Source organism: Myxocyprinus asiaticus, chromosome 37, assembly GCF_019703515.2.
Source record: "Myxocyprinus asiaticus isolate MX2 ecotype Aquarium Trade chromosome 37, UBuf_Myxa_2, whole genome shotgun sequence".
Classification (NCBI taxonomy): Eukaryota; Metazoa; Chordata; class Actinopteri; order Cypriniformes; family Catostomidae; genus Myxocyprinus; species Myxocyprinus asiaticus.
The window spans coordinates 30661414-30789778 of NC_059380.1; the positions used below are offsets into that span (position 1 = coordinate 30661414).

The window sequence follows — 128365 nt, forward strand, 5'->3', positions numbered from 1 at the left end:
TAAGATGCGTCTGGGGTGATCTGATCACATGTGGTCAGGTAAGACACATCACGGTTTACACCTGGTCGCTTAAATGCATCTTCTGTGACCACCTGTGATCGGATTTGGGGGGGGAGGGACATGACGGCATACATTAATCACAATGTCAGTGTGTTCCTGCATGATAATAATAACAATAATAACAAAGTCAGAAAAGACAGTGTGCAAAAAACAAACAAACAAACAACCGGCCCACTGTTTCTCCCTGATGCAGCTGAAATGTAATCTAAGCACAAAATCAACATTGAGCAGAACTGTCCATTATTTTAGTGGATTACCTGTATTAATCTGAGCTACAGATGTTTGTGCTTCTCATAAGTGTTGCTGTATGTTGATATCAAATACAATGAAGATCCGCAAAGTTCTCATGCTTGTGTAATTATTTTTTTTTTCTCCCTTTTAAAGCCACACATAACCAGCAAAGTTTAAACTCTTGTTTTAGCGCAGCGGTTGATTGACAGGTGAGGGGTGGTGCTTCGTTGCTGCTGTGTTTTTGACCACATACACATGTGATGAGGTCCGATTACAAATATTTTTAGACCCTGTTTAGACCTGTATTTAGCGCTGACCACATGTGATTCATCCGATAACCAAAAATGTATCTTAATACCAGGTGGAAATGGGGCTGAACTGTTGGCTCCAGACCAACACAAACTAAAGGTGATAGAGCATTTGTAGAAGGCCCCACGATGATGAAACAGCCTGCCGTGGGTTTAAATCTGCTGAATCGCTGACTGTTTTTAAGTCTCGTTTAAAAACTCATTTGTATAGACTTGCTTTTTTTATTACAATTGCTGGGTTTCCATCCAAAATGTTTAGCATTTTTTAAGCACATTTCTGAACAGGGAAAACGAGAGGCAGTGGAACATGCTTTTACGTCAATGAAAGTTGGTGTACAGATGTAACAACGTTAAAGAAGATGTGCTGTCCTAATTTGGAAGAGCTCTTTATTAACTGTAAGCCTTTCTACTCGCCGCGGGAGTTTTCCTCGTTTATTCTGGTGAGTGTTTACATCGTGCCAAACGAGTGTTTGAATGCTGCGCTGCAACAGCTGGCTGATCAGATCACAGACACGGAGCAACAATACCCAGACTCAGTTATTGTTATTCTTGGGGATTTTAAAAAAGCAAACCTCACACGTGAACTGCCCAAATACAGACAGCACATTACAAGCCCAACAAGAGACAAATATATTGGATCACTGCTACACAACAATAAAGGATGCATATCGCTCTGTCCCTAGAGCCGTTTTGGGACTCCGATCACTGTCTGGTTCATTTTCTTCCAACCTACAGACAGAAACTAAATCTGCTTAGCCTGTAGTAAGGTCTGTAAAGAGATGGACCAATGAAGCAGAGCTGGAACTATAAGCCTGCTTTGACTGCACTGATTGGAGTGTTTTTGAGGCTGCAGACACCAGTCTGGATGAGCTCACAGATACGGTTACATCATATATCAGTTTCTGTGAGGATATGTGCATCCCTACTAGGACTTATTTAACATTTAACAACGACAAACCATGGTTTATAGCAGAACTCCGGCAGCTTCGTCAGGCCAAATAGGATGCTTACAGAGTTGGGGATAAAGTCTTGTACAGTCAGGCCAGGAACACACTGAATAAGGGAATCAGAGTGGTTAAAAGAAGATACTCTGAGAAGCTGAAAAACAAGTTTTCAGCTAACAACCCTGCATCAGTGTGGAGTGGCATGAAACAACTTACGAATTACAGGACTCTTTACCCCCAACCTTGTGGTGGACCAACAACTGGCTGATGACCTGAATGTGTTCTACTGTAGATTTGAAAGGCCCAATTTTACACCCCACACCCGCTCTGACCTTCACTTCACACAAACATCAACACCTCCTGCAGCCCCCCTCCTGCTACTCAACCTGCACTTAAGATCTGTGAAGATGATGTGTGCCGTGTCTTTGAAAACAAAAGATAAGGAAAGCACAAGGCCCAGACAGCGTCTCACCTGCATGTCTTAAATCCTCTGCTAACCAGCTGGCCCCCATCTTCACACAGATCTTCAATAGATCACTGGAGCAGTGTGAAGTTCCCTGCTGCTTCAAATGCTCAATCATCATTCCTGTCCCAAAGAAACCAAAAATCACAGGACTTAATGACTAAAGACCTGTCGCCATGACATCTGTGGTCATGAAGTCATTTGAAAGACTGGTGTTGGCCCACCTGAAGGATATTCACTGGACCCTTTCTAGATCCCCTTTAATTTGCTTATCGAGCAAACAGGTCTGTGGATGATACAGTCAACATGGGATTGTATCATATCCTGCAACATCTGGACAGACCAGGGACATATTCAAGGATCCTTTTTGTGGGCTTCAGTTTGGCTTTCAACACCACCATCCCTGCTATTCTCCGGACTAAATTACACCAACTCTGTTCCCACGTCTATCTGTCAGTGGATTACCAGCTTTCTGACGGACAGGCAGCAGCTTGTGAGACAGGGGGAACTCACTTCTAGCACCTGTACAATCAGCACTGCTGCCACCCAGGGATGTGTGCTCTCCCCACTACTCTTCTCCCTCTACACCAATGACTGCATCGCCAAGGACCCCTCTGTCAAGCTCCTGAAGTTTGCAGACGACACCACTGTCATCGGCCTCATCCGAGATGACGATGAATCTGCATACAAAGGGAGGTTAAACAGCTGGCTGTCTGGTGCAGTCAAAACAACCTTGAACTAAACATGCTCAAAACAGTGGAGTTGATTGTGGACTTTAGGAGGAACACCCCAACACTGAACCCCCTCACCATTCTAAACAGCACTGTGGCAGCAGTGGAGTCATTCAGGTTCCTGGGCACTACCATCTCACAGGACCTGAAGTGGGAGACCTACATTGACTCCATTTTGAAAAAGGCCCAGCAGAGGTTGTACTTCCTTTGCCAGTTGAGGAAGTTCAACCTGCCACAGGCGCTGCTGAAACAGTTTTACTCAGCAGTCATTGAGTGTCCTCTGCACTTCAATATCTGTCTGGTTTGGTTCAGCTACGAAATCGGATATCAGAAGACTACAAAGGACAGTTCGGACTGCTGAGAGGATTATTGGTTGCCCCCTGCCCTCCCTTCAAGAACTATACACTTCCAGAGTGAGGAAAAAGGCTGGAAAAATCACTCTGGACCCCACTCACCCTGCAAAGAACTACATTTTGCCCACTACTACTTGTTGACCCCTCTCCAAAAATGGCGCTTATGGTTGTGACCATAAAGTTCTATTTTTGTCTCATCACTCCAAATTACAATGTGCCAGAAGCTGTGAGGCATGTCAAGGTGTTGTCGGGCATATTGTAACCAGGCTTTTTTGTGGCATGTATGTATATGTACAGTTGCGCTTAAAAGTTTGCAAACCCTTGGAGAATTGGTAATATATGTACTATTTTTAAATAAAACATGAGTGAGCAGGCAAAACACATTTATTTTATTTCTTATGGGATTCGTATTCAACTGTAGGTTATAACAGATTGGCACAATCATAAAACGAAACATGGCAACAATGAAAAAAAATTAAATGACCCCTGTTCAAAAGTCTGCATACCCTTAGTTCTTAATACTGTGTATTGCCCCCTATAGCATCAACGACAGCGTGCAGTCTTTTGTAATAGTTGTCTATGAGGCTCCAAATTCTTGCATGTGGCATAGCTGCCCATTTGTCTTGGCAAAATGCTTCCAGGTAATGCAAAGTCTTTGGTCGTCTTGCATAAACCGCATGTTTGAGATCTCCCCAGAGTGGCTTGATGATATTAAGGTCAGGAGACTGTGATGTCCACTCCAGAACCTTCACCTTTTTCTGCTGTAACCACTGGAGGGTCAACTTGGCCTTGTGCTTAGGGTCATTATCATGCTGGAAAGTCCAAGAGCGTCCCATGCACAGCTTCCGTGCAGGAGAATGCAAATTGTCTGCCAGTATTTTCTGATAACATGCTGCATTCATCTTGTCATCAATTTTCACAAGACTCCCTGTGCCTTTAGAGCTCACACACCCCCAAAACATCAGTGAGCCACCACCATGCTTCACAGTGGGGATGGTATTCTTTTCACTATAGGCCTTGTTGACCCCTCTCCAAACATAGCACTTATGGTTGTGACCATAAAGCTCTATTTTGGTCTCGTCACTACAAATTACAGTGTGCCAGAAGCTGAGGCGTGTCAAGGTGTTGTCAGGCATTTTGTAACCGGGCTTTTTTGTGGCGCAGTAAAGGTTTCTTTCTGGAAACTCGACCATGCAGCTCATTTTTGTTCAAGTATCATCATATTGTGCTCCTTGAAACATCCACACCATCTTTTTCCAGAGCAGCCTGTATTTCTCCTGAGGTTACCTGTCGGTTTTTCTTTGTATCCTAAACAATTCTTCTGGCAGTTGTGGCTGAAATCTTTCTTGGTCTACCTGACCTTGGCATCAAGAGATCCCGAAATTTTCCATTTCTTAAGTGATTGAACAGAACTTACTGGCATTTTCAAGGCTTTGGATATCTTTTTATATCCTTTTCCATCTTTATAAAGTTCCATTACCTTGTTACACAGGTCCTTTGACAGTTCTTTTCTGCTCCCCATGGCTCAGTATCTAGCCTGCTCAGTGCATCCACGTGAGAGCTAACAAACTCATTGACTATTTATACACAGACACTAATTGCAATTTAAAAAGCCACAGGTGTGGGAAATTAACCTTTAATTGCCATTTAAACCTGTGTGTGTGTCACCTTGTGTGTCTGTAACAAGGCCAAACATTCAAGGATATGTAAACTTTTGATCAGGGCCATTTGGGTGATTTCTGTTATCATTATGATTTAAAAAGGAGCCAAACAACTATGTGATAATAAATGGCTTCATATGATCACTATCCTTAAATAAAAGACCAGTGATCTACAGGCTTAGCATGATCAGTCATATTTTCAAAATCAATGCCAAAATTTCACAATTTCTGCCAGGGTATGCAAACATTTGAGCACAGCTATATATATTATTTTTATATATATATATTATATATATATATATATATATATATAGTCTATTGTGTATTCTTCATATACTTTATTTTCTTTTCAATATTTATTTTTTTTATTCAATTTTTAAATATTTTTGTTGCTGTTTTGTATTGTTTTGTACTGGAAGCTCCAACTAATATCTTACAGCAATATAATATTCTGAATTTATTGCTTTTTTCAAACTTTCAGAAAAGGAAAAAATAATTAACATTTGTTCCCACACCACATGGGGTTAATTGCATGTCATGTAGGCGAGATCTTCATCTGTATCATAGGAGACACAAAATTTGTGGTTATTTTGATTTAAATACAGAAATGTTACAGTTTACGGAAGAAAGTCAGTGGGAACCAGAATTGGGACATGCTCCTTCGGAGATTCGAGAATTGATTCAGGGAGATACATTTTTTAGGAAATATAAAGTAAATCAAAGAGTCAGATCAAATTTAACCAAAGAACAGTATAAAGCATTACATGATTTAAGAGTAAATAGAGAAATAATTGTAAAACAGTGGATAAACGATCAAAAATAGTAATATTATAATAGTAAAAAATAAAAAGGCACAATATTTACAGGAGGCCAACAGGCAATTAAATAACACCAAGCATTACTTACCACTTACAAATTCTATACAATTAGAAACTGCTAGAATGATTTATGAAATAATGTTTGATTTACATAAACAAAAATATATTACATATAAACAATTTCTGTACCTCTCTGGCGCTGAACAGCCAAGGTCATGTAAATTTTATCTTCTTCCCAAAATACATAAGCCACCGGAGTCGTGGACGGTTCCTTATTTGATTCCATGTGCATGACCGATTATAAGTGGTTGTGGTTCAGAATCGTATAGAGTAGCGGAACTTATAGATACGTTTATTAACCCTTTGTCTCAAACACTTTGTAGCTACATCAAAGATACTTAAGAGTTTGTAAACAAGTTAAAAACCATCAAAGTACCTAAGAACTCTCTCCTTTTCTCTACTGATATACACTGATCAGCCACAACATTAAAACCACTGACAGGTGAAGTGAATAGCATTTATCTCGTAACAATGGCACCTGTCAAGGGGTGGGACATATTAGGCAGCAAGTGAACAGTCAGTTCTTGAATTTCATGTGTTGGAAGCAGGAAAAATGGGCAAACACAAGGATCTCAGTGACTCTGACAAGGGCCAAATTGTAATGGCTAGACGACTGGGTCAGAGCATCTCCAAAAGGGCAGGTCTTGTGGGGTGTTCCCGGTATGCAGTGGTTAGTACCTACCAAATGTGGCCCAAGGAAGGTCAACCGGTGAACCGGCACCAGGGTCATGGGCGCCCATGGCTCATTGATGCGTGTGGGGAGTGAAAGCTAGCGTGTCTGAACAACCTATCAACCACCTAACAACGCTCTAATGACCACTCAGAACACCCTAGCATCCGCCTAGCAACGCCAGAGTGACCACACAGAATACCCTAGCAACCACCTCGCAACGCCATAGTGACCACAAGGAACACCCTAGCAACACCTTAGCGACCACCCAGAACACCTTAGCAACCGCCTAGCAATGCCCTAGCGACCACCCAGAAAACCTTAGCAACCGCCTATATTTTCCGCAATTTTGAATTATCCGAAAAACCTATGACCACACCATTCATGAATAATACTTCAACAAATTCGACCACAAACACGCAAAAATGGACATGACACTATAACATCGCAACACTTTGGTGTATTGACCTGAGGCTACCTGCAGCATTTCCCCACTGTACCACCTAGTGGTCAGGAGATATAAATACATTGCTATTTTTGCCTATAACTTATGAATAGTATGCCCTAAAATTATGGCACTGTCTCTTTAGGTTCCTTGGGTCATGCAGAGTACGGTGATATCAAATATTCCATGGTCGTGCATACTTCCTGTTCGCCATTTTGAATTTAATTGAAACACAAAATTTGTCGTGTAACATCTAGGGACACTCCCGTCAAAAAATTATCAAAAGCTTTTTGATGTACAAAACGGTTCTCGAATAGCACACCAACGAAATTGATGGCAAGTCACCAAAAAAGCATCTGAGGCTGTATCTCTGCAACATTTTGCCGTATTTTAATGAAAATTTGTGGGTCATAATGACCACACCCTGAACTCACCATATACATTTGGTGACAGCACCACCTACTGGTCAAAGTTATAATTAATTGTATTTAAGATTTAGCATTTCTACCTGTTTTTATGCTGCTTTTCATAAAGTCATAATCACTGGGCATGCTGAGTGACTCCAGCCAGGTCTCCTAAAGCAACCAAATTGGCCCGGTTGCTAGGGAGGGTAGATTCACATGGGGTAACCTCCTCGTGGTCATGATTTGTGGTGCTCGCTCTCAATGGGGCATGTGGTAAGTTGTGCGTTGATCGTGGAGAGTAGCATGAGCCTCCACATGCGGAGCCTCCGCGGTGTCATGTACGACGAGCCACATAATAAGATGCGTGGATTGACTGTATCAGAAGCGAAGGCAACTGAGTCTTGTCCTCCACCACCAGAATTGAGGTGAGTATCCGCGCCACCACGAGGACCTACTAAGTAGTGGGAATTGGGCATTCCAAATTGGGAGAAAACAGGATAATTTTTATTTTTATTTTTTAATTAAAAATAAAAAAAAGTCATAATCACTGATGTCCAGTTGGTGTGTTTGGCCCGTTATTACTGCTTGTAGCTATATTTCTTATTATTAGGACTGTCACGTTTTTTAAAATTTGGATGACAATTAATTGTCTAACAAATAATTGTGAATTGTCTGTTATGAGGCTACCTGGATGTCTCTGGACATGTTTTTTTGTGCATTTATGTGTGTGGTTTTTTTTTAAATAAGTTAATAGAACATTATAATTTTATATGAATTCATTATGAATGCATATAGCCTGAAGTATGTAGCCTTTATTGTGACCCTTCTCTTTAGTCACTTGCTTTCCAGCAAGACGTGACACAATAGACCAATGCTTTGGCAACGTCACCTCTCATGTCAAACACGGAAGTGGTGGCAAAAACCATAAGCAAAAAGTAAACTTTTATTGGATTGTTGAAATATTATTCAGAGGGCTCTCGTTGACTGTTGTGGCTTCAAACCATCAAGAGCTGACTGGACAGAAGATCATTTCAACTCACAACTTTGCAGCAAAAATGTATAGCGAACATGATTACATGTTTATTAACTTATTTCATTAATAGTAATTGTATCGCTAAGAATGTTTGTATTTATGATGGTTTTGTGTCATACTTTTTTTTAATCATCTAATCTGTCAAATCTAACACAACAGTCAGCAGGCTTTCTGCCAGCACTTACTGCGCATGTGCTGACAATTTTGTAAACAAGAGGATTGGTCTATGATTAGACCTTATTCACAGTAGCACTTTCACATGTTTAATTTTAAATGGGATGGGAAATAAGGCTGTGAGGGATAGACTTACCATCTCTTCAATGGCATGCACAGTATAAAGCTGTAAAAAGCTCCTAGATCTCATCTGATTTTCCACAACTCATGTTGTCTGGAGTTTGTCTACTGAGTGTCCTTGAAAATATATTTTTTCAATGTTTTGCACACGGAACGATACAAAAACACTTTAAACTGCAGTACATTCCATTGAAGAGACTGTACATCTATCCCTCACATTTTCATTGTCATTCCCATTAAAAATCAAAGATGGCGTTGCTTTCCATCATTGAGTTTTTTTTGAAAAACCTACTTTTTCGAACTCCTCCTAGGCCATTTGTCCAATTTGCAAAAAATTTGAATACGTAGTTTCTCCAAATCCTTCTGTGCCCCCAAATCATCTGGTCACATGGATTTCCATTTCCATAAGAACACTTTTCTACCACTTCGATTTTTTTGAAAAAATGCCGTTTCCCCAATTCACACAAAATTTGTTATACAGCATCTGCAGACCCTCCAGACAAAAAGTTATAAATATAATTTTTATTTGTTAAGTCATTCAGAAGAATAAGCCAATATGTTTTGGGTGTGGCCTATAATGACTAATTGGCCTGTATCGTGCAAGCGCAATATTCAAACGTAAAACACATGGACAAGAGACCGTTCTGTGATGCTAAAGGTCTCTATAACTTCCCATTTGTGCTACTGTGATTAAGGCAGTTAGGGTAAAGGTTAGGGTTGGAGTTAGCATTAGGGTTCCACAGGATCTTTTAGATCTGATAATTTGTGATTTTTCCATATGTTCTTGGCCCCCGATAACTGCCACAAGCAGCTATATTTGTATTTTATGATGGATGTGTTAAAAGAATCCATGGAATATCACAAAAAAGTTTTATACTTTTTTTAAAGTATGCTACAGCAACGATGTGTGTTGTGTGTCAATATAGGTGTTACTATGGCAGACAGATTTGGATTAGTCAATAGGCAGAATATAGACAAAAGAATAATAATTAGAGGCACATCAATATGTTCAACACATGAACAAAGTAAATTTGATTCCTTTTGTAAAAAAAGAAAAAAAAAAAAAATGTTTTAAAGTTATCAGACTTGTGGCTTTAGCTCCATTGTGTCTCTAAGCCCTTTTAAGGCCAGTGTCATATATAATGTCATAAAATATATTATGAAAATAATTTGCATATCACTTTCCTATAAATTTGAGCTTTTATAACAATTATTCTTTATGATTTTAATAAATTCTGACATCTGGTTAACAAACAAGTGGATTCGGTCAAAACAGACTACAATTATGACTGCAATACAAAGAAGTGATTAACTACAGCCATTAATATTATGTCCAATTCAGGCCTGAGCTCAAAAATGGGGGGTAGGTTGAACAGTATAAAGGGAAGGCCAGTGCGTGTTGTGAATATTTGGGTGCAGATTTGTAGGGCACTTTAAATTTTTATTTGATATATGTCTAGACTGTGTATATATAGTGTGTGGGGAAATGATACACTGCTCTTGGAGTGTGAGGGGCTCTGTGTGAAAGCTGAACAGGCAGCTTCAACTTGCTTTCAACTGATTGAAACTCAACTGGTCTTCATTGTTCATACTGGTCTCTCAAATGTGTATAGCTGTTTTCCCTAGAAGTTGGTTCAAAGAACAGAATGAGGAAGCAATAGTTCCCAAACATGATACACGACTTGAATTCAACTGAAGTTGTAGAAAGAATTATTTTATGAAAAAAAAAAAAAAAAAAGTAGTTCACAGTAAGGATCTTCGAATTTGTAAAAACTGTCAAAACACCTTAGGTTTAAAAACATTCATTAGTACTTGGCAAAGGAAAGAGATTGGCAGTCAAAAATAATGTTACATACATAAGGCTGGTAAACAGAGAATTCCATATTTTATGAATCATGGGATTTGACCAAGACAATTTAAACAAATTTAACTCAGTCTAACCAAGGGATGTGTTCTCCAAACAAGAATGACTTGAGAAATGCAATCTTCTATATGCACATCTACATCCCTCCAGATAATTCTGGGAAAACAATGTCAAGGTTAATTAAATGCTTACTAACTACTAGCACTACAGTATTACAATAACATGGCAATTTTACAGTGGATAGATTAAAAACAAACCAGACTGACTTGAGGAAAGGTACAACAGCTCATCGATTATAAAACTGAAGAACAACTTCTGAGCAACTGAATAATTCTCAGAAAAAGGTGGACCCAACACTCAGTCCTGAGGTGTGGAAACACTCACGGATGGTACCTCACAGGCGTAAATGGGGCACTGGCATGGTGACGTCACGGAAAAAGCGATGAAGAAGTGCATTCTTGGCTGAGATTCTCTTGTTGGGATCATAGTTCAGCATTTGCTGTGGAAAAAAAAGACAAGTTAGACATTTGAAAATCGAAAACTTCTAATGAAATTTGATATCGTTTTCAGGTAAGAATTTAGAAAATGGATAGAGACATCCCCATTTGCTCATGAATCCTTCAGTAAATGATAGATATAAGCGTAAGGACAGAATGAAGACAGTAAAAATGAAAGAAATGCAGTTTATAGCATGTGACCTCAACATCTGGGGCCTGATTATCAACGCTGCATAACACTGAAACAGTCATTGAAAGATGAATAGGCATCTTCCAAAACATACATCAGGATTTATAAAAAAAAAAATAAACTTGGCGTAAATGTCCACACACTCTTGACCGTCAATGCATACTGGTGTGTATGATTGGCGATTGGAAACGAAGAATAAGAAATGGACTGAACAGACCAATTCCCAACTCTGTTTTTCATTTAATACACTACATATAGAATAAAAACGTATGGAGTTAAGCACTTGAATCTGATGTAATCGTTATCCAGGTGACATTATATGAATATTAACTAATTGAAAAGGCATTAATATGTCAGCTGTAAAAAGGAAATATTGATAATAGATCTGCTACTTTTGTCGTTTTTTTCCCGTGGAATTATACAGAGGGAGCATGCATTTAATAGCAAGGATTTCTTGGCTCATCCTTCAAATAATGATGATCCGTGATGCACACTTGACTTTGAGTGAAGTGGAATGGCTTAGTAAAATAGACTGTATAATGACAGACACCGTCGGACACATTCAGTAGTCGAACGGACAACAACGCCGGTTTTTATCCTTCGTGAGCGGGGCATATGCTTTGCAGTAGGGTTGGGATTTCACATTGGCTGCATCTCTTCTCTGATCACAGCTGTGGCTCTGTGCAGAGAATAGTTATTTCTGGGTTCTGATTTTCTACATCCAGAGCCGCTGAGTCCAGTGTGAACCATGCAGCAAAAATAGGCTCAAAGCAAAACTATCCACTCGCTGCCGTGTCCGCTTGCAATGTGAAGGGTGTAATGTTAATATGGATGCCAAAATGAAAACACGCTGCTCACATATCGCTCACGTCCCGCTAATGGAGGATATGTGAAACCAGTGTAACATTGGACAAACTGGTGGTCTTTTCTGCAGACAGGTTTTGTGCTGCTCTGTATTGGAGCTTTTCACATTAATTTTTCTTTTTCTCCCCAATTTGGAATGCCCAATTCCCAATGCGCTCTAAGTCCTCATGGTGGCGTAGTGATTCGCCTCAATTCGGGTGGTGGAGGATGAATCTCAGTTGCCTCCGCATCCGAGACTGTCAATAGCACGCATGGAGGCTTCACGCTATTCTCCATGGCATCCACGCACAACTCACCATGCAACCCACCAAGAGCGAACCACATTATAGGGACCACAAGGAGGTTACCCCATGTGACTCTACATTCCCTTGCAACCGTGCCAATTTGGTTGCTTAGGAGACCTGACTGGAGTCACTCGGCACGCCCTGTCTTCGAACTCGCGACTCCAGGGGTGGTAGTCAGCATCAATACTCGCTGAGCTAACCAGGCCCCCCATTTCTTACTTTTCTTTAGTAGTTCTGTGGGATATGAGGTTATAGTTATTTAGCCTATTTAATTGTTGAATATCTGTTAGTTGTTCTGTTAAATGGCTGTGCTTAACATCCAAGTGTCCTTATGAAAGACACCAGATTGTGTAACATTGGGTAAAAATTTGCCGGGTCAAATGTTTACCTTATGTAAATAAGAGGCTATGTTAATTTAAATTTATTCAGCTAATTTCCACATTTTGAAAATGATGTCCATTTTGAGAGAGAGGCTTTGTCCCAATACCCACACTTGCGGTCTTGGCCACTTCAATGCGCGTGCATATGACAGGAAATAAATGTTCAAGTCTGTCCCATGTCTAAAACATGCCAAAACTCAGTGCACATAATCCACACTAGTGAGAATACTGCTTCAGAGCGGTCTTTCAGGCTAAGTGTATCCTAGAGTTCATCATGTTCAGGAGCCCACACCCTGCCTTCCTGTGCGATTGGCATATTTTTGACAAGATTATGTCAAGTAAAGTGCTTAAGTTATTTATCATCACATAGTAAAATGTAAGTGAAGCATATATTTGTCTATATGAATATATTCAACAAAATGCAATATAACGTTTACAACTGGTTGGGATGACTTCATAGCAACATCATAATTACTAATATATATATATATATATATATGTATAGAGCATATTTATATACCTCTTGATTTTCCTTCTTGCCCAATAATCACCTTATTTTATTTGTTCTTTCCTATTACTGCTGGTGATTTTGGTAATTTATCAGCCAGTGTGTCATTGCCTACAATATATGTAGTAAATATTGTTTAAAAAAAAAAAAACATTTAACTACTACCACAGTTTCTTTCTCATATTTATGTATTTAAAATACAGTGGTGTGAAAAAGTGTTTGCCCCCTTCCTGATTTCTTATTTTTTTGCATGTTTGTCACACTTAAATGTTTCAGATCATCAAACAAGTTTAAATATTAGTCAAAGATAACACAAGTAAACACAAAATGCAGTTTTTAAATGAAGGTTGTTATTATTAAGGGAAAACAAAATCCAAACCTACGTGGCCCTGTGTGAAAAAGTGTGCCCCACCTGTTAAAACATAACTTAACTGTGGTTTATCACACTTGAGTTCAATTTCTCTAGCCACACCCAGGCCTGATTACTGCCACACCTGTTCTCAATCAAGAAATCACTTAAATAGGACCTGCCTGACAAAGTGAAGTAGACCAAAAGATCTTCAAAAGCTAGACATCATGCCGAGATCCAAAGAAATTCAGGAACAAATGAGAAAGAAAGTAATTGATCTATCAGTCTGGAAAAGGTTATAAAGCCATTTCTAAAGCTTTGGGACTCCAGAGAACCACAGTAAGAGCCATTATCCACAAATGACGAAAACATGGAACAGTGGTGAACCTTCCCAGGAGTGGCCGGCCGACCAAAATTACCCCAAGAGCGCAGCGACGACTCATCCAAGAAGTCACAAAAGACCCCACAACAACATCCAAAGAACTGCAGGCCTCACTTGCCTCAGTTAAGGTCAGTGTTCATGACTCAACCATAAGAAAGAGACTGGGCAAAAATGGCCTGCATGGCAGAGTTCCAAGACGAAAACCATTGCTGAGCAAAAAGAACATTAAGGCTCGTCTCATTTTTGCCAGAAAACATCTTGATGATCCCCAAGACTTTTGGAAAAATACTCTGTGGACTGACGAGACAAAAGTTGAACTTTTTGGAAGGTGTGTGTCCCATTACATCTGGCGTAAAAGTAACACCGCATTTCAGAAAAAGAACATCATACCAACAGTAAAATATGGTGGTGGTAGTGTGATGGTCTGGGGCTGTTTTGCTGCTTCAGGACCTGGAAGACTTGCTGTGATAAATGAAACCATGAATTCTGCTGTCTACCAAAAAATCCTGAAGGAGAATGTCTGGCCATCTGTTCATGACCTCAAGCTGAAGCAAACTTGGGTTCTGCAGCAGGACAATGATCCAAAACACACCAGCAAGTCCACCTCTGAATGGCTGAAGAAAAACAAAATGAAGACTTTGGAGTGGCCTAGTCAAAGTCCTGACCTGAATCCTATTGAGATGCTGTGGCATGACCTTAAAAAGGCAGTTCATGCTCGAAAACCCTCCAATGTGGCTGAATTACAACAATTCTGCAAAGATGAGTGGGCCAAAATTCCTCCACAGCGCTGTAAAAGACTCATTGCAAGTTATCGCAAACGCTTGATTGCAGTTGTTGCTGCTAAGAGTGGCCCAACCAGTTATTAGGTTTAGGGGGCAATCACTTTTTCACACAGGGCCACGTAGGTTTGGATTTTGTTTTCCCTTAATAATAACAACCTTCATTTAAAAACTGCATTTTGTGTTTACTTGTGTTATCTTTGACTAATATTTAAACTTGTTTGATGATCTGAAACATTTAAGTGTGACAAACCTGCAAAAAAATAAGAAATCAGGAAGGGGGCAAACACTTTTTCACACCACTGTATATGTTTTAATGCTTTTTATTTGTTAAACATAACCACATATTTAAGTTGTGTAAAGTAGTCTTTGTCTTATATAAATGAAAAGCCAAAGCATTTAACTTAAATGGTTCGTAGTAGTAGCTATTAATGGACCACACAGTTAATATATTATAAAGTTTTTTTCATTAAGTTTTATGCAGTGTATTGAGAAACGAAGTAGAAAGAAATTAGTTATTTAATATTTTACAGCAATTATGGATGAAAATGTCCATCATTTTGAGAGATAGGCCCTGTCCCAATACCCACAATTTACAGTAAACATGTACAAAGTATTGAAAATCAAAATGAGTAAAAATATTTACAACTTTTACAATTCATTTCACACAAAACATTATACAAATGTAATTACATACTTTCTAAAACACAATAGACTTTTAACAACCAGTAGTGTACAGGCATGTGACGGTATTCGGTTATACGGTATATCACGGTAAATAATATGTGCAATATTGTTATTATGGGCACTTCAAAATACTGTAAATAATTCTAGATATGCTTTTGGCCAATTTTATTTTTACATTTTTCTGATCGCACAGTAGTTTTTTTCCCCCATCAATGAATCAAGATTTACAACACTGTAAGTGGCACAAATGACACATGCACACTCTGATGTAAACAAGCTAGCGTGGAAGAGAAACGTGGCTAAAGGAGGAATGCTGCCGACCCTTTATCCGCATTATAATAGGGTTAATTCAGTAATAGGAGTGGAAGTTTTTTGGGTTCCATAAAAATGCAGAGGGATTGTTGGTTGGAGATGGTTTCCATTTGTGTAGCCTAAAACATGTGGGAGAAAAGTGGCAGCGAAACTGCCTTGGAAAACAGGTCCGCTCATTTGTGAGACAATCATTGCATTCAATTCAGCAAGATAAAGTTGTGACAGTTCTGCTCGTATTTCCAAACTATTTTTGAAAACTGTGAGACAACACTAAGAGACAACTAGATAAGAGATAACTAAGATCACAAAGTAAACTCCTGTTGCCATTTGCAGATAATGTGTAGCTTGCTTTCTAGTGGCCAGAGAGTAGTTCGTTAAAACTCCACTAGCTACACAGTAAGGTTGCTCCGATACCAAAATTTTGGCCTCGGTACGATACCAGCCCTGGTACCTCGGTACCGATAGTAACTCGATATTTAGGCAATATAGAAAATAAACCCTCAGATTTTTTATGAAATTACACAGAAAATTATTGACAAAAAGAAAGGTATAAAAGTCTTACAGATAAAAATTATGCCTTTTCTGTTTGAATTTTTCTGGATTCCACGTTAAATTTTTTAATTAAAGGTTATGATCAAAATGTGTTCAAATCAAATATATACTGTAAAGCTTTGATCAAATGAAAATAATTTATAAATAATTATTTTTGGTAAAAAAAATATAAATAAATAAATAAAATGCACAACAGCTTTACGGTATTAATGAAAACAATCTGATTATCTGAGGCTGCCATAGCTGAATCACAACATGCTGATATTCAGTACTGGTATTCAGCTTTTGTGATGTTGCTTACAGATAATAATACTAATAATATAACCATTTAATATTATGAGTATTGCGACTACTTTGAACATTACACTTTTATAGAGTAGTATTTTTCCTGTTGTAATGTCTTCAATTTCACACATCCAGTTAAATAAAGCTTTCATTTCAAAGGGACTTTTATTTTGAAAGACCTCTGAAGTTCTTCCTGTTTTTGAAGGGTTCGTTATATCAAACTTCCTACGACTCGCGAGCTGAAATCTCCAGTGAAAAAGGTAATTTGAGTTCACAGCCATTTGTACACTACACACTGCTCTGCATACTCCTAGGTGATTCATGAGACTGTCACCACATTTAGACAACATTATGCCAAGACATTGAAGGTGCTAAATTGTGAAAAGATTTTTGATATATCGAATAGTATTGCCATGGCGAGGCATTAATGCCGAAAAATGGGAAACAGGAAGTGTCTCGTATCTTGTGTGTGCAGCATGTGATTTAGATAAAAAGTGAGATGCATGTTAAGTCTTGGGGGCTAATCACATGGATTTGATTATTTTGGGTCACGGTCATAGCGCCACCACCTGGCAGCAGGAAGTGTGTGTCTTACAACAGACTTTAAAATAGTCCTCTTATATTTACCCAAATTGCTTCAAAATGGTTTAGAATGATGTCTTCACCTTGCATTGTTTTCTGAAAGCCACCGGGTGGAAATGGACTCATGGTGCTTGGTGCAACTTATTGTGAGAAGCTACCCAAAACGTTTTACCCAAGTTAAACAATTTAAAGGCAACCCTACCAAATACTAACAAACTGTATGTAAACTCCATGTGATTAGCCCCCAATAATGGGTCCATTTCCACCCGGTGGCTTTCAGAAAACAATGCAAGGTGAAGACATCATTCATTTAACAGTTCAGAGACTCCAATATTCAAAAAATCCAAAATGGCCAACTTCCTGTTGGGAAGAGCTAATAACTATAATCATGAAAGTTGTCCTACTTGATGAGAACTATATACAGTATACCCGCACTCACATATATAGTATATACAGTTGAAGTCAGAAGTTTACATACACCTCAGCCAAATACATTTAAACAGTTTGTCACAATTCCTGAGATTTAATAATAGAAAACATTCCCTGTCTTAGATCAGTTAGGATCACTATTTTTATTTTAAGAAAGTGAAATGTCAGAATAAAAGTAATAATATAATTATTTATTTCAGCTTTTATTTCTTTCATCACATTCCCAGTGGGTCAGAAGTTTACATACAATTTGTTAGTATTTGGTAGCACTGCCTTTAAATTGTTTAACTTGGGCAAAATGTTTTGGGTAACTTCTCACAATAAGTTGCTGGAATTTTGGCCCATTCCTCCAGACAGAACTGGTGTAACCGAGTCAGGTTTGTAGGCTTCCTTGCTCGCACATGCTTTTTCAGTTCTGCCCACAAATTTTCCACCGGATTGAGGTCAGGGCTTTGTGATGGCCACTCCAATAACTTGACTTTGTTGTCCTTAAACCATTTTGCCACAACTTGAGGTATGCTTGGGGTCATTGTCCATTTGGAAGATCCATTTGTGACCGAGCTTTAACTTCGTGGATGATGTCTTGAGATATGTTGCTTCAATGTATCCACATAATTTTCCTTCCTCATGATGCCATCTATTTTGTGAAGTGCGCCAGTCCCTCCTGTAGCAAAGCATCCCCAAAAAATGATGCTGCCACCACCATGCTTCACGATTGGGATGGTGTTCTTCAGCTTGCAAGCCTGGCCAAACAGTTCAACTTTTGTTTCATCAGACCAGAGGACATTTTTCTAAAAGTAAGATCTTTGTCCCCATGTGCACTTGCAAACTGAAGTCTGGCTTTTTTATGGCAGTTTTGGAGCAGTGGCTTCTTCCTTGCTGAACAGCCTTTCAGGTTATGTCGATATAGGACTCGTTTTACTGTGGATATAGATACATGTCTACCCGTTTCCTCCAGCATCTTCACAAGGTCATTTTGCTGTTGCTCTGGGATTTATTTGAACTTTTCGCACCCAACTACATTTATCTCTAGGACTACTGTTTGGACAGATGAACGTGGTACCTTCTAAACGGCTTGCCAAAACTACAGTTTGCTAATATTATATCTTTGGAGTGGTTAAAAAATAGTTTAAAAATTTATCAACATAAGTGTATGTAAACTTCAGATTTCAACTGTGTGTGTGTGTATATATATATATATATATATATATACACACACACACACACACACACACACACACACACACTACATTGCCAAAAGTATTCGCTCACCCACCCAAATAATTGAATTCAGGTGTTCCAATCACTTCCATGGCCACAGGTGTATAAAATGAAGCACCTAGGCATGCAGACTGCTTCTACAAACATTTGTGAAAGAATGGGCCGCTCTCAGGAGCTCAATGAATTCCAGCGTGGTACTGTGATAGGATGCCACCTGTGCAACAAGTCCAGTCGTGAAATTTCCTCGCTACTAAATATTCCACAGTCAACTGTCAGTGGTATTATAACAAAGTGGAAGCGATTGGGAATGACAGCAACTCAGCCACGAAGTGGTAGGCCACGTAAAATGACAGAGCGGGGTCAGCGGATGCTGAGTCGCCAACTTTCTGCAGAGTCAATCGCTACAGACCTCCAAAGTTCATGTGGCCTTCAGATTAGCTCAAGAACAGTGCGTAGAGAGCTTCATGGAATGGGTTCCCACGGCCAAGCAGCTGCATCCAAGCCATATATCACCAAGTGCAATGCAAAGCGTCGGATGCAGTGGTGTAAAGCATGCCGCTACTGGACTCTAGAGCAGTGGAGACGCGTTCTCTGGAGTGACGAATCACGCTTCTCCATCTGGCAATCTGATGGACGAGTCTGGGTTTGGCGGTTGCCAGGAGAACGGTACTTGTCTGACTGCATTGTGCCAACTGTGAAGTTTGGTGGAGGGGGGATTATGGTGTGGGGTTGTTTTTCAGGAGCTGGGCTTGGCCCCTTAGTTCCAGTGAAAGGAACTCTGAATGCTTCAGCATACCAAGAGATTTTGGACAATTCCATGCTCCCAACTTTGTGGGAACAGTTTGGGGATGGCCCCTTCCTGTTCCAACATGACTGTGCTCCAGTGCACAAAGCAAGGTCCATAAAGACATGGATGAGCGAGTTTGGTGTGGAAGAACTTGACTGGCCTGTACAGAGTCCTGACCTCAACCCGATAGAGCACCTTTGGGATGAATTAGAGCGAAGACTGCGAGCCAAGCCTTCTCGTCCAACATCAGTGTCTGACCTCACAAATGCGCTTCTGAAAGAATGGTCAAAAATTCCCATAAACACACTCCTAAACCTTGTGGAAAGCCTTCCCAGAAGAGTTGAAGCTGTTATAGCTGCAAAGGGTGGGCCGACATCATATTAAACCCTATGGATTAAGAATGGGATGTCACTTAAGTTCATATGCGTCTAACGGCAGATGAGCGAATACTTTTGGCAATATAGTGTGTGTGTGTATATATATATATATTCATACACACACACACACACACACACACACACACACACACACACACACACACACACAGTTGTGCTCAGAAGTTTGCATAACCTGGCAGAAACTGTGACATTTTGGCACTGATTTTGAAAATAGGACTAATCATGCAAAAAAACTCTTATTTAAGGATAGTGATCATATGAAGCCATTTATTATCACAGTTTTTTTGGCTCCTTTTTAAATCATATTAACGGAAATCACCCAAATGGCCCTTGTTGGGCCTCATGTATTCAGATAGAAGACAAAGGCAGGCCTAACAGTCATAAAAAACATTCCTCAAGCCCCCTCCTTTTAAGTCAGATGTTGTACTGATAAAAATCGCACCAAAATCAAACAAAGGGAGTCCAAAACAGACTACAGATCCATGAAGCCTTGCCCTCTAAAGGATCGAGCTCTCAACTCCTATTGGATGAGGCACACAACAGAACGTCCCTCAAACATGACATCATCAGGACTTCAAATAATTCTGAAATGCTTCCAAAGTGGCTTCCAGCGACTTAGTTCACCGAATACGGACGTAGCTTTTTGCTGCTCTCCGGTGCAGCCTCGTGGCATAAGGAAGTAATGTCCGACTTGAAACTGTAGCCATACAATCTCCATCTCGCTGGACGAGCTGAGATTACTCTGTGTTCAACCGAACACTCTAACTGATCCGAAGGAGACCGCTGAGCAATTTGCATCTTCATCCGTTGGCCTACAGAAGTGAAGAGATTAAAGATTTCTCTTCCATCTTCAATCAAGTCGACATTTCTGAGTTCTCCGCCAGCCCGTCGAGAATCAACAGCCGTACCGCCCTCTGAGAATCAACAGCCGTACCGCCTGCCGACAGCGCGTGGAAATGGCCTCTCGTCATCACACGAGCCTCAAGAAACCGGGTCAAAGTTAAAGGACAGAGGAAAACACATTCTACCTGTGTCCTCATGCGATTCAAGTAAGAGGTTTACGTCTGGGCAGAGATAGAATATTATAGTGTGCTATTCTTGTGTTTCAAGGTTTTTGCTTGTACAGTTTACGGACCGCCATGTCCGCTCATTATTAATACTCAGGGTATTATCACGAATTTGTTTTGCTGTATTGTGGTCCAACCAAATTGGACTGTTGTGCATTTTCGCCATCGCGGGTGAGACAGCAACTGAGTTCATCCATTAAAGAGTCAAATAACAAGGGACTTTTACGAGCCCCGCTCGTAAAACCGCGTCTCTGAGTGATGAACACGGCTGCTTTCTCTCCCGCTATCGCGAAATCAGCTTTCGGGCTGTCACTTAATCTCTCTCTCTCTCTCTCTCACCACACTGACACACACACACCTTATGTGTTATAGGATTATTTTATTTCCATATCTAATCATATCACTGTTTAGTTTGTAGTTTTAAGTCGGAAGTTTATTTACTGCATTGTATTAATTATTAATTGATATTACTGCATAAATAAACTTTGTTTATATTACAAAGAGAAGTGTTTTGGTTTGTTTTGCATACGCCTGTGTCATGCTGACGGGATGTCAGTGCTCGGATTCAAACCTTCATTCATTGTTTTTTTTTTTCCGAAAATCGATATTCTTCGGATGTCGATTTTCCTAAGAAAACAATCTAATATTGAGACTGTTTTAATATTCGGTTATTAGTCCCGGATTTCAGGGTGGTGCCCCGTCAATGTTAATCCTTATTAATATTCTATTGATTTTTGATAACTGATAATTATCTTTGATTGAATCTGAATGATCAATAAGCTAGTGTTAATTTTAATGTTTCATCGACGTTAACAATTAACGATTATCTTTGATAACTGTTGATTTAAAGGATTAAAAAAACCTAACATTGATTCTCATCAATGTTCTATTGATTTTAATAATTAATAACTATCTTTGATAATTATTAATTATTGCTAATAACCAAACTTGCTCCTAAACGTAGCACACTACATTTACTGGAGTCCCATATGAGGTTTTAATGAGTTAGATCCAATTACTTAATTTAAATATTGATTAATAACTACATAAATAATTAATTATTTCTGATAGTAACCCTGATCTAAACAACCAGTAAAGCCCTACACCCTGATCAAAAGTTTACATACCCTTGAATATTTGGCCTTGTTACAGACACACACAGGTTTAATTGGCAATTAAAGGTTAATTTCCCACACCTGTGGCTTTTTAAATTGCAATTAGTGCCTGTGTATAAACAGTCAATGAGTTTGTTAGCTCTCACATGGATGCACTGAGCAGGCTAGATATTGAGCCATGGGGAGCAGAAAAGAACTGTCAAAAGACCTGCATAACAAGGTAATGGAACTTTATAAAGATGGAAAAGGATATAAAAAGATATCCAAAGCCTTGAAAATGCCAGTCAGTACTGTTCAATCACTTATTAAGAAGTGGAAAATTCAGGGATCTCTTGATACCAAGCCAATGTCAGGTAGACTAAGAACGATTTCAGCCACAACTGCCAGAAGAATTGTTTAGGATACAAAGAAAAACCTACAGGTAACCTCAGGAGAAATACAGGCTGCTCTGGAAAAAGATGGTGTGGTTTCAAGGAGCACAATACGATGATATGAACAAAAATGAGCTGCATGGTTGAATTGCCAGAAAGAAGCCTTTACTGCACCAATGCCACAAAAAAGCCCGGTTACAATATGCCCGACAACACCTGGACACGCCTCATAGCTTCTGGCACACTGTAATTTGGAGTGATGAGACCAAAATAGAGCTTTATGGTCACAACCATAAGCACTATGTTTGGAGAGGAGTCAACAAGGCCTACAGTGAAAAGAATACCATCTCTGCACTGTGATGCATGGTGGTGGCTGTAGGTACTACTGGTTGTTTAAATCAGTTTTACTATCAGAAATAATCAATAATTAACTGTTATTTTGGAATAATTAAATAATTAAATCATTATTAAATAGAATTTAACTCATTAAATTCTATTCTCGAGGCACCACTTTTCTCTTTGAAAAGAGAAAAATGATAGCAAGTTACTGATTGAGTTTCACAAAACAAAATCTACCCTGTATCTTAATTGTTAATCAAAATAATCAAAAAGGGGAAAAACTAGTTAAATTATTGTTATACAAATCTAATAGTAATCTAGTTACAGTTAGTTTCTAACACCAATAACATAATAGTACTCTGAGGTAACTTGGGAGTTCTTCACGTGGCAGAGGTTGGCTTCAACACAATATTCAAACAAAAACAAACAGGAGTACTTATAACAAGATTTATTATAATCAAACAGTAATGAACACAGCCAATACTATCCAAATATAATCCAAAAATAAATCAAGGAAATCCTAAACTAACAGTGGAGCTATATGCTAGTGTGTGTGTGTCCAGATGTGGTAACAAAGGAATCAAAATGGAGGATCAGGTTCAAAATGGAGGGTTAGATCCAAAATGGAGCTGATACCACGTGAGGGTGGAAATGAGCGGACACACAAAGGAACTGACGAAACAGGCGGGAGAATCTGGTTCACCAACCTGAGTCGAACACAAACTGCAGCGCCGCTCACTCAATGAATATCAGTGAGAGAGAGAGAGAGAGAGAATGAGTGTGAGAGAGAGGAAAAGTGCATGCAATTTAATTAAGGGTAACCGCTCGTAACAGCAGGACTGAATTACTAGTTCAGATCACTCAACAAAACAAACGTAACCCCAAAAGAAAACTAAATACAAATCTCCCAACTCGAAACAGCGAGCAGAGTTTAACATACAAATATACTCAAAACATCAGCATTTAGAATCAAAAATACGATTTAGTTTCATAAGAAAAAAAATCACAGTTTTAAACTAAAGCTACCCAAATATCAAGCCTTACATGGGAAATCCTGTGTGATTTCAGTAGGGTTGTCTGTTGGAATTCCTGTTGCATTGAGCGGTCAGGAGAAAAGGTCTGGATGGTCCCTTGTCTTACGCTCGTCAGCGAAAAGACGAGTCTCTGCTTTATTCTTCGGATCCAGCGATGGAGAAGAATGCAGAAAGTAGTCAACGTTGAATGAAAAAGAGGGAGAAGGGAAACTGGTCGCCTTTCCGTTTTTAAAAATAAATTCACTGTTGCTCTACAGTGAAACTGAACCGGTTGATATAAGTATACTATAAGACTTGAACAAAGCCAAGTTAATCTTACTCTACCATGGCCGAATGGTGAGGTTGGAAAAACGTGGTCTCTTTGTTCTCAGTCCAAAACGGAGGGAAAACTCCTTCAGTACGTGCACAGTACAGATGTCCCTTAACAGCCAGGCAGAGCTTAGCACAGAGAGGCCAAACTTCATCTGTCCGCTGGTTTTATTGACAAGATGATGTCATCGGTCGTAGGCCGCTTTCGACCAATGGCGTTTGAGACTGGGTCCATGGGCGGGACTTCACATCCAGTTGTGAATTTGTGAAGGATCCTGGGAAACTGAATTCATATGTCTCTCCTTTGATTATAGAACAAAGGGCCATGCGGTCTCTGCTGCCATTTTGAGTGGGCCAAGGCCCTACATCTCCCCCCTTTGGTCTTAAAGTTGGGGTTCCTGCCACAGTCCTTGAGTGCAACCCGAAAGTTGTACAGTCCATGTGTCCTGGGTTTGCATGAGCTTAGTTCCTGGAAACATTAACAGTTCATAAAGGCTTTTGATACCTAGGCAGTCATAGTAGGTAACATCTGGGCAGCTGAATTCTAACTAGGCTAGCTAACATAATTTCTATCAAAACAGCACTTCACATTGGCAAAACACATCAAACATTGCAACGACCCTTTGTTATCCCTGAGTTTTCAATGATTATGAAAAGGAAAATGGGAAAGATTGTTACAGTTAGTATAACTGTTCCTGGGCAGAGTTAGGAGCAGTTAGTGGTAGAGGGGTAGACAGGAGCTTGAAACGCTGTGGAATGGGTGTCATTGCATCCAGTCTAGTGTGTAGTGTTTGGATGTGTATGTGCATAGCGTATGCGATACCTGCCGTGATGACCCAACCACTAAGGAGGAACCCAAGGGCAGTCAAACTGATGGGGTGTTCTTGATAAGCCGATAATTTTCCTATACGATTGAAAAATGTAGTCGTGAGCTAAGTCGATTTGAGACTGAACTTTACTAATTTGGTCCCTTTAGCTAGAAGCTGTTGTTGAAGGGTGTCATCAATAGTGAGGTTGTGGCCTCTGAATGCGTCCATCATCTCAATCTCTGAATCGTTTCTCTCTGGACCGAGATGGAGGACAATGTTGGCTATATGTACCGTGGCCCCTTGTGGGACCTTCAAGAACATTGTTTGGTTTGGGATTGTTAATTTAGTGTTTGTGTCATGATGGTCGTATGACATTAGGATCTCGGTGGCAGGGGCACTGACAAGCCATCGACTACCAGCTCTTTCTACCCTAGATTCTGTCCCTTTGCCTTTAACAGACATACTAGCCTGGCATTTTTGCTCTGGGGTGTCAGCCCTCAGACCGCACAGGTGGTCGGTTACATCTCTGATAAAGGGGTTGCTGGGGCAAACCCAATGTATGTCCTTGGTGTTCGTACACATGTTCAGATTGGGAATAAGGTAGAGAGAGGGGTCATCATAGTGGTAGGCAAGCACCGGTGGTGTTCTGATATGTACATGTACATTATTCTCCCAAAACCCAACGTTCAATATGGATTTCAGTTGGTAAATGTTCTGTTTCTCTATAATGGGTAAGTTAAGGATAAATCCTATCTCTAGGTTCTGAGGATTTACATGGATGGGTATTGCACTGCCAAGGCTGTATGCCAGATGTATCTGAGAAGTCTGCACAATGGTGGTAGTGGCCGATCTAAGGATTTTTTCAACCATGTTTAGGGGAACTAGGTAGGATGGGATCTTTCCCCCACTCAGGCTGTTAACTGACGTGCTAATTTCCCTTACAAGGTCATGCATTAGATCTCTAACCATTCACACGTTATGTCTGATCTCACAACTTCTGACAAGGCATCCAGAGCATGCAAAGTGTTATTTAATATTTCTGAGTGCATGTTTACTGTGAGTACAGTACCCTGTAGGGTTTTACCCAGATCCTGTAACTGTTCTTGTCGTAACAGGAGTTTGTCTTGGATTTCTGGCATTTCCTCATTAAGTTCACCCATTTGTCTTTGGAGTGTACCGAGACTGACAGAGTTGGCAGCCGAAAGGCCGATAGAGAACAGGGAACCAATGGCCGATGCTGCTAATAGCAGATCACCGAGGAACCACTTTGGTCGTTTATGCCCACTGAGTTCTTCCTCTGTGACTAGGAATTTCTGCAGTTGTTCTAGGATGTGGACAGTTGTCAACTTGGCATGTTCAACTGTGTCCTGGGTTTGGGTTCCACTTACCCTGCCCTCCATCATCTGTGGAGGTAGCTGGATGTGTTTGCGATACACATCCCAAGGGTCTAAACGAACATATATTCTTTGGGTGTAGAGGTGGCAATGGGTGATTAAGAGCCCAGGGGTCTCCTGTAGGACAATACCGGTTGGCGGGCCGGTTTCTACCACCTCATTGGCTTGTGTGAGATGTAGGTTGAGGAAGATGCCAAGGATCCAAAGGAATTTCATCCTGAAACATACAAGAGTCTCATTATCTAGTGTTTGCAGGAGTAGTCTTAAGGGTTAGTGCATGCTAATGTATGAGTAAAGCATGCTACACCCAACTACAAGAGACACTATTGTTGTGGGTCTGCTCCCCTTTGGAGTGGAGACTGTTCAAAGGGTTTGATCTGATTTGAATGGACCCATTTGTACGTTGGTGTTTGGTTTGGCTTCGAGATACGGATTCGGTAAGCTACCGAAGAGAGCTTCCCAATAATCTCAAAGGGGCCTGACCAGCTTGGCAGGAACTTTTTGGCGATTCCCACCGGTTTAGTGAACTTGAAGTAGAAGACTTTATCACCTACATTATATTCGCGGTCAGACGTTTTCCTATCGTAATAGGCCTTTTGTCCTTTGACACTGGTTTCCAGGTTTGTTTGGAGGTGTTTGCATAACTCGGTCACGTACTGATGTGCAGTATATGCGGTTGCAACACTGACGTTTTCTGGACGGTACAGCAGATGCAGTGGGAGAGTCATTTCCCTCCCAGTCATCATTTCAAAGGGTGTGACCCCAGTGGTGCGGTGTGGAGTAGACCTGATGGCCATCAGTACCAAAGGGAGTTTCACGTCCCAATCTTTGCCATTGCTGTTGCCATACTTCTTGAGCATGCTGACAATGGTACGGTTGGTTCGCTCAACCTGACCTGATGACTGGGGGTGGTATGCAATGTGGAATTTGGCTTCCACACCCAACATTTCCCACATTGTTTTCATCACAGCTGCCGTGAAATGAGTGCCTCTGTCTGAGTCGATTGAGAGAGGTAGCCCCCAACGGCTGAACACATGGTTCATCAGCATGATTGCTGTGGTTTCAGCCATGTCATTGGGTGCTGGCAATCACTCCACCCATTTTGTAAAAGCACAGGTGACAGTGAGAAGGTATGTGTTTCCTCGCGCCAACTTGGGTACTGGTCCAATCCAATCCATCTGCAGATTGGACCAAGGAAACGTGATTCCCTTGACCTGCAGTGGAGCTCGATTCAGTGGCCGGGAAGGATGGAACTGACAACAGATCAAACATCCCTTTACGTAGGCATTAGTGTCTTTGAGCATAAATGGCCAGTATGCAACCTGTTGGAGGGTGTAGTAGGTAGCTTTGTAGCTCCTGTGACCTCCAATGGGAGCATCGTGGGCATGTATTAGCATCACCCCCCTATGGTCTGTCGGAACGACCCACCGGGGTGGACCTGGACCATCGGGAACATAGACCAACAGGCCTTTCTCAAGTTTCAGGTGTTGTTGTACCTGACAAAGAGCTTTTAGTTCTTTTGAGTCCTGTAAAGAGGATGGTAAGACCTGTTGTGTTTGAGGTTCCATCAACTGCTGCTGGATTGCCTGGATCACCGGGTCCCGTTCCTGCATGGCACTCAAGTCTGTGTCGCCCGGTTGTCGACCCAGGTTCACAGTCTGCAAGCAGTTTTGGGGATTTTTCCGGTTCTCTCTTACCTGTCTACGGGTGAGAGCGTTCACAGAGCAAGATAGTGGCTTAGGGAGCCACTCCTCCTTGAATTCCCATAGTGGTCCCTCTACTGCACCTCGCTTAGCTAAACGATCAGCTTCATCGTTGCTCTCTTTGTCGGGGCCAAGAGTTTGTGAATGACCTTTGAACTTCTTCCAATACATAGTCATCCCTCGGTCAGTCACGAGTTGGTCACAAGCCAAGAAGAGTTCAGAGTGTTTGATCTCTTTACCTCTGGCATTCTTCATGCCATTTTCTTTCCATGTGTGGAAGTGTGAGATGAAACTGTGGCGGGCATAGTTAGAGTCGGAGCAGACTACCAACTGCACAATAGCCGAGCTAGCGGCTTGTTGCAACACAATGAGTGCTGCGGAAATTTCCGCGTACTGGCTAGTCTTTGCACCAAGTTGGTAACTGTCTGGCGCATGAACATCGTAATTGACCCAGACTATGCCCACTCCAGCTCGGGTCTGGCTCTCATGGTGAAAAGAGCAGCCATCCACGTAAACCTTCGGGAGGTCTTGACAGACAGTTTCATCATAGTAATGATGATTTGCGGGAAGAGAAGGAGTGGTAACAAGGAAGGGCGGGGAACCTGTCTGTCCTTCGAAGTCACAATGATGGCACTCGGCCAGGCCCCGACCCAAAGCCATCTTGTGGTTCTGAGCGTACCTGACTTCGATGTCGTAGCCTTGTAGTGCCATCATTCATGACGCGATGCGACTGTTGGACACTCGTCCTTCTCTTAGCCGCTGGCTATTGAGGAAGGAGACAGACTGGTGGCAAGTTTTAATGATTACCTTCTGACCCCTTATGTAGCTGCTAAAGTGTTCCACAGCCCAGACTGTGGCTAGGAGGGCTCTCTCACAGTCAGAGAACTTCAGCTCTACACTGCTCAGAGGTCGGCTTGCGTAGGCAACGACGGCGGCGCTGAGGCAGTGGGAGGAGAAGCTCGCCTCTAAATGAAACTCCTTATCTTTGTCTGGGTAGGCAAGACAAGGGGCTGAACAGAGATTTGCTTTCAGTTCTCTGAAAGCCTGCTCGAGGGTCTCCCCATTCAAAGACCTTGTCTTTCCGGAGGAGCTCAGTAAGGGGCCTGGCTGTCTCCGCATAGTCCTCAAACTGCCTGGAGTAGTTGCAGATGCCCAAGAAGCTCCTGAGTCCCGACACGTCGGTTGGGGCTTTGATGTTTTGGATGGCTTGAACTCTCCCTGCTTGGGGTTCAATGCCATTGGCACCCACCAATAAGCCCACATACTCAACCTTGGTGCGGCACCACTGACCCTTGGAGAGGGCCAGCTTGGCTCCTGTGCTGGAAAGCTGGCTGAGCACGTATCGTATTTCGGTCAGATGTTCTTCAAATGTCTGACTTCGCATGAGGATGTCATCCACATAGATCAGGTTGCCGCGGGCAGCAGCATCACTCATGGCTTTGTGCAAGAAGATATTAAACTCAGTTGGAGAGTTTGAATATCCGAATGGGCATCGGTTCCAAGTGAACTGTCGATTGCCAAAAGAGAAAGCCAGCTTGTACTGATCTACTGGGTCGACTGTCATTGTCCAAAACCCATTGGACACATCGACGGTCGAAAAGAAACAGGCTCTTTTCACTTTCGCAAGCTCCTGATCCAGGTGGATCATGGGCCATCGTGAAAGAGCGACCTGTTTGTTCAGTTGTCGATAGTCAATTGTCAAGCGCCACTTTCCATTTGGCTTCAACACCGGCCACAATGGTGAGTTGTATGTGGAGTTAACTCCCGAATAATGTGTTTCTTCAGCAACGTGTCAAGTATCTCTTTGACTCGTAGGCAGCTAAAGGATTTCTGTACTGGAGTACGAATGTTGGTGGTGCATTTGGGTCAGTTGCGATACGAACTGTATGGAGTTTGGTGATTCCACAGTCGTTGGAATCCCTTGAAAAGATCTGTTGAAAGTCGTGAAACAACTTCCGCAGTTCTTGTCTTTGACCCTCTGTCATTAAGGCATCTGCCTTATTGAGTTGTTGTGCTATTTCATCCTCGAATCCCAGATAAGGTTCCTCTGGTGGGGAACCGGCTTCGTCACCAGTTGAAATCATGTCACCCGTGTGAGCAGTGAGGGCATACGCAAACATGTCCGTTTCCGTGCCCAAGGCAGTACTGCAGACTTCTTTGTGTAGCCCCTCATGACAAGCAACTGTGATCATTATGTTCGGGAAGGTGAGGTTCTCCCCCTCATCAAGGATAGAGGCAGCTCTCCAATCACGGGCACTGTCAGCTCGAAGTCATGAAACGAGCTGTCGATCAGCAACCCTAATGGTCTACGTGCCGTCACAACAATTGGTATGTTTGTTAGGTTCTGGACAAGCAAGTAAGCTGAGCGGTTGTTGAGCTCAAGCAGAGGTGTACCACAGACGGTCAGGCTGAGTTCCCAGAAGTATGGCAAGGGTTGGAAGAATGCCTGTGAACCAGGTATCATCTGTCCCTTGAGGATCATGAGGCGGACAGGGGCACCTGCAGTTCTAGCTGGGATAGTCAGGTCAAACTCGCTCACTGCCTGACATGCCTGAGGGATGGTCTGATCAGACAACATGTGTTCTGGATCAACCGCTGCCGGATGGTTTTCAATGCTTGCCTGAGACCATAGGACCTGGTTGACAGTGTCCAGTAGAGCACCTAACCTAACAAGGATATCGGCCCCCAAGAGGAGTGAGGGGTCAAGTTGGGGAATCACACTCATGAAGTGTGTAAACCTCTTCTTTCCAATTTGAATGGAAAGAGCACATATCCCAATAGCCTTGATGGGCCTCTGCGGTGACTCTGCAGAAAGAAGGCGGTGACTTTTGCGCACAAAAGACAGAGAGGAGCTGTTCTGACACAGCTTGTCGTACAAAGCTTGACTAACAGCAGACTTTTCAGACCAGAGTGCGACAAGCACATCAGGTACCAAGATACCGTTAGCATGTACGCCTCCAGCTATGCAGGGGCTGTACAAAGCTGGGTTTGAGTTTTCTAGTGAGCAAAGGAATGATTCGTGGGTGCTCACGGGTCCGCCAAGCTGCGGTGTCAGTGGAGTCACAGTCAAGAGGCTCAGAGCCAAGATGAGTCTGGATGTCTGGGTAATGACAAAGCGCTGACTCAAGAACAGTGTCACAAGTGGTCTCTCCTGACTCTTGGATATAAGTGACCCGGTCGTCTGAAGCGTGACGCTGTGGGCAAGACAGACCGGATTCGGGGTTGCGACCTGGGCCCACATGTGCCAGCGAAGGCAGTCGATCAGCGGGGCCAGTCGGTCCAGCAGGTCATGGCCGATAAGAAGTTTTTCTGTGTCGAAAGCACAGATGTAAATGGGATGATTGAGTGTCGTCTCCTGGAAGGTGATTACAAGCCAAGCGCGTTTTATGATGGGGCTCTGTTTTGTGTGTAGCTGACAAGGCTCACATCACAGGACTCTGTCTGCAGTGGTTTACCAAGAGAGAGCATTGCCCTGGCGACTTCTGCGAAAGTCTCCTCGCACATTAGGCTGATTTCAGACCCAGTGTCCAGTAACGCATGGATGTCTATACACCTTCCTACCGACACTGAGGTGTATATGCATCTGGCATTACCCTTGTGGACAAGGTCTCCCAAAAATTTAAAAAGCGGAGCATGGGTATTGGGCATGACTGCCACTGGGTGCGTCTGGGTCTTCCCTGTGTTCTTCTCCCAGCCTACAAAGTAGACTTTGGGGGAAGAGCAGGCAAGTGCATGGGCTAGTCACGCTGACGGACTGTCACCATCGGGTTTTTTGTGGCATCGTCTGACCCTTTGAGTCCGCTAGGCTTTTCTGGATGAGGCTGAGCTGTCGCTTCAGATCACTCTTTCCAGGAGGCTCTGAATGATTCCCTTTGTTTCCATTCCACTGTCTGGGGCTTTTCACAAACACGACATTCCTTTTCTTTGGAGAGGGATTCTGTTTTTTCTGACCCTGGGAGGGACCCTTGTGGTCATTCCCTTGGTTTCTCCAACCTCCCTGTGGGTGGTTGGGCAAACGTTTTGCCGCTTCGCAGCTTACTCTAGGCAGAGGTATTTCATAGCCCTCATGCCCTAAGTCTGCCCTCTCTGAAGACTGGATGTCTAGGACTCTGACATTGACTTCTGGTTTATCAGTCGGACGCACGACCATTTCCCAAGTCATTTGGGCCATCTTCCTAATTCCCTGCATGGTCGGTCTACCCTGTTTACACATCAGTGTTACGTGGGTTCGCACGCAGGGGTGGAGGTTATGGAGGAAGAGACCTGAACCCTCGCTCTTCTTCCAGACCTGGCTCATTACTTCCTTGGAAGTACGCATTTCTTAAACGCCTACAGTACTCTCTAGGAGGCTCCAACCGCTTCTGTTGGATGCGGATGGCACTGAGGGTGGCTGATGTTTCATCAGTATATGGCGAGTACTCCTCGCACAGAACCCTGCAAAGCCTCGGATAGCTGTCACGAATGTGTGGCGGTTGAGTCTCGATGGAAGCGTGGACGCTTCTGGAAGTTGTTTTCCAGTTGAGTTTCAACTTCTCACGTGCAGAGGCATGAGGCAAGTCGGCAAGACAATGTTCCGATTTCCCTAAGGTAATCGTTGACATTTGAATCTCGGCTTGCTGGGTCGAAACATTCTATGTCCTTCGCAAAGGAGTCAAGCTGGCGCATGCGTAGACCTGTGTCTTGGTCCCGCTTGTATCCATCTGACTCGTCAGAGGATGAGTACCAGTGCCTGCCCCCATTGCCATGGCGTTGGGTGAGACCTCTTCCTCCTTGTGGTGAGGAAGGCATCCTGCTGGGGCGGGGACCTAAAAGAAGCCTGAGGGGAAGATTGCAGAAATATGGCCTGGCCCCTGAAACGTGGTGGACTCACGTCCCGAACAGGGATGCGCTCTAACTCCGGGAGTTGGAGCAATGGTTTTGAAATACTACCTGAACGAGGGGTAGGGTATTTCGCCGTAGCGCCATCCTCTGAGTCCTCTACCCCACTCTGGTCAAAGATGAGGTAGCAGAGCGCTTCTTGAGCTTTAGCCCGTATGTCTCGACTCTCTTGCCGGACTCAGTCGTCAGCGACCTCTCTGCTTTCTTTTTCAGCCGACTGCAGTCTTTCTACACACTCCTCCAGCATAGTATTTGTAGTCTGGAGGTCTCGATGTAAAGCGCGATTGCTTGCATCAAGCCGACTACACTGGGCTGTAAGTGTCTTAACCTCGCCCTTGAGTGTTGCTATTTGCAACTGGGCCTTGTGGTGGTAAAGTAGAAACAGCCTACCAACTACCTCCTGGATAGTGGTTACCTTCCCTTGAGGATCGTGTGCATTATCTACCACGGCGGCCATTTCAGCATCACACTGAGATGGTGTGTAGCTGTTAAGCTACTCCCTTTCTTCTCTAGAGACAAGGAGGTGGTCAGCGACCCAGCTGGACAGTGAGGTTTCCTCACCTGACCTGGGAGCTTCAGCTCCGGACGCTGATGGGGACTGGCTACTCATATCTCCCTGGTTTGACAGGTGAGAGGGTGATGTCCAGTGGACCCCTATAGGAACTCTTTATGAGTTCACAATTCTGAAACCTTAGCCGAGTTTTGAGGGTGGCGACTTACAACACCTGTTGCTCTGTGGAAAACACTGACATACCAGTCGTTATCCTGAGGAAAGAATGCACAGGGGGAACCACTTACCTGTCACTCACAAGCAACTGCTTTGTATTATTAACTGTTTCTTGAGCTGCTAATTTAGGTGTTAATAATCACAGTATGACTATCAGCACGTCAGAATACTTTGTTAGTATCTAGTGACTGAATATCTCAAACACAAACAGGAGTAATGAATTAGTACCAAACTAGCAACCACTAACACAACACTTGCAATGATTCACAACCACAACCGGCCTTGTGTCTTAGCAGTTTGAACTTCCTGTAGAAAAAGGAAGCCAAGAGGGGAAACCTTTGGCTACTCTAAAATATTTAGTTATTTGCAAGAATATTGGAGGAAGCCAACAATTATCACGGTCTCACACGTGGCACCAATTATTATGTAGGTGCTACTGGTTGTTTAAATCAGTTTTACTATCAGAAATAATCAATAATTAATTGTTATTAATTATGGAATAATTAAATCATTAAATAAATAAATAGAAATTTAACTCATTAAATTCTATTCTCGGGGCACCACTCTTTGAAAAGAGAAAAATGATAGCAAGTTACTGATTGAGTCTCACAAAACAAAATCTACCCTGTAGGCTGAGTATCTTAAATGTTAATCAAAATAATCAAAAAGGGGAAAAACTAGTTAAATTATTGCTATACAAATCTAATAGTAATCTAGTTACAGTTAGTTTCTTCATCAAGTTGTGAATTTGTGAAGGATCCTGGGAAACCGAGTTCATATGTCTCTCCTTTGATTATAGAACAAAGGGCCATGCGTCTCTGCTGTCATTTTGAGTGGGCCAAGGCCCTACATGGCTCACTGATGTTTTGGGGGTGTGTGAGCTGTAAAGGCACGGGCAATCTTGTGAAAATTGATGGCAAGATGAATGCAGCATGTTATCAGAAAATACTGGCAGACAATTTGCATTCTTCTGCACGAAAGCTGCACATGAGACGCTCTTGGACTTTCCAGCACAACAATAACCCTAAGCACAAGGCCAAGTTGACCCTCCAGTGGTTACAGCATAAAAAGGTGAAGGTTCTGGAGTAGCCATCACAGTCTCCTGACCTTAATATCATCAAGCCACTCTGGGGAGATCTCAAACATGCGGTTCATGCAAGATGACCAAAGACTTTGCATGACCTGGAGGCATTTTGCCAAGACAAATGGGCAGCTATACCACTTGGGCCTCATAGACAACCATTACAAAAGACTGCACGCTGTCATTGATGCTAAAGGGGGCTAAGGGTATGCAGACTTTTGAACAGGGGTCAATTTCATTTTTTTCTTTGTTGCCATGTTTTGATTTGATTGTGCCATTCTGTTATAACCTACAGTTGAATATGAATCCCATAAGAAATAAAAGAAATGTGTTTTGCCTGCTCACTCATGTTTTCTTTAAAAATGGTACATATATTACCAATTCTCCAAGGGTATGCAAACTTTTGGGCACACTATAAATATATATATATACACACACACACACACACACACACACACACACACTTAAAACCATCTGCCTAATATTGTGTAGGTCCCCCTCGTGCCGCCAAAACAGCGCTAACCCACATCTCAGAATAGCATTCTGAGATGCTATTCTTTTCACCACAATTGTACAGAGTGGTTATCCGAGTTACCATATATTTGTCAGTTCGAACCAGTCTGGCCATTCTCTGTTGACCTCTCTCATGTTTTTGCATTGTTGTACACTGGAAGCTCCTCTCACCAAGACAAATTCCTTGTTTGTGTAAGCATACTTGGCAATAAAGCTGATTCTGATCAACAAGGCATTTCCGTCCACAGAACTGCCGCTCACTGGATGTTTTATTTTTTGGCACCATTCAGAGTAAATTCTAGAGACTGTTGTGCGTGAAAATCCCAGGACATCAGCTATTACAGAAATACTCAAACCAGCCCGTCTGGTACCAACAATCATGCTGTAGGGCTTTACTGGTTGTTTAGATCAGGGTTACTATCAGAAATAATTGGTAATTATTTCTGTAGTTATTAATCAATATTTAAATTAATTAATTGGATCTAACTCATTAAAACCTCATATGGGACTCCAGTAAATGTAGTGTGCTACGTTTAGGAGCAAGTTTGGTTATTAGCAATAATTAATAATTATCAAAGATAATTATTAATTATAAAAATCAATAGAACATTGATGAGAATCAATGTTAGCCTTTTTTAATCCTTTAAATCAATAATTATCAAAGATAATCATTAATTGTTAACATCGATGAAACATTAAATTTAACACTAGCTTATTGATCATTCAAATTCAATCAAAGATAATTATCAATTATCAAAAATCAATAGGATATTAATAAGGATTAACATTGACGGGGCACCACCCTGGAATCAGGGACTAATAACCGAATATTAAAACAGTCTCAATATTAGATTGTTTTCTTAGGAAAATCGACATCCGAAGAACATCGATTTTCGGGAAAAAAAAACAATGAATGAAGGTTTGAATCCGAGCACTGACATCCCGTCAGCATGACACAGGCGTATGCAAAACAAACCAAAACACTTCTCTTTGAAGTATAACAAAGTTTATTTATGCAGTAATATCAATTAATAATTAATGCAATGCAGTCAATAAACTTCCGACTTACAACTACAAACTAAACAGTGACATGATTAGATATGGAAATAAAAATAATCCTATAACACATAAGGTGTGTGTGTGTGTGTGTGTGTGTGTGTGTGTGTCAGTGTGGTTAGTGAGTGAGAGAGAGAGAGAGAGAGATTATTCAGTGACAGCCCGAAAGCTGAGTTCGCGATAGCTGGAGATAAAGCAGCCGTGTTCATCACTCAGAGACGCGGTTCTACGAGCGGGGCTCGTAAAAGTCCTGCGTTATTTGACTAATGGATGAACTCAGTTTCTGTCTCACCCGCGATGGCGAAAATGCACAACAATCCAATTTGGTTGGACCACAATACAGCAAACAAATCTGTGATAATTAATACCCTGAGCATTAATAATGAGCGGACATGGCGATCCGTAAACTGTACAAGCAAAAACCTTGAAACACGCTATAATATTCTATCTCTGCCCAGACGTAACCTCTTACTTGAATCGCATGAGGACACAGGTAGAATGTGTTTTCCTCCGTCCTTTAACTTTGACCCGGTTCCTTGAGGCTCGGGTGATGACGGGAGGCCGTTTCCTCGCGCTGTCGGCGGGCGGTAGGGCTGTTGATTCTCAGAGGGCGGTATGGCTGTTGATTCTCGGCGGGCTGGCGGAGAACTCAGAAATGTCGACTTGATTGAAGATGGAAGAGAAATCTTTAATCTCTTCACTTCTGTAGGCTAACGGATGAAGATGCAAATTGCTCGGCAGTCTCCTTCGGATCCGTTAGTGTGTTCGGTTGAACACAGAGTAATCTCAACTCGTCCAGCGAGATGGAGATTGTATGGCTACAGTTTCAAGTCGGACATTACTTCCTTATGCCACGAGGCTGCACCGGAGAGCAGCAAAAAGCTACGTCCGTATTCGGTGAATGAAGTCGCTGGAAGCAACTCTGGAAGCATTTCAGAATTATTTGAAGTCCTGATGATGTCATGTTTGAGGGACGTTCTGTTGTGTGCCTCATCCAATAGGAGTTGAGCGCTCAATCCTTTAGTGAGCAAGGCTTCATGGATCTGTAGTCTGGACTCCCTTTGATTTTGGCGCGATTTTTATCAGTAAAATTTACGACTTAGAAGGTGGGGGCTTGAGTTATGTTTTTATGACTGTTAGGCCTGCCTTTGTCTTCTATCTGAACACATGAGGCCCAACAATGCCAATGTCCAAATCATTGAGATCACATTTTTTCCCCATTCTGATGGTTGTTGTGAATGTTAACTGCAGCTCCTGACCCGTATCTGAATGATTTTATGCACTGCTGCCCACGATTGGCTGATTAGATAATCGCATATATGATTGTTGGTATCAGACGGGCTGGTTTGAGTATTTCTGTAACTGCTGATCTTCTGGGATTTTCACACACAACAGTCTCTAGAATTTACTCCGAATTGTGCCAAAAACAAAAAACATCCAGTGAAGGGCAGTTTTGTGGACAGAAATGCCTTATTGATGAGAGGTCAACAGAGAATGGCCAGACTGGTTCGAACTGACGAAGTCCACAGTAACTCAGATAACCGCTCTGTACAATAGTGGTGAGAAGAATATAATCTCAGAATGCTATTCTGAGATGCGGGTTGGCACTGTTTTGGTGGCACGAGGGGGACCTACACAATATTAGGCAGGTGGTTTTAATGTTGTGGCTGATCGGTGTATATACGGTTGAAGTAATTAAAACTAATTTTTTAACCACTCCACAGATTTAATATTAGCAAACTATAGTTTTGACAACTACTTTTGCATGACAAGCAATTTTTCCAACAATTGCTTACAGACAGATTGTTTCACTTTTAATTGACTATATCACAATTCCAGTAGGTCAGAAGTTTACATACACCAAGTTAACTGTCCCATTAAGCAGCTTGGAAAATTCCAAAAAATGATGTTAATCCTTTAGACAATTAGCTTCTGAAAGGAGGTGTACTGAATTGGAGGTGTACCTGTGGATGTATTTTAAGGCTTACCTTTCAAACTCAGTGCCTCTTTGCTTGACATCATGGGAAAATCAAAAGAAATCAGCCAAGACCTCTGAAATAAAATTGTGGAGCTCCACAAGTCTGGTTCATCTTTGGGAACAATTTCAAAATGCCTGAAGGTACCACATTCATCTGTACAAACAATAGTACGCAAGTATAAACACCATGGGACCACGCAGCCATCATACTGCTCAGGAAGGAGACACATTCTGTCTCCTAGAGATAAACGTAGTTTGGTGCGAAAAGTGCAAATCAATCCCAGAACAACAGCAAAGGACCTTGCGAAGATGCCGGAGGAAACAGGTAGACAAGTGTCTATGTCCACTGTTAACGAGTCCTATATCGACATAACATGAAAGGCTGCTCAGCAAGGAAGAAGCCACTGCTCCAAAACCGGCATAAAAAGCCAGACTACAGTTTGCAAGTGCACATGGGGACAAAGATCTTACTTTTTGGAAAAATGTCCTCTGGTCTACTGAAACAAAAATCTACCTGTTTGGTCATAATGACCATCGTTATGAGGAGAAAGGGTGAGGCTTGCAAGCTGAAGAACACCATCCCAACTGTGAAGCATGGGGTGGCAGCATCGTGTTGTGAGGGTGCTTTGCTGCAGGAGGGACTGGTGCACTAAATAGATGGCAGGAGATGAGGAAGGAAAATTGTGGATATATTGAAACAACATCTCTCAACACATCAGCCAGGAAGTTAAAGCTCAGTCGCAATGGGTCTTCCAAATGGACAATGACCCCAATCATACCTCCAAATTGTGGCAAAATGGCTTAAGTACAACAAAATCAAGGTATTGGAGTGGCCATCACAAAGCCCTGACCTCGGTCTGATAAAAAATTTGTGGGTAGAACTGAAAAAGCGTGTGCGAGCAAGAAGGCCTACAAATCTGATTGTGAGAAGCTTGTGGAAGGCTACCCAAAATATTAGACCCAAGTTAAATAATTTAAAAGCAATACTACCGAACACTAACAAAGTATGTAAACTTCTGACCCTCTGGGAATGTGAAAAGAAATAAAAGCTGAAATAAATCATTCTCTCTACTATTATTGTCATTTCATATTCTTAAAATAAAGTAGTTATCCTAACTGATCTAAGACAGGGAATGTTTTCTATGATTAAATATCAGGAATTGTGAGTTTAAATGTATTTGGCTAAGGTGTATGTATACGTCTGAATTCAACTGTATATATATACTGTATGTGTGAGAGTGAGGGAGAGAAAAAGAGGGGGAGAGAAAGAGCACAACTGATGATGCAACTGGAAACAAAATCATCATGTGTAGGTCCATGGGACAATATTGTTACTCGAGTTTTCTTATAAAAGATACAAAAAAAAAAAAAGTCATGTCTATATAGTTTCTTGATTTGTTTCAGAGTTTGTTTGTTTTTTGCAAGATATTTGGCTTGTAAAGTATGTGAAAAGTACAGTTCTCTCATACAAGCTTTGAAAACGCAAAGTGCTCCGTTTTCATTTTAATTTTATCGTTGTAATAATAAGGCTAGATGCAACTAGATTGCCACTATTGCATCATCGTTATATTGTATGCTTAATATACAAGTTTTATTCACACTTTGTGATAATAAAGGATATTTCTCTCACCAAGAACAGAAGTAAAAAGTGACATAACATTTTTATATGAAATATCATTGAGTGGGAGCTTCTGTCCCTTTCACAGCCCTTGGATTTTAGATTTTTTATTTTTTTATGTCCATTCAGTGTCACTGCAAAGCACATATAGAGATGCCACTGAGCAGCTGTTGGGTGTGACGCATCACAATAATCAGAACCAGATGCTGGTGAGAACCAGATGACGTGACTGAAGGAATTACTCTCTATTTTTTAGTAATTCAATCATAGTTTCTGTTCTTACAAATACAATTATCAAAATGATTGCGCTCCCTTTTATTTGATTGATGCGCATGTACAAGCTGAGCGCACGCAGTACAGGCAAAGATGCACAAGTGTATTGTAAGCACTCTCTCCTCTATCCTCACTTAAGTGGTGCTGGGAAGCCCGTGAATCTTTTTTTTTTTTCATGATTCAATCATTAAACATTATAACAAATATATAGTGCATCCGGAAAGTATTCACAGCGCTTCACTTTTTCCACATTTTGTTCAGCCTTATTCCAAAATGATTTTTTTCGTTTTTTATTTTTAATAAATGTGCAAAGATTTCAAACAAACTTCTTTCACGTTGTCATTATGGGGTATTGTTTGTAGAATTTTGAGGAAAATAATGAATTTAATCCATTTTGGAATAAGGCTGTAACATAACAAAATGTGGAAAAAGTGAAGCGCTGTGAATACTTTCCGGATGCACTGTATTCAGTATAATTAATTAAACTTCCCAGAGCTACAGGGGACATTCTAGAAGAGGTTGATTGGCTTGCACATCTCTGTGCACACTGAAGAAAAACTCGGTTCAGCCACTCACACAACGACAGTTCTACTCGACATACGATGCGTGTTATCAGGACATTTTAACAAGAACAAGTACATGTGCAAAGTATCTAACCTGATAGCGGTCCAATAAAAAATGCATCATTCTTTTTGCATGGCACTTCATCCATGAGAATCTGGAGCTTTACAAACTCCTGTTAAATTCTGCCAGTAGATGAAGCTGGTGGTGACTGCAAAGAGAACGCAAAAATGGAAACAATGCACTGTAAAATGTGGCTGTACATGATAGTGTTATATTTCATATAATTTCTCAATAGCAGGCCAAATTTAAGTCTATTTTGAAGACATAGGAAGGGCCATGGTTTGGCCACCCCTGATTTATATTTTACTTCTAGGATTATTATCATTCTGTTATTTAGTAATTACTGTAGCTGATGCCCTCGTTTAAATAGCTTAAAAGAAAAACTGTAGGTTACTGTACCTAAAATAAATGTACCAGCCATCATACAATAAATAATTTTCAATGGCCAAGCAATAAGACACTGGGTTTACAGCTGACATTCTTGTACCCTTGAGGCACCACTGATGAGGACCAGCATTTTCTTGAAGACGCTGGGTGTGCTGGAACACGTCACAGTTTATAATAGTATGTGGTAGCAAAACTTCAGAATACCACGAGACATTTGTTTTTTCTCAATTAAATTTTATTGATTCATATATTACACAACAAAGAAAAACCCAACACATATACAACGAATCAACATTTCACGTTCAACCCCCACTAATATCCCTCCCGATTCACCAACCCCACCCTGACCGCCAATGAACACCCGTGTAAACAAACACACAAAAATAAATACACAAATAAACATACATAAACTAAACTACACTCTCCACATCCCTTATTTGGGAGTCCCAAAAAACGCTACATTTTTACAGATTTTGTTTTACATAAATTTGTCTGCCAAACATGAGACTGGTCAGAACCCAATTTATGTGATTATCCCCCAAATTTATGACTGCCCCATCACCACCCAAAATACAGAGTCTGGGACAAAATTTGAGTGCCCAAAACGTCACACATACAACTCTGAACCCCAAAATTCTTGGATCTTAACACACCAACAAAAAACATAGATTGTGTCTCCATCTTCTGATTGGCATCGCCAGCAGGTGGGTGTGTCTTTAAGACCAAGCCTATACAATCTAGAGGGGGTCCAACAGAATCTATGTAATATCTTGAATTGCATAAGGCGCACCCTTGCATCTCTAGATGCAGACTTGACATTTTATAGAATCCTAGCCTACACTTCCTCCTCCAATACAAAGTTTAAATCTTTCTCCCATAATCTCTTGAGAGAAGTTAAAGCTCTGTTCCTGAGACACCGAATTAACAGGGAGTAATACACTGATGCCTCATGACCTTTTCCAAAAGCAGTAATCACCTCTCCCAGAGTATCTGCCACTTTAGGGGGGTGTGAGCTACTCCCAAAAATAGTACAGAGCAGGTGGCACAGCTGTAAATACCTACAGAACTGAGATCTGGGAATCTCAAAGTGTTGAACCAAATTTTCAAAAGATCTCAACACTCATACAGGTCACCGAGTGTAGTAACCCCCTCACAATCCACTCTGACCAGCAGAAAGGGGACCTTTCAATGCATAATTTAGGGTTCAGCCATCTGCTCGAGGCAACATTTAAATAAATGTCTTAAACACTCGACACTTTTGTCCATACCGCGTGCAAATGCGAGATAAAGGGGTGTGACTTAACTTCTCCAGTTAATTTAATAGAAGGCTTTGTAATGGCAAAATAGGGGCAAAAACTTCCTGTTCAATACCAAAAAAGGGAGGGGCTCTCTCAGGTGGAAGCGACCACTGAGCAAAATGTCTGAGACTGAATGCTTAATAAAACAAAATCTTGGGTAGGCCTACCCCAGCTTTATCAATTGGCCTATGCAACTTATTAAAATGTAATCTGGGACGTTTACCATTCCAAATGAAGGACTTCGCTATGCTATCAAATTGCTGGAAATAAGAGAGGGGGACATCTATAGGGAGAGACTGTAGCAGGTAGTTGAATTTTGGAATAGAATTCATTTTAATAACATTAACCTTCCCAATCATAGATATAAACAAATCAGCAAAAAAAGAAATGTCCTCTCACTTTCAACGGCTTTTATTTTCAGCAAACTTAACATGTGTAAATATTTGTATGAACATAAAAAGATTTAACAACTATGACATAAACTGAACAAGTTTCACAGACATGTGACTAACAGAAACACAATGTGTCCCTGAACAGGGGGGGGGGTCAAAATCAAAAGTAACAGTATCTGGTGTGGCCACCAGATTTACCAGTTCATGCTGTGAGATGTTACCCCACTCTTCCACCAAGGCACTTGCAAGTTCCTGGACATTTCTGGGAGGAATGGCCCTAGCCCTCACCCTCTGATACAACAGGTCCCAGACGTGCTCAATGGGATTGAGATCCGGGCTCTTCGCTGGCCATGGCAGAACACTGACATTCCTGTCTTGCAGGAAATCACGCACAGAACGAGCAGTATGGCTGGTGGCATTGTCATGGAGGGTCATGTCAGGATGAGCCTGCAGGAAGGGTACCACATGAGGGAGAAGGATGTCTTCCCTGTAACGTACAGCGTTGTGATCGCCTGCAATGACAACAAGCTCAGTCTGATGATGCTGTGACACACCGTCCCAGACCATGACTGACCCTCCACCTCCAAATCGATCCCGTTCCAAAGTACAGGGCTCGGTGAAATGTTTGATATGTTCGAAAATATAGATTGTGTCAAAAATAAAATTATAAAAAACACATTCCAACATTAGTGCTGTCAAACCACAAACTTCCCCCCGAACCAAACAAACAGAAAAAATAAAAACGTGCGCATTAACCCCGCGCACAACAGCGCCAACCGCTGTCTATCCCTCTAACCCCAAACAGCCCACGTACGCCTACAAGAGTCCCCACGACAACTTTGCCGTCAGATTGCTCAAGTCTCTGTACAAATTTTGAGAGACAGAATTACATAACAGAAGAAAATCTGTAATACCAGCCAAAAGGCAGAATAAAAACAAAGAACATGTAGATTCTTTCGCATAACTGTCCCGAAGGTGCGATCCTTCACAAAAACTCTGTAGCCTGTAGCACAACCAGAAAAAAAAAGGCTGTTCAGTTTCCTCGGACAGTCAAACGAATGTTCAGTGAACCGGCTGTTCATGAGTGCAGTAGATGACCTAATCCTTCCAATGTCCTGCAAATAATCCTCAACAAAACAAACTCCAGCCAATAGGAGGCATAAACACACAGAACGTGCAGATTCACCTGCACACTGTCCCGAAGAAATGCCACCCCACAAGCTCCAGCCGCCAGGAGGAACCAGCACAAAAAGAAACAATACAGGCGCCCAATTTCCTCGGGTGGTCAAGTAAATGTTCAGTGAGTCAGGTCCACTAGACTGCAAACCGAGCGCCACACAATTACTTACTCATTCCATAGGCTTTATGAAGGACATTGCTTGTTGAGGACAAGTAAATACTTTGCAGCCAACCTTAGCATCAATTCTCAACCTGGCCGGGAACTTCAGTGCAAAGCAACTCACCATCGACGCAAAAGTTTCTTGAAGGAGTGTTATTCCACAAAACAAACTAAAGCCGCTAGGTGGAACCAACACAAAAAGAAACAAAAAAGGCACCCAGCATCCTCAGACAGTCAAATGAATGTTCAGAGAGTCAGGCCCACTAGGCAGCAACATGAAAAATCACCAAATAGCTTACTCACCCCATTGGTCTCTATGAAGGACAACGCTTGGTGTGGGCATGTAAATACTTTGCAGCCATCCTTAGTATCTATTCTCAATTTGGCAAGTGCATCAGTGCAAAAGCAACCTTCCGTTGAAGGATTAAAAACTTGCAAAGTGCACAGAACTCGCCATTCACACGTCCGACCTCAGCATGGCGCCACGCGACTCCCTCCGCGAGAGATATTTGTGAATTTCTGTGGCTTGCTCAGTCCCTATATCCAAAACCAAAAGTACAGTTATGAAATCTACAGTGCCTCTACAAAAGAGACCCTCTACAGACTCACCAGCAGTGTTTGAATATTTTATGAATTTCACCTTTATGAATTGGAGTATGAATTATATTAATTTACTCTAGAGGGGGTGGGTGTATGATGCTAAAATAATGAATGTCAAAATTACTTTGTCTTAGCTAAGAGAATACTGCTGTTACATCTGTATTCGTTCCTGGTGCATTAAAATCCAATTGTGTGGTTCAAAATGTGCTATAGACCATTTCAAGACGTGACCTCTTTTTTTCTTGAACATTTGCTGCTAGTTGTCGAACTCAAAACAGAATTTCCAATAAAAATGATTTTAAAAGTGAGCTCTGAATTACCCTTATTTTGGAGCCCAATACCTTAAGCCTTTTAAATTCTTTGAAGGGAATAGGGCATAGGGATGATCACTTTTGAATGGAATGCACCCTCATTCAAAACAACAGTGGGAGGCGCTTCATTCATAGTGACTTTACCAAGATTAACGTTACTAACATTAACATGATTGTCATAAAACATCATTTTTAAAACGTGGACCATGTTGTTCGGTGGCTGGATGTTCCCTGGATGCCTAACGGAAAATAAAGTGTTTAGATCGCCGAAAAAGCAACGACAAATGGACGCATGAACTGCAGCAGTTAAGTGTGACAGCAGGGTATCTGCAGGTATCAGCATATACAATGTAATACTTTTTAATACCCTTTTCAATCATTCACATTTTCTGTTCCTCAGTGGTGGAAAATGATTCCAACAGATATCAGATTTACATACATAGTTGTCTTTTGTTCCATATTGCAAATAGACTGCATTTGAAATTTACAGTTTTATTATTAGCAATGTAGCATATATTAAAATTAATCTTTAAATATTTGTATTTTTTGTAACGCATATGAATAAAAGGTTAATTTCACTATATTGTAGGATATCCTAAAACAATCTGTTTTAAAATATTTTATTTACATTGTAATTCATGTTCGTAATAATTAAAAAATGTGTTCAATGTGGGACTTTATTTTTTTTAAAATGATGTCCAGAAGCGCTTACCGGCATCTAATCTCATTATCCACACACACACACACACACACACACACACACACACACACACACACACCCCCCAACGCAGTGAAAGCACAGGACAGCGCCAGTTACGGCTACATATGCACAAATTGTGACACGCTCAATCATTTGAGTCAGATGTAGTTTTTAACATGATTTTAATATCAGTTTTCAAATTGTCATTTTATCTCTAAATTCAAACAATAAATGTTGTATTTATACTCTTTAAGGGCGTGCGAGACAGATTGCAGTAGCTGACCATTCAAACAGAGCAGAGCACAATGCTCTCTCTCTCTCTCTCTCTCCAACTTATAGCATGAAAAAAACATGAACATCACAGGGTATGATGTAAGATACAGTACAACTAACTAAAATGTGTCTTTTCTCATGTTATCGCCCAGTCTGTTAATGTTGAAATGACAGTGGAGAAAATGAATGGGAACAACTCGAGCCCCGGAGCAGCACTCACGGGATCATTGCATTTGTACACTTAACGCACACACACCAAGTGGCAATCTCTGCTATCCGTGAGGCGTGGAAGTTTTCATTCAACCTTTACGACCCAAGGAGGGAAATGTGCAAACAACAATAAAAATGTAATAAGGAAATGTAATAAGACTTTACTACTTTTTAACGGCCTTAATTTCAACCAAATTGATTTAATACTTTGAATGACCCTCGGACACCCTGGACAGCTTGATATGTGCAGTAATAACTGTAGCACACATCTTATCTCTGGTAGGTGAACAAAATGTATGCCAGATAATTGTAAGGTTGACAGGTAGAGCTCTAAAAGTGACTATCGCTCCCATTATAATGAATGAAGCTCCGCAAGTAATTTACTTTTACATTTAGCTGATGCTTTTATACAGAAAAGTATTTTTATCATAAAAAATAAAAAAAAGAGAAATCCTTACCTTGTCCGCATGTCACGCAGACAGCTTCATTAAATCCTTACATTGACTTTAACAGAAGCGTTATAATATTCCAGAGCTCTCCGCTGAGGAAATGACTGTGAGCATCTAAACTATGATACCATTTTATCGCCTCTCTTGTGTAGAAACTCAGTATCAACAAAACATCTGGATAAGTCACTTCAGGTTAAGTTTTATGTTCTTTGAGAAAATGTCAACTTAAGAACTGGCAATGATACCTGAAGTGCTTCAGGGTCAGCAGCGTTCTAATTCCTTTGTTACTGTTTACATGCATAAAATGGTCTACATCTCTGCCAATATTGCAGTTCTATGATTATAATGCAGTCTGGTCTTTAACTGGACTAAAACCTACTAACATAGGTCTGAGACATCTCAGCCTCAAACATTCTAAGTTTTCAGCTGATTTACCAAACTTAGAATTGTCTTCAGGCATCTCAAAAACACTAAGGGCTAATAAAATTGTTTGGGTATTTATTATTTTCTGGTTTATGTTACACTGTAAACAGATAAGAGAATGAGAGAAAATATTTGCTAGGCTGCACAAAGAAACCAAGGCTGCTTTGAGACCTAGTAGATTGTTAGAAGAAAACGTTTTCTTAAAAACAACCCTGTGTTTCAACTTTATAAATGGCTAATTATAGTACTAACAGGTAACTTCTTAATTTTTTTTTTTTTTTATCATATACAGACAACATAAACTCGTTTGCCTTCTTACCCCAAGAAGGTCTCTGCCATCCTCATCCAGGGGCAGCACCACTTTGGACAGGTCTTGCCGAGCCCATTTAGGGAAGGAGGGTTTGTAGTCTGGCATTGAGGTAACACCTGGCCAAACAGACTCATCCGGAGTCCCCAGTGTTCGGAATATTCGGAAGAGCTGGTCTATTTCCGAGTCTCCAGGAAACAATGCCCTTCGAGTAATCTGGTACGAAAGCAAGAAAAAGCCAGGTACAAGCCAGAAAGAAAACCAAACATCACAAACCACAAACGAGAGGGATGCATTCAAGACAACTCACCATTTCAGCAAAGATGCAGCCCAAACTCCAGATGTCAACAGCTGTGGAATAATATTTACATCCCAGCAGAATCTCTGGAGCTCTGTACCACAACGTTACAACCTGTTGAAAAAAATAAATTCTAAAAAATATGTACAATAAAAAATAAACAACAGAATTAAGGCTGTTTGTTACAGTGCAATTCAGCAGACCACATTTTTCTTGTATTCCAACCTTCATGAAATATCACTATACTTGCTGTATAGTAAAACTGTACATGGAGAAGATATACAGTACTGTGCAAAAGTCTTAGGCACATTAGAGGTTTCACAAAAACATTAGACTTAAGACGGATATTTGTTATCTTCTGCTTTAGTGTGTCAGTATGAAACATACATTTTAGATTTTCAAATGTTCCTTTGGCAAAAAAAATAAAATATTGATTTAGGTTTTTTTTATGTTTACTACACTTTTTCTGCAGTTAATGGATAAAACTACACTATTTTTAAAAACATCCAACTTTTGCACAGTACTGTACATGGACTAGATTAACCAACATAACTAGATTATACATTCTATATAATTACATTCTCTTGACAAAGCCAACTTACATTTGGTCTACCTTTATGCTTTGTTGGCGACTCTACACAGCTCTAATTAAGATTTGTATTATAGGACAAGTACATCATGACAACTTTGAGGAAGGCATAACACTACTGAATCCAGCATATTCACTGAAATATTTGAGCTGCTGCTATTCCCAGACTACACTGGTGATAAATAATGAATTCTCTGTCATCATATTCTGTGTCTGTTTGGGTCGGCTCTTAATTATCACAAGTGAAAACATCACTCTGCATTATCAGAAGCCAAACCAACTCTACATCTATTACATATCACATTGTTCAAATTTCAAAATTAAATATTTTGAATATCATTTTATCCCTATAATACAATAGAACCATGGCTGTGAAATGTTCAGAAAAATATCCCTTTCGTGAGAATTTATTTATTTTTTTAGACTGTTTTTAATCAATTTTTTGAGAAATGTAGCTAATGTTTTTACTTTGTTAACCTGTAATAGCTCTTCTGGCTGCTCATCATCATCTTAAAGTCTCTAAATCTGCGCTATAATATCCGATGTAGTGCTTAAGCTACTTTGCACATTTGTTATAATTAGTATTAAACGCATTTTTTATTGCACAGTTCCTTGTTGCTGTCGCCTGCTCTGTTACTGTAATTACTGGTCAATTTTGTATTCTGTATATGTATATATTTTATGAAAATTGGTAAATAAATTTGAAACAGGAAAGGATGACTTGGTTTCATTACTTGAAGGACTAGTTCACCCAAAAATGAAAATTCTCTCATTTACTCACCCTCATCTGGCCATAAGGAGAACCAGGACTTTTCCTGGTGGGCCGGCCACAAAACAGCGGCGCGATATGCAGAAGTGTACAGGGAAATCCATGTACATACCCGCCGCTCAACTTTTGGACAACTACTAAACCCCACCCCCTACCCCTCTCAACTTTTGGGCCGGTTTTTATTTCAGTCCACCACTGCCTCATGCCATCTCAGATGTGTCTGACTTTCATCTGCAGACCACAAATTATGATTTTTACAAGAATTTCACAGCTCTTTTTGTCCATACAATGCAAGTAAATGGGTGCCAAATTTTTGAAGCTCCAAAAATCACACAAGTCAGCATAAAAGTAATCCATAAGACTCAAGTGGTTAATGTCTTTTGAAGTTATAAGTGTGGGTGAAAAACCAATCAATATTTAAGTAAATTGTTACTATAAATTCTCCTCGCTGCTTAGTCAATCTCCACTTTCACATTCTTCTTCATGTTTGAGATTTACATTCTTCATGCATATTGCCCCCCTCTGGGCAAGGAGAAGAATTTCTAACAAAAAAGGACTTAAATATTTATCTGTTTCTCAACCACACCTATCATAACACTTTTGAAGATATGGATTAAAACACTGGAGTCGTATGGATTACTTTTGTGATGCCTTGTGCTTTTTGGAGCATCCCAATTTTGGCACCCATTCACTTGCATTGTGAGGACCTACAGAGCTGAAATATTCTTTTAAAAATCATAATTTGTGGTCTGCAGAAGAAAAAAACAAATAAAAAAAAAAAACAAATCTGGGATGGCATGAGGGTGAGTAAATTATTAGAGAACTTTAATTTTTGGGTGAACTATTCCTTTAATTTGATTTATACATTTATACTGCATTTAAAATTTTTGGCAGTTTAATACAAGGTTCAATGAAATTTTATTTTATTTGTATTTTTGCATCTGTGCTGGAAGTATACAGTAGTTTAATACTATAGTTAGAAATAAGTGATTATGCACAGCCATTGAATGGCAATATATCCTTGTTCAAACATCAGCCAAAACATTTAAGTGTTGAGTGCTTTCCTCCAAAAACGGCACACTTCCAAGAATGTTAACTCGCCTCCTTCACCAACAGCCAGGTACACAGCATCCCACGTTTATTTCCTTTGTTAATTAATCCTTATAATAAGTTGAGGGTATTAGAGCACTTTAAATACAAGTGTCTTTCAATACAAGACTCCATAAGACTCCAGTGGTTAAATCCATATAATCGTAAAAGTGATACCAAATGTGTGGGTGAGAAATAGATAAATATTTAAGTCCTTTTTTACTATAAATCTATACTTTTATTTTAACATTCTGGTGTGGAAATGACTTACATGTTCAGCCACCTACTGGTTGGGGCTAGTCAATTTAACCACAGGAGTCATACTTTTATGACCTTCTGAGTTCTGGTCACCATTCACTTGCACTGTGAGAACCAACAGAGGTGAGATATTCTTCTAAAAATCTTTGTGTTCTGCAGAAGAAAGTTATGCACATCTGGGATGGCATAAGGGTAGGTAAATGATTAGAATTGTCATTTTTGGGTGAACTCTCTCTTTAAGCCCGTCACCTCCTTCAGTGCATCCACCGATTTCCATTAATCATTATCCATGAGATGAACTAACTTTACAATTCCATTTCTCTTCAAACATGCCCTCACACCCACTGATGAGAGAAGTCTGTATCAGGGCCCAGACGTTTTAAGACTGGTAGGAACATTAATACGTTTAATAATGGCCATAAAATAAAAACAGAAAAGATTAGGTGCCTTAAAAATCATTTTTATTCTACACTTCACACTTTTCAGCCCTGCTGCGGTGCCCAGGTGCTTCCCTGAAGATCACATTTTGATGACAAATGCTCTATTGGCATTCTGTGCTTGTTACAAACTTAGTACGAGTAGTACTTTATTTTTCTATTGACACAAAAGTGCCAGCTTTACAGGTCCAATACAGAGGTTGCCCTACTTTTATCTGATGGAGTAAAATGGTCTATTTTTTATAATTCATATTATTATTTAAAATTTTCCTGATACGTAGTATATTCGATTTTTTCTTGATATAGTCAACATTTTCAGTTGAAAATGACAATACGTGGCAAGCGCGAGTGTGATTAAACTGGTGTTCCATTTAATAATTCGCAGAGTTGGGGAATGTATTTTTAAAAATGTACTTACATTATACATTTTTCTAGATGCAGAGCATATCTTTTCGTGTGCACAGACATAACGGAGCAGACGGGCAAGCGAGTGAATGCTTAAAAATAATAAAAATGTAATAAAAAAAATAATAATTTGATTACTGTATTGCGCTCTGCCGCGGCCGCTCTCAGCCAGAATAATCACATAACGTGTAAACACTTGAAAACTGATGTGCAGTAAAAAAATATATAATAGTCCTAACTGCAAAGAGCACCTCAAAATGCAGACAAAGCCAAATTCCAGACATTTTTAGCCAATTTGAAAACCCGGCCGGACACTTTTTTCAGGTCTGAAAAAGAGAAAGAGTTATCAGTAATGCAAGGATGACAGAGGCACATTTTGCTCAACACAGGGTTAGAGGGGCGCATAGTCGTCACGAGAGGGCGCACTTCTGACAAAAAAAAAATTAAGTCCTCTGGAGTGGCACCCCCTGTCATTTTGTGCCCTAGGCAACTGCCTGCGTTGACTATGCCACGGGCCAGCCCTGGTCTGTATCATATTGTTAAAAATAATGGTCACTCAGAAGCCCACTTAACTGAACTGTCCATGTCTCTGTACACCCTTAATGCAGTTGTCCATGCCAGCAGCATTGATCGATACAAGGGCGTAAATTGAGATGGCCTCCTCCAGATTTTATTAAAAAAATACGTTTATCAAGGCCAAGATCACTTGCCCTTTGCAAGATTGCACATGCAGTATGAGTCCATAACAAGTCTTTATGGTAGAGAAGTCTCTGTATTGCTTGTAATCTAAAAAGCACAGATGCGACTCTTAACATCCACTAGCCTTTCCACCAAGAGTGCTGCCGCTCGGATCCAGTGCTCGCCACTCTGCACTTTACATACAAGTTCATCAGGTGGTTCAATTACGATAATTCTGTGCCATAAAACAGAAACAGCCAGGATATTAGCAACCAGAACTCTCCCTCTGTATGACATATGTGGGAATAGCCATTGCCATTTAGACATCAAGGCAGACACCTTTTCCAACATTCCTTTTCAGTTCTTTGTTTGAAACTGTTCACTCCCCATAAAGTCCTTTCCTTCCCCATGTCAACCCACCTAGGAGTTGTGGAGGTCCTACACTATCCCACAGACCGACAACATAGTCAGTCACATTTATTTATATAGCACATTTAAAAACAAATATAGCTTCAAGCCGCAATTAACAGGGTTCAAGCAGCATAGGGCCTTTAACTGTGTAGGACTTTACTGGTTGTTTAGATCAGTGTTACTATCAGAAATAATTAATAATTATTTATTTAGTTATTAATTAATATTTAAATTAATTGAATCTAACTCATTAAAACCTCATATGGGGCTCCAGTAAATGTAGTGCGCTACGTTTAGGAGCAGGTTTGGTTATTAGCAATAATTAATAATTAAAGACAATTATTAAATCAATAGAACATTGATGAGAAACAATGTTAGCTTTTCTAATCCTTTAAAATCAACAATTATCAAAGATAATTGTTAATTGTTAACATCGATTAAACATTAAAATTAAAAAATTCAACAATCAAAGATAATTATCAATTATCAAAAATCAATAGAGTATTAATAAGGATTAACACTGACGGGGCACCACCCTGGAATCAGGGACTAATAACCAGACAGTATAACAGTCTCAATATTAGATCGTTTTCTTAGGAAAATCGACATCTGAAGAATATCGATTTTCGGGGAAAAAAAAAAACAATGAATGAAGGCTTGAATCCGAGCACTGACATCCCGTCAGCATGACACATGTGTATGCAAAACACTTCTCTTTGAAGTATAACAAAGTTTATTTATGCAGTAATATCAATTAATAATTAATACAATGCAGTCAATAAACTTCCGACTTACAACTACAAACTAAACAGTGATATGTGCGTGAGAGCGAGTGTGTGTAAGGAGGGACGTGCACAAAATGGTGGACGTGACTCTCGTGGAGAGTATGTCACACAAGACTTCCGGCCAGGGAATATGGCCGTGAATGTGGGTGGAGAGAAACCAGTCAATGGCGTCTACCAGTTACCGCGTGTATTCGCTTGTACGATAGCTTAGGGACAAAGCTGAGCTTTAGCACAAAGCTATCTACGAGCCACAAATGTGTGCCAGAATGTTTGCGCGCACGCGTGCGTGGTTAGTACGAGAGAGAGAATAAGGTGACGGCCCTAAAGCCGATTTCGCGATTGTGGGAGAGAAAGCAGCTGTTAGTTTATCGCTCAGAGACGCGGTGGACGGCTCGTAAAGTCCTGCATTCTTTGACTCTTTAATGGATAAACTCAAGTTTGCCAGTCTCACCCGCGATGGCGAAAATGCACAACAGTCCAATTTAGTTGGACCACAATACAGCAAAACAAAATCGTGATAATTAATACCCTGAGCATTAATAATGAGCGGACATGGCGGTCCGTAAACTGAACAAGCAAAAACCTTGAAACACAAGAACAACACACTATAACATTCTATCTCTGCCCAGACGTAAACCTCTTCGCATGAGGATGCAGAATGTGTGTTCATCCGTCCTTTAACTCAGACTCGGTTCCTCGAGGCTCGGGTGATGACGGGAGGCCGTTTCCTCGCTCTGTCGGCGGGCACAGCTGCTGCTTCTCGGCGGGCTGGTGGAGAACTCGGAAATGTCGACTTGATTGAAGATGGAAGAGAAATCTTTAATCTCTTCACTTCTGCAGGCAAACGGATGAAGATGCGGATTGCTCGGCGGTCTCCTTCGGATCCGTTAGGGTGTTCGGTTGAACACAGAGTAATCTCAACTCGTCCAGCGAGATGGGAGATTGTATGGCCACAGTTTCAAGTCAGACGTTACTTCCTTGTGCCACGAGACTGCACCTGAGAGCAGCGATGAGCTGCGTCTACACATTGCAAGCAAAGTTGCTGGAAGCAAATCCCGGAAGCATTTCAGAGGTATTTCTACTCCTGATGATGACATGGTTTGATGGATGTTCTGTTGTGTGCCTCATCCAATAGGAGTTGAGAGTTCGAACCTTTAGTGAGCAAGGCTTCATGGGATTTGTAGTCTGTTTTGGACTCCCTTTGTTTGATTTTGGCGCAGTTTTTATCAGCAAGATTTACGACTTTGTATGTGGGGGCCTGAGTTAGGTTTTACGACTGTGTTAGGCCTGCCTTTGTCTTCTATCTGAATACATGAGGCCCAACACTGCATGTGCTACAATATTTTAAGAATTATTCTGTCAGGCTTCCTAAGCAACCAACGGTTGCTAGTGTGGGTAAAGTCACGTTGGGTTAATCTCATGGTTGCTATAATGTGGCTCTCGCTCTCGGTGGGGCACGTGGCGAGTTGTACGTGGATGCCGCGGAGAATAGCGTGAAGCCTCCACACGTGCTATGTCTCCGTGGTAATGCGCTCAAGCCATGTGAGAAGATGCGTGGATTGACGGTCGCAGACGCAGAGTCACTACACCACCACGAGGACTTAAAGAGCGCATTGGGAATTGGGCATTCCAAATTGGGAAGAAAAAAATAAATTTTATTCTGTCAGTCACATTTAAATTATATTGTGGGCTCGTGTGGCGACCCCTGTCATTTTGCATCCTAGGCAACTGCCTTTGTCGCCTTTGCCACGGGCCAGCCCTGGTCTGTATCATATTGTTAAAAATAATGGTTCCTCAGTCACATTTAATTATATAGAACATTTAAAAACAAATATAACTGCAAGCAGCAATTAACGTTGTTCAAGAAGCACAGGGCCTTTAAGTGCATTATTCTACAAGATATTAAGACTATTCTGATAGCCCATAAGCACCTAATATAGGGATAAAGCAATATCATTTTTAGCACTCTCAGGTAAACAACCATAGAGATTTGATATGAATAAAGTGTCTGTGTGAAACATTGCAGAACATAAAACCATTCACACACATATAAAATGCGATAGCACAAACATGCATATGTTATAGCGCCATCTTTTGTCCAATCTCCACCAAATTTTCCATGTTTCTTCAAAATGATATCTTGCATATGCATCCTAAATTTGATCAAAATAGGACTTTTCCTGTAGGAGCTATTGCTTTTGCGCAATCTAGGCCACACCCATATGTTTAAATTACCCTGTTATAGCATGCCGAATAAATTCAACTTTTTTTTATTATAATTATTGATCTAGGCTGTCCAAAGACCTAACTGTACAGGTTTTGTTGTTGTCACGTAAGAAATCTAAGACTAGTAGGTTGCAAAATTAGGTTTTTTAAATCTCAAATATTTAACAAACGATCTGATTGACACCAATGGTCCTAGAGGCAAAGTTGTTCAGAATGTGGAGATCATTCATATGACATGTCTAATGTGTGTCTGTGAAACACTGCATAATATTCAGTGATTTTCACACATAGGATAGCGCCTCCCGGTGGCCTTTTTTCTTCAAATTTTGCACCGACCTCAAGAGCCAAGTATCAAATATGCCCAGCACTTTTCATTCCGATCGACCTTTGTTAACCTTGTCTAAAAGTTGCTGAAAGTTGATTGGTCGATAGTGGCCATGTTTTTCGAGATATGCAACTGTCCTTGTAGACCTTAATAGGACCTTGGACAAAATTATAGGTTGATCAGGAGATCACGTGATGCGTTGATGGCGGTGCAATGCTAGAGAATGGCTCCGCAAACCACTCATCAAGTTTCAGGTCCGTGGAGATCTAACTGCACCAGTCCACGTAATGGTGACCTGGGCTACTGCTGCTCACGCCGGCGACAGTGGAAACTCTCCTATTAAAAAGAGATTTAAATATCCACACCATTTTAGCTGCTGTGGAACGGTGGATTGAGCTGAACGAAGTAGTCACCGCTGCTAAGGCGGCAAAAGATTAAGTATTAATGCCGCAAATTTCCAACAAGAAACGAGAGCTTGAAAATACGCTCAAGCCCAGGCACAATTCCATCCAGGCCGCTGTGTGGGACGACAAGGAACAGATAAGGGTGATGAAGTTGAAAACTGACATTTCCTCAAAGTTAGCTGACATAGAAGATAGGAGATTTAACGTCCTGTTAGTCAGCCTAAAAGAAGGGGAGGCGGCGGATAACTGCATGGCCTTTCTAAAGGCCACTCTGCCTAAATGGATACTCTCTCTCGTGGACAGGGAAATTAAAAATCGAACAAGCTAACAATCTTTATTTGGACAATTCCTCTAACCGTCTATGCACCATAATATTCAAATTGTTGGACTATACAGACAGACAGGCCATCCGAGGGTGCGAGGGCCGTTTTCCCCATCATCCACAGGAGTGACATGCTGCATTTCTTCCCGGACTACAACACTGATACGACCAAAAGGAGGAAGGCATTCACGGAGGTCAGAAAGAGGATGGATGCACTTGGCTTTTGTACATTTCTTCTCTTTCCTGCGACGCTGAAGGTTATTCATGCCGGGAGTCAAAATCTTTTCCGCCTGGAGAAGCTGACCGATTCCTGCAAACCATGGAACCAGAGCCCCAACGTAACATGCGCTGGAATGGATCCCGTCTGATTCACCAACCGGACTTCTGAGGATCGACGACATAGGGAGTAGTACGGACTGAAAAACTTTGTTGCTATCCTTAAAGGACAGACAGCATTGTGGAGGTGGGATGTCCTACATGCCTCATGCTTTATTTTTTTTTGTTATTTTTGTTATGATACTTCATTTGGGCGTATTGTACTTTCACGACACTGTAACGGTAAGCCGGAAGACTGATGCATTTATTATTGAGGTTTACTCGCTACAACCTACGATTACCACATTTGGTGAGTGGGGTGGAGCACACACTACATGCCAGTCACGGCTCTAACAAACTGTTCTTGTACACAAGCCAGAAGGTTGACAACGTTTGCAGCTTGTACAGTCTCTGTTTATAGTTTGTTTCATCTTTTGCCTTTTTTTGTTTGTATCATGTTCATGGCAGTTCCTAATTTTTCAAATCATGCCTTCAATGCTTCTCCAGCTCGAATTTTGTTTATCGTTGTTGAATGGACCAAGCTGTTGTACACCCGTCTATATTCAATATGACCAATCTTAACTTAGAGTTAGAATGTGCACGGGTTGAACTCTCCAGTGAAGCGGACCCGCTGTTTTGAATTTTTGCATCGTAAAGCGGTCTCTATCGCTTTCCTTCAAGAAACGCACCTGAAACGGGACGACCACTGCTTCCACAATAAATATTATAAATTACTTGCATTCTCATATGCTCTAAATCCAAAGGTGTGTTAATTTTACAAAAGCGATCACTGGGATTGTCTTTTAAGACGCTGCCGGTCACTTCATATACGCGGTAGTCGGGTTAAATCACATTTAACTCCTGCTTGCATCAATTTATGCAACGAATGATTACAACCATCACTTTTTGGATGATAGTTGTGGGGAATTGGTAACATTTAATGACCATCATATGATTCTGGGGGCAGACTTGCGTGCCGTAATGCCTGCGTCACTCTCACACTAGACCGATCATCTGCGGACTCCACTACCATTCCATGACAATCCTCCTTTGCGCTTAAAGGTTGTATTACGGAACTTAATCTGGCAGATCCGTGGCACCCTACGCACCACAGTTAAGGAGTACACATTCTACTCAAGGCGTCAAATCATTTTCTTGGATTGATTTGGTTTTAGTCACTTCTTTGTTGCTTAAGTACAAGTGATATACTGCCCATCCATATATCGGATCACGCACCAGTTGTCTGTAGTATTACCGTGGGTCCTTGTATTCCTAAAGACAGCAAATTGCGCTTTAACACCTACTTATTGTATGCTACCATATTGCTGGGCCTCATGCTCAGATAGGAGACAAAGGCAGGCCTACACACAGTCAAAAAGCCTGACCGAGGCCTGTAGGACCACTCAAAGCCTGATAACACCAAAATGGCACCAAAATCAAACAAAGGGAGTCCAAACAGACTGCAGATCCCATCAAGCCTGGCTCACTTAGGTGTGAAATTTAGAAGGATCGAACTCTCAACTCCTACTGGATCAAACGCACAACAGAACGCGTCCCTCAACCATGATGTCATTGAGAGTATAAAACTCCAGAGACTCATCTTAAGCTTGCTTCCAGCGACAGTATTCGCCGTATCTAGTTGCAGCCCTGCTGCTCCCAGGTGTAGCCTCGCTGCCCAAGGAAGTAACATACGTACCTGAACTTTGGCCATACAATCTCCATATCGCTGGACGAGCCAAGACTCTCCGTGTTCCACCGAGCATGCTAACGGATCCGAAGGAGACCGCTGAGCAATCAGTGTCTCACCCTTTTGCCTGAAGAAGTGAAGAAAGAAGATTTCTCTTCCTTCATCAACAGAGTCGACTTCGCTGATTTCTCCACTAACCTGCTGAGAATCAGCCGCCGTACTGCCCGCCGACTGAGTGAGGAAACGGCCTCCTGTCATTACCCGAGATTTGAGGAACTAGGAGTCAAACGACGGACGAACACATTCTACCCACGTCTCACTTGACTCAAGTAAGAGGTTTACGTCTGGGCAGAGACAGATTATTATAGTGTGCTATTCTTGTGTATCAAGGTTGTTGCTTGTACAGTTTACGGGCCACCGAGTCCGCTCATTACTGCTAATAATACTCAAGGTATTACTGTAACTTACTGTTACAACAAATGATGCTGTGTTGTCGTCCAACCACGTTGGGCTGTTTGTTCATTTCTGCCATCGCGGGTGAGACCGGCGCACTAAGTTTATCCATTAAAGCACCAACTGCTGGCTGAGGGATTACGAGTCATTCACTGCGTCTCTGAGTGATTAAACTAACGGTTGTCGTCTCTCCCACGATCGCTAAACCGGCTTCGGTGCGGTCACCCTGTTCTCTCTCTCTCTCTCATACTAACCGCACACACACACGACCCCTCACAAACATACCCGCACACACATTTGGCAAACAGATAACTTGGCGATAGAGGCCATCTTTATTCCTAAGTTATCATACCAGCTGAGACACGTGTTAAATGGGCAGACGCCATAAACCAGTCTCTCCGCCCACATTCGCAGGCCACATTCTCTAGCTGGAAACCTTGCATGAAGCACTTTCCACGAGAGCCACACCCGTCATTTTGTGCACTCCTCTCCTTACACCCATTCACGCACACTCACACACACCTCTACCCTCCTCTCATGTATTATAGGCTTATCTGTTACAATATCTAATCATGTTACTGTTTAGTTTGTAGTTGGAAGTCGAAAGTTTATCGACTGCATTGTATTGATTATAAATTGATATTACTGCATCAATAAACTTTATTATACTTTATAGAGAAGTGTTCTGGCATTGTTCTGCATGCACTTGTGCCAAGGGCTGGCAGGGGATGTCAGTGCTCCGATTCAAGCCTTCACTGTTCCCCATTTGAATGTCGATTTTCTCCGGACTTCGACTTTCCTAAGAGAACAATCCTATATTGAGACTGCTATTCTGTCTGGTTATTAGTCCTTGATTCCAGGGTGGTGCCCCGGCAATATTAATTCGTATTAATATTCTATTGATTTTGATAATTGATAGTTATCTTTGATGATTGTTGATTTTAATTATAAGCTAATGTTGATTCTAATCAATGTTCTATTGATTTTAATAATTAATTATCTTTGATCATTATTAATTATTGCTAATAACCAAACCCGCTCCTGAACGAAGCCCCAACAATATTTTTAGACCAACTTAGAGAACTCTGCCTATTCCTAGAGATTAATTCCTGGTCTTGCCGCAACCCTCAGGTTTTATGGGAGGTTAACAAATGTTTTCTGCAGGGATACTGTTTTTCTTATTCCATGAAGCTTAAGGCTCTCAGGAATAAACGCTTTTCCGAACTAGAAAGCAAGATACACAGTTTAGAGCAGCAACAGTCACAAAGCTTTTCTGAGCAGAATCCCCCCCCCCCCATTTCAATTTCGAGGTCATGTCACTTTCAATGGCATTTTTACCCTGAGACCTTGTTAATTTCTTACCCTGGTTCAGACCAAACGTGTTCTAGTGCTAAAAAAAGCAAGATGCAGCACAATGAATCAGGCAGAACGCAGGTGTCTTGAGGCGCGTTTTTAACAGCTGAAGTTCTTTTATGGTGTCTAAAAACACAGCAAAACGCAGAGAGAAAAAAACTCATTCATCTACAGGGTTTTTCCTGCATAGAGAATTATGAGGCCGCCGCCTCCGTCAAATTTCGTGCCGCCTCCGACTGTCGACGAAACTCAGGCAGGCAGTCATGTGCACAGATAGACCCCAAGTGGTGCTCAAGAGAACCGCCCTCTTTCACTAGATAAGTGCCCTTTTTGCAAGTCATTTCTTATTTTCTCATTTATATTTTAGTTTTTATTTAAATTTGGCCTTGGGATCAATTCTCAAATGTGTGCCCGACATCTGCATTTAAGTTGTAATTCTGCGAGACCACATGAGTCCCTGCCCCTCCTTGACATTCTTTGTCACAGCCTCCACGCAACATCGAAGTCTAACTGACCAGCCTTCATTTGACAGCCAGGTAAGGATAGTGTTTGCCCTTAAGTTCAACATTGTTTGCCACTGCTGTGAAATTAAACCACTATAAAAAAAAAAAAAAAATCTCCACAGAGCCAGCAGAACTTAGGCAATAGCCCTCCATTAAGCTGTTAACCAACAGGTTAACAAGCAAGCTATTCAGCCGTTGGCTCAAAATAGCGTCCTGCAGGGTCGGAAATGCCACCAAAATTCAATATTTGAATTGCTCCTGTTTTTTTTAAAAAAAAATTTTTTATATTGATAACATAAGTCAATCCTCTGTGGTCACCGGAGGCACCGGCGTGATCACCTGACTTTTTCCCCGATAACAGCAGAAAGAAATACTCCATTTTTGGTCATACAGATAAGAGTAAGACATCATTCGAAACTATAAAGGGTTTACTTTTATTTGTGTACACTCACAATAACAGCAAAACGTTGTGGTTTTGTAAAATAAAGAAATCATACAGGATGCGCTTTCTGCCATCTCGGTCTCCGTGAACGTCTGTCTAGAGCGTGTCACGAAAATGAACTGAAACTCAGCGTATACTTGCCTCGCAGACATGAGAAATATGACTATAGCAGGGGTCGGGAACCTTTTTTCACTAAGGAGCCCATTTTTTAATTTTTGGTTGATGCATTTTTTCGAAAGAGCCATACCACAAACAAATAATTTACTATTTTCAAAAACAAAGTTTTCAATAAAATAAAATGTTAAATTGCCCATAGACTACTCAAACAAAAAAATATGCAAAAATTAATAGGTAACATGTTGCAGTATGGAATTAAGTACACGCATTTGTGCGGGTCTCCATAAAATTACTTTTTTACAATTATTCATGAAAAATTTAACTTCCCTTTTGGGCTGGGCAATATGTAAAAAATATTTTAATGATTATCTCATTTAAAATATTGTGAAATCCGATTATATGATCAACCCCCAAGGTCGGTGAATATTTTTGCTGTATTGATTTTGCTTTAAAAATTAAATTTATTGAAACACGAAAAACTTCATTTCTAAATTAAAATTGCATTTTAAATTAAACGAAAAAAGCAATTGAAATAAAGTGATTAAAAAAAATCTTACAACCACCTCCCCAAATCCAAACATTTCTCCAACGGCCCAATTTGCCATCACGAAAGTATCACAACAGGTGAAAAATTACTTATAGCCTACAAATTAAGAAATAAAGACAATTATAAATGTAAAGATAATTATAATCATCATCATAATAAATACACCTAATAAATTCCCTTGTGTTCCCAAATAATGCTCCCAAATGTGTGTTCTTATCGAATGTGTTTGTACTGCATTTTGGTAAAACAGTTTATGCTGCCTAAAGAAAAGAAAATAGAACTCAATTTTAGGTTCAAGGTGAATGTGTCTTGTATTACTTTATGATTTAATCACTTTCGTCTTTGTTTCAGTTCACAATGTGTAAGAATGAACTGCTCCGTGGAAATAAAGCGAAACTCGTAGTACCTCACGAGATGATGGAAATCAGTTACAGCATTCTCATAGATTACATTATTCTTCCAAACAGTTTTCAGTTGAGTGAAAAAGGAGTGATAACTCTTTACATACGATTGCTCCAAGAGACAAGTTCCCATTGCACACCTCTGGGGAAAAAAAAAAAAAAAAAAAAAACAGCTAATCAGACACAAGCATTGACGGCCTTTTTTTGTCTGTTCTTAAAAATATAATAAAATGTGTTTCTTCAAGCACGTCTTTTTGACTAACAGCATTTGTTGTCATGTGTCACTCTGAGACATCTTACAGATCACCCACCTGTTGCGGGTTGATGAGCAAAATTACTCACGCATGAAATACATTTGGACGGAGCTTGTGAACTGGATTGAGCCTCGTCGCATTTTGCGGGTGCTATATCGCCCCCTGGGTGCACATAAAAAAATAACAAATATTCATAAAATCACTCGAAGAAAAATGCTCTTAACAGCTAAGATCAATAGCTATTGGGAAACGATGCCCAGAACTCTATGCATGTGCGTATCTTGGAGAAACGCTTTCATTGCACTCGTGAACGCTTTCACTGCGCACACATCAGATCAGTCGTGCATTGGCGGCTTTTCTTTTGTCTGTTCTTCAAAATATAATCACGTTTTGTCAAACGCACGTCTTTGTGTCTAATTTCTTGTAATATATCACTCCAAGAAGTCTTACAGGTTGCTTTCCACAGTGGCTGGTACATCAGCAAAATACACTGCATGCAACATCTGCATTTGGCGGGTGTTCATTTCAAACCTTGTTCACCAGGAGTAGGCTGTACGACAAATTCGGAAGGAAAACAAAACAGTGTCATTGACTTCAAGCTTTGCAATCGCACCCATACTTTCTGTTGGAAAATTATCTCTAGAAAGTTTTAAATTATCATGTGTTGGTGAATGGTGAGACACCCAGCGAGCCACTTGATATTTAACAAAGAGCCACTTGTGGCTCACGAGCCATAGGTTCCCGACCCCTGGTCTATAGAAAGCTTGAACTGTCTACTTTTAAATGAACCAATTTAAATCGAAAACAAATATTCTCTGATTGTGTAATCCATATGAAACCAACGAGAGGTAAACTCTTTCCCGTTTGAGCTCATTATCGTTTTTGGAAGAAGATACGCTGTGAATTTATCTTAGAAGAAGAGTGTGATCCGATACGGCCTAACACAAAAAGTGTCTCACAAAAGTTAATTTTGTGAGCAAAAACTGGAGTCTACAAAACCTATTATGTGTTTCCTTATTTCAGTGACTTAAAAATTACTAACCATGCATAATCTTGATTTTCTCAAAAATGCAAACATGTACATCTCGCTCACATATTATTGATGCACAATTTGTGCTGATTAGTGTAATCAGACTTTAGTCATTAATATGATAAGCACAAATAGTTACAAATAAAGTAGAACAGTGGTGTTCGTTTTTGAATGAATCGGGTGTGTCAATCCTTCAATGACCCATTCATAAAGACTGTCACTTGCTTCATTCATGAATGAATGAATCACACGGTTTGAACGAATCGGTTTAATGAATGATTCAATAACTCACTAAGACTTGCCACCACCTACGCGGTTTTAGTTCATATTTATAGTATCATTTATCAGTGATCGCACTGCAGTTACTGATAGCAGAGACAGTATATGTAGAAATAGTGAATGCTAAAAATCATTGTCTCTTTATTAACTGGTGAATATTCAGGTATTAAAGTGAATATTGTTTCTTTTGCATTCAAGTACATTCAGATTCTTAAAAAGTTTCCCTAAATTAATGTTACATCCCATTAGTGTAAGCTTTCATCTTTGCAGATATGGCTTGTCGTAGCATCAGAGATTACGCAAGTTTGCGTCTAAGTGGCATACATAAAAGTAAGGGCTTATAACTCGACAAAAACAAAGTAGGATCAATTGCATGGTATTATTTGACAGAATTGATTTTGCTCATGTTTGGAGGCTCTTATGTTACAACACTGCTGAAAAAGTGATGCAGTTTATTTATTCATTTTGTTAATTATTCATGCTTGACATGATGACTACAATCATGTCAGCTGTATCTGGGCAAAATGTTGCATTGTTATCTCAAAGCAAGTTATGGCATTTGGAACCAAGGTAGCCTTTATCAAAAGTCCAAATCAAACTCTAAACAAGTGATCCGAGGGTTTTACTGAACCTAAGAACTATTTATTTATAAATGCCAAAATAAACCAGAAAAATAATTACATAGAATAAGTAACAAGTAATAAGATCCAGCACTGTTTCAGTTGTGTGCATGGTAAATCAAGACCTGTCAATCTAAGCTGTAAAACAGTGGCTGATTGGTCTCTACACATCGTCCCTTCCCACCATACCCACCCACATACCAGAGATGATCTTATTATCAGTTTAAGGGGATTAATCAAGACTCTCTGTTTGTTGCTGTTTGTTAACTATAAATGAACACATTAGCTGTTATGTTGTATTTAATTAAATGTTAAACAGGTTAGCTTTTTTAATTAAATATGCTATAAGTTGATAATTGATCATTTTCTTCATCTATTTTCTTTAGAACACCTAAAATATGTTGCTTGTGTTTGCTTCAGCCAGTGGAAGGCATGGTACAAGTGTATGTGTGCACATGATCAGGATGGTACCACCTCTGCCTCATTTTGAGCCAGGAAAAACCCCGATCTAGCGCATGTTTATTTGAAAAACAATTGAAGCAAGGACAGAGGAAGCTTTATGAGGAGGCTTGAGTGAAGATGCACAGGTGGATTCTATGTGGAAATCTTTTGCGTCTAAGAACCTGACGCACGCATAAATTCTCCTCCCCCTTCACATCTGACACAATAATTCATGTTTCACTGCTGATTTAACAAATTGTAACTGTCACATACTTCGACAGTGCATCTTGAATTATTAGGATTTATTCTTAATATATACAGCTGAAGTCAGAAATGTACATGCACTTAAGTTGAAGTCATTAAAACTCATTTTTTTAACCACCCCACAGATTTAATATTAGCAAACTATAGTTTTGGCAAGTCGTTTAGGACATCTACTTTGTGTATGACACAAGTAATTTTTCCAACACTTCAAGTAGGTCAGAAATGTACATACACCAAGTTAACTGTGCCTTTAAGCAGCTTGGAAAATTCCAGAAAATTATGTCAAGCCTTTAGACAATTAACTTCCGATAGGTGTACTAAATTGGAGGTGTACCTGTGGATGTATTTTAAGGCATACCTTCAAACTCGGTGCCTCTTTGCTTGACATCATGGGAAAATCAAAAGAAAATTAAAAAAATAAAAATAAATAAATAAATAAAATAAAAATGGTGGACCTCCGCAAGTCTGGTTCATCCTTGGAAGCAATTTCCAAATGCTACATTCAACTGTACAAACAACAGTAAGCAAGTTTAAACACCATGGGACCACGCAGCCATCATACCACTCAAGGAGATGCATTCTGCCTCCTAGAGATGAACATAGTTTATATTTACATTTATGCATTTGGCAGACGCTTTTATCCAAAGCGACTTACAGTGCACTTATTACAGGGACAATTCCCCCAGAGCAACCTGGATTTAAGTGCCTTGCTCAAGGACACAATGGTGGTGGCAGTGGGGATCGAACCAGCAACCTTCTAAAAAACTACCAGTTATGACTCCTTGGCTCAAGTCGGTTCGATTGCACCTTTTCCGTCATGAAAATTTTTTCGCCATTTTGAATTTTCTGAAAAACATACTTTTTGGAACTCGTCCTAGGCCGTTTGTCCGATTTGAACGAAAATTGGCCTGCATCATCTAGAGGCACTCACGACAAAGTTATTCACAGAATTTTGATAAACCATACCGTTTTCCAATGTTGTTTCAATGAATTCGACAAAGAACACGCAAAATTTAACTTGAGGCTGTATCTCCGCAACGCTTTGAGGGATTGGGACGAAACTTGGTTTGGAAGATTGCAGTGAGACACTTACAATGGAAGTGATTGGAGACAATGAAAGTGAATGTGGCCAATTTTTGGAGGGTTTAAAAGGCAGAAATGTGAAGCTTATAATTTTATAAAAGCTATCACCACTCAGTTTGGTGCGAAAAGTGCAAATCAATCCCAGAACAACAGCAAAGGACCTTGTGAAGATGCTGGAGGATACAGGTAGACAAGTATCTATATCCACAGTAAAACGAGTCCTATATCGACATAACCTGAAAGGCTGCTCATCAAGGAAGAATTCAATGCTCCAAAACCACCATTAAAAAAAAAGCCAGACTACAGTTTGCAAGTGCACATGGGGACACAAAGATCATACCTTTTGGAGAAATGTCCTCTGGTCTAATGAAACAAAAATGGAACTGTTTGGCCATAATGACCATTGTTATGTTTGGAAGAAAAAGGGTGAGGCTTGTAAGCCGAAGAACACCATCCCAACCATGAAGCATGGGGGAGGCAGCATCATATTGTGGGGGTGCTTTGCTGCAGGAGGGACTGGTGCACAAAATAGAAGCACTTGCATTAGTTCTTCTGTTAAAATTCAAATACTGAGCTAAGTTGTCATTTTAGGGTTTGCTGACATTACATTGTCATGGTAAAGTTGTAAAATCAGCTATAACTTTACTCAGAAAAGTTTAGTAAGCATTTTTCTAACACTAAAATCATGTTTATATGCATATCCTTTCTGTCTTGTGGCTATACTTTTGAAAAAGTGTGTATTGTAACGTTCAAAAATTGGCTCCCATTCACTTCCATATTAAGTGCCTCACTATAACCCAGATTTTTACTTTTTGTTAAAGAGAAGGCAAGTCTAAATTTATTTTTGTGGTAATCAATATAATGCCACAAATGCTGTCAATTAAGTTAAACTTGCATTGAACCAGGAATATTCCTTCCAGATGCAAGATGGCGCCGAGTATGGCTGCTGATCCAATGTTGCAGTTTTTTTTTGTTTTTGTTTTGTCTACAATCCTTGTGTTTTTCATCTTGGATGTCATCTGCCTTATTGTCTATGATAGACAAACACTTCTGGACATTGGTTCTTCAACAGTACACCGAAAACCGGACTTTAACTTCCTCAATGCCGACCCGCTGTTTTCAAACACGACAGCGGAGCCCTTTGTCTGGGCTGCCCAGCCGCGGAAGTGTAGCCGGAAAAGGGGAAGGAGAGCCGCCGTTTTTGTCAGACTAAGACGTTGTGTAAATCAACCCCCTCTACCCAGCATTCTACTGGCATGTTCAGTCTCTGGACAACAAGATCTGCGAGCTGAGAGCGCGGATCTCTTTCCAACGAGAGACTGCTGCATTTTCTGCCTTACAGAAACTTGGATGTCTGCAGAGGTTACAGACTCAGCAATCGAACCCGTGGTTTTCTCAGTGCACTGAGCGGACAGAGTGAAAGACATCTCAGGTAAAAGCAGAGGTGGTGTATGTTTTATGATCAACAAATCCTGGTGTGATCAGAGGAACGTACATTCTATCAAGTCTTTCTGCTCTCCTGATCTGGAATTTCTCATGCTTCTGTGTTGACCATTCTGGCTACCGAGGGAATTCACAGCAGTCATTTTCACAGCTGTGTACATCTGACACAGACCGTGCACTCAAGGAACTGTATGGGAGTATAAGTGAGCAGGAAACTGCACACCCTGAAGCCGCGTTCATTGTGACCGGGGACTTTAATAAAGCCAACCTCAAGTCAATCGCACCGAAATACTTCCAACATATCAGTTGCAACACACAAGTGGACCGGGTTTTGGACCACTGCTACTCTCCCTTCCAGGATAGCTATAAATCCCTCCCCCGCCCACCATTTGGCAAATTGGACCACTCTTCCATTCTCCTTTTGCCCGCTTACAGTCAGAAACTGAAACAGGAAGCACCTGCCCTCAGAATGATCCAGTGCTGGTCAGACCAATCAGATTCTATGCTTCAGGACCGTTTTGATCACGTGGACTGGGAGATGTTCCGGTCCGCCTCTGATGACGACATTGAGGTCCACGCTGATACATAACGCGTTTCATCAGGAAGTGCATAGATGTAATGCCGACCAAAACAATACGGATCTACCCTAACCAGAAACCGTGGATTAATAGCGATGTTCATGCGGCACTTGGTGATGCTTTTCAGGCCTTTCCACACAGATGCAGGATTGTTAGCTGAAAACTGTTTTTCAGCTTTTCAGAGCAACTTATTTTAGCCACTCTGATTCTCTTAATCAGTGTGCTTCTGGCCTGGTTGTACAATATTTTATCCCCACTTCTGTAAGCATCCCCTTTGGTGTGATGAAGCTGTCTGAGCTTTCCAGTAAACCATGGTTTATTGTTATTGAATGATAAAAATGTCCTAGTAGGGATGCACGTATCCTCACAGAAACTAATATATGATGTCACAGTATCTGTGAGCTCATCCAGTTCTGTGGCTGCAGCTTCAAAAACACTCCAATCAGTGCAGTCAAAGCAGGCTTGTAGTTCCAGCTCTGCTTCATTAGTCCATTTCTTTACACTCCTTACTACAGGCTTAGCTGATTTTAGTTTCTGCTTGTAGGTCGGGAGAAGATGAACCAGACAGTGATTAGAGTGCCAAAGCTGCTCGAGAGACAGAGTGGACAGATATGCATCCTTTGCAGTGGTGTAGCAGTAGTCCAGTATATTTGTTTCTGGTGGGGCATGTGATGTGTTGTTTGTATTTTGGCAGTTCAGGGGTGAGTTGTTTGCGAGGGAGCGGACATTCGCCTGATGAATACTCGGCAGCGGAGTAATAAGCCGCGTTGACAAAGCTTCACAAGCGTGCCGGCTCACTTGTAGAACACCACTGCTCCTCCAACTAAGTCTAATAAAACTAATAACTATGTCTAATAAAACGTCTGAATAATCAATGCACCGGAAAAAAATGTCATCCCTGGTGAAACTGATCGGGAAAGAGTGACAAAAAAAACATGACAAACAAACATTAAAGAACATTAAAACACATTATCTGCAAATGGCAACAACAGCTAACTTTTTGTCATCTTAGTTGTCACTTAGCTAGGTGTCTCTTAAAGTGTTGTCTCCCAGTTTTCAAAAACAGTTTGGAAAAAACAAGCAGAGCTGACACAACTTTCAACACACTGAATTGCACAGAATGACTGTCCCACAAATCAGAACATGTGCAAAGTGTTCCCGTGTTTCACTGTCACTTTTCTGCCACGTTTATACAAAGGGAAACCATCTTCCACCAACAATCCCTCTGCATTTTTATGGAACACAAAATACTTCCACACTTCCGACTTAACCCTATTAGAAGGTGGATAAAGGGCCGGCTGTGTTCCTCCTCCACAAATGCTTCTAGACCACGCTGGTTTGTTTACATCAGAGTGTGCATGTGTCATTTGTGCCTCATACAAGCAGTGTTGTGAATCTTGATTCATTGATGGGATAAAAACTACTGTGATAAGAAAAATCTAAACACTTTGGCTAAAAGTTTATCTAGAATTATTTACGGTACTTTGAAGTAGCCATGATAACAATATTGTGCACATTAATTACCATGATATACCATATAACCAAATACCGTCACATGCCTATTCTCACCTCATGTGTATAGGTGCGCACAGGAACACCGAATGCTCTGGCCAGCCCAAAGTCAGCTAGTTTGATCTCGCCTTGTGCGTTGATCAGCAGATTCTGTGGTTTAAGATCTCTGTGAAGAACACGATGAGAGTGACAGAATGCCAATCCCTGCAGCAGCTGGAAAAGGTAACTCTGAACACACACACGTGCGCGCGCACACACACACACACACACACAAACAAAATATAAACTTCCAAATACACAGATCTCCATACAGCATGTCAGTATATCAGTCTAGCGACATTTAAAAGAAAATCAAATGCATTGTTCTAATTGGTATAAATGTTGAATAATATTTTTTTAATCTTAAATCCACATCTTGAAGCAAACATGATGTTTGTGGGGGAGAAACAGAACAATATTCAAGTCCTTTTTTACTCCAAATCTCCATTTTCATTTTCACTTTCAGATGTAAAAGCAAAAATAAACAGGCCCACATGTGATTTTCAGATGTAAAAGTGAAAGCGGAGATTGAGTAAAAAGAAAAACGACTTAAATTTTGATCTGTTTCTCACCCACACCTATCATGTCGCTTCTGAAGATATGGATTTAACCACTGGAATCACATGGATTATTTCTATGTTTCCTTTGTGATTTTTGGAGCTTCAAAGGCCTGATCAGCATTCACATTGCAAGGACCAACAGAGCTGAGATATTCTTCTAAAAATCTTTGTGTTCAGCAGAAGAAAGTCATACACATCTGTGATGGCATGTGGGTGAGTAAATGATGAGATACTTTTTGGTTGAACTATGCCTTTAATACCGTAGTATGTATTATTTTGTGGTAAATGTGTCATTCCAACACTGATTGTGGAGATTTTTTTTCCACCCTTTATTTAATTGTCCACACCATTATGTCATGATACTGTGACCTTTAAATGAAGATATACTGTGAGAAATTATGTCACACTTTGGAAGTGGACATCAATCATCCAGCAACAATGTCGGAATAATCTAAAAAATAACTATTAATTTTTAATTAATAATAACATTTTGTGATGTTAGTCAGATGCTGTCAAGCATAACATGTCCACCCTGTTATGGAAAGATATAGGAATAATTTGTATAATTTTGAAATTTAAATATATTTACATTTATAGATATAAAATCATCACTATAAATTTACAAATATGTGATATTAGGCCTGCGTGATTGACAAAAAGTCATTTTGCAATTATTTTGACAAATATTGAGATTGCGATTTAAACTGTGATATGATAAATAAAAAACTAGTGATTTGTTTTTACCAAAATTTGCCCATGCTCTACTGCTAATACAGAGACTAAGGATACTCTTGAAGGGTTCACATATGAGTCCTCTTAAATAAGAAACAAGACCTTTTCTCTCTTTAGGCAAAAACAAATAAATAAAACAGTGAAACAAAGAGAAAAAAGAAAAAGAAAAAAAAAAACCTGTCTTCTTAATATTTACATTGTACCTGGTCCACTGTGCATCTTTTTTTGTCCATTTGTGACAGGGTTTCAGCCCACTTTTTAATCAATATTTTTTGGAACCCAGTCAATTTAATTATTATAAGTTGATTAAAAATGACATTCAGGACTGTTTTAATAGGGTAAAGCTTACATTTAACCGTCTCCCAGCTAACATGTACATGTTATTCATGCTTATTTTAACCATATTGTTCTGTACATTCACGGAGAGGACAGTGCAACTTTAGTATTAAATGATTGTTCTGGTTTTGTTGCGTTGAGCCTGACTGAGTTCGACATCTGTTCGATTGCTTTATACTGTGTAGTTATTGGGCTGAAGTAATGTTAATGGCATTCTAAATACAACGATAAATTATTTTTATACACAATTTACAAATCATATTTTAATCAAAATACACAATGATGACAAAGACTTTATAGATATTAGTTTAATTTTCTTTAAAGCTGCTTTGAAATGATGCGTGTTGTGAAAAGCGCTTTACAAATAAAAATGACTTTACTTGAAGTAAAGTGACAGACAGTAACTCCCATCACTTTTTCCAGCTTCGTCTTTACACGTAACAAATGATTTTTGGAGTTGCTGTGTTTCTGGTGTGATTATCTCTGGAGCGAGTCTGATCATAGTGCTCTTTTTTGTTTTCTCCCTAAAACACAAATGTGCGGAGAGATATATGGCAGATTAAATAAACTCATGCATTAGTTTCAAACCATTTCTTTCTTTTCTTGCTGTATTTTATCTGTTAAAATGCAGTTGGAATTATCCATTAAATAAAATCCTGGATGACTGGTTGGGAATGCGAGCTCTTGCACCACACACAGGAGGGAGGGAGGGAGGGAGTGAGAGAGAGAGAGAGAGAGAGAGAGAGAAGGGGCTTGCATGTGAGAATCCACTTAAATTAGGTAAAGATGGCTAAAATAAAAAAATAAACTGTTGTTCTAGATTTAAATCGTTTAAACATTAAAATGTTTCTCATGTTTTCAAACTGGTCTTAGCACTCAGCCATATCGATTTCGATTTTTTTTATGAACTATACATTTAACATTTAATTTATCACATATGTTGACTCTCTGCCCTACTCTTAAGGTTGTTTTCACACTGGGCACGTTTGCTGCAATCCGAATTAAAGCCCGATTGTTCCCGGCGCCCCCCGCAGCGTTGGTCTGGTTTCAGACTCATGTATGATTCTGTACAACCCTGCTGCTTGTACGTCATCAACTTGTGTCATCATAAACGTGCACATGATGGAAAGCACAATTGGGTCACTATATTTGTGTGTTTGTTATTAGTGTCATTATGCACACCTGAGTGAATGACACTTGCGCCTCTGTGCTTCGCATTCCGTAATTCAGCAGTTGTACATGTCCAGGGGAAGGAGACTATATCTGATGCTCACAAACGATCTTTTTTTGAGGACACAGCTGGTTGCACGCTCACTCACTCACATATATAAAAGGCACCAAACCTTTTCTGTGTCCCGCAACGTTTCTCTGCCACTCATGATGCACGTGTGTTTATTTTTGAGCAACTGATGATGTCATCATGCTTAAATCAGCAAAATCTCTTGCGCAAGGCATTTTACTTCCTGAACAAGTGCAGACCCGAGCACAGGTTGCTTTCTCACTCACGTGAACCACGCCACAATCCCAGTGCAACCGAACTCGGACCACCTCCTACAGGTAGTCTCAGGTTCAGTACCGCGGTGCGCTTCCCGGTCTGCATGACAGCTTTCACATTAGAGCCCGACCGATATTTCTTGTATATTTTACCGATATGCGCCGATATGAAAACTTTTTTTCAGAACATATAATGCAGAAAACAATGCTTTAGAATTGGTGTCATAGCATACTTTGTCCAGCAGAGCACACTCCGACTCCATTGTTTACAGAGCTGACTCTGAGCTGATGGTGGCTCTGCAGACAGGGCGGAGTTAAACCGTGTGGATTTGAGCGATCTCTTCTCCTTAAATTGCTAACTAGTTTGTGAAATACATACTGGAAAGTTAATAAAAAATTACCCCATCATTTTATATAACTAATATAACGTTAACCCTGTCCCTGACAACCATGTCACTCATGTTTATCACATCTGTTTGCTGTTAGCCAGCTATAGTTTGTCAGTGCAGTCAGTAATGTAGCAGATTGAAAGGTAAACATCAGAGCATCTTTTTGCAGCTCAGCAGACAATGGTGCGGTGGTGGCTTGTGTGTGGTGAGCGTTGATTTCATGCTTTGCTGTTACCTAATTGGTGAGACGCACTGCTGGAAAGTAAATAAATTCCATCTTTTACTCTCCGTGGCAATGAGCTTACAGCTAACTAGCTAATCACGTAGCTACTTTCATTGCTTTGTCAGCTGAGTGGAAGCTAACGTGTAAACGTATTCATCAAAATGTTTTGTTCAGGATTCACAGTTTGGTACCCCTTCAACCGAACAATTCCAGTCGTTGCATTTATAAAATGTAATATTTAAAAGTCTGGTTTTCCAGACATTAAAATAGGATATGTAATAAAAGTAGATTTAATAAATAGTATATTTGCCCTGTGTAAATAATAATATATAGGAACTGTATCTAAAATAAATGAGGGGTGATACATACTAATACAACAGGCTGGAAAAATAGACATTTATTCATTTTAATATCCTCTATATATATATATATATATTTTGAATGTGTTGAAACTTGACACCGTGTGACGCACCCTAAAAACGGCACCGTTAGATCGGTTTCATACTAAAGAGCCGCTTAAAAGTACATTTTTTTTCTCTCGTAATTGTAAATGAGTGTAAATGCCAACATCATATATGTCGAAAGGATTGAAGCCTGTCATGCAAAACAGGAGCTCATTGATGTCATTAAGTGAGTCTGCTTTTTTATTCCATCAGTTACTCCTGGTCGGAGGCTGCCGTATATATTTAGTTTATACGTAGGGTTACGTCCTACATAAATTTAATGGTGCAACGCTCAAATATTTAGTGGAGCGTAAATTGTGACTTAGTGCCCATTTATGCCACAACTAGGCCAAGTTGTAACGTACGTATAGCTGGTGCAACCGGCCCCTGATGTTTATTTAGCTATTTATTTTATTGTTATTTATTCTTTATTTTTAATGGTCAGCATTTGACTGATACTAAACAAACAGTACTGTTTTTTTATTTAGCTATTTATTGTATTTTTATTTATTCTTTATTTTCTCAGTGTTCATTTCTAGAATTTGTTGACAATGTATAATAATGTCAAATGTTCTTTGATAAAAATGTATTTAGGAAAGCAGCCTTCTGAATACCTTTGCATAGTCATATCGGTGCAAAATCTGTGCACAATCCACATAGAAAAGGTCTGTTTTCATTCCAGCTCAAAAATTTGCTATGTCGGTAATCTGTGAATTTTCCTTCTCTAAAATCGGTATCGGTCTCAAAAATACCATATCGGTCGGGCTCTATTTCACATTACCAAATTTTCATGCAAACCGTGCTCTGTTTAGGATAAAATGCCAGTGTGAAAGCACCCTAAAGTATTCATGCGATACTACTTCTTGTACTATTGATTGTAAATTATTCCAAAGTAAATTCAAGTTTAAAATCTTTGTCTCAGCTTATACCTTCAGAATGGCTTTGTCCTTAAGTGCTAACATCCACTGACATCGTTTTTTCACACTTAGCTGAATTATTTCCTTGTTGATCGCTCCTCCGCGTAGAGATATTTTATTTTTGGCACCAATTTACCTCAGTGCAGACATGCCATACATGCACGCGACATCAAAGCAAGATGCGCTCACGAGACACCACATAACGGCTGTATAAATTCTATTTCAAATTCAAAAAAATTTTAGATCAGGTCTTTACTCCTGCCCATTTCTCAGGCATTCAACATATTGTCTACGAGAACTGATTGTTCGCTTACCATCCAGACCTTGAAATGTGGCCTTGTTAGGATATGATCAATGCTATTCGTGTCACCTGTGAGCAGTCATAATGTTTTGGCACATCAGTGTAATGTATTATTATTATTATTAATAATATTATACAATAGTAATGTAACTAGCTTTTATTTTGATAACTGCAGGAACACAAGAGATTTTCTGGTTGTAGCGGAGTTCATATTCATAAATGCTGTATAATATGACCTTCATTATAACATCTTCCCCTCCTCTGTCCACAAATACTCAGTGCCAGGATATATTATTTATATTTGTATATTGTATATAATTTGTAGTAGCCAAACATATTTGGAATTATGCAAAAGTGAATTAAAGCGAATTAGGAGCACTTTAAATATAATACGCTCAGCCCAATTAAGCAAACCGAGCACATCCGTTCCTTTCAGCATGAGATGAATTTGTGGAGCGTGCACAGAACCACCCTGAAACCATCAAACACTGTATCAAGAGCCTCAGACATGCTCTTAGAATGTGTAACGCATTAATATAATACAGAGAGCAGAGCTGTGCACAAGAACTTTGAAGCAAGCAGCATGCAGACTATTTATTTAATTGCATCACAGCCCTTTGCGGTTTAATAACCGCAGAAGGTCATATCGTAATTTCAATTTTATTTCAATGAATTGTGCAGCCTTACTCAATTTCACAGACCATGTATTGGCTAATTTTACCCACTGACCCTGTTATTTTTCTACCCTGGCCAGCCCACCTACCCCAATAAACATCTGAATTTAAATTATTTCGCTTGACCTGTATGATAAAATCTTTAACATGTACGTTTAATGACAAAACAAAGAACTAAACTATTGTTTTACCCATTTCACTTTCACCCTATAAAATAATATTTCAAGCTGATCCCTTGTGTAATGCATTATCTGTTTCAGAATTAAGTTTGCCAACACTGAATGGATTAATACAGGGATTCTTAAACTGGGGTCCAGGGACCACCAAGGGGGCCACGAAGGGGTTCGTAAAACAATTCAAAGAAAGAAAAATATTTTTTTCATAAAAGTAAAAAGTTATATTTACCAAATTTGACATTCGTACTTTTTCAGTTTAATCTAAATGTTTCTCTTCAGGGTTATGCATTTAACATGACTCTATTGGGTAGGAGAAAAAAAAATAAATAAATAAAAAAACACTGTTCACTGTCAAAGCATTACAATATAAGCTAAATATTTTCCAGATAATTAGGGATGCACCAATGTGACATTTTTTGGCTGATACTATACTGATTTCAACAGAAAAACTATGGGCCGATACTGATATTTTGCAACTTACTAACCTTATACTGTCATCAGATCATGGTTTTGCTTAGGAATTATGCTTTAAAAATGAACAAAAAAAGATAATATAATACAGTATATATACACCGATCAGCCACAACATTAAAACCACCTGCCTAATATTGTGTAGGTCCCCCTCGTGCCACCAAAACAACACCAACCCGCATTTCAGAACAGAATTCTGAGATGCTATTCTTCTCACCACAATAGTACAGAGCGGTTATCTGAGTTACCGTAGACTTTGTCAGTTCGAAACCGTCTGGGCATTCTCAGTTGACCTCCCTCATCAACAAGGCGTTTCCATCCACAGAACTGCCGCTCACTGGATGCTTTTTGTTTCTGGCACCATTCTGAGTAAATTAGAGAGACTGTTGAATGTGAAAATCCCAGGAGATCAGGTTTGAGTATTTCTGTAACTGCTGATCTCCTGGGATTTTCACACAATTTACTCAGAATGGTGCCAAAAACATCCAATGAGTGACAGTTCTGTGGACGGAAATGCCTTGATGAAAGAGGTCAACATAGAATTGCCAGACTGGTTCGAACTGACAAAATCCACTAGTGATGCACCGAAATGTAATTTTACCGAAACCGAAATTTAAGTTTTCATTTAGCTGAAAACCAAAAATAAAGTTTGGATAATTACTGACTGATCATTTATGTGGCAATGTGTTTACATTTAGTTTGCTTCTGAGCTTATCAAATTTAGAAAATTGCTTAAAAAAACAAAAAAAACAAATACAATGGTGAAAAATGGATTTTAATTCAATGTGAACAATGTGCACTTCATAACAGTTTTAATTATTTAGGCCTCAAATATCAAAAATAAATAAATACAATGGTGAAAAATGGATTTTAATTCAGTGTGAACAATGTGCACTTCATAACAGTTTTAATTATTTAGGCCTCAAATGTCAAATAAAAAAAAAAAAATTATATTTTAAAATAAAATACATTTGCCTTTCTCTTTATGTTCTATGAATGTCTTTCCACTACCTTGTGAAAAAAAGAATACATTGATAATATTTGAAGGCCTTACAAAACAAAAAACTCAGTTCCATAACTGTTCTAGGAGGACAATATGTCAAAGAATTCAAAATCCTCGGGCCCTGGAGACATTTACGAGCTCAAGCTGACACCCCAGAGCAGTAGGCCCCGAGCCCGGGACTCGATTTGGTCAGAGAAGTGCAGGAAATTGGCAAGAAATGTCGAACATGTTGGCAAGACTAATGAAGGTCATTGCTGACTTGGAGGATCTTGCTGTATACGTCGATCAAATCACTGCCATGGAGACAAATTTACAGATGTGGTCACAAGAATGGGGGATGTTGAGAAAAGGATCAATTATCTGGAGTCATCGGAGAGGGAATTATCTGCTAATCCGCTAGCGACCAAGGTGGATTTAACATGTCTGGGAGAAGTTGGAGGACTTGGAGAACTGTAGCCGGTGGAATAACGTCCGTATTGTTGGAATTCCTGAGGGCGAAGAGGGTCAGGATATGGTGAAATTCCTGGACGGGCTCTTTCAGAGTCTGCTCGACATAACAGGCTATAAGCTGGAAATAGAGCGAGCTCACAGGGTTCCGGCTCGGTGATCCGCTGAGGGAGACAGGCCCTGATCAATTCTGGCCAAATTTCTGAGATCATCCGATAAAGATCTCGTTACGCAAAGTGAGGAGTAAAGGAAGGCTTTCTTGGAAGAACCACAGCATTTTCTTGTTCCCAGACTTTGCGAATTTGACAAGAGAGAAACATGATCGATTCAAGAAATGCAAGAAACTCTTACATCAACGGAAGATCGCTTTTGCACTGATGTTCCCGGCCATAGATAGAGAATAGATGCTAAGGATGGCCATAAAACATTCACATGTCCCCAGCAAGCGATGTCCTTCATAAAGTCAATGGTGTAAGTTTTTTGTGGTACTCACGTTGCAGCCGAGTGGACCTACACACTGAACATTCACTTGACTGTCCGAGGAAACGGAGCGCCTTTTTGGTTTCTTTTTGTGCTGGTTCCGCTTAGTGGCTGGAGTTTGTTTTGTGGAGTAACTCTCCTTCGGGACAGTTGTGTGGATGAATCTGCATGTTCATTGTGCTTATGCCTCCCATTGGCTGGAGTTTGTTTTGTGGAGTATTTCTTGCAAGTCATTGGAGTTATTAGGTCATTTGTTGCACTCAAGTAGCAACAGAATGGGCAGGCTCACTGAACATTTGTTTAACTGTCCGAGGAAACTGAGCACACTTTTTTTGTTGCGGTGGTTGTTTATTTTGTGGAGGAACACACCTTTGGGATAATCATGTGGATAAATCTACACGTTCTTTGTGTTTATTCCGCTTATTGGCTGGAGTTTATTTTATAGATTATCTTTTATTGTGTAATTCTGTCTCACAAAATTTGTATAGAAACACCAGACTTGAGCAATCCGACAGCAAAGTTGTTGCGGGGGCTCTCGTAGGCATACATGGACCGTTTGAGTTTAGAGAGATGGACACCAGTTGGCACTGTCGTGCGTGGGGTTAATGCACACATCTTTTTTTATTTTGTCCCATTTTTCTCCCCAATTTGGAATGTCCAATTCCAAATGCGCTCTAAGTCCACGTGGTGGCGTACTGACTCGCCACAATCCAGTTGGCAGAGAACCGTCTTCAGACCGTCAATCTGCGAATCTCATCACATGGCTCGTTGAGCGCATTACCGCAGAGACTTGGCGCATGTGGAGGCTTCACGCTATTGTCCGTGGCATCCAAGCACAACTCACCACGCACCCCACTGAGAGCAAACCACATTATAGCAACCACGAGGAGGTTACCCCATGTGACTCTACCCTCCCTAGCAACCGGGCCACTTTGGTTGCTTAGGAAACCTGGCTGGAGTCACTCAACACGACCTGGATTCGAACTCGTGACTCCAGGAGAGGTAGTCAGCGTCTTTACTCACTGAGCTACCCAGGCCCCCTACGTTTTTATTTTTCTCTTTGGTTCGGGGGATAGTTTGGGGTTTGATTGTTGCAATAATGTTGGAATGTGGTCTTTATCATTTTGTTTTTGACACACAATCTATATTTTCTATTATGTCAAAATGTCAAATGTTAATGAGTGGACTGTCTCCACGTGGAATGTGAATGGGTTGGGGCACCCCATAAAAAGGTTATTTCTCTTCTTAAGCATAAGAAATATGATACAGTGTTTCTTCAAGAAACGCATCCTTCCCCACAGGAAGCTGAAAATTTTGGAAAGATATGAGGTGGACATATTTTCTTTAGTGCTGGCTCAAGTAAGAGCAGGGGAGTCATTACACTGATAAGCAAGCATCTACAATTCAAATGTCTCAAACAGATTGAAGAAATTAATTGGCTAATATTTACACACCTAACATTGATGATCAGGGCTTTTTTATAGATCTTGAAGGGATGTTGCAAGCCACTGGCACCCCTCATGATATAATATTGGGAGGAGATTCTAATCTTTCGGTGGACTCGGTCCTTGATCATAGTGAAGCAAAAGTGTGTAAGCCCCCTAGAGCATCTTAACAACCTTACAGGATGTGTAAAAACCTTGGTTTTACAGATGTTTGGAGACTTTTGAACCCATCTTGTAGGGACTATACATTTTTTTCATCAGTCCATAAGATTTATTCTAGAATACATTTTTTTTTATATCTAAGTCCCCCATTTCATCTGTTGTTGATTGCTCAATTGGAAACATCTTAGTCTCAGATCATGCCCTGGTGAGTTTAGAGGTGTTGCCAAATATGGAGAAAAGGAAATCATATAATTGGCGCTTTAATGTATCCCTTATCCTGAATTCTAACAAATGTTAAAGGCTGAAATCAGTGTTTACATGGAAACCAACTGGTCCTCAGTATCCTCTGTGGGCGTGGCTTGGGAGGCACTTAAGGCAGATCTTAGGGGCTGGATCATACAGTATGCCTCGTTCACCAAAAAAATCCAAAGCACGAGAACTCATGGAGTTGGAAAGGAATATTAAAAGTGCCGAGGCAGGCCTAGCCCACCTTTGTCAATCGGTAAAATGTAATTTGTTGAAATGTAACCTGGGACGTTTACCATTCCAAATAAAGGTGTTCGCTATGCCATCAAATTGCTTGAAATAAGAGAGGGGGACAACTACAGGGAGAGATTGTAGCAGGTAGTTGAATTTTGGAATACAATTTATTTTAATAACATTAACCTTCCCAATCATAGAAATGTAATGAAACCCACCTACTCGCATCACTCGAAAACCTTTTTATTAAAGGTTCAATTAACTAACTAAATCACACAAAATTGCTGGGAATAAAATGCCCAAATACTTAATGCCCTGTTTGGGCCACTGGCGGGTGCCTGGATGAAAAGCCATTACTGGGCAGTACGCTGTCAGAGCCAAAGCTTCGGATTTAGACCAACTGACTCCTGAGAAATTAGAGAAGGAATTAATAATCCTGTGGAGGCAAGGCATAGATCTAGTGAGGTCGGAGACGAATAACAAAATATCATCTGCGTAAAGCAAAAGCTTATGCGCCACACCTCCCGCCATCACCCCTAGATAATCATCCTCCTTTCTTATCGCAGTTGCTAATGGTTCCAGGGCAAGACAGAACAATAATGGGGAAAGAGGGCAACCCTGCCGAGTGCCCCTATCCAGAGTAAAATAATCTGAAATTAATCCATTTGTTTGTACCGCTGCTACCGGGTGTCTATAAAGTAACTTAATCCATTCAACAAAAGTATCCCCGAACCCATATATTTCCAAAATCTTAAAAAGATAATCCCATTCTACCATATCAAATGCCTTTTCAGTGTCAAGTGAGATGGCAGCGAATGGAGTCAGTTATCAGAAGAGCTACAATCCCGAATAAACCCCACCTGATCTATAAGAAATGTCATAACTTAATTGGTTAACCAAAAATGTTTTAGAAAATTTTAACGTCTAGCTGAATCAGGGAAATTGGACGGTAACTCTTACACTCGCTTGGATCTTTGTCCTTGTTAAGAATCAGACTGATCCGGGCTTGTGTCATGGTTGGCAGAAGCTTTCCTTTCTTTAATGATTCCATATAAACTTCTAGCAAAAGTGGAGCCAGTTCTGTAGCATAAGATCTCAAAAATTCAGCGGCAAAGCCATCTGGCCCCAAAGCCTTGCCTGTAGGCAGGGCCTTAATTACCTCGACAAGCTCCTCCAAGGTTATCTCAGAATCAAGAGAATCTTTTTGCTCAGTCATCAGTTTAGGGAGTTCTAATGGTTCCACAAAGTTTCTAATATCTTCATCAGAAGACGAAGATGTGGAACTATAAAGATCAAGATAGAATTCTTTAAAAGCATTATTAATATCAATGGCCGACGTAAACATTTGGTATTTGAGGGAATGTTAGAAAAAAAAAACTCTCTGCTTGATATATCTAGCCAAGAGCTTCCCTGCTTTGTCCCCCGACTGAAAGTATGACTGTCTTGCCCTGAAGAGCCAAACTCCACTTTCCGTGACAAAATAGTATTATATCTGTATTTCAATCAGGTCAATTCTCTGAGGCCATCAAACGACATTTGGCACTTCAGCTCTGCCTCGGAACTTTTAATATTCCCTTCCAACTCCACAAGTTCTCGTGCTTTTAATTTTTTGATGAATGAGGCATACTGTATGATCCGACCCCTAAGAACTGCCTTAAGTGCCTCCCAAGCCACGCCCACAGAGGTCTCTATATAAACATTGATTTCAGCCTTTAACATTTGTTGGAATTCAGGATTTTACAAAAGGGATACATTAAAGCACCAACTATATGATTTCTTTTTCTCCATATGTGGCAACACCTCTAAACTCAGCAGGGTGTGATCTGAGACTAAGATGTTTCCAACTGAGCAATCCACAACAGATGAAATGAGGGACTTAGATATGTATAAAAAAAATAAAAAAAAATCTATTCTAGAATAAATCTTAGGACTGATGAAAAAAAATGTATAGTCCCTCCCAGATGGGTTCAAAAGTCTCCAAATATCTGTAAGACCAAGATTTTTACACATCCTGTGAAGCGTCAATGTTGCACTAGGGGGCTTACACACTTTTGCTTCACTGTGATCAAGGAATGAGTCCATCAAAAGATGAAAGTCTCCTCCTAATATTATATCATGAGGGGTGCCAGAGGCTTGCAACATCCCTTCAAGATCTATAAAAAAGCCCTGATCATCAGCGTTAGGTGCGTAAATATTAGCCAAAATCAACCTTTGCCCCTGAATTTCTACTAAAACAATATTGACTCTTCCTAATTTATCTTTAAACTGTTTGAGATATTTGAATTGTAGATGTTTACTTATCAATGTAATAACTCCCCTGCTCTTACTTGAGCCAGCACTAAAGAAAACATGTCCACCCTATATCCTCCCAACTTTTTCAGCTTCCTGTGGGCAAACACTATCATATTTCTTACGTTTAAGAAATAACCTTACTTTTTATGGGGTGCCCCAACCCATTCACATTCCACATGGAGAGACAAGTCAGATTGCTCAAGTCCGGTGCTTCTATACAAATTTTGTGATTCAAAATTACACAACAGAAAACAATCTATAAAACAAACTCCAGCCAACAGGTGGAATAAACACAGAGAACATGTATATTCATCCACATAACTTTCCAAAGGTGTGTTCCTCCACAAAACAAACTCCAACCACTAGCGGAAACTGCAAAAAAAAAAAAAAAAAAAAAATAGTTCTGTTTTCCCGGGCAGTCAAACAAATGTTCAGTGAGCCGGCCCATTCAGCTGTTACATGAGTGTAACAAATGCCCTAATCCCTCGAATGATTTGCAAGAAATATTCCACAAAACAAACTCTATCCAATAGGAGGCATAAGCACAAAGAACATGCAGATTCATCCACAAACTGTCCCGAAGGAGTGTTATTCCACAGAACAAACTTAGGCCACTAGGCAGAACCAACAAAAAAACAAAAAAAATAGGCGCAGTTTCCTCGGACAGTCAAGTTAAAGTTCAGTAAGTCAGGATCACACGGCTGCATCGAGAGCATCACTCAATCACTTACTCCATTGACTTTATGAAGGATATCGCTTGCTGTGGGCATGTAAATATTTTGCGGCCATCCTTAGTATCTATTCTCAATTTGGAAGGGAAAATCAACGCAAAAGCGACCTTCCATTGATGTAAGAGTTTCTTGCATTCCTTGTATTGATCACGTTTCGTCGAATTCGCAAAGTCAGGGAACAAGAAAATGCTGAGGTTCTTTCCAAGAAAGCCTTCCTTGGGGGCCTGGGTAGCTCAGCGAGTAAAGACGCTGACTACCACACCTGGGGTCGCAAGTTCGAATCCAGGGCGTGCTGAGTGACTCCGGCCAGGTCTCCTAAGTAACCAAATTGGCCCGGTTGCTAGGGAGGGTAGAGTCACATGGGGTAACCTCCTCGTGGTCACTATAATGTGGTTCACTCTCGGTGGGGCGTGTGGCGAGTTGTGCATGGATGCCGCAGAGAATAGCGTGGGCCACCACACGTGCTATGTCTCCGCGGTAATACACTCAACAAGCCACGTGATAAGAGCTCACTCGATTTCCAGCTTATGTCCTGTTATGTTGAGCAGACTCAAGAAGAGCTCCTCTAGGAATCACCATATCTCAGCCTTCTTCATTCTCAGGAATTCCAACAATTCAGACATTGTTTCACCAATTACAATTCTCAAGGTCTTCCAACTTTTCCCAAATGCACTCCAAGTCCACCTTGGTCACTAGCGGGTTAGCAGCTAATTCCTTCTCCGACGATTCCAGATAATCAAAATAATCAAAATCAAAAACCATTTCTCGACATCCCCCATTCTTGTAACCAGCTCAGTGAACTTCATCTCCATGGCAGTGATCGATCAACGTATTACAGCAAGATCCTCCAAGTCAGCAACGACCTTCGTCAGAATTGTCATCATGTCGACAGTTGACGCTGGATCTCTTCCACCGCATCGGCCTGTTGTTCAGGGGCTTCAGCTTGAGCACGTAATTGTCTTTTAACGTCTCCAGAGCCTGAGAATTTTGAATTCTTTGACATATTGTCTTCATAGAACAGTTATGAACCGAGTGAACCGAGTGTATGGAATCTCACCGGATGATGACACAAGTATTAAAACTACACACCTCCGAACCTCACATGGCGCCACGCGACTGCCCATTAATTCCTTCAAGTTCTCGGGATACATAGTTAATTGGTCTAAATCCGAAGCTTTGGCCCAAACAGGGCATTAAATATTTGGGTATTTTATTCCCAGCAAATTTGTGTGACTTAGTTAAGAGTTAATTTTGACCCTTTAATAAAAAGCTTTGAGTGATGTGGGCAGGGGGGCTTCATTACATTTATCTATGATTGGGAAGGTTAATGTTATTAAAATACCCATTTTACAACATACAACAAACAACATAATGAAACGTTATTAAAATAGGCGTATCCAGCACCAGATAAGATATTTAAACCGTTGGATCCATAGTCATCCAGGAGAAGCAATCTATGTTACACCACTCCTTGTCTCTCTCCACTGGCTGCCGGCTGTTGCATGTATCAAATTCAAGGCTCTGATGCTGGCATACAGAACAGTCACTGGGTCTGCTCCAGTATACCTAAAATCATTTATGCAGAGCTACGCGCCCACTAGAAGCCTGCGGTCGGCTAAGGAACATCGCCTTGTTGTACCAACACAGAGGCACCAAAACACTTTCCTGGACTTTCAGCTTCATGACCTTCCCAACTCTCTGTCTTCAAAAAATGACTAAAAACACATCTTTTCCATGATTAAAACTTAACATTAAAAAAATAAAGAATAAAAATTCCTGTTGCACTTTATTCTGTTTTGAATACTATTATGATGCTAGTGATACTTTGTAATACAGCACTTTTCATACCACTGTCTCCTAAGATGATTCGCTTATGGTTTCCTCTTTTGTAAGTCGCTTTGGATAAAAGCGTCTGCCAAATGAATAAATGTAAATTCAAATGAATTGTATTCCAAAATTCAACTACCTACTACAGTCTCTCCCTATAGATGTCCCCCTCTCTTATTTCAAGCAATTTGATAGCATAGCGAAGTCCTTCATTTGAAATGGTAAATGTCCCAGCTAACATTTCAGTAAGCTGCACAGGCCGACTGAAAAAGTTGGGCTAGGCCTACCCAAGATTTTGTTTTGTTATTATGCATTCGGTCTCAGACATTTGGCTCATTGGTCATTTCCACCTGAGAAAGCCCCTCCCTGGTTTTGTATTGAATAGGAAGTTCTTGCCTCTATTCTGCCATTGCAAAGCCTATCAAACTAATCTGAGAAGTTAAATTACATCCCGTTATCTCACATTTGCACTCAGTATGGACAAAAGTGTCAGAATTAAACACTCTGGCCATTTATTTTAATGCTGCCTTGAGCATAGGGCTGAACACAAAATTATGTATTAATAAGTCCCCTCTCTGCTGGTCAGAGTGGCCTTGATTTGTGCTCCAATAGGCAAGAGCGCTATCTCTTCTGGGGATGGGGGGTTCCGCAATATAACAATCACATTTTTGCGTGGTAGCACTTGGGAGTCAGTCTGGTATTTGGGTTGCTCTCTTTTATGATCTCGTCAAACATATCATACAGCGTTGGTGGTGTGCACACCTCATCCACTGTACGGGCCTTTTTGAACATCGGAGAAGTCTCTGTGTTGTGCGCACCATATCCATTATCCTCAACCGGCAGTCCACCGAGTCCCATGTCTTTGGTCTCCATCAAATCAATTCCAGTTTTCACGCACGGCCGCTGCTTTATACCAAAATCAAATTCAGCCGAACAAATCTTACATATTGCTACTTTAGCATCCTTTTTGGTCACGGTGAAGTGCATCCACACTGCAAGCATGTTTACCTGTTGTAGTGTAACCATACTCTGTGCACGAAAGGAGAAGAGACGTTGACACTGTCAAAATGCGTCATCGGAGAAGCGCCAATTAAACGTCACAGTTTCGGTCAATGATTTCGGCCCTCCAAAACTATTTTAGCCAAAACTGAAAATTACTTTTTTTTGCTGTTTCGGCCGAATATTCATGATTTATTGGGGGGGGGGGGTTATTTTTCACTTCTAAAACATTTTTTTATACTTCTGTTTAGAGCCCGACTGATATAGTATTTTTGAGACTATACCGATTTTAGAGGGGGGAAATTCACCGATTACCGATATGGTGGGTGGATTGTGGACCGATTTTGCACCGATATGACTATGCAAAGGTACTCAGAAGGCTGCTTCTTAAACATTTTTATCAAAGAATATTTGAAATTGACATTGTCAAATTCTAGAAATCAACAGAGAAAATAAAGAATAAATAAAAATACAATAAATAGCTTAAAAAAATCAGTACTGTATGTTTAGTATCAGTCAAATGCTGACCATTAAAATAAAGAATAAAAATAAAATAAATAGCTAAATAAACATCAGTACTGTACGTTTCGTATCAGTCAAATGCTGACTATTTTAATACTGCCAGTCAATTAGTCGCAGATTGTAAATAAAGCATTTACACCTGCCGAGACAAGAGAAAAACAGCAGTGTTACACCGTATTCTGCTATACAATTTCAGGGGAATCTTTCAACGGTGGAAAACCAGACTTCTAAATATTACATTTTATAAATGCAACGACTGGAATTGTTCGGTTGAAGGGGGCACCAAACTGTGAATCCCAGACAAAACAGTTTGGTGAATACATGTTTACACATTAGCTTCCACTCAATGAAAGTAGCTATGTGGTTAGCTAGTTAGCACGTTGTCACAGAGAGTAGAAGATGGACTAGCATTGCATCTCACCAACTAGGTAACAGCGTAGCGTGAAATCAACACTCAACAGACACAATCCACCACCGCACCGTTGTCTGCTGAGCTGCTAAAAGATGCTCTGATGTTTACCTTTCAAACTGCTACATTACTGACTGCACTGACAAACTATAGCTGGCTAACAGCAAACAGACATGAGTGACAAGGTTGTCAGGGACAGGGTTAACATTATATTAGTTATATTGAAAAGGGAAAATTATGGGGTCATTGTTTATTAACATTCCAGTATGTATTTCACAAACTAGTTAGCAGCTTACCGAAAAGACACCACTCAACTCCGCACCACTAAAGTCAGCCCTGTCTGCAGAGCCACCGTCAGCTCAGAGTCAGCTCTGTAAACAGTGGAGTCGGAGTGCGCTCTGCTGGACAAACTATGTAATGACACCACTTCTAAAGCATTGTTTTCTGCATTATGTTTTCTGAAAAAAAGTTTTCATATCTGCGCATATCAGTAAGCATATACGGCGATAACCGATATATCAGTGAAAGGCTAATACTGGCCAATGATATCGGCCGGGCACTACTTCTGTTTTTGCAGTTCTTAACAATAGAACTCACATTTAACAGCAACATTACAAAGTCATAAGCATAAAATGTTGATATTAAATTCCAGTGGTCGATATTGCCGATTTACAGTGATGGTTATAGGTAATGGCTTTAAATTGGTCAATAATTTGCCGATTCATCGCTGCATCCCTACAGATAATATTTTAATGATTTCTTTTGGCTCTAGTACAATAACAATACAAAAACTATTTAAATTGTCTTTATAATATCACACTTAAACATTTTCTCTAGTCTTCACACGCAAAAATATAGAATGACCATTATATATCTTAGGAGGGGGTCCCTTGCCAGGTGTTTGTCATATCTGGGGGTCTGTGGTATAAAAATAGTTTGAAACCCCTGGAATAACAGATCTCAAACTCACCTTCACGAGTGGCAGGGATATGCCAGTGACGGAGGAGGCGTCCATAAACCTCTTCAGGTCTTGGTGAAGAAATTCAAAGACCAAGTAAAGCTTATTCTCTGTGTGTATTACATCTCGCAGCCTGTAGAAAAAAAAAAAAATCAACCTCTGTAAGACTAAAGATGCATATATTTAAATAAAATCTTAAAGTAATGCTAATGTAAATTCTACCAAAACCTGGAATCAAACAAGACTCCTCTTACAGACAAATACGAAACTACTGGATACTCTGAAATTCCTCAATTTAAGTGCATCCAAAAAGATCTTATTTGATTCTAAGAGGAGTCTTATTTAATCTCATATGGATTAAACCAAAGTTAAAAAGCATTATGGTTTTTAAACATGCCTAATTTTGTTTTAAATGTCTCATACAATAGATTTACATGCATCCAAGGTCAAAAAACAAATTTAATTTGCTCAATTTAAATTGCAGCATTATCTTTTTTTTCCCCCAGTGTCAAAAACGACTCGTTCAATGATCCGTTCTAAAGGATTCAAACTCCTTTCAGAGAGCCTACTCTGCTCTCATTGGTCAGATGTCCCAGTCTGTTGTGATTGGTCTACCGCTTAGAAGTGTTTGTGGCGGGTCAAAGCTGTTCGCGAGCAGCCAATGAAGACCAGAGGCAGGTTTTTTTTTTTTTTTTTTTACCAAATTACATAGGTTCGTACAGGAAGTCTGGAATTATTAACGACTCATTTCAGGTGTTCAGAATCGGTTCTTTCTTTTGGGAGTCAATAACTCCATTTGTCGTGCACTTTGATTTTTGAAACTTTGCAGACTTTTTTACTTTCACAAACAGCTATATAACACACTACATAAAAGGTAATATTTGAAAAACCATAATAGGTGCTCTTTAATAGAATTCTTTATGGAGAAGAGTTTAAAGAAAATAGTGCATTCACCGCTGACTTGATTGATGGTCTGGCTGATTTAAAGGAATAGTTCACCCAAAAATTAAAATTCTTATTTACTCACTCTTTTGCCATACCAGATGTGTATATCATAGCTCTTTTATTCAATACAATGCAAGTGAATGGGTGCCAAAATTTGAAGCTCCAAATATTACACAAGTCAGCATAAAAGTAATCCATAAGACTCCAGTGGTTAAATCAATACCTTCAGAAGCTATACGATAGGTGCGGGTGAGAAACAGATCAATATTTAAGTTCTTTTTTCACTATAAATTATTTCCCCTGCTCAGTCAATCTCCACTTTCACTTTCTTCTTGAGTTTTTGGTGATTCAAATTCTTCATCCCACCCCCTACTGGGCAGGGAGAAGATTTTCTAGCAAAAAAAGAATGTAAATATTGATTGTTTTTCACCAACACCTATTATATCACTTCTGAAGGTATGGATTAAAACACTTTTCTGCTGCCTTTTTGCAGCGTCAAAATTTTGGCACCCATTCACTTGCATTGTATGGACCTGCAGAGTGGAAATATTCTTCTAAAAATCTTAATTTTTGTTCTGCAGAAGAAAGAAAGTCATACACATCATGGATGGAATGAGGGTAGAGGTCTGCAACACAACCCAGGCCCGACGGGACCTGAGAACCCAACGGGTTTCGGCTGGGTTTGGGTCCATTTTTCCAAGTAGGACATTGGGTTCAGGTTTGTAATTAACAAAAAATTAAACAGGCCTACCGAACTTGTTTCGTGCACATGCTCTCACCCACAGACACGCGTGAACGGACGAGTCGGGGGCCGTTCACACCGAACACGTTTGTGCACATCTGTTCTGTTTTCCCCTTGCTTTCCTATGTAAACACATGCTGGATGAATGTTTTTGACTGTCGCACTGCGTCTTGCCGTTTCTTCAGCGACACAATTTTTACCGACAATTTTTAAACACTGTGTCAAGTTAAAAAGAACTTCAAATTGTTAAAAACGCTTGGAGACACCTGCACTCTGTTTCAATCTTTGTGGGAGGGATTGATTCATAGCATGGAACTTTTAACTTTAAAGGCACTTTAACTTTGAAAAACACCGGGGGACTCTTTTTTAAATGTTTGCACTTCACTGCTTCCAGCTGCTCTTTCAAACAAATAAGGGATATAAAATGCTGATCTTTAGATATAGCTTGTCATAAATTTCCAATATGGCTTAATGATTGCGAACTGCTCTGCAACAGGTGAAAACAAATCACAAGCCCCCTCGTGCTTGGAGAAAATACAACAGTGCCACGTTTTCACTTTGAAGGATGCAGCGCATGCATTTATTTAAATCATATTCTTTTGAAGTTTGATAATCACATCAGGTCATATCACGATTCCTGTCTTTCTGCCCCAAATAAGACCTATTTAAATAAAAAATTAAGACTTCTGTTGTATCATTTAAGATATTTAAGACTTTTTATGTCCTTAAACTTTGGAAAACTGAATTTAAGACATTTTAAGGATCCGCGGGAACCCTGCTTAAACATATCGGTTTGAACTAGGGATGCATTGATCGATCGGCTGATCTCTTAAACCCAGGCACGTAGCTAGACCCTGGCTGATAGGGCTGAAGCCCCGGATCTTTTAATTGCTCCGAATGTTTTTTTGTTTTGTTTTTTGTGATGAAACAAATAATAATAAAAGCTTAGCCTAATGTTAATTACATCAGGGTTCAAAAGCAAAAAGGCAGCTTTTAATTCTGGCTTCAAATGTAAATTAATTCTCACTTGCATTAACTGAGGGTACGCATTTTGACATTTAACCTGCTGTTCGAGCTCAAGTTCATCAGACACGTTACAAACATCTTGAGTGGCTGGGAGCTTTCTATTTTCTCTCAGAGGGGTGCAACTTTTCTGTATCAGAGGCACTGAGGTTTTATTATGCAAGCCTTATTTCTAAATATATAATCTATAAACCTAATTTCTAATCTTTATTTTTATCAATCCATACACCAAGTAGATTTTAATGCATGCACCAGTTACAGTCAGCTTGTTCGGAGCACCCCTACTCACTCCCTAAGATGGACTCTTCCCAGGTTAAATCAGTTGCTTTAACAATTTCCATAACTAAATTAGCAGCAAATTCACTCAACAGCGGACTAACAAGAATTTATTCAGCATAAATCGATCAGAATGAAGAAGATACGTCAGTAACAATGAACTTCACTTTTAATGAAATTTTTAATTTGTATGGTGTGCAATTGTTATGCCAGTAGATTGGAACCTTAAATACTAAGCAACTCCATGCCAATTGAATTAAACAATGCAAAAATAAACATTTCACAATGAAAATTAGTCAGAGATGTGATTAATACACTAGAAGTGGTTCATGTAAAATTATTATTGTATCATTAATAATGTTTTAACATCAAGTCTATTTATCCAAATAATATTTTTGTTATTATTAACTACATTGTAGCATTTGGTTACATTATATTGTGTTCTCTCAGACCTGATTAACTTAATATAAAACATCCATCCCTCCTGCACTTTTGGCTTCTAGCGGAGGCTTTTCAAACAGACAGGTGCATATGAGCCGATGGGCATGGAAGAAGGCTATAGCACAGGGAGCGATAGTGTTACTCACTAGGACAGCAGATTTTGAAAGAAAGGAGCGAAGGGTCAGGTAATTGAGCATGGGAGCACGACACTGAACTGATGCGGAGCATGAAGTGGAGTGCCCGTCTGTGCGCGTTAATGGTACAAGGATCTGGCATCTGCCACTGACTCTGCAACATCTGCACAACTGGTGGCACGAAACAAATGATGCTCAGTGAAATTCAACTGAAGATCGCAATGTTTGTATTTGGAACTAGTCCTTAATCAGTTGTTATCAATTAAACAACAGGAACTCTTTCCCCTGTTAATTTCCATCCCTGGATGGAACACTAAAGAGATGGACATGAAACGGGTGTTTAAGTGTCTCTCTTCACCATGCAGCTGCTACACAACGCACTTGCCAATATGCCACAATAATCTTTGATTTTTGTGACAACATAATTCAGAACCGTTTTCAATTCAAATAAATGTTAGCATTTCATAATGTAAACTGAATGTAATTTTACAGTGTGGAGCATATACCTAATGGCAACATGTCACTTGTAAAGTGTGATGGGTCCACACTAAGATCGGTATCAGCCGATCACAGTGTTAAGATATTAGTGATCGGCCTCAAATTTCCTGATCGGAGCACCACTAGTATGAACATAAGACCCAAGTTATAACTAAATTCATAAAAAACAGACGATCAGACACAGGGCTGTTCATACTTGACGATGTTTGGGTGATTAAGCTCTTTCAGTAGAGAGATCTCACGAATGGCAGTGCTGGGAACACCTTCAGTCTCCCTGAAATAAGACAAACAATAAAAATCAATTTAAAAAAAAATTGCAAGTGTTAGTTTATGACTTATTTTACTCATCTTACAAAGATAATCAATTAAATAACCCTTAAGTCTCTGAAGACAACGACAAATTAAGATTTTTGTTAACGACCATTAAAACGATAAAATTCTAACTATGCTAGTCTGTTTCGTCTAACTTTATCATGACTTCATGTCGGAGTAAACAATGAAACGAACAATGCTGTGACAAAGTGCGGTTTCATGTGCCTTTTTAATCGTAAATTATGTAACATATCAGTTTTAGCATGCATACAGATGAAATAGACAGAGGCACTGTATGATGTTCGTATCACACTGTATGGAGTTCAACACTAAAAAGATTCAAAACCAAATGAGAGATACTTACGTGTCTAATCTGATTTTCTTGAGTGCCACAGTCTCACCGGTGATTTTATTCTTTGCTTTGTAAACCACCCCGTATGTTCCCTCTCCTATCTTCTCCACTTTCTGAAAAGACTCCATGACAAACTGCCCCTTTTCCGGGGAATCTGGCCACTCTCAATCTATCTAAAACAATACGTCTGACCACTGTGTGGAGAGCCTACTTTCAACAGCAAAGATAACAAACATTAAAATAGTTTTTTAGCTCAGGAAAGACACCGACGACAGAAAAACATTTCACAACTATCAAAACCGCCAATTCCCGCGTGTCAAAAACCACGCCCTTTTCTTCTTCTTTTTTTTTTTTTTTTTTTTTTTTTTTTGCGGGTGGCAAACCAGTAAATGGAGCATTACCGCCACCAACTGGACTGGAGTGTGGAACATCGAGAATAGGAGCGAAAAAAAGGAAGACTAAATTCTGTTACATAAACCAGTTTCTTTTAGATATTCCAACAATGCATCGTATACTATGTACTGACCAGATGAATATTGCAAAAAAAAAAGTCTATAGAGATATGCTGATACCCTTGTTTCTTAAACTTAATCTTAATTGTTCTTGACAGTTTCCAGCTGATCGTAGTATATACAGTTTCCTGATACATGCTTTCCTATTATATAAAGTGAACTGTTTAGACCAGAGTGCCCAATACGGAAACATGTGATTATTGTTTCTTCTCTCCTTGTCCTATAATTGCCTCTCCCAACACAAATCTGTCTTTTAATATTAAATAAATGTCTTCCTCTTCATTATCCCATCTATCTTGCCAGTTTTTGTTGGCAAGCACTCTTGACCGTCCCTTTAATTCTGCTTAACACAGTGTCATGTCTATCGCTTCATGTTTTAAAGCTTGCTTTGCCAGATAATCAGCCTCCTTCATTCCCTTCTACCCCTATGTGAGCAGGTACCCATAAGAAGTAATGACAATGCCTAGTCTGTTAATTCTAAATATGCTTTGTACAATTTCACAGACTATATCATCTCTGGATGATGGCTGCCCACTTGCAAACTAGAGCATTCATTGGTTGGACTTCCTCCACCCATTGCAGTGCTAACATAATTGCCAAAATCTCAGTGGTATAAACTGATATATGGTCTGTTGTCCTTTTCTTTACATATATTTTAAAATTTGGGATGGATCTTGCTGATGCTGTATGACAAGTAATAGGGTCCTTTGAACCATCAGTATAAATCTGTAATACTGAAAAACATTTCTGGTTTATATATTGTCTAACCACAATCTCCTTTGAAATCTCACATGGTTTATTATTGATTATTTCCTGTAGCAGCAGATCTACATTTGGCTTTGGAAACAACCATGGGGGTGTTACAGACCAAACAATGTTGGGGCTAATCTCCATATTTGTCAGACACATTTCCTGAGCCTTTCTACCAGCAGTCCAACCAAAACTTGTGACTTTGTTGTTTCCATGTTCCCAGCAATCCTCTAATATCTTTTTCACAGGATGATTATCTGGATGACCTCTAATTGAAACCCAATAGACCACAGTCAATTTATGTCTTCGGATGTCTTGGAGATGTTCTAAAAAAACCACCTACTGGACTGGAGTGTGGAGCGCAAAATGGTTCGATAGTGGCAATAATTTTTATTTTTATTTTAAATCCATACACTTTAAATCTTACTGATCAATCCTGTCTCTTTCAAATAGTTAAATAATTCATTATATATTCTTGACTGCTTTGGGCCATTACTTAACAACAGAACCTGGAGTGAAATTTTGTTGATTCCCAATGATCTTAATACTTGGATTAGATGAAATCTTTCTCTTTCACATGCAACAAAATTTATAAGTATATGTGTCCACAGCTACCGGTCTCATGTTTCCCTATTATGTGCAGACTATCCCTGCGTCTGATTATCCATACCTCCCTACTATATCGTATGTCAAAAACAGTATGCCAGTGGAGTAGTATGTCCAAATCCATAGTATTCATAAGACAGTAAGCGAGAAATGCTCGGATGAACTACTACTTCCGGCTAGAATCCGAAGTGTGGATCAGTTGAACACTTTCCTATCCCAAAATGCATCGAGAGCTGAGGAGACATCACATTCAAATGCTGGATTTAAAACAAATGGTGGAGAACCATGGAGCAGAAAGTTGTTTTCAACAGTAAGTGCTATATACACAGAGAATGTTGCTCATTGTGCTTAAATGGCACTTGTTTAACCGAACTTGAGTGGATTATTTTCATGGTTGTTATTGTCACGTCATATATTCTGGTCACGGGACCATGTGTACATTTCCAGATGTTAGTATGTCCGAATGCTATTCATACTGCCTCTCGCATACCTAAAGAGCGTACTGTTTTACCGGCCGAGAAGTGCATTTCTCATCAAATACATTGCATACTGTGACAGTACGCAGTTTCGGACGCAAGGTCTTATTTAATGCTGAATGTCAACTACGCAGTCGGGAAATAAACCACACCCTCCAAACGAAATACAAAAATATTCCCGCCCCAAAGGAAGCCCGCCTGTTCTACGTTTAAACCAATCAACTGAACGAAACAATTAAGCCCACCCACTTCACATGTAAATCGACAAACTAGGCTCGTTTCAGATGCCAAACGCCTCACCTTGAAAATAGACAAGAGTAGGCGGCAGCAGTCAGGAGAGGAGCAGAGATTATTTTATTTATATCGAGATAACAGCCTCCACGACTCTACAATTTGTCTGTCACGTGTGTTTGCTATGTGTGACGTCACAGAGGCGCCATTTTGAAGGTATCAGCTCTGCAGAGAAGTGAAGAAAAGAGATTGCATGCACCTGCCAGAGAAAACAGTTGGATCTGTTCTCATTGTTCCACCTAAGCCCAAGCAGCTGCCTAGCATGTTAGATGTATCCATTCTAGTAATAACTATTGTTATTTTTACTTGTTGATGCTGCTCATGTTACACAAACATGTATCATCTTATCTTATGGCCTTATGTGCCCACACAGCCTGAGGGCAAGAATTGCACAGTTTTCTTTTGTCCAAGTTGTACATTTGTAATGTTTACTTTTGCCCAATTTGCACAGTTTTTTACCTTTTCTATCGTGTGACTTATTAGTGCAGCTTTTCACATAACACGAGCGTACCATTTCAGCAATGAAAGAAAGCGAACGAAAAGACAATGCTCCAACCATATAATACCTCCAAAATGGCGGTTACACCCATAATGTACTTCAGTTATCACGAATTTGATGTCATCTGTCAAAGAGAGAGCGTAACGGTCAACAAGCGTTTTACGACAGTAAGTCATCGTTTGCAGGTACCATGTAAATGAGTGGAGAAAGCCATAAAGTGACACCTACCTGTTGCAAAAACGTCCGTGGCTTCTCTTATAAAACAGCAATTTATCTTAGTAAACTCCACACACAGTTCATTCCAAAAGGATTGTTAAGTGTAAAACATGTTGAAGATTAGCTGAAAGGCAGTCAGTTCATTAAGTGATAAGTTGTTTCCTAACATAAGCAGTTTATTCAGCACACTGAGGCATCTCCTCCATAGACATCCATTCAAAATAATGGCCTCTTGTCTCCCGCCCATAGAATGTCTATGGGAGCACCACGTTATGCTATTTTAGGCTAAGCTGGTAGACTCCCTATTAGAAGGGTTCTGTGAGGAGTGAAGTATGTGCTTTCATAGTGGATCAGACACCTTCAAGATCAAAGGCAGATATACTGGGATTCACCTTCATTCTCTGTTGCTGATAAAGTGGAAATAATTTAAATTCTGTTGCTTTAAAATGAAAATAAATATGATGAAAAAGACACTCAGTGTACCTGTTATTTCATTTTGCCAATAAGACGCATCTTTCCATTCATTTTCAGTTTAATAAAGACACGTATTTTAGATATTTCAGAAATATGTTAAAAAAAATTCACATATCCCATTCAGAGCTCGAACTGTCAGTGTTGGGAATATTTGCATATCATTTAAACATATAAAACAATAATGAAGAATAGAACGAAACATAATGGTTGTTTGTGCTGTAAGTGATTTTGTCATGGAAAGGTATGCAAAAAAATTTCCTACTCCCTAAAATATATTAATAAAATAAGTGTTGTGAGACATCTCATGATCTCTGTCACAGCTCTAGACTCTTTAAACAACAAACAAAAATGTGTCTTGGATTGCATTTGATTGGATGATAGACGTTCAATGTGTAGGGTTTTACTGGTTGTTTAGATCAGTGTTACTATCAGAAATAATTGATAATTATTTCTTTAGTTATTAATTAATATTTAAATTAATTAATTGAATCTAACTCATTAAAGCCTCATATGGGGATCCAGTAAATGTAGTGCACTACATTTAGGAGCGGGTTTGGTTATTAGCAATAATTAATAATTATCAAAGATAATTATTCATTATTAAAATCAATAGAACATTGATGAGAATCAATGTTAGTTTTTATTAAACCAACAATTATCAAAGATAACCACTAATCATTAACATCGATGAAACATTAATTTAAATTAACACTAGCTTTTTGATCATTCAAATTCAACAATCATCAAAGATAATTATCAATTATCAAAAATCAATAGAATATTAATAAGGATTAATATTGACGGGGCACCACCCTGGAATCAGGGACTAATAACCAGATAGTATAACAGTCTCAATATTAGATTGTTTTCTTAGGAAAATCGACATCCGAAGAATATCGATTTTCGGGGAAAAAACAATGAATGAAGGCTTGAATCCGAGCACTGACATCCCGTCAGCATGACATAGGTGTATGCAAAACAAAACACTTCTGTTTGAAGTATAACAAAGTTTATTTATGCAGTAATATCAATTAATAATTAATACAATGCAGTCAATAAACTTTCGACTTACAACTACAAACTAAACAGTGATATGATTATATATGGAAATCAAAATAATCCTATAACACATGAGGGTGTGTGTCTGTGAGAGCGAGTGTGTGTGTATGTGTGTGTGTGTGTGTGTAAGGAGGGACACGCACAAAATGGCGGATGTGACTCTCGTGGAGAGTATGTCACACGAGACTTCCGGCCAGAGAATATGGCCGCGAATGTGGGCGGAGAGGAATCAGTCAATGGTAGCTTAGGGACAAAGCTGAGCTTTATCACAAAGCTATCTACTAGCCAAAAATGTGTGTGAGAATGTTTGTGAAGGGTCACGCGTGTGTGTGTGTGTGTGTGTGTGTGTGTGTGGTTAGTACGAGAGAGAGAGAAAAATAAAGTGACGGCCCCAAAGCCGGTTTCACGATCATGGGAGAGAAAGCAGCTGTTAGTTTATCACTCAGAGACACGGTGGACGGCTCGTAAACCGTCCCGCGGTCTTTGATTCTTTAATGGATAAACTCAGTTTGTCGGTCTCACCCGCAATGGCAGAAATGCACAACAGTCCAATGTGGTTGGACTACAATACAGCAAATCAAATTCATGATAATTAATACCCTGAGTATTAATAATGAGTGGACATGGCGGTCCGTAAACTGTACAAACAATAACCTTGATACACAAGAATAACACACTATAATATTCTATCTCTGCCAAGACGTAAACCTCTTACTTGAATCGCATGAGGATGCAGAATGTGTGTTCATCCATCCTTTAACTCAGACTCGGTTCCTCGAGGCTCGGGTGATGACGGGAGGCCGTTTCCTCGCTCTATTGGCGGACGGTACGGCTGCTGATTCTCGGCGAGCTGGCGGAGAAATCAGCGACGTCGACTTGATTGAAGATGGAAGAGAAATCTTTTCTCTCTTCACTTCTGCAGGTAAACGGATGAAGATGCGGATTGCTCAGCAGTCTCCTTCGGATCCGTTAGAGTGTTCGGTGGAACACAGAGTAATCTCAACTCGTCCAGCGAGATGGAGATTGTATGGCCACAGTTTCAAGTCGTACGTTACTTCCTTGTGCCACGAGGCTGCACCTGACAGCAGTGATGAGCTGCGTCTATACACGGCGAGCAAAGTTGCTGGAAGAAAATCCCGGAAGCATTTCAGAGGTATTTCTACTCCTGATGATGTCATGGTTGAGGTGCGTTCTGTCGTGTGCATCATCCAATAGGATTTGAGAGTTCGATCCTTTAATGAGCAAGGCTTCATGGGATTTGTAGTCTGTTTTGGACTCCCTTTGTTTGATTTTGGCATAGTTTTTATCAGTAAGATTTATGATTTATGTGGGTCTGAGTTAGGTTTTACGACTGTGTTAGGCCTGCCTTTGTCTTCTATCTGAATACATGAGGCCCAACATATGAGTACTGAACACTTCCTGTTCCTGTTACTGATGGCATGCTGCACGAGTGTTTCTAGCCTGCTAACCTGCTTAGCATTGCTTATTCTTATTCTCATACATTCATCATTTTAACCTTTGTCATTTTACCACGTGTTTTGGGTTTTTCTGCTTTTCTACTGTTTCATCTGTGTGTATTTTACCTGTTGCTGCTGGTGCCTAGCTCGAATCTGTGTTTGTAGCCTGCTAACTTTTTTAGCATCGCTTATCTATCTGTTTTCAGCTTTTAATCCTTAACATCTGCCATTTTTCAGCACATCAGGATTTCCCCCGCATTATTCTTTTATCGCCATTCAACTGCGTGCATTTTCCGTGTGCATCCACTTCCTATTTCTATTGAAGAGCCGCAACAGCAGGGCGATTGGGTGACATCTCGGCAGCATATTCGCTCAGCAAAGCACACCACTCTCCCATTAGGGTTTCCAATCGATTCTCCTCACTCAGTGATGCACCCACTTAGAATCATGTTGAAAGAGCCCTAATAATTGGTGATTCTATTGTAAGGAATGTGGAAAAAGAGACTCCAGCCACTATTGTTAAATGCATTTCCGGGGCTCGAGCGTCTGACATCAGATCAAATTTACAAGTGCTGGCTAATGCTAAATGTAGATTTTATGAAATTGCTATTTATGTCAGTACTAATGATGTCCGGCTTCGCCAGTTGGAGATCACTAGAGATAATGTTAAAGTGGTGTGCTAACTTGCAAAAACGATGTCAGACACTGTAATATGCTCTGGCCCCCTCCCTGCTCATCGTGGTGATGAGGTTTATAGTAGATTAGTGTCACTGAATGGCTGGATGTCTGATGTTGTGGCTTCTGCCACCTCTGTGAAGCATCACTCTTGAAGTCTTGGGGTTTTGATGCCAGAATATAGACTTTATTATCAGAGATAAAAAAAAGAGTTGCTCCCAGCACAACTCCCGAAAAATGGGTTTGCCCCCGCTTAAATACATATGATTTACCAAGGAGTGGCTAATACATTCCATTTGTGTCACTGGACTCCACTGTGGAGAGACCTCAATATATTTCCTTTAGCGTTAACACAGGAGACTCAGTTTACCATATGCGAGGAGCCCCACATTCCACAGACACTGCAAGTCACATGCTTGACCACCAGAAACAATTGTAGAATAAAATGGCTGTTTTAACATTGATTATACTTGATTAATTTATACTCAACTTTATAAAAATATTCTACATTATCCCTCCTCTGGGACTTACATAAGTCCCACCTTCACTGTTTTTACCCAGAGTGCAGTTTAATAATTCAGTCGCCTCAGTCATGCTATCTAGTTGATCAGATTATGCAACCGCACTCCAGTGGAGATTGCAGAACTCATTCAAGTTTGATTAAGAACAGAGTAAAAAGATTCTGTCTCTTATACCTTCATTCAATAAATGAAACTTATAAGCATATAAGCATGAGCGTGCAATTGGTTCAGCCTTGCTTGTGGTTGTCACTGTAATGTAGAGTATATCAAACATAAAACAAAATATTCATTACAATATTAAGAGTTCTTTTTTTTAGTCTAGATATCTTCAACCCCGATACTTTGCGCATCATAGAGGGTCACCTCCGGGTAGAGGTTAGGCTAGCACTTTCATCCCGGGGCATGGCTCATCTTTCACTTCATCATATATATTCATTAGAGGAAACAATTTCCTCCCAATTTGGTCTTTCTGTCCATCCAGGGTAGCTGTCATTGCATTGGACCATTCACATTAGTCAATGTCATCTGCTTCACTGTTGCTCGGATCAAGAATGATTTTACCAATGGTAACACACAACAGAATATTATTCCTTCCACAAGGATTGTTGTTTCAATCATTATACCAATTTTAGCCAACCATGCACTCCATTTTTTAAACAATTCTATTTAAATGTATAAAAAACAAGACAAGCAATGTTAATCTTAATCACCATCATGTTTTCTTTTTCCATTCTTCATTAACATTAAAATGTACGTGAGTTCAATAAAAGCATAAGTAAAAAGTAATAAATCATTTTTCAATCTTAATTCTTCATCATACCAATATTCCCAGGTTTGTTTAATACTTCTTTAAGAAGTCAGGCACTCCTTTGTCTGCAACGGTTCTCAAAACTTTACCCCCAAAATCTATAATTAATCTTCTACACAGGGTTGGCACAGTGTCAGAATGCTTGATATTTAACACTGTGATAAGTTGTTTTCATAAAGCGGTTATTAAAATACAGTCGGGTTGAGTGGAACTCACAATTTTCGGGCAGGTTTCTTCATGACCTCCCTTTTGATGCTTCTGACCTAAAAGCATCCATCCACTTCCTTAAACCCATCTCACCCGTTTGGGCAGGCTTTCAGGGCGGTGATGCCCTGCCTTAGGTTGCCCCCACTTCTTGCCATTGGAGAATCTTACCCATCATTGGGTCATCACCTCTTGCCACTGGTCTCGATACCGCTCTGTCCTATTAGCCAATCCTTAACAATTTGGTATCAGTAAACAGATATTTTCTTTTGTTTCAGGGAGTATCACTGGTTTCCAATGAAACCATCAACAACTGTTTAAATATAGAGACAGTTCATAACATGGTTAAATTCACAAAGCATTATTCAGAATTTAACAATCTATTAATATTGCCCAAATTAAAAGTAAAATGCTACAATTGAACTCATTTACAGATCATTAATTTCCATTCAGGTTGTATTTCTGCTCCTTTAGCAAACATCGCAAAAGACCATGTATCACTGTGGGGACTAACATCAGAACAAAACAAAATAAAGGGTAGCCTCTGTCAAGCTTCTAGGAAGCTTAATTTAAAAACATCACCTTAATTCTATAATAGTCTCTAGATAGTCTTTGAACCTACATTTATTCTTTCAGATGAACGTTCAACTGAATCTCTTCTCTTTAGTATAAACACTTCAAATTGCCCTCTGAATATATAAAATCAATTCACATTATTGTCCATATAAAATAAAATAAAATAAAAAGAAAATAAAACAATTTAGAGATGTGCCTTTAGCACACTTCAAAAATTTAAACTGAGAGTGAGAGAGAGAGAGCGGGGGAGGAATTCAGAGGAGGACATTCCACTCCTTCACACTGTTTCTAATCTTGTTAGAGTTATTCCTTCTTTTTCATTTTAGAATCTCACAATAATATATTTAAGTTACTCTTAAAATAGTGATAATAATAATAATTCAGTATATTAACTACTTTCAAACTTTCCCATCTTTAACCATCTTCAAGAATACCTCTTCCAGAACTTTCAACTTACTCGTTCCCTACTTTCTTTTGTCCATACAAACAACATACATCAAAATCTGTAGAACCTTAGGGTCTATCTAATCTAGGTATTAACTCTCTTGTTAGAAATTTGATTACTGTTCCTGACCCCTGATCAGCTGATGGTACTGCTTCCAGCCATCTGCTAAATCTGCATATCACCACAAGCATATAATGCTTTCCATGTACTTTATTTACCATGCCCACATAACATTGTTTTGAGAACAGACTTCACATGTGGACAAAAACTCATCAACCTTCGTTTGCAAAAATGGGAGACCAATATCCCTAATATCCCTGTTGTTTAATTCTCCTTATCACTTCGCATCTGTAATTAGAACATTGAGAAACGTAGTTGATGCAACAATCTGTCTTTCATGAGAACGCCATATACCTTGTGATCCCTAAACCAAGAACCATCAAATCTTTAATAAAACACAAACTTTACCTTTCTTTTTTGACATTTTCTTTTCATTCAATACAACTTACTTTAGCCTTCTGTTCAAGCAGAGCTTTACCTTTACAACACCTATCTTGTAGTTTTGTCATTTTATTGCAGTCCTGCCATCTTATTACTAATATAATCCCCTCTTTTTTTTAAGTCAATTAACTCTCTTATGATTGCTTTCTCCCTTTTCTTACTCTTTCTCAGGAGAAGGAACTTTCTTTCTATCTAATGAAGCAACACAAATCACCTTTTTAAACAAACAGAAAAGTAATTAAAAATGTTAAACAAAATATAGTAGTAAAGTGGCACAATGGAATTTCAGACAAATCTCTTGTGTTTTGAAATATTTGATCAATATCATACACTACATCCTTTTAATTTTTTCGTGTCTTATTTTTATTTTATTTATTTATTTATTTATTTATACTGTTTCAGCATCATTTAACAATAAGATTTTTCAGTTATTATTCTTTTATGCTTCTCAGAATTTCTTGACAAATGATTCAGTTAAATAGCAAAATCAAAATTCATAGTGCAGAAACTGTATGCCTCTAGAATGATACTTTCATGGATTAATCTCAAAATAGAAATAGTTTACTAGAATAAGACTCTCAATCAACTCTTTGTAGCACCCATTCAACTTTTTCTTTAAAGTGAGGGTACTCTCTGGAAAATTTGGGGGAGTAACCAATCCAATAGGTAACCAACTTTGCCATTAAGTTTGTAATATTACTCTTTAAATCAATAAATCAGCAGTTAGATGCTGGATTTAAATTTAGACCCTCAGAACAATTTAGACATGGGTATTAAACCCATGGATGGCAGTCTGGAAACGTAAATCTAATTAGTTGTATTAGAGAAATTTTAATCCACATTTGAAATGTCAAATCAGTAATGATTACTAGCAGTCATGAGAGCAGGAGGATCAATTGTATAAAAGCCCACATCATTCTCAGTCTTTTTTCTCTGGACTACCTCCTGCAATATTAGCAGCCTCAATAAATCATCTGGCCTAGCCATCTGCAATGGTGAGAGACTTGTTCCAGAATGAGTTAGTGAAACTATATTAAAAACAGAGAACATGAAATGATCCAAATCATTCTTAAATTTCTTTCCTTTAATTGTAGTCTCAAAGGCAGCTCTCAGTGTACCCATGATCAATCAATGCTACACTGTTTATATAAAACAAAAAAATAAAATAAAAATATCTAATCTTAATTAAAACAATCTGCTATCTATCTTTTCTAAATTCGGGTCGCCCCTGTCTGAGTGGAGACACCGAGAGAGACGAGTTTTCTGCAGACTATCATTTGCACGCCATCCTTACAGAGTATGGGGTATAACCCCTCCCGCTCACTCTCCTTGCAGAGCGTGGGGTCATAGGTCTTTGTTTATTCAGGGCACAAACAGCATCTCACTCAGTCTCTCCATTAGACAGTCCCAAACAAAAATAATAAACTCTACCCATCATAGTTTTGTTGGTTGATCAAGTTTACACTGATAAAGTTACAACTCACATGTAAATTTGTTCTCCAGACATATTTAAACACATAAAAAATCAAAAACAAAACAAATAAACATGGGTTCTTATATTCAGATATCAAGACCTTATAGTGTTTAATTTAATATTGTTAATTTTATTCTCTTATAAACTGGACCAGACAGAACATAAAACAGACACATGAATGTGAAGTTTTCAAATTTATGGTTTACTTTTCATACTCATGTGACAAAATATAATTTTCTTATTAGTCAGTTTCACCCTTTTTAATTTCTCTTGCCCATTTTCTTGACATCTTTCCATTTGGCATTTCCATTTGCTTAATCGTGGCTTTGATAACTAGTGACCTCAATAAAGGAAGTACACAAAACAATAGCCCTCCTATCATTAATTCCCAAAAACATTCCCAATTTACATAACGCATCTCTCCCTAACAAATTAACAGGAGTCTGATTTGATACTAGGATACAGTGCATCCGGAAATTCACAGCGCTTCACTTTTTCCACATTTTGTTATGTTACAGCCTTATACCAAAATGGATTAAATTCATTATTTTCCTCAAAATTCTACAAATAATACCCCATAATGACAACATGAAAGAAGTTTGTTTGAAATCTTTGCAAATTTATAAAAAAAAAAAAAAAATTACATAAGTATTCACAGCCTTTGCTCAATACTCTGTTGAAGCACCTTTGGCACCAATTACAGCCTCAAGTCTTTTTGAGTATGATGCTACAAGCTTGGCACACCTATTTTTGTGCAGTTTCTCCCATTCTTCTTTGCAGGACCTCTCAAGCTCCATCAGGTTGGATGGGGAGCATCAGTGCACAGCCATTTTCAGATCTCTCCAGGGATGTTCAATCGGGTTCAAGTCTGGGCTCTGGCTGGGCCACTCAAGGACATTCACAGAGTTGTCCTGGAACCACTCCTTTGTTATCTTGTCTTTGTGCTTAGGGCCGTTGTCCTATTGGATGATGAACCTTCGCCCCAGTCTGAGGTCCAGAGCGGTCCGGAGCAGGTTTTCATCAAGGATGTTTCTGTACATTGCTGCATTCACCTTTCCCTCGACCCTGACTAGTCTCCAAGTTCCTGCCGCTGAAAAACATCCCCACAGCATGATGCTGCCACCACCATGCTTCACTGTAGGGATGGTACTGGCCAGGTGATGAGCGGTGCCTGGTTTCCTCCAGGCATGACGCTTGCCATTCAGGCCAAAGGGTTCAATCTTTGTTTCTCAGGGTCCGAGAGTCCTTCAGGTGCCTTTTAGTAAACTCCAGGCGGGCTTTCATGTGCCTTTTACTGAGGAGTGGCTTCCATCTGGCCACTCTACCATACAGGACTGATTGGTGGAGTGCTGCAGAGATGGTTGTTCTTCTGGAAGGTTCTCTCTCCACAGAGAAACGCTGGAGCGCTGTCAGAGTGACCATCGGGTTCTTGGTCACCTCCCTGACAAAGGCCCTTTTCCTAGGCGGCCAGCTCTAGGAAGAGTCCTGGTGGTTCCAAACTTCTTCCATTTATGGATGATGGAGGCCACTGTGCTCATTGGGACCTTCAATGCTGCAGAAATTTTTCTGTACCCTTCCCCAGATCTGTGCCTTGATACAATCCTGTCTCGGAGGTCTACAGACAATTCCTTGGATTTCATGGCTTGGTTTGTGCTCTGACATGCACTGTTAACTGTGGGACCTTATATAGACAGGTGTGTGCCTTTCCAAATCATGTCCAATCAACTGAATTTACCACAGGTGGACTCCAGTCAAGTTGTAGAAACATCTCAAGGATGATCAGTGGAAACAGGATGCACCTAAGCTCAATTTTGAGTGTCATGGCAAAGGCTGTGAATACTTATGTACATGTGATTTATTTTCGTTTTTTATTTTTAATAAATTTGCAAAGATTTCAAACAAACTTCTTTCATGTTGTCATTATGGGGTATTGTTTGAAGAATTTTGAGGAAAATAATGAATTTAATCCATTTTGGAATAAGGCTGTAACATAACAAAATGTGGAAAAAGTGAAGTGCTGTGAATACTTTCCAGATGCACTGTATGTATGGATGCACTTTTGTTTTTAGTTTGTAGCCTTTTTCTCTTCCCTGTGCCCACCGTCCTCCATCAAATGATGACTCCTCTTCACTTTTTCTCTCCCTACTGTCTAATAGTCTAATTTTATTTCTTACCAATGTCTCGTATGTCTCTGTCTCGTATAAATTTTTCTGTTTCGTTCATTTTTTCTATCCTTTCCCTTCTTTGGTCCCAGCCTTGTTTTTTTTTTTTTTCTAACTCCACATGACCCTCCATCTGCATTTCTCCTAAATCTTCAACAGTTCCCTTGAGTATTGGGAACTGACCTTCTGAGGGCACATATGGAGGTGATTTGACAAGGGCTTCTTCTTTTTTACTTATATCTTTTTCTGCATCCTTCAGTATTTTTCTTGCCTTTCTTATATTTTTTCAGAGAATTTTCTCCTTTCAGTGCTAGCACTTCTCTCTCTCTCTCTCTCTCTCTCTCTCTCTCTCTCTCTCTCCCTTTTTGTTTCTCTCTTTTAACTTTTTTGCTCTTATCTTTAGTTTATAATTTTTTATCAAAGTTTCCATTTCCTCACACATCAATTGTCCCTTACTTTGGCCATTTTGTCATCATATCTTTGGTTCTCTTTTGCATTTGCTTGAGAGCTTATCTATAAATCCTCTACACAATGGATATTTTAATCCTTAATTTGTCCACAGGAGTGGTTACCATGATTTTTTCTATAATACTACAAACCCTATCTTTAGGAAAAATGTATCAATGTATTCATTTTTGTAAATTTTTTTGGATTTTTGGTCAATTTTTATTTGTTCAAATAATATGATCTTCCAAAGGAAATTCAATTATTTTAATCTATTTATAAACCAATTTACATGTACTTTAATAATTATTATGCCACATACATGTCCAAATTTCCTATGTTGTCAATTTACTTTTAGGATCACTCTGCATCCAAATAGTGCCAAATCACAATAACAGCTGCTTTTTCTTAGGTTAGCTGAATCTTTATTTCTTTCACCTTCACTTTTTTAATACATTCTCATTTTTTTGAGATTTTATCTATCAGTTATTTACACAGTGGATTTCTAGATTTAAGTATTTCTACTGGAGTGTTTGCCATAATTATACCTTATGTAATATAACAACACTTATCTTAAATACAACCTTTGTTTAAAATCCAATTACTTAGTTGACTTATTTTAATGCAATACACTGGACTCAAAGCTTTATTGTTTGTCCAGATAATGTGATTCCCAACTGGAATTCAATAACTTTATAGTTCTTTATAGAACTTTAACTCTAAGCACAGTTATACCACTTGAATGTATAAATTATCTATATGAAGTCAAATAAATTTCTATGCTACAGTCTAATTTAGGAGTTATGATCTGACACATCCAACAACAGCTGCTCTTTCTCAGTTTAGTTAATCTTATATTACGCTTCCTTCATGGCATGAAAGGAACAGCCTAAGACTAAATTTTGTCCAGCCAGCTAAGAGTTAACTTTTTGCTTTCATGCACATTTTGTTTTACAGCTGTGTTGTCTCACCGTTTTTATTCTTTTTCCTATTGTCAATTTATACTGTATTATATTTACCCTTCCATATATATATTTTTTATCATTGGTTTTAACTCCACTATACAACAAGAATAATTTTTAAGTGCCCTCTTTGCCTCTAATCATCAGATCTCTTCTGCCTCATATATTGATGGAAGGTTGAAAATAGGCCTAAATAGCTTTTCTTTGCTGTAAATTGCATATATACTCCTCATTAGTTACGCAGCAAAGTCTGAGTCTCTTTATCTGGATCACAAATTCTACAATTTGAAGAATGGCCAAACAACCTACAAAGCCAATATCTCAGAATGTTTTTAGTTTTCTCTTTGTTAAATGAAATTCCTTTCCAAATTTTCACAAGAGACTTGCTTTCATTCCCAACAGTCATTCAACATATAAAAGACAATCCTTCTTTATTAGACAACATTTACTCCATTCATCGTGTCCCTTTACATTTTTTTATTTGGTATTTTTTGGGCTCATATTTTATTCAAATTCACACTTGTCTTCTTATTTATAGGACTCCTATAACATACACTCTGTGTTCATTTTATTTTAAGGACACATCATACAGTCCCTCTACTGGGCTCATATTTGTACTCAGTCATACACTTCCATACGCAATTGCACTTCAGTCACACTTCACACACTTTCAAACACAGACACAAACACTCTCACAGACACAGAAACTTTCACACTTTTAAAAACACAAGGCCTTTATAAACACAGAGATCACAAAAAATACAATAAAATTCTAAAATGCAACTATTCTACCACCTCTCTTATATATGTGAGCATGGCTTGGGAGACACTTAAGGCGGTTCTTAGGGGTCAGATCATACAGTATGCCTTATTCATCAAAAAGTCCAAAGCACGAGAACTCGTGGAGTTGGAAGAGAAGATTAAAAGAACCACGACAGAACTGAAGCGCCAAATGTCATCTGATGGCCTCAGAGAATTGATCCAATTGGAATACAGATATAATACTATTTTGTCACGGAAGGTGGAGTTTTGGTTATTAAGGGCAAGACAGTCATATTTTGAGTTGGGGGACAAAGCAGGGTAGCTTTTGGCTAGATATATAAAGCAGAGAGAGTCTTTTTCTACCATTCCCTCAGTGAAATCGGCTGGTGGTGAAATTTTTACCTCGGCCATTGATATTAATAATGCTTTTAAAAAATTCTATCTTGATCTTTATAGTTCCACGTCTTCGTCTACTGATGAAAATATTAGAAACTTTGTGGAACCATTAGATCTCCCTAAACTGACGACGGAGCAAAAAAATTATCTTGATTCTGAGATAACCTTGGAGGAGCTTGACGAGGTAATTAAGTCCTTACCTACAGGCAAGGCTCCGGGGCCAAATGACTTTGCTGCTGAATTTTTTAGATCTTATGCTACAGAACTGGCTCCACTTTTGTTAGAAGTTTATATGGAATCACTAAAGAATGGAAAGCTTCCGCCAAACATGACACAAGCCTGGATCAGTCTGATTCTTAAAAAGGACAAAGATCCAAGCGAGTGTAAGAGTTACCGTCCAATTTCCCTGATCCAGCTTGATGTTAAAATTTTGTCAAAAACTTTGGCTAACAGATTAAGTAAAGTTATGACATCTTTTATACATACAGATCAGGTGGGGTTCATTCGGGGCCGCAGCTCTTCTGATAACATTAGGCGTTTCATCAATATCATGTGGTCAGTGGTGAATGACCAGACTCTGGTCACGACCATCCCACTTGACGCCAAAAAGGCATTTGATATGGTAGAAAAAAAGGTTAAAAAACCTTTTTAAGGTTTTGGAAATATACGGGTTAGGGAGTACTTTTATTGGATGGATTAAGTTACTTTATAGACACCCGGTAGACACTGGGTAGCAGCGGTACAAACAAATGGATTAATTTCAGATTATTTTACTCTGGATACCACATTATTGTTCTGTCTTGCCCTGGAACCATTAGCAGCCGTGATAAGAAGGGAAGATGATTTTCCAGGGGTGGTGGCGTGAGGTGTGGTGCATAAACTTTTTGCTTTACGCAGATGATATTTTATTATTTGTCTCTGACCCCACTAGATCTATGCCTCCACAGAATTATGAATTCCTTTTCTAAGTTCTCAGTATACAGAGTCAATTGGTCTAAATCCAAAGCTTTGGCTCTGACAGCGTACTGCCCAGTAACGGCTTTCCAGCCAGGCGCCTTCCAGTGGCCCAAACAGGGTATTAAGTATTTGGGCATTTTATTCCCAGCAAATTTTTTGAGTTAATTTTGATCCCTTAATAAAAAGGTTTTCGAGCTATGTGGGCAGGTGGGCTTCATTACATTTATCTATGATTGGGAAGGTTAAAGTTATTAAAATGAATTGTATTCCGAAATTCAACTACCTGCTACAATCTCTCCCTGTAGATGTCCCCCTCTTTTATTTCAAGCAATTTGATAGCATAGCGAAGTCCTTCATTTTGACATACAAAAAACATACAACTCAATTTTGATCTAAATCACACAATGCACGCAGAAGATATGATACACTTCCTGTTTCCATATTTTTGCCATTAATTTAGTAAACAGCCATGGCAATACCGTTCGATATTTAAAAATCTGTTTGCAATTTATCATCTTCGATGTCTTGGCATAATGTTGTCTAAATGTGGTTACAATATCATGAATCACCTAAGAGGAGTATTTAAAAATTCAGAGAATTCAGAGAATCCATCTATCTATCTATATATCTATCAATTTTTAATTGTAATTAAAAAATTTTTGCTAACTGATAAATTTTATATTGTAAGGGGGTTCAGTGGAAAGGAGGAGGCGAGAACCGGCTTAATAATATAAATAATAATTTAATAAACAATTTAAACACACAACCAAAAAACACACAGCACAGCTGTCTGTAATTCTCTCTCTCTCGAACTGTCGTCCCCGGCCGCCTTTATCCCTCGCGCACCCCATCAGGCTGATTGGGGACCGGGTGTGTCTCATTCCAGCCTGGCCCCGCCCTCCTCGGCTCTACATATATATTTGCTATAATTTAATACAATTATTTATTGTATGATCTATGTAGATCTAAAGATCATATTGTAATGAAGTTAATTACCATTTTTATTTATCCATAAAATGGCTTTAAATTAAATTAACAAATGTAATTCATGGCATTAGGGGTTAAGATAGTCTTAGTATATTTTAATATAAGCACAGAAGTCATTTAGGCTTGTAATTTCATTGCAATTCTGTTGCTGCATTTTTTTCTCTGTTCACTGTCAAAATAAATGAAGTACATTAACTTTGAGTCTGCATTCGTTATTCATATGCACAACTATTTAAATAGCCTCTAAATTAATGTTGGGCAAATGAGGACATAAATTAAGTTAGAATACTGCATGTTCGCCCATAGAATAATTATTCAAAGCATAAATTTACTCACCCGTTACCATCTGCTTCACATTGATTGCACTCCCTACTTATTCCTTGTGTGTCACCTTGTTATTTGCCCGTTTATTGTTCACTGTCATGTTAACTGTGCTCTCTTGTGTAGTTGGAGCATGCTCATGTGTCTGTTGGTTGCCCCTCTGCAGAGGTGCAGTTACCTTCCTGTTTGCCGTCGCCCTCGCCAGTTCTGTGCCCAGTTCATGTGGAGGAGGATTCCTCGGTCTCAGGGACTATATCATCTGAGCTTTGCTTCACAACACACCAGCTTCAACGGACTCTCTTCGGATTATTCCTGACTTCCACAAAGCACACACTTATCATACGAACACACCCTTCACTAGCCCATTACGGCTCGCTAGATTTCAGCCTTCTACAGCTGGCGTCAGGTGCGCCTTATCTTGACATTGAGAACTTTGTTAATAAAACCATTGAACCGTCATCTCTGCTTTTGGGTCCTTTGTCCCCCCTGTGACACAATTTATCCACGACCTTGCCACAACATCATCATGATGGACTGGCACCGTTCCAAAGTTACGTTGTGGCAACGAATACAGGAATTTCACTTTTCCAGTTGTCACAACATAATCAGTTACATTGCCACAACTAAAGTTTGGTCATCAAATTACGATGTAGTTAGAAAATGGCCACATAATTTGGCTAGCTGGAATTACAAAATGGCTGAATTTGCTTTTCTCAAATTTTGTAGTGCAATTTGCTTTGTTTTTTGGGGTTGTTTTGCAGTGAAAACTCACAAATCATCATTATATACCTTTGTAATTGTGTTAATTATATTTTAAATGTAATTACATGTAAATATTTTAGTGCATAATAACTGAATATTGTAAGGCTGGCACCGGGATGTCTACATTCAAAAGGCACCATTTCCAGTAAAAGTCAAAGAACTCTGCAAGAATCAACGTCATAGAACTCTCTCACAAAAGCTGAAATCTACACCTGAATATCACCATGTGTGATAAATTGCAAATTGCCTTTGCATTGTTTTACAAAGCTGAAATCTTTACCTGAATATCACCACAGTGTGATAAATTGCAAATCACCTTGCTGCCCCCTCTTCTCTCTCCCCCTTCTCCCCTTCAACAGCTCTGGACCAACACAAAGACACAAGATTTATATGTAAAATATAACAAATACCATGAAAAGGAAAAATGCAACTGAATGCGTTTGTTATCATTTAAGAGGTCTCTATGCGACTGATATAGTGGTCTCTTTCCCATGTTGATAAAACTAATGGTAACAAAATTATAAGGTCTTTGCCAAATACTGCATAATTCTGGAGGTCTATCCCCCTCCTTGACCTACAGTTGAAATTATCTTCTGTATGTTAACAAGGTTAAACCCCAGGAAGTCAAGAACCCATTCACCCCCAAATTCTCATTGTTCAAAAGATAATACCATTTGGTACACAATGTTTATTCTGTCTGGGTATTTAAGGAAAGTTGGCAAGAAGCTCGGGGAATCTGTAGACAGATCTCCCGCACGATCACTGTGTGTAGTTTTCATTGCAAGGTAAATATTCTTAAATTCCTTGATCTCTGAATTGTTGACATTGTATGTGATTGGCTAATGATTTTATTCTTTGAATTGGATTTTGAATTATTGTTTTGTTACCTGGTTAATAAATTGTTTTGTTTAAAATTATTCTAATTGACCTTGTGTTATTAACTCTAGTAGATTACGTTAAGTCCATAACACCACAAATCTATGCTCAGGTTAGTAACGGACTAAAATACAGCTTTGGTGGAGCAGAGGGGCACATAGACTGATGTTTTAGAGCTCCAACTAACACATTGGCATTAGACATGTATACTTAGACTGTAGAGGCTAATAATGTGTTTTTCCATTTAGAACAACAAGGTGTTGTCAGACCAATCTAAATAGGGGTGAGCCTCAACCTCTGATTATTGTAATGTTATTTTAACTAAGTGTACACAGGAAACCATGGCATGATTATACAAAGTTACCATTAGAAGAAGTTAAGTTGGTCAGCTTAGTTCTATGGTAATGGTCATGACCTCTGGTTAGATATAGTCTTACCTTAAGTGTGTTCAGATCTATGGGGACTAGATAATATATTCTAGAATGAGCAAAGTTGAGTACGGCCGGTCTAGGATAATAGTCACTCGCCTCTGTCTAATGACTAAGACTGACGAATTTGTGATTATGAGATCATATACGCAGCCGGTGTGAGACTCAAAGTGTTGTAGGAATCCGGATGAACGAGTGTAGAATGTAAAGTGTTAAATAGAATAATCAAACATTCACCTAAATTTAATGATTAACAAACATCATCTTTTTTCATTATTGGAGTCAGATGAAATAAAGAAGTAATACATATAAGGAAATGTATGTAATTTAATTTTGTAGTGTTGCGTAAAAGGAAAACAGTAACATGCAGATACCCTTCTACCGCGCCACTGGCTGCCATCCTTGGACCAGTGGGCGGACCTTACAAAGTGGTGACCATCCTCCGTGATCTCCAGAGAGCGAGTGATGTCTTTTCAGCGCAACATTCAGTTCCATTCCACACAGGACAAGAGGTTTGAGCTACTACTTCTCTGTCTCCAGCTGCTGTAGTAAGTCCATTCTTTTTGCCTTTTAGAAGTGTTGAGGATAAGCAAAGACGCATCCCATATAGACACATTTTGTAGAACGGGTCGGAATACCCACTGTTAGACCGGAGACCGAAAAAATCCGGTGGGGCTAAAGAAATTAGACAAAACCACATGTGTATCAGGGAAGTAGTAGCGGCAGTATACGAGAAACGAAATCTCTTGCTCTGCAAATTAATGATCTCTTTGTTTGCCCAAGCGACAAGAGATCAAACTTAAACTGGAGATAACATCATCCAGAATTGTATTGTGGTATTCAAGGGAGGATTGCAATTGGAACTTTAATTCTAAAATCAATGAACACCGTCGCTATTGTTTATTTGCCTTGCTGCAATGAACTCGCAACATTTCAAAATAATTGAGCCAGTAGCAACTGTAAACAACTAAAAAGTTGCGACTGAGATATAAACATTGCAAGTCGATGTGTTTGCATACGAAAAGCAAGGCTGGGAAAAAACAGAGTGATGTGATGAAAAAAAAAATAGTAACAAAAGAAATGTCACTAGTTTATAAATCAGTAAAGAGTACTATAACAACCTATTTTTAAATCTGCAACTGTGCTAAACACTGTTGTTATCATAGAACACATGTGATGATACTGCATGTACACATAGGCTAATGAAGTTTATTTCTGAAAACACTTGACTGTTTCTGCTGTAAGTGTTACAAGGAACACTTAGGTTAGAGGTTGTAAATGCTTCGGGCATTCTAGACTTTTCGTCTTGTGTAAATTTGAAACAACTGTAATTATGTTTCTCTAGAAATTGTTCATCAGTTTCAAGCTGAATGAGTGACTATGTCGGATATGTTTGTCTCTGTTATGGCATACTGTGCTATTTACCATATAGCTGCAGTTAAACCATACTGAGTACAAAATTCCATGTGACTACCAGTAATTTTACACAATTACCAAACTCTCCGTAATTTTACTCAATTACCAAACTCTCAATAGTTTTACACAATTACCAAACTCTCAGTAGATTTACACAGTTAGCATTAACCTTCAGTAACTTTAAAAAGACTGAAGAACTTCATTAAGTCTTTAAAATTCAAGAATACTCTTTGCGCCTTGCATCACCTCTGACTTTGCCCAGCCTCCTCTTCATTTTCAAATAGATTTGCATGAGAATACACCTAGTGACATCTTAACTCAAGAAAATGAGAAAATTGCATTCAATTTCATATTGTAATCGCAAAAGCTCTGCAGCTTGAGCAGAAATTTGCCCCATGTAAATATGTGCCTGCAGTCATTGGGTGTTTACAGCAGCATGTCCAAAGGCTTTCAGCCTGAACTGTGCATACAATGCACATGATCCTGCATCTGATACAGGGCCAAATCAAAAGGCATGTATTCTCAAAAGAGCAGCGAGATGACAAATATTTCATTCTAGAAAACCTCCAGAGACCAGTAATAAAATTATTTTAATTTATACTATTTTTAATGTAATATAATTGTATTATAAATCACATTATAATATGCATTATATTATAATGGCCAAGCATGGCCATGTATATTTGTAATGACACTGCCAACCGAACAGCCTTACAGGCCTTGAAGAATTCTTGCTATTGAATTTCATTGGTTCGCTTATCAGTGCCAAGAGGGAGTGTATATGGTCGCTTTTTGCTGTGCATCAATGCTGCCACATGATAATGAACCAAATCATCTCTCACTGAGAAGCACCAATTCAAATTAAATCTGATCAAGGGAACCATTCTAATGTGTAGACAATGAAAAATGTGTGTGTAAAATGCTAAACATCAGGCAGAAATTTCACAACCCTGACAGACCACAGAGATCATAGATGATCAAACATGTGAATAGCACCCGTAAAACCAGACAACACATCACCAAAAAGAGGTGAACTGATTCTTTGACCACAGAGCTGTGTTGAGAACAATAAAAAATAAAAATAAAAATAAAAATTAAGCTATGGGCATCAGCTCATTTGAGCTAATGAATGGAAGGGTGATTAAAATACTCAGAAAGTTCCCCAGCAGAACTGGGGCCTATATTGCTCACAACAGCAGACTCTGCAGGCTCAACTGCAAGAACAGATTAAGGTGCTACACACTTCAGACTGCACTAAAATATCAGCAAATATTCAGATCTCACCAAAGATGCTCAGTCTAATTTGATCTCTGAAACTAAATTTGCATTAGACATTGTAATGGTACATGTTTTTGTAAAGCAAAATGCATCTTCTCCCGATGGCACAAGCCATACAGTATGAGACTAAAGCTGTCTGTAACAGTTTGGCTGTGACCAATGGAGGAAAATAAAGAAAGTACCACATGTCTAAATGCAAATTAATTAAAGGTTCAACATTAACTGTTTTCTCTCTGTGGTTGTTCCCATTTCAGGTTGCAATCTCATGAAGGACAGATGCCAAAAGGTGTCCGGACCCACCTGCATCAAGCTGGGTCAATGGGTATTGCTCACACACTTTAGGATGCGGCAGATGGGTATGGAAATATATGAAGGGGCCATACACCTCTCAAATTCTTATTACACCCAAAGAAATAGTTACATGGACTCCTGGAATAGCACCGGAACAAAATTGCACACCACAAATCTGTTGTAAATTAGGTTCCACCCATCCCGCATACATAAAACATATCAACACACACACCAGCACGACCATCCCAGCACAATATCACTGCCTGGTATCAATTAAAATTATGGCCAGGAGTTAAAGAAGGTGGGATGAGCACTTTATTTGAGAAAAATAATGACGGCATAGACCCCAAAATCTGCTATTTTGTTAACAATTTGGAACCTGCCACATATAGGTGAACCCACACAGAAACACTAAACACCACACACATGAGTTACACAGAATATAAATTTGTGGCAGCGGGGGCCTGGTCAAGCATCTCTCCGGAGAGAGAGAAAGCAGTAAGGGTGCTTACACCTGAGCTAGATTATGTCTAACACCTGTCTCTTATTTCAGTGAGCATGGGGAGAGCGGCATAAAAGAGCCACACCGCCAGCAGACGGGGAGAGAGACTGGCGCAAGGAAGGCCACGGTGTTATGTTATTATGTTGATGATGTAATGAAGTGGGACTCTTTAAGTAAATATTTGCTTGTGAAACTGCCGAGTGTGTGTGGAACTGTAAGCGACAGGGTGCACAATTAAACGCCTACCTGAACCAGGAAATCTTGCTTCTCGCCTCCTCCTTTCCACTGAGAAGTGTTACACTGGTGCTGAAACCCAGGAAAAGTTTGAAGATGGACAGAAGTCGCCCCGTAGAGTCCTCCCAGTTGGCTGAGATCCTCCAAGCCCTCGCTGGCCTACATCGGAACCACCAGCAAACCCTGCTTGAGCTCCGGCAAGATCAAGATCGCCGGTTTGTGGAGCTCCTACGCGCTCAAGCAGAGGACCGGCAGGCGATCCGGAGCCTCCTCAGCCAGGAGCCAACCCCATCTGCGACCCCAGACACCCACAAGCCGTTGCCCCCGCCTGCGTTACAGAAGATGGGGACGGCGGATGACCCCGAGGCATTCCTGGACTTGTTTGAACGCACCGCCGAGATCTGGGGCTGGCCGCTCGGCCAGTGGGTGGCCCGACTTATTCCGCTGTTGTCTGGGGAAGCCCAGCTCGTGGCTCAACAACTGCCGGCGATCAGCCTCCTGGCTTACGGTGACTTGAAGAAAGCCATCCTACAATGGTTTGGTCGGAGTCCAGAAGAGAATCTTCAACTCTTCCGGAACCTGAAGCTGGAGAGCTCCGACCGCCCGTTTGCCTTCACCCAACGGCTCCGCGATGCCTGCCGAAGATGGTTGCTAGCGGAGGACCATGGTGTCGACGGGATCATCGACCAGGTGGTACTGGAGCAACCAATACATCGACTGCCAAAAGGGACAGCGGAGTGGGTCCAGTGCCACCGCCCGTCTAGCTTGCGGAGGACCACATGGCTGCGATCCCGAGGGCGGAAGAGCCCTCCTACTCTCTCTCCCCTCCCCCTGTGTTTTCCAATGTCTCATCCCCCTCTCTCCTCTCATTCTGCTCTCTCCCCAGGGCCTGTTCCTGCCCCATGCAGATGAGGAGGACTTCAGCCACCGAGACCAGCTCCTCGGGCGTGGGAGGTGACACCTTCCCCTACCCCGATGCCCCGCCGCTCTCCCTCTTGGGTGGGGGCGCCCGCCAACGCAAGTGCGGGCATAGCGCCTGGGCCAGCCTGCTGGAGGTGCGGGGACCCAGACCACTTCCGGGATCAGTGCCCTCTGATGGAGCTGGGGACGGGTCTCTGACCTCCCGCAGGCTGCCCCCGACCGGGCCAGAGCGTACCGGATACTGGTAAGTGTAAAAAAAAATACAAAATGCACACAGAAATAGCATACATTTAGGTGAAAGCTGTGGGTATTGAAAGTCCCTTAATTATTTTTGTATCATAATTTTCTGCCTCAGAGAATGCAATAAAACTTATTTAAGTTTAAAATAGACGTACAATAAATAATACCAATTGATATTTTATAAACACATCAACGCACGAAAGCCAGAACCAAGGAGATCTAATACCAAGAAAAAGCTCTCTAATAATATTTGCGATTTAAATTTTGCTTGCAATAAATTTTGTTTCGTCAGGGTACACGGTTACTTTTCAAAACTTGATCCAACACTGAATGCTCAAGCAACCTAATTTACACTTAGAAAACTCCTGATGTTGCTAAAACAATGCAAAAAGCACTTACCAATTTGCTTGAAGTGAAAATCAGTCCTCCTTTCCTGCTTAATCAATCGCACGATCATGCAGAACATCTTAGGTTTTTAAATCCATAAGGATCTCTTTCTCAATTGCAATACCAGCAGTGATGACAGCCGACACGTCAGCAAGATCTGCGCTCTCCGCTTTCATATTACATCACTTATAGCGTGATTGCATTACTCAAGGTGCGCTAGAAGGCCTGAACTGGGATATATCCTAAAGACCACACCCACAAGAACAAATAAATCAATCTGATTGGCTGATGAATCTGACAATCTGACTTTAAATGCCTATTACCTTACACTCTTGAGGGATTCTGTGGAATTCTGAAGGCCTGATTGGGTGGAGCTCAGACTCACACGCTACTTCGGCTAACGAGCATGGCTGCGGGCATGCGATTTGTGAAACAGTTGTCACACTTTGCTTGTAAGCATCGAGGACTAAATTCTGATTGGATACATTTTTTTCTTTTTTGCTATTTGTTTGTAGATTAATTAGGAGTGGAAAGCGATTGAAAATACATAGGCAAAAAGGTCAATGAGAATGAAAGAATGAAATAATATTTATTTATTAGGCATGTTACGCCACCAGAGAAGGCTTTGCTGGCCTTGAGAAATTGCCACTGGCCATATACGAACAATTAAAATTAGAGTTCATATATTTTAGCATTTATGTACACATTTAAATTCCACACGTGTTTAAAAAACATACTACATATATGAAAATTTTCATTTTTGTTCATATTGTCATATTCTGTATATTGGATATATCTACTGTATATAATTGACATTTTTATATCAGTAAAAACATTTGTGAACACTTACTTTCAGCATACAAGTGTTCAGCCTATATTGCCATTTTCAGATTCGTAGCCTGCTGTATTAATAGCACTTCAAATTCTAATCACATTTTATTACGCAACTAATGGGGATTTTAAGTGAATGTTAGGGATTCTTTGTATAAATGTGGGTTTTGTGTTTCATTCTCAGCACGCAGAGTGAAGATTAAACACGAGCTGTGATGTATGTGTGCTGTGTGCGGTCCGTGAAAGTTTATTAGGATTTTGATAGTGAACACACAACGTGGAGGAGACGCTACACTGTTACTATGGAGATGATACAAACATCATAACATATTCCTTTCTTTGTATTTAACAAGTATTTAAACCCCATGTAAATCACTCTCACCTGTCTTCATCATTTGTGCTCGCTTCTGGTTTGTGCCGTGTTTGGTATCGTTGAAGCATTAATTTTTGGCAAAGATTTAATCTTTCACCACATCAAACTCAAACACATCTCTACCTTAAGTTGATTGAGAAAATTAACTGTGTTTAGAGTAGGGATGGGCGGATCGATCCTAAAGTATCGATATTTCCGATACTGATGTTGTATCAAAAATATCGAAACTCACACAAAAATATAAATTCAAAATAATGTATTTATTTTTTAACTAGGGACATTATTATTTGGTTACCACGAACAATAATCATAAACTTCAAAGTAAAATAAAACGGATTAGACTATATTAGCAAATACGTGTGCAGGATGGGAACTGTTTCTTCTTCCACTCATCTTAACATTCATAAATGCTGAAAAGCACAAGCAGACAAGCGCTTGCACCGTCACAAGACTCGTTCAAACAAGAGGGATCAGTGCCTTGTAGAGGTAATGATAGAAAATCAGAGATACAGCTTCTGGTCGTGTAGTCTAGGGCATACGCAGGCATACGTCGTATGCTCTATCTGTTTTAGGATTTCGCGTATGCCCACCTGAAATAAGTGATGATACGTGTCGCCGCCAGAACAACGAGTAGGCTTTTGACCCGGAACTTTTTCAATCTAATAACGCGATGCCACAGCACCGTTGAGTGAATTGTGTTTTATTATTATTATTATTTTAATAAATGTACAGAAATTTTCTCTAAACGCGGACGGAGATGCACTGGGGACCACTGGCAAGACAGACAGTCAGACTAAACTGATCCACCAATCAGAACGTTCATTTCAGACGCGATTGGATATTTGCTAACCAATCATATTTTCCGTTTTAGTAAGGGGCAGGACATTTCCAGCGTCTGATACACAAGCATGCCTGGAGAAACTATCATTTTCACTACATATTTATTTCCCTGCTAAACGTAAATATATGTATATACATTTAAATTTAACTTATGCAGTTAAACTTTGTGAAAATACTGCATGTTATTGCACCCTTTGATGCTTTTTTTCTTCTTCTTTTCTTTTTTTTTTTTGCCTTTTACTGCTGTCGGTGGTGCCTTTTTCACGTAATATCAAATAAGTTAAATTTATATTTCTAAGTAGGAAAACAATTTCACTCTACATAGAAAAGCACAAGTGTACACAAATAAAAAATAACCATAAATGTATATGTAGGCTATATATGGTAATACAAGATAACGCGTTAACGTGAACATTACTACTCATATTAGCTACGATGCTTAACAGTTTATTGCGTATTATGAAGTAGTTTATTAGTTATAATAATAATAAAGTATTAACAATTTTCATAGTAGCCTAATAAAAGGAACATTAATGACACCTATTAATTGAAATACATATTTAACATGAAGTTACCATACCATTGTTCTTAGCAGTGTACTCTACACCATGCCAGCAAGAAACTTACCCTGATATACACTACCGGTCAGAAGTTTTGAAACACTTGACTGAAATGTTTCTCATGATCTTAAAAATCTTTTGATCTGAAGGTGTGTGCTTAAATGTTTGAAATTAGTTTTGTAGACAAAAATATAATTGTGCCAACATATTAATTTATTTCATTATAAAATTAAAATGTAATAAAAAAAAATAAAAAATTTTTTTTTGTAATTGATGACTTGGACCGAATAATTAAGAAAAGCAGCCACTAAGTGCCCAACATAGATGGGAACTCCTTCAATACTGTTTAAAAAGCATCCCAGGGTGATACCTCAAGAAGATGGTTGAGAAAATGTCAACAGTACATGTTTGCAAATTTTAGGCAAAGGGTGACTACTTTGAAGATGCTAAAATATAACAGTTTTTATTTATTCATTTATTTTGGATTTTGTTTAATCACAACATAATTCCCATAGTTACATTTATGTTATTCCATAGTTTTGATGACTTTACTATTATTCTAAAATGTGCAAAAAAAAAAAAATAAATAAATAAATAAAATAAAAATAAAGAATGAGTAAGTGTTTCAAAACTTTTGACCGGTAGTGTACATATTGTAAGTTTATATGGGACTATAATTACAACAATCCCAATTTTAATGGAAAAAACTATTCTTACACATTTTACATGAACTATATAAATGTAAATTAATTTTAGAGATCGTTTGCATGCGTTTTTCATAAATTCACAGTATGCCCACCTCTTCAGACACTACTACACCACTTCTGAGTAAATTCATGCTAATATAACAACATTTCTAAAGGTGACATTACTTATTTCTTATAATTGTGTGTAATTGTTGTTAAAAGTAATTAAAAAAAATAGTTAACCATGGTTTTACTAAAGTAATATTGTAGTAACCATGTTTTTTTTTGTTGTTGTTTTTTTTTTTTTTTTGCTGAACCCATTGTTTTACTACAGTAATATTGTAGTAGTAACCATGGTTAATTGTGTGGTAACTATGGTTGAACTAAATACCATGGTTAAACTATAGTTACTGTAGTGAAATGGTTAATTTTTGTAAGGGTAAACAAAACAGAAGTCTAATCATTTTCTGTTTAGGTTAAAAAAATAAAATAATAATGACTTGAATTATGACTAAAAATATTATTTTAAATTACCCATTTTATCCCAAGTAATCGCAAAACAATAAATTTGATGTAAGGCTACACTGAAGAAGTTAAAATAGAAGATGTTTCTGATTTAATATGTTTTGGTCACTGCATAATTTCCATACTTTTGTGTAACTTCTTAGTTTTGATGATGTTATACTCTAAAATCTAAAATGTGCAGTAACAAATAATAAAGAATAAACAAGTATGATCAAACTTTTCTACAGAGTTCTAGTCTTTACACTGAGGGGCCATTCACATTGAGCGCGTTTATGTGTCCGTCTGCGCTGTTTTATAAATGATTTCAATGTAACCGTGCGCTAGATAGACGTCTTTGACAGCTTATTTGTGTTTTTAGACGCCATGTCAAGTTAAAAAGAACTTAAACTGTTAAATGTCTCGAGTTGAGACTCTTTTGTGGTGCTGCATATAATTTTAGTGCAAAAACAAATGCATTCAAGCATGTGAACGGCACGTAACATGATTTCAAATACTGCACTGAAATTTCAAAGAAATATTTGGAATATTAGCTAATATATAGGACTATGCAATTACACAAACACCATCAACACAACTCGTGCCAGCTTCTAGCAGAATTAAAACTAATAAACGTATTCAGAGCTGAATACTGTGACTGTTCACTTGCGAAAAAACTTGGAATAATTTCACGGCTCCCAAAAGCTATCTTGTTTAATACAAAGAAAGGAATATGTTATGATGTATCTTTTAACAGCATAAATCAGCACAAACGAATGACACCGGTTCGGAGTGATTTGGAGTGATGTCACTGCTCCTGAAAAGTCTGATGCTATTTCTAAGGAAGATAAATAGTTACAGTGATTCTTTTAACAACACAAATCAGCACAAACGAACGACTCACTGGTTCAGAGCGATTTGGACCACATGGGGTGGAGAGTGACATCATTGCTCCTGAATACAAGCTGTTATTTCTAAGATACAGACGTTGTTATTTTCCTAGCCATCTTAAACGGATATTTAACTTTATCTTTTTGTGCTTTTGATAAACATAGTTATCTGAAGAATGTAGTTACACATACTTAGACATACATAACAGACTGCGCATGTGCGAGAAGTTGATGAAAGAATTGGGAATCATTCCGTAATGGAGCTATCAAGCATGCCTTCAAAATTTTCCATTAGCAGTGTCTAAACAATTTTGAAGCAAATTGGGAAAAAGTGGACTATTTCAAAGTCTGTTGTAAGTGCCACACTCCCTGCTGCCAGTCGGTGGCGCTATGACTGTGACCCACAATAGCCACATCCATGTGATTAATCCCCAAGAAAAAACATACAACTCTATTTTGATCTAAATCACACAATGCATGCAGAAGATACGAGACACTCCTGTTTCCTTATTTTTGCCATTAATTTAGTGAATCGCCATGGCAACACCATTCGATATTTAAAAATCTCTATTCAGAGAATCTATCTATCTATCTATCTATCTATCTATCTATCTATCTATCTATCTATCTATCTATCTGTTTTTAATTGTAATTGTAAATTTTTTAGCTAAATGATTAATTTTACATTTTTGCTATAATTTAATATAATTATTTATTGAAAAAAATATGTAGATCTAAAGATTATATTGTAATGATTTCATTTACATTTTCATTTATCCTTAAAATGGCTTTAAATAAAATTTACATATGTAATTCAAAGCACTAGGTGTTAAGATAGTCTAAGTAGATTTTAATATGAGCACAGAAGTAATTTAGGCTTGAAATTTCATTGTAATTCTGTAGCAATAGTTTTCAAATTATTTTACTGTTGCATTTTTCTCTGTTCACTGTCAAAATAAATGAAGTACAAAAAATTTGAGTCTGCATTCGTTATTCATATGCACAACTGTTTAAATAGCCTCTAAATTAATGTTGGGCAAATGAGGAAATAAATTAGGTTAGAATATTGTATGTTCGCCAATAGAATAATTATTCAAAGCTCATACTCTAGTTTGTTTTTCTCTCTCCCTTGTGTCTCACAGGTGGAGCCGGCACGCGATCAGCGTTTCCATGGGAATGGTGATCGATCTTGAGGAGATGCTGATCACAGCAATGATTTACTCACGACTCACGGCCGCGCCCCGCCCCGGTGCCTTTCTTCCCGGAAGTGCACGAGGAGCTAACGAAGTCGTGGAAGGCACCTTTTACTGCCCGCTTCGCGGGCTTGTCCACTCTGACTACCCTTGACAGTGGAGTGGCTAAGGGATATGTTGAGCTTCCCCAGGTAGAGTGCGCCGTAGCGGTGCATTTATGCCCGCAGGGCGCAGCCACTTGGTGCGACTGACCAAGGCCTGTAAGTTCTCTTCGTTTAAGTTCAAGGTGGTCCACAGACCGGGAGCGCAGATGGCTGTCGCCAACTTCCTCTCCAGAAATGGGGGGGGGGGGGGAGTGGTAGACAAGCTGGATGTCTCACCGGCCTGAGTTGGGCGGTGGGGTATGTGGCAGCAGGGGCGTGGTCAAGCATCCGTCCAGAGAGAGAGAAAGCGGTAAGTGCGCTTGCACCTGAGCTAGATTATGTTTAACACCTGTCTCTAATTCCAGTGAGCATGGGGAGAGCGGCATATAAGCAGCCACGCCACCAGCAGAGAGGAGAGAGTGTCTGGCACAAGGAAGGCCACAGTGCTCCTGAAGCTGTTGCGTTTAATCTATTGTGTTTGTGAAACTGATGTGTTTGAGTGACTGTGTCTGTGAAGCTGATGTGTTTGAGTGACTACGTGTCTGTGAAGCAGTTGAGTTTGTGAAGTTGTAAAGCACTCAAGTGGCCGATTAAAAGTCTTACCTGTACCTGGAAAACTGACTTCCCTGTGTTCTCCTTCCCTTCTGTGTTACAATAACATATGAAAGAGGGATCCCTTCTAGACAGGACACAAAAAATTCTCTGTGTTATTTTGGGAATCATTCATGGAGCTTGGATGCCCTCTATTGGACATTTCTTGTAATTGCCACTCATTACATATACACATTATGACATAGTTTTCTATTATTTTTACATTTAAGTTGATATTTTTATTATATTTTATTTATATAAAAATTAAGAAATATGTTTATTAACAATAAACTTTAAAATCCAAGCATGCCAAATACCTCAAAACATGTGAATATGCACAAAAAGGAATGATTACATTTAATGCATTGCCATGGCAACAGTATATAAGATATCAAGAATTCCTTGACATTATTCTAAATTTTTTTGAAGCAATTCAGGTTAACATAATAGAGATATTTCAAAGTCTGTTAAAAGTGACACACTTCCTTCCGCCAGTTGGTGGCACTATGGCCATGACCCACAATAGCCACATCAATGTGATCAGCCTGGAAGGACAAACATTTGGCTCAATTTTGATGTTTTTAATTTTCTGCATGCAGAAGATATGAGACCTTTCCTTATTCCAATTTTCTGACGTTAATTTATCACGTCGCCATGGCAACACCGTTCGATATATCAAAAATCCTTTCGCAATTTAGCATCATCATTGTCTTGGCATGATGTCGCCCACATTTGGTACCTGTAACATGAAATCCCTCTGAGGAGTATATCAAATTCCACAGCTTGCATTTTCAGCATGAAAGTTGTCCGGCTTGATGAGATCTATGTGTGTACAAAGTTTGGTGACTGTAGCTCAAAAGGGATGTGCTACAGAGCCCCCCGAACAGGCTCATGTTCTAGGTGGTGCTGCACAGCCCCCCCTGCATGACCCCCCCTGCTAGTTTGCCATGCCCTAATTGCCAGCGACTCTGATGTGTGTGCAAACTTTCAAGAGTTTTCACGCATGTTATGTTCCCCAAAATTACGGAAAACCTTGAAAATAATAATAATAAATAATAATTATAATAATAATAATTAAAGCTGCAAGCAGCGATGAACAGGCCCTCGCACCCTGGTGCACGTTGGGGCTGCTGTGCCAAGGGAATGTCACTCCAATTTTCTTAGCATTTTTTAGCACTTAAATGTTGTTAAGAGTGTATCACATGTCATTTCCTGTTACCAGTAGGTGGTGCTATGACTATAACTGAATATTGGCATATAGAAGTGTTCAGGCTGGGACTCTTATAAAACACGTAAAGTTTGGAGCAGATTGGACATTTTATGTTTGAGTTATAACAACTTCCTGTTTCATGGCGAAGCATCAAACTTTGTCAGGCCGCCACGGACACGCCGTTCAAAGAAAACTCAAAAGCTTAGCAATTTAGCATCGCCAAGATTAGACTGACCGAATATGATGTTGATTTGATTTAATCTCTAGGAGGAGTTCATTAAAGTATGAGGCCTGGAAATGGCAAAAACTGAGCAAATATTGAAGTGAAAAATCACAATGGCTGACTTCCTGTTGGGTTTAGGATATGGTTCTAAGAGACCTTTTTGTACGTGTTGATGTTACATATGCCTACCGATTTTCTTACGTGTAGGTGAAACGTGGCGTGAGGGCTGCTTCGTTGAAATTTTGTAGGTGGCGCTATCGAGCCATTTTGCCACAATTAATTAAATTAAAACCAGTATCAGATGTAAATTTTCCCCACTTTTGAGATGTGTGCAAAGTTTCATGAGTTTTCGAGCATGTTTAGGCCTCAAAAATGTGATTCGTTTCATATCGAACTTTGTCATTCCGCCACAGATACGCCCTTCAACGAAAACTCAAAAGCTTCGGAATTTAACATCACCAAGGCCTTTAGATTAAGACTGACTAAATATAATGTTGATCTGATTAAATCTCTAGGATGAGTTTGTTAAAGTACAAGACCTGGAATTGGCTGTTGCCAGTAGGTGGCGCTATGACTATAACTGAATATTGGCACGTAGATGTATTCAGGCCGGGACTATTATCAAACATTTGAAGTTTGGGACAGATTGGACATTGTATGTATGAGTTATAACAACTTCCTTTTTCATGGCGAAACATCGAACTTTGTCAGACCGTCATGGTCACAGCGTGCAGTGAAAACTCAAAAGCTTCGCAATTTAGCATTGCCAAGGCCTTTAGATTAGAATAACCAAATATGAAGTAGATCTGATGAAATCTCTAGGAGGAGTTAAAGTACGAGGCCTGGAAATGTGTACCGATTTTCGTACGTGTAGGTGAAACGGTGCGTAAAGCGCACATCAATGAACGTTTGTAGGTGGCGCTATCGAGCCATTTTGCCACACCTAATTCTGAAACCGATATCAGATGTACATTTTCGCCACTTCTGATGCATGTGCAAAGTTTCATGAGTTTCCGAGTATGTTTAGGCCCTCAAAAATGGGATTCATTTGGGAAAATAATAATAATAAACACCTACAAGAACAACAAGGTCCTCACACCATCGGTGCTCGGGCCCTAATAATCCTTAGAAGAACAATAGGGCTCTGCACTTTCAGTGCTTGGGCCCTAATAATAATCTTTAGAAGAACAATAGGGTCTTCGCACTTTTAGTGCTTGGGCCCTAACGAGGAGTCCCCCTGTCACAGGGGGACGTAGGGCCCTCGCAAAATGTAGCCAGGGCAAACTGGCAAACGTGTGAGATGTGTCCTGAGCAAGAGTCAGAGCGCCTGGAATGCCAACAAGAAATTAGAGATTCATCAAAAGAACTTGATGAGCATGTTGGTTTAATTCCTGATCTATTAATTCAAAATGAAAGAAGCAATCAATTTGAATCTAGTTTGTATGTCTTGTGTAGATCAGATGCTCTCAATCTACATGGTCTCTGAACTCCAAACAAAAA

At 39.6% G+C, this 128365-nt stretch overlaps 2 protein-coding genes across 8 annotated transcripts; one reads left to right on the forward strand and one right to left on the reverse strand.

Moving 5' to 3' along the window:
• Positions 1–281: 281 nt before the first annotated feature.
• Positions 282–93300, reverse strand: cdk2 (cyclin-dependent kinase 2). 5 transcript variants are annotated; one of them, XR_007895084.1, is made up of 8 exons: positions 92967–93300; positions 92487–92564; positions 88244–88364; positions 69779–69949; positions 47714–47815; positions 47416–47619; positions 40748–40862; positions 282–10838 (listed from the first exon to the last, which is right to left on the reverse strand). XR_007895084.1 is itself a non-coding variant. In XM_051676666.1 (7 exons), exons 1-7 carry the CDS (start codon positions 93080–93082, stop codon positions 10734–10736), a joined length of 897 nt encoding a protein of 298 aa, XP_051532626.1. In that variant the 5' UTR covers positions 93083–93299; the 3' UTR covers positions 282–10733. The 5 variants fall into 5 exon arrangements, 2 of the variants coding, with proteins under 2 accessions (XP_051532626.1, XP_051532627.1); XR_007895083.1 differs by lacking the exon at positions 40748–40862 and having other exon boundaries at positions 282–2129; positions 2520–10838; positions 92967–93299; XR_007895082.1 differs by lacking the exon at positions 40748–40862 and having other exon boundaries at positions 282–2129; positions 2231–10838; positions 92967–93299.
• Positions 93301–114038: 20738 nt separating this feature from the next.
• On the forward strand, positions 114039–125424 carry LOC127428339 (uncharacterized). 3 transcript variants are annotated; one of them, XM_051676671.1, is made up of 4 exons: positions 114039–114103; positions 116504–116605; positions 117094–118441; positions 124648–125424. In XM_051676671.1, exon 3 carries the CDS (start codon positions 117373–117375, stop codon positions 118186–118188), a length of 816 nt encoding a protein of 271 aa, XP_051532631.1. In that variant the 5' UTR covers positions 114039–114103; positions 116504–116605; positions 117094–117372; the 3' UTR covers positions 118189–118441; positions 124648–125424. The 3 variants fall into 3 exon arrangements, with proteins under 3 accessions (XP_051532631.1, XP_051532633.1, XP_051532632.1); XM_051676672.1 differs by having other exon boundaries at positions 114064–114103; positions 116504–116571; XM_051676673.1 differs by having other exon boundaries at positions 116504–118441.
• The last annotated feature ends 2941 nt before the right edge of the window (positions 125425–128365 follow it).

Excerpts from the sequence above, each read along its gene's own strand:
- cdk2 (XM_051676666.1), bottom strand. The coding sequence starts at position 93,082 with ATGGAGTCTTTTCAGAAAGTGGAGAAGATAGGAGAGGGAACATACGGG. Across the intron at positions 88,365-92,486 it reads AATCACCCAAACATCGTCAA|GCTGCGAGATGTAATACACA; the intron begins GTATGAACAGCC and ends TTTTTTCTACAG. Across the intron at positions 10,839-47,415 it reads ATGGCAGAGACCTTCTTGGG|CAAATGCTGAACTATGATCC; the intron begins GTAAGAAGGCAA and ends TTTTTTCCACAG.
- LOC127428339 (XM_051676671.1), top strand. The coding sequence starts at position 117,373 with ATGGACAGAAGTCGCCCCGTAGAGTCCTCCCAGTTGGCTGAGATCCTC.